The 144,179-nt window shown below is 40.3% G+C and overlaps 2 protein-coding genes across 4 annotated transcripts; both read right to left on the minus strand.

The window, feature by feature from the left end:
- Window positions 1-3,112: 3,112 nt before the first annotated feature.
- mtnr1aa (melatonin receptor 1A a) lies at window positions 3,113-32,754 on the minus strand. The gene is made up of 2 exons (XM_026360941.1): window positions 32,211-32,754; window positions 3,113-4,647 (listed from the first exon to the last, which is right to left on the minus strand). The coding sequence occupies exons 1-2, from the start codon at window positions 32,392-32,394 to the stop codon at window positions 3,779-3,781; spliced, it is 1,053 nt and encodes a 350-aa protein (XP_026216726.1). The 5' UTR covers window positions 32,395-32,754; the 3' UTR covers window positions 3,113-3,778.
- Window positions 32,755-41,124: 8,370 nt separating this feature from the next.
- fat1a (FAT atypical cadherin 1a) lies at window positions 41,125-106,804 on the minus strand. 3 transcript variants are annotated; one of them, XM_026360420.1, is made up of 29 exons: window positions 106,458-106,804; window positions 99,968-103,257; window positions 88,717-89,031; window positions 79,508-79,569; window positions 74,886-75,215; window positions 73,739-73,955; window positions 71,946-72,085; window positions 65,914-66,189; window positions 65,549-65,759; window positions 60,943-65,016; window positions 60,101-60,297; window positions 59,834-59,987; window positions 58,176-58,409; window positions 54,772-55,158; window positions 53,950-54,164; window positions 52,897-53,034; window positions 52,551-52,694; window positions 50,542-50,739; window positions 49,230-49,829; window positions 48,911-49,133; window positions 48,684-48,815; window positions 48,379-48,536; window positions 47,024-47,492; window positions 46,570-46,723; window positions 46,356-46,466; window positions 45,558-46,201; window positions 45,245-45,382; window positions 43,493-43,528; window positions 41,125-42,348 (listed from the first exon to the last, which is right to left on the minus strand). In XM_026360420.1, the coding sequence occupies exons 2-29, from the start codon at window positions 103,227-103,229 to the stop codon at window positions 41,678-41,680; spliced, it is 13,890 nt and encodes a 4,629-aa protein (XP_026216205.1). In that variant the 5' UTR covers window positions 103,230-103,257; window positions 106,458-106,804; the 3' UTR covers window positions 41,125-41,677. The 3 variants fall into 3 exon arrangements, with proteins under 3 accessions (XP_026216205.1, XP_026216204.1, XP_026216206.1); XM_026360419.1 differs by lacking the exon at window positions 106,458-106,804 and adding an exon at window positions 104,826-104,938; XM_026360421.1 differs by lacking the exons at window positions 43,493-43,528; window positions 106,458-106,804 and adding an exon at window positions 104,826-104,938.
- Window positions 106,805-144,179: the final 37,375 nt, after the last annotated feature.

Consider the following 144,179-nt stretch of genomic DNA (forward strand, 5'->3'; position numbering starts at 1 on the left):
CATGAAAGTATTAGTAACCCTATTAATCTTCTGTTTGCAGTGTTAGTTTTGTGTGTGTGGACAGCTGCAATAGTGTGAAATGAAACCGATGTCCATGACTTAAGAATCCCTGTGAATCAGGTTCAGCAACTACACTCAGTTGATGTGAGGCATTCAAGCCATGTCTCATTCCTATCCTATGATTTGATTATGTGTGTTTGTGTGGGTGTACACGTCTTTGTTAGACTATGTGGACAAAATAGATTCTCATATTATGATGACATTTTTCTAGATCATGACATTTTGGCTGAGCCTCACAACTTCAAAGGGCTTTTTTTTTTCAAGGCTTAAGACTTTTAAGACTTTAGGGCTGAGGTGAAAATTGGGTTTAGGGTTACAGCAGGGGTTAGGTATGTAGTTGTAATGTTTAAGGTGAGGAGTAGGACAGAAAATGTATTACATCAATGAGCGTCCAACTCAAAGATAGAAAAACACAGCTGTGCGTGAGTGTGTAATCTGTGTGTGCAACCTCGTGACCTAGAAATGGCATTCAAATGCTACTAAACTGCAAACTCGCAATTTTTTTGTTGGCAACATCATCCCGGACTGGACTGACAGATTGGACTGATCAGTGGCAGCATGTTTTAATGAGTAAATGAAGTGATATGTTTAGAAGGGGCAGATGGTGGAAGTAAACCAGAAACCCACCAAATCAAGTTCACAATTCTAGTCGTATTCTAATAAAAAATACATGTGGTCATAATAGCATTGCCAAAACAATAAATCTAATGGTGGCACAGTACTCTATGTACACCAATCAGTCACAACATTACCTGGTGGTTTTAATGTTGTGGCTGCTCAGTGTATGTGGTTGAACGTGTGTGTGCATGCATGATTGCCACTTCTCTTTTCTACTTTTTTAATTAATTAAAAAAGTATTTAAATCATTTTGTTTAAATGAATGTTTTCTTCTACTTCTTTCCGTATGTACTGCATTGTCGCTCTGTTTTTCTTTTCTGTTTGTACATTTCTTTTTTTTTTTTTTTTTTTCTTTCTATGCTCTAAATACTTTTCATATCAAGAGGAAACTGAAGCTGACATTCTCTACTGGGAAAAGGTGGTAAAAGGTGTGTGAAAACAACTTCCATTGTGGGCTCAGAAGAAAGCAAAACCTGTGGGAGAAAATGACTGAATGAACAAAGCTGCTGCTATTGGCGGAAAAAGTGTATAAAAATACAGTAGGAGAAAATAAAGTGGAAATGTGACACACTTCTGACAAGTGGTTCATTGTTGTGCTGCTAAACCATTCCATCAACCAGACTTGATGGTTTTGAAGAAGCGCAGTATTAACGAAACGCTTGCTGATATGCTGAAACTGTTGTTACACATTTGTAAGATGTTAAAACTACACTGCTGCTGGTGTCTCTGCTCAACACATACCTTTGTCATGTCATTTTATGTAACTTGATTGCTTGCAAGATTATTATCATCTCCTCTCTGCTTTGTCGTTCTAAGACTAACTGCAGTTTTTTCCTTTGCTGCCCTATGACAGTTCTGTGGAGCGTTTAGGGGACCAGCAGTGATTCAGCTGTGGATTAATTCTCTGAAAGATGGAAGGACAGATCTGTGAATCTGAATCTCTTATGAATACTTTCGAATGAATACTTTAAATCTCTTTTGATTTGTTTTTTCTATGGAGGCTTTCAATGACAAACCCAGAAAGAATCACTACCTGGTTCTGCTGTTTCCATCAGTACTATGGAAAATTTTAGCATCTTTTTTTGGGGCCTTCTTCTTTTACTCTTTACAGTTTTGTGCACCGCTGACTCACCGGCTATCACTTTAACCTTGTGTCCTACAGGAGCACATAGTTATTTTCAGCAAAAAGACAGATGCTAAAGCCACTGTAAGCGATCTGTGTAGCACCAAACAGCAGAGAGATGGTGTTAGTAACCAGCTGATGAAGAGCTGGATTGTTCCCTCAGTGGCTGTTGGAAACCACAACAGGGCCACACAGATAGTGAGTTTTTGTGATAGTAAGTCAAAGGCTTTGACTTCATTGGTTTTGGTATTTTGTTTTACTGCTGGAGCTTTGATCTATGGCCTTGCCGTGGTGAAAGACACTTTCTGTTTTCTTTACATGGTACTGATTCAGTAATGGAAGAACTAAATCACAGCCATTGGTCATGTAACACCTTACTTTTTCATTTTGTATATCCTGGGCTATAAAAATCTTTGGCCCCAGATTACTGTATAACTCTGTTTGGGGGCAGCGTAAATCCCTAGGATTTTTACATTTGCTCATCCCCAACCCATTCAGTCCTTTCCTACCACACAGAGCTCTTGGGATTAAACGGATAGAGAAGGGGGCAGGGAGTCCACTGGGAGCTGGCTCTTTCAGCTCTTGCTTTGATGATGATGGTCAGCGGCCGTTATGTAAGCCAAGTGGATTTCAAATGCATAGCTGAGCCATTCTCTTCCGTGATGCCTTTGTCTGCGTTCCACTAACCAGGCTGCCCACACACGCCATGCACCACACATGCAAATAGTGATGTAGTACTGTAGGCTAAACAGCCCTGCCTCCTATACAGAGTCCTCTGGTACCCATTGACAGTTTTTATATGCTCACCTTTGTTTGCAGACACAACCTGATGGCTTCTGCTTTGGGACTACCACAGGAGTCATAATGCAAACGAATAGGTCGTGTTACACATTGGATAAAATTACATTGTTTAGCAGATTTGTAGCAGAGCTGACAGAGCTATGCCTTGACAGAATATGAATGCACTTAAAACAGGTTTAAGCAAGAAGATCAGCTCAAATAAATACCAGTTTGTGGGGTATACTAAAGTCTAATTCAACAGTCCTTCAATAAACAACACTACATAAGAACATTGTACTCCGTCAAGAAAGGTGAAATAAAATTATTTATTACTCCAGGTTCCCAATTATGGGTTTACCTCCAGACTTGGACAGTCTTCTTGAGCTGCTGCCTACTAGCAACCAACACAACCACCTGACTGCTTGTGTTGGCAGTGACAGCCAAAACTGAGGACAAGACTTAAGTTATAAACCTGAATTACACAATGGAGGTAATAACTGCAATAAACACAGAACTAAAGTAAATCCTTCATCAGTATCAGATTTTATTTTGCATATGAACAATACCTGATATCCATGCATACATTATAATGAGCTCACAAGGTGGCTGAAAGAGAAAGAGAGAGAGAGAGAGACTGAAATATATATTCCACCTAATGAAAGGGACGGTATTGCAGGCTACAGTATAATAAGACAGCAGCACCCAAATAGTGTTACAGTGTCACAAATGAAGAGATTAAAATGTTTTGTTTTCATTTATAAACTTCTGGTTATGTTCTTCAACCAAGTTTTATAGATTTTCTTTTTCTTTTGGCCTCATAAAATCTTGTCTTCATTTAACTGGAACCTGATATATCTTACTATATATCTACATGACATTTCATACAAAATAAATACAGTATATATTGCATGATACATTTATATCATCACTGTAAACATGAAAACAAAACATAATGTATATATACTGTACTACAAGTACTGCAGAGTCAAACAAAAAAGTGCTTGATAAAAGACAAAGATAATATCCACCCGTTTTACCTGTGATTGTTCAGAGATCACATAGTACCACATGGCAGTCTGTGGACAGCTCAGAGGATTGCTGTTTCATATTTATATTTGGTATTTTTCCCACTCAGCTTTTTTTAAACTCTGAGTCACAGCATATCCATTGCTGCTCAGTATTCCTCTGACTTCTGTATCAGACAGAGTCCACCTTGACCTGGTTATTGTTGGTCATGAGTGGTGACGGTTTACTCTTGAGCCTCTCCCCTGCATCATTTGAGCTGTCCTGGAAGAAGATGCGTGCCGTGCAGACTGAAACTACAATGCGCTTGTACTCACGCCGGAAGTTCTGGTTCAGCACACCATAGACAATGGCATTAAGGCAGCTGTTGAAGTAGGCCATGAAGTAGCTCGCCACGAATAACCACTCGGGGATGAGGGGAACCACCACCTCGGGTTTGATTGCTACGGCCAGGCCGATGAAGTTGAGCGGCGCCCAGCAAACAGCAAAAAGCACAAACACCACAAACATGGTGACAAAGTTTCTAACATCGTGTGGCGTTAGCTTGGGCCTGTTGTCTGGTTTGACCCGCCTTCTCACCTGTATGACCAGTATCCAGATGCGCAGGTAACAGTAGGTGACAATCATGATGGGCAAAATAAAGTGAAAGAAGACCACTGCGATAGTGTATGCCGAGCTGGCTGACTGTTCAAAGGTGCAGGAGTAAATTCGCGGGTCATACTGAAGTGAACCCACAAACAGATTGGGCACAATGGCCACGACAGTCAGTGCCCAGATTAACATCACATAGCAGACAGAGTTTTTGTCGCTGTACAGTTTATCATACTTGAGGCTGTGGCAGATGTAACAGTATCGATTGATGGCAATGCCGGTGATGTTGAAGATGGAGCCGATGACGCTGACTCCCATGACGAAGCCGCTGATCTGGCAGTGGACGTTACCCAGGTTCCAGCCATTGTGGAAGATGGAGGTGAGGACCAGAGGATACGGATAGATGGCCACCACAAGGTCTGCCACTGCCAAGCTCACCACGAAGATGTTCCCTGCAGACAAACACACACCCACAGGAGAGACACATGAGTCAATGGCAACTGAAGCACAGCCAACTAGTCATCCAAATGAACAAGATGAAGAGATTGTGAGGGATTGTGCCGAGAGACTGCCAATTTGTTCATGCAGAAAAAAAGGAAATATACCACTGCTTTGCTTGTTTAAGCATGTTTACATTTTCCCCCAAAATAGGGGATTAAGCATAGGAGACAACAACAACATTAAAGTAACAGGTCACAGCATCCAAGAATAATAAAATATCATCAGATCTTCTTATGTTCTGTGTGAAGATCTAAATCTACAGTCAAGGTTTTCATTGGCATTTGCATTTCATTGCAAAAACTGCCTGGCAGGAAGGACAATTCTTTAGAAAAAACCAAAATAGCTATGTTATGTTTTGGTTGGCAGTTATTTAAGAGTACATGATTTGCAAATATGCTAAAACATGCAAATACGCCAGCACAATCCTTTAGAGACATGCACTTGTTTTTGTTGCTACTTTGTTACATAAGGGCCCCAGGGCCGGATGTTAAGAAGCATTTGCAAATTAAGTATTGTTCCTCTATATGTGCACTGTATGTGCAACACGTTTGATAGCGTCTCCTGAAGACTTGGCATGTGTGAACTTGCATCCAGATTTTACCTCTCGATATTGATGTCTAAAAAAAGGGAGGGTGTGTAGCATGAATAGCAGTAAGCAGCACATTATGATCCTTATTGACAGGCTTGGATTCAGTTTGCTTATGTGACAACACCCTGTCAGGGAAGATAAGATGCATTTGCTGCTAGTCAGATGATAGCATAATGTATATCTTCACAACAACTGCATCAGGAAATTTCATTTCTGCACTGACGTGTAGTCTGTTGATATCAAACACACTGCCCTGGCATGCAGGCAGACCAGTCAGTCTCACCCGAGCATTTAAAATACACTGCTCATCAACTGGGTGGCCTGTTATCTTTGTGGAACATACCAACCATTCTACCGCCAGGTGTCATGTATCTTTTGATTAAGTTTATTCCCTTTATAACTACCATTCAGCTGCCCTCTATACGACATTAGGTGCACCTGTTGTCACAAGATCCCATGACTGCTAGAGAGCTTTACTGTCTTTATGTGTGTACTACATGTGCATACTTTTGTTTGTCTACAGTAATACAGACTATAAGTGAGGATATTTTCGGAAAAGTAAGAATATTTCTCCCGATTCTGAGGTCCTAGGGGGCTTTTAAGGGGTGTTTGTTGGTAAGACATGCAAACCTGTGGTGTTTTCTTGTGTCCATGCTGAACCGTGTGTGATGATGAGGAAAAAAGAATCTGTACCATAGAGTCAAAAATAGTCAATGTTATTCAATGTGTTGAATAATATGTCGTTCTAAGGGGCAGGTTAGACTTAGGTTAGTGTAAGTGTTTTGACATACAATTGTGGCCACCCAAGAGAAGCAAAATAGGCTGTAAACACAACACTGAAGTGTCTTGACATTAAAAGGTTGTTGAAGCTAACATGTTGCCTACACATTCACATCCAAAGTGACCTACAAGTGAGGTACAAGGCAAGCACAATATTTAAGTCAAGGAAAAAAAACATTAAATGCTATAGAAAGAAAGATTTCTGTTTAATAAGATGCAAGTGCAGGATTTCTTTTTAGATTGAAGTGCATAGGAAGTTGGTAGTGAGGCTGCTGAGCGTCTTGTTCCAAATCAATTGGGAAGACGTTTTAATCTTGACTTCTGGATCTACCTGCTTCTCAGCTGTGTCACTGGCATCATATCTGCTTAGGTACTTTTAAGTAGATCCAGTAAGGGGGCAGATTAGGGGCTAATCACCCCTGACCAAATAAGGGATGTCTTCCTTGTGACCTTTCACTTTTGCTGCTGCCTTCTGATTTCTAACAGCGGGTAAATGTTTCAGGCCTCATCAGCGAGCTGGAAAACTGGGTTATGCAACCATTCTGGCATGTGCATTTGTCACCGCGAAGCAGCATCGACACAATATATAGAAAGAAGTAGGTGTGGACAAGTTCTGTGTGTCTCTCTTTTAAATGCCATTGTTGTGGTGATTTAATGCTGCTTTTGACTTGACACTACCCCCACAGGCCATAAGCCTTAATGTGCACACAAATGTGAAGTTAGTCCTCCCAACTATAGTGCTGCAGATGTCTGTTTGATTGTACATTTGTTTTAATCTCATTGTGCGGAAATGATCACATTATGGGTTATTGGTCACACTTAAGGTTAGGGATGATGTAGTTGTTGTTAATGAGAGGACATATGTCTGAGGAGGGACAGTAACTCAATGTTATCTCCTCTTAATTGACGTATGTGTGTAGGGAGATGATGACTGACTGCACACTGCCAACCGAGAACCTTTTTCTTATGATCAGAGAAGGTGTTGTGAACATTCATGTTGAAGGGGCTCCCTCCTCCTCCTCCCCTTGGCTATTGTTTACTGTAGCAACCCCGTTACAGGATTTTAAAACCGAAGTCACTCAGTATTAACAGCCTTGACCTTGACGTGGTCATGTCCATGTCGTGAAAGACCTACAGGCAGTTGGCTCTTTTGGCTGTTGGACTCTCTCATTCGCTGTCTCTGCCACTGTGACTAGTCCGGTGATTGATGCACCATTTTTTCATTTGGCTTGCGGAGAGATACAGCCTGGTGCTGTGTCCCTTTTTCCATTTCTGGAAAAACAATTTCAACCGATTGCTGTGAGGATTTAGGTACAAGTGAAGCATGTCTGAGTGTTTTTTTTTTCCGCACACATGTAGCTCACAATGAATTTTGACAAAGATCAAGGAGCACCACAGCATTTAGAAATACAAGCTCACATTTCCTTTTTTCATATTTTAGTGTTGCAGCAGTCACAAAAACATTACAATTATAACATATTGAAAATGAAATACTGGCATCAAATATAAATTAGTTTTTAACCACCCACCCAATACATTTTTTAATTTTAAATTTGGCAGTAATGACACCTGTGAGTCTGTCTCACTCTGAAACATCTAAATTAGGATTTCGGAGCACAGTTACTCTGATTCAGTCGAGCTGAAAGTGAAGTGTCTGTGAGCAGCTACACTGAGGTCTTTCCACAGATTTTCCAAGGGGATCTAAGACCTGGCTTTTACTGGGTCATCCAGGGACTGTCACTTTCTTGGCCTGAAGCCATTGAAGTGATATGGAAGAGCTGTAATTTGATATGGAGCTTAGCAGAAGTGCAGTCAGGGAGACTATTTTATTCTTAAATCTCTTGCTTCTACTTGTTCATTGACTTCATTCGTGTAATCATTAAAGCTCTGCCCCTTGGCACTCCTCCATTCATATATTTTGCCTTTCTTCTAAATCACATCAGGTAAAACATTTAATAGGCAGCTCATTCTTGGTTTATATTATCCAATTAAACAAGATTAAAACTTTCCATGTATTAACTCCGCTCACTAATCAGCGAGTGTTTTATTTACCCCGATCAGCTCCTCCTGCCCTGCGGCCTCACAGTGTTGACCTGCCCCACAGACACCAACATAAACATTGGCAGAGGCACTGGGTTCACCAATTATACAATTATTCTCTGTAATTGCACATTAGCTCCCGTTAAACGTCTAAGCCACGAACTCATCTAAATTTAATCAGTGCGGCTTCAAATTCATAAACACACATTGTCAAGACTTGAGTTCCTGTGTAGCCACAAACTCCTCACCTCAACATAAAGGGTCACATTTGGCTGCATTTATTTGTCCACCAACCTCACAAGTTCCCCGTCACTCTGCACTGAAAAGAGCAGACACTCAGAGACCTTCATGCTTTATAGAACGGATGTTGTCAGACTGCCAGCGAGCCTGTTTGTTGAGACTTACATTTGTCATTGTTTCAGACCAATGTTTTGCTTTCAGAGTCATGCTGTTTTTCCAGCACTGACGTCTTTCAGTATTCTGACATGTCGCCAAACAAGTGCTGCTCCGACTTTTGTCATTCAGATGGTGCTATCTCAGCAAATGTTTTTGTTCTGCCACTGTTGCTTGGATTTTTGTCACATCTGCTTATTGTCCAGCTGTTCAGCCTTGTAAAATGCTGCTATGAAATCTACATTATTGTTGTAATACTATATATATATATATATATATATATATATATATATATATATATATATATGTGTGTGTATGTTTATAACTGCTAAGCTATTGTGAAACTACTGTATATGCATTGCGCTAAAATGGAAGAATTACATTCTAACCATAATTTAACAGTGGAAAGAATGTTAATTGTTCAGTTTAATTTCATATTTGGTAGCAGCTATTATGGAGTGTACATGATAGAAGGGTTAGCAGCAGGTGGACGAAGCCCTGACACTCTGTGCCCTTAAGTCCTGACAGCACTAATGAACTAGGGATTTCATTACACATGGTCAAAAGTCAAGTTTAATTACATGCCACGTCAGGGGAAGTTAGTGAGGTCAGAGGAAATGTGCAGAAAAGGCATTTAAGGAGAACATACTGCAGGACACTTATTTTAAAGTATGTTAATGTGTGAAAATCCACCACATGAATACATTATAAAAAGAATATTTCAATTCTGAATATGACACTTTATGAAACTATGAATTTAAAAAACAACTTTTATTTTTATGGCACTGCCAAGACTAGTGAAACCTGCACTATGAGACATGGGTATTTGTCTGACCTTGAAATGAACTTTATATGAAAAAACCAAAGCAGCAAAGTGTTAGGCACAAAAGGGGAGACAGGATGGCAGCTCTTGAGGCAGTACGGGGCTACGTCTACTGCACATGCTCCAATAAAAAGACAACAGAGCTGTAATTTTATAAATGCTTTTCAGTAATATTAAAAGACAGCTCTAATCTCTACAAACACCAAAAGGCAAGGCGAGAAGATGTGCTTTAACTGTGAACTCTAATTTGGAAAGTGCCTTGACAAAGTGCAGTGATATTGCACATAGTAATGCGTGGTGTGAAAATACAAAGCTGCTGTGATTCAGTGCACATCAAAATGATCCACTATAATATGGTGTTCTGGATAGTGTATCGTATGCATTTTACAATATTTACCAGGCTACTCACTGTGTTGCAGAACGATCATATGAAACATTTTGTAAGGAACATGATTAAAACACAAAAAAGTACCTCTACAAATATAAATTCAACTTAGTCAAATACTTACGTACAATATTTGCATCTTGCCAAGAAAAAAAAGCACATTTTCATACTCTCTTTCCGTGGGGTGATTTCCATCATGCTGTTGATACTGTACATTTTTACTGCTGTAGCCACCATGAGCCTGTACTTTGGTCTTTCATTCTTTTTGTGGATTTTCTTTCATTATTACTGCAGTTCGACTGCTCGTACATGATTCAGGGATCAGTAACTGTGCCAACGAATTTGAAAGTCTTGAATAAACATGAACCCTTCATGAATGGGAGGATATAATGTGTTTGTGTGTGTGTGTGTGTGTGTGTGTGTGTGTGTTTCAGACTGGGGGCATTTAGCAAGGTCTTGTGGAATTTACTCAAAATACCCGAGCTCCTACCACTATGACAGTAAAAAAAAATTTGCAGCCTTATAAAGAAGAAGTGATTATGTGCCTGGGTCACTATAGGATTTGTGGTTATTGTGTTTATAAATGAAGCCACTGACAGGCGTAGATGATGAGACTCGCAGCAGATATAATCTCCTCATTTCTCTTACCGAAGCTCAAGAAAACACAAAGAAGACACAGTAAACACTGTAAACAATAAAACACAGAAATCTGTCAATACTCTTTTTCTGTTACTGTACAGATAATTTGTTTGCAGCTCCTAAGAGAATAGTGAAAAGCAAGCACTTCATACATGGATTTATAGAGAGGAGGTTTATTCCAACCCTGGTCTGTCAAAGGAAAGAAGGGATTTACAAAGTGACCTCAAGTGCCCTCTCTGCTAGGGAAGTACCAACCAGAGTCACACAGCATTTTGCACAGCCTGCCTGATTCTAGTGCAGCAGAAAGCAGCTGTCCCCAAGAAGCCTCAATGTTATTTAAATGTCAGAATTTTGCAATGATAATCACTGCGGTTAACAAAAGTCAGTGCAGTGCAACATTTATCCAAGTGACCAACTTACCAACATATCTTTTTATGTGTGTTTGTGCTGTGTTTTGACGCAGGAGCTTTTCACGACTCATCATACACAAACATGTGGAGCACTTTTTGCTCTTCTGTAATTCTCTCGTCTTGCAGTGAGGGTTTTGCCATCAGGCAGGAGATTCCCTGCAAGATACTGTCATGTTAGCACACAATGTCCTTTGTCTGACACAACATTTAAAACAATGCTGCATTTTCAGTCTTCATTAGACAGGAATTTTGCTAACAGCAAAGCTTTTCAGACCTCAAGTAAGTATTGTGTCTTTGCTTTATTTAAGGAAAGATTAATGAGCTCCTGTTCTACTTGGCACTGTTATGAAGTCCTCTGGGCTTTAACACTGGGATGCAACTTGAGAGTGAGACTTTAACAGCTCCTCACATACAGTGAGGTTTACCAACTAACTGGTCAACTAACCTTGTCAAACCTCAAAACTACACTGTCTCAATCTCAAATTGCTAGTCCTCCTTTCCTACAGCCACCATTGCAATTTTGAAGATCATGTGTTGTGAAAATACCTGTCCGCCACACTTACTTTCTCTGGTCAGGGAGCAGAGATGACAAAACACCACGGGTGGTGTAACACTGGATGTCACCCAGGCCCCCACAGCTGGTGGCCTGACACAGCCTGACAGCACCAGTCACGTCTTCCAGATAAAAACCCCCTAGACAAGTTGTCCAATGTCATGTTGTCAATCTGATTACATGGTCTTCACGTGTCATAAACTAGTGGCAAAACACAATATAAAAATGAACCTGCTTGTCAGACTATTCTTGGAGATGAAGGTTTGTTGCAACACTGATATCTGTGTTTAGCACTAGAGTCGCATCTTTAGTCATAGATGGACGAGCATTTATCTTTCCATCACACTGCTCTTGATGAACATCAGGTCATTGTGTGGGGGGGTACTGTACTTTAGGTTCCCTGAGGAGCTGTGGATTGGGTGAACCATGTGGCCACAGCTCCTGTAGCTGCTGGTGCTGCTGAGGTTTACAGTACGCCAGCTGCTCCCAAGTGAGCCACACTCTGTGGTGCAGATACACCATCTGTTTTAAAGTAGAGAAAACAAAAATACTATTTTTTTTACCTTCCAGGATTTTAAAATAAACTAAAACAGCAAAAATCCACACCTAAAGCTAAGTGCTGTTTGTATGAAGGTATTTCTACTGAGTTCTATCAAACCGTCATTAACTTGGCAGATGCAGGTTATTTTGCTGACAGTAAACAGAGTGTCTTGAACCCTTTCTGGTACATATGAATGATTTATGTTTCATCAACACTTGAGGCTGTTGTTGCAGTTTCATCTCTGGGAATCCCCATTCACAGAGACAGAACTTTATGATTATTAATTGAATTAATTACAGTTCATTTTTGCACATCTTTGTTAAGGTTGTGATGAGAACACCAATGAAATAATGGTCTTGACAGTTTTGGAGTATATAATCTAGGCTCTTTTTTAAATAAAATATTACTACAGCTTAATATTTGGCTTAATATTAATAATCATGTTGGTATTAATCAGTATTAAAGTGTAGTGTATTGGCTTCTCTCTAATGCCCACGGCAAACTGGAGGTGTGAAGTTTCTTTGTGGTGAGTGAGAGGGATGTCAGGCGCCCAAGCTGAGACACAGTCTGCATGTATGTGTTTCCACATTTTAATAGTGCAAGTAAAATAAGATTATTACGGATATCGTACTTTTAGGAAAAAAAAATGAGGAGAAAGAAAGTAAATGCGGACTTATCTAACAAACAAATATCCAAATATATCAGCACGGCCAACCAATGTGAGAATGTACTCTATGGGGGACATGCGTTGAGCGCTGAGCTTAAGGTACAATTCACACAAACAAAAGACACAAAGATAGCAAATCATCTGAGAATTAATACGAGGAAGCATTGTGGAAATATGCCAGTATCAGTAAAGGTGGGGCTATTTGCTTACTTGTTTGCTTATCTCCCAAGTGAAGCAGTAAATGTAAATTTTACAGCATTTCGGGATTTTGTTTAGATGAATTTGAACTTGGACTTTGTAAAGCGTCGCAGCCCTACTACTGTTAGCTTAGTACAGGGTGTTACGATTATGACTGGTGACGTGAAAAACACTACATTCTTATACCATGTGAAAACCATGTGCTCACATGGTTGTTGACAGGAGGCGCGCCGACCAGAACAAATCCCCAAAGAGAGCCAGTTCTCCAAATTCAATTCTAACAATCGTGCTGAAAAGAATGGTTGTTGCACAGTGGAGTTTTACACTCACACACAGACACACACACACACACAAATGTGCACAACATTACAATCATCAAAAGCTTAAGGTAAGCAGTTCTGTAGGAATTACTGTTTGCTGTGTGTTTTTAAAACTGGAAGGGAAGCACGTTCGGACTCAATTCAGGCAAATTATCAGCTGAAAACAGATTTTTGAGGCTGTTTCTTAAACCACCTGTTCTAGTCACAAAAAGATTACCTTTAACCCCTTTCCATTATTACCTTGCTTACTATTTTTCACAACACACAGTTCCAATCTGAGTAGTAGAATAGCTGCATGCAGGAGAGACCAGTGTGGCAGGGGGCTGATGGGTTGACCCAGATAGAGAGGGACAGACTTAAAGTTCAACCAGGACACACGGGATCAGAGTACAGTGTTACAGTGACCACTTCTTTCCGTGCTCTCTCACAAACACCCCCACCACACACACACACCACACACACCTGTTTCGTTTAAAAACCCTTCTTGTTTCCAGCGCTGTGACAATTTAACCTACAGGACACTTCGTAATTCAACTTTGATTATTTCCCAGTGTTGATGATTTGTCTGCTTGCCATGGTTATTGTTTTCCTAATGAATGCTTGAACAGATTTATTATTCAACTCAACTGGGAACAGAAACAGAATGCAAACCGCATCTCTCACTTCATTTCCAGATATTGCTTCATTTCCCAAAGACAAAGTAAAAATTGGTGAGAAACACAACAAAAGTCATGTCAGTTACATAAGAATACACACATCCTGCTCTGAAGACAGAGAGCTACTGTATAGATGAAGAGAGTTATTGTCTGCAGACCGTCACATGGAGGGAAGCTCCAGCAGGTTAGTGGACGACAAAGAGCCTCAAGGCCTTGGAATATCACATGGAGCCACGATTAGCAAGCCAGAGCTAGTTCCTCCAGCACATAGATGTATAAGAACATAATTGCTGACATAGTTACCACCATGAATGTATTAAGACAACTAGATAAACATAATCTAATTGGCCACAGGGGTCACTCGATTTGCTGCTGTGTAAAAACATTCCCTGAAGCCTCAAAAGCATTCTCCTCATAAACTATCATCATAAAAACATTCGTAAAAGTGTTGCAGCTGCTAACAGGGTGAGTTATTACTCTTTGCATTTATTTATTGACATTTTTATCCAGGTTTGGATTCTGGTGTCATAATGATATGAAGCCCATAGGCTACCTGGAATCAGGAGGGCAGGCTAGCAGAAGAAACACTAATGCAGTGGGCTGCACAACGAAGCAGTTTTAAATGGATGGATGGATGGATGGATGGATGGATGGATGGATGGAGAGCCACTGAAATGAATGTGCAATGTGCAAACATTACAGAGCAGTTCAGATTCCCTTTTGCAAAAACCACTCAGCTTGATCCTGTCAGAAGATTGGATTGATCCCATTTATGTCATCTGGGACCCATGAAAGCAAGTATTAATGAGGAGTTACTGCCACTCATTATAACATGAGAAAACTAGTGCTTCACTGTTACTCTGGTTATTGTACAATAAAAAAAAACAAAGCTGCTGCACAATACAGTTCAATTCAGAATGTATTCGGTTAACATGTGATTTTGAGAATGATAATTAGGCCTACACATACATTATACATGTTCTACATTTAAATACAGTACATGTCTTTTTACTCTAGGGCTTTCAGAAATGATAAAAATAAAGCTGTGAAGGAGCTGCCATAAATCATGGCTTTAAACAAGAGGGCCTTTCTTCTGTTATGGGTTGCACTTTTATAGCAACCATAAAAAAAGGAAACATTCGGCTTAATTTGAAATAAAATTTTATATAAAACTTTAAAGAGCCAGGGAGTTTCCTTTCAATGTTTCCTGAACTGGCATTACTGGTGGTTATAATCGAATTGACTACTCATAAAAGACAGAAAGTCATCTGATATGATATGTGTTTCTAACAACACGTGCAGCGCAGCAATATCACAGATTTTGGATTTTTATGTTGATGCTCACTAAGCTGGTGGAAAATTAAAATGGTATTGATGGCTAACACTGTGGTGGAACAACAGCATTTCCAGTTTGTTTATATGCTTTTATTCCACTAGATTTCATTGGCACATGTATTCCAATGCATTGTCCAACAGATGTAGTTAGTTAGTTCAGATGAAGAGAGGACATCAGCTGTATGATTCTCAGCTGCAGAGCATTCAGTTGACTCTAAGGTAGGAATGTGCTGCAGTGTATAAGAGACATTAGCAATCTGACTTCTACATTAAATCTCTTTACTATACACTTATACAGTAAACAGAGTTTTGCACCAACATCGTTGTATGTGGTTGATACAAGAACTTTAGCAACTCAGCTAAAGACAAGAATATTAATAGACAATTCGGTTGCGACGTGACATGATGTTACCACCTCCAAGGCTTGGGAAGTAACGTCTACTGATGTGAAGTGCTAAACAGTTGTACAGCTTATGAACACCCATCAGCCTCACTGACCTCCACACCCCTATTGTTCACTGCCATCATGGAAAATGTCATACATAGGTAAAATGTAGATCACTATAACTTATATGTTAGGTTAATGATATATAATATAGCACCATACTGAATATAATGCCTCCTCATACTTTAAATAAAACACAATTTAAATAAAATACAGACTCTGTAATAGTAAATATTTATGCCTGGAGCTGGAGTTACTTTGAGTTAACTATTTATGTAGTTTATAGTGGTTCTACAGGGTGTTTCATACATGAAGTTAGAGCTTATCACGCTGCACAGCTGATGCCTGGTGTGTGTCTGTGAGTGCACGTGTGAGCGTGCGTGAGAGCTGTTTGCTCCACTTTCTCACGACAGCTGCTGTACAACTTCGGGATCTTGTTTTGGGCAAAATATTTGCAGTTCGGTATTACAAACCATCAAGGCGGTGTTTTCACCAGTACCTCAAAGCCATCTGTCTCCACAGCTCGGATGCCACCATGCCTCTAGATACAGTGGATGGTGTGTGCTCACTCTTTTGTATCTTAAAGCTGCAGTATTTGTGAACGTTGTCACTCAATTATCACCCAGCTCTGCAGTTCCCCTGATCTCTATGGAGCAACTTTCAGCGAACTGTTTTGGATTGTCGGATGGTTCTCATCACGCTTATTTCCAGTGGGAGTTTTCCTAACATGTAAATATGCAATTTGTTTAACACTGGCATTTAGAGCTGTATTTGTTATGATGAAGTCATCTTTGTTAACATTAAGTGCAATTACAGTAAGTAACAATGTGAATCATTCATTTATGTACATATCTCAGAATAACATGCAGGAAACACATAGTTACGTTACAGTACTGTGTTGAGTTATGTTACTGTCCTAAAGTCCTTTGTATATTTTGATATCTTGTTGCCTTTCCCATGGAAAATTGAGGTCAGACAAGAGCTTAGCATCTGTTGAGCTTCATTATATATGATTAGTTTGTGCAGCAGTTATTTCCAACATCCTACCTGACCCCAATTGACCCAAAAGAGCTCAATGTAATCTCCTTATACCATAGTTTGGCTTCTTTGTGTACTATGTGAATGTCATTTTCTTCTCTTTTTTTAGACATACATACCCAAAATTTGAAGGCTTTGAAGATGAGCTGTATTTTGTTACGGTAGTTAACGGCTTTTATACCATGATTGGTATGACCATCACATGACCACGATCATTTGAGTGTCACTCCAAGCATAAGCTTTAGGCACAGCCTCTAATTTCCTATTTACTGAATGTAACAGCCCTGCCTCAAAGTCACATTCAGTGCAGCCAGAATGTCACATTCTCACTAATCCCTATATTAAACACCCACTATCTTTTTTCCCCATCACCAGTATTTTCCACGTTCATGTTTCACATCACATCCTTTGCAGCCACTGCCATCATAATTATGATGACAAGATCAAAACACTTGCATGTACTGTCACACAAGCATATGCACACAAAAACCCTATCTGCGCGAGGAAAGAGGCTTCATTGACCGGCAGTAAATAAACAAAAGAAAATAAGCATCATGTGTAAACACTCGGAGCAACTGGGAGACACACATCAATCACCCACCCATGCTTGTCATCCAAACCCTCTCTCTTCCAGCCTGCGAATCTCACACATTGACAAAAAGGCACAATATTCTGCAACATTCACATTAACAAGCTGGTGGTAGAAAGAAAGAAACAAACCCAAGCACAGCCCAGATTTTTCCATGAAGCTGGTGGACACTGATGTATCAAAGTTTGTTTTTTTGCAATATAAACTAGCATTGTCTGGCTGTCCTTTCATATTCCCGCACCAACTTGAGGGTTTCTGCCCCAAAGTGTGCAGGAATATGTCGGTGAAGATTCTCAGTTGTCCAGGTGAAGTTATCTGGAAGTTGAGTCATGGCAACTGGACTTCCTTTAGTTAGTTGAAACGTTTCGCTACTCATCCAAGTAGCTTCTTCAGTCTGACTGAAGTCCAGTTGCCATGACTCAACTTCCAGATAAACTAGCATTTTAAGTAACATATACTGTGAATATAAATATATCTGTTAGTTTTACATTTTGTAATTTCAAAGGGGTCACAAACACACGAGCATTCATCACCTAACTGCAGTTTGCCATCTTTAAGTTGGTTTTTGTTTTATGGCCTGAAACTTTGCTGTATTAGTCCACTCTCATCGCCCTCATCAACCTCACGTCAAGCCGCAGCAGGCAGCTGTGAACACGCGTTCCTGCAGAATATTAAACAGCAGACATGCACAGCTAACATGCAACTTTCTAAGCTGAGTTCCTTGTTTACAGCTTGTTGTGCTTCAAGATCAATTTACAAACAATCCAAAAATGATCTTTTACATGATTACATTTTGAACACAACACTACTACACAACATAGTTCCCACTTTATCCTCACAGACTGACTACAATAGATACAACTGTGATACAAAAACCTCAAACATTTTTGAGGTTAACCTGAATCAATTTCATCATTCACACACACACACACACACACACACACACACACACACACACACACACACAGTAACCTAGGCCGAGCAGTAATTTGGACTCTTGACAGGATGATTTAGTTCATGTGGGATTATTGGACACAGATGATGAATGAATTAATGATCAGTTACTCATTTCATGTTTAAGGCCATTCAAAATAACTGACATCATCTGCTGCCGCCTCTCTGAAGCCTAATACAATTACAAAACAAAGCATGGACAGATTCTCAGGTTCTGTTTTCACTACATTGTGACACACGGTTGTCATTTTTCACCCTCAGCAGGAAAGCTGTTCACATCCCCTGGCAACATAATCACTGTAAGCCTGTGGGTATTCGACTAGCCATGCAACTCTCCACACCGGCTCTGTAAGATTTCTCTCCCATGAGAAGACTTTGGGCCATATTCTGTTCTGTTTTGTTGTAACCATTAGATGTCATTTAGCAGCTTGCCTTTGCACTCCTTTAGACTTCAGATTCAACTATATTGCCATTGTGCAAAGTACAAGTTCTAAGCCAATGTAATCCAGACTATGCTGACTGCTCCAGTCCTAATGGGATCTTGGCATGGTTGCCAGTCCATCCAGATTGATTGTTATGAAGTTGTTAGGTACATTTACATTTACTCATTTGGCAGACACGTTTCTCCAAAGTGACTTACAAGTGAGGTAGTTTTGTCGGGTGTAAGTGCCAGGTAGAGGAGAAAGGGTGTTTTTGCGTTTGCTTGTTTGTTTGTTTTTTTTGGATACGAAGTTATGGAAGAGTTTTGTCTTCGGTTGTTTTTTAACTATTGAGAGTGAGTTAGGTAGTTCATTCAGTCGTCACTGAGCAGGCATCTGTCTGATCAAGTCGAGATATCTTTACAGGAACACATCTCGAGCCACTTCAGCTTCTTATAGTATGTCTGCAGACGGTCACATGGAGGGAAGCTCCAGTAGTCCATTCACGTTTTCTAGATTCCAAACTATAAACATAAAAGATTTATCTGCATTTTATATTAACACATTTTTTTTCTTTTTAGATGTTTTACAGGTTCAACAGAAAAACTGCCTATTTATTGTATGAAAATAATAATTTGTTACACTCCAACGGGTAAGCAGCTCTTTTCTACCTCTACATCTGAGGGTCTGTTTGGAGCCGAGCTTTCTGACCACCATTTAAAAAAAAGTTAGTCTAGGGTCTGCCTAATCTATAATTGTTGTTGTTGTACTTTATCTTCTGTCTCTAAAGTCACGTTTCACCATTAACTGTCAAAATTGCTAATCTATTCACATTCATGTTCATATTATTTCATATTTCAGAATTACACTGGTTAAGTTATTGTTGAAATCATCAAATGCTGCTTTCTTCTGTGGGTGTTCAGTTTATTAAAATACACCCCAAAGGCTTGAATATGTGTTTTTCTGCGATTAGTAAAGTCTCTGTCCCAACATTAAAGCTCCATTAAGTTGGATTTCTGATATGAACAATGAACCAAATGGCTACTTTGTAATGGGAAGTGATGTCAAACTCACTATCATCAACACAGCTTTAATCAGGTTTTTGCCACAGTTACTCCATTGTTTTCCTTATCTGGTCTGCATTTGAGTTGTAGGGCTGCCTCCTAATTGTTCTCACAGCAGAGCAAAACGCAGCTAAAAGACAAGTGAATGTGTCTGCTGAATGTTTAAGTAAACAGTTGTTTGCTTGCCATATTACTTCACAAACTGTTTTGTGTTCTTGGATTCTTTGTACCCTACAAATAATGATGCAAAACCCATTTATTCAACTTTTAGTCATTTTGGGAAACACCAGGCCTTGATAGAGAGCCTGATCCTGTCGGAGCTACGCTTTAAATAGCCGTATAAAACAATCAAGGACCAACTCTGAATGGAAACATTTCTTACTCTTTACATTAACTCATTGTACAGTGCTATTAACAAAAACGCCATCCTCCCGTTAGTGCTTCGTGCAGATATAGAGGGTGATCCTAAAATGACTAAATGTGCAGTCTGCAGTCATTTAAATGTCATCCTATATACATGGAAACAAAAAAGAAGAAACAATTACTTCTGTATGTAATCCTGCATTTGTTGTCGTTATGCTGCTGTGACATTTGGACTTTCCCTAAACTTGGCTTATCTACTGTATTTCCACTTTGGTCAGTGAACAGCAGCCACAGCACAATAAAACCTTCTAATCTTGTTCTGAATCACACACTTCTACATAGATCAAATTAGAGTTTATTAGACATTAGGTTGACTGTGGCAGCAGAGTCAGGAAAGAGTGTTTTAATAAATGTCCCAAAGCAGCAATGACATCATACATATCCACTCACATCTACAATTTTATCACAGTAAAATATATCAGATCATTATTATTATTATTTCCTCAGAATATGAGTTCATTCTCATATTCTCAGAGAAACCACGGTTTAGACTAGGTCACTAAGCAATGAGCAGGATGAACATCTAACTTCCTAGCTCATAATTCCCTATTGCTTTTGGACGGCACCCAAAGAATGCTGGAAAGAACCCAAGCAATGTGTGAATGTGTCTGAAAGTGTCACAAAATGCACTCATTTAGACAATAATCACGGGGAGCATGTTTATGGGTCATTAAAGGAAAGCATACTGTGATGAGGAAATCTCACTCGCTAAGCTCCTGCTCATTAGAGGGACGCTAGGACTCAACTAATTATTTTACAGTCATGACAGACCGCTAGGAATGTGTCATAATCTGCCTCTTGAGAACACATCTGTACTCCTAACTGTGACTTGTATTAAGAGAAAAAGGCTGTTGAATGAATAGCTGCAGTATTTTAAAATCACAGTTTTCTCATTACCAGAGTGCAGGTGTCACAGAAACTCCACAACAAGAGTCTTTACAGTGGAGCCAGTTATATGAAGTACACTGTAAGCCAAATCAGTACTACTAACTCAAAAATAAGCTCATTAGTTAGCACAACAATAAACATGTTTAATAATAATAATGTACAATTATAACAGTGTTTTCTAACAAGTAATGTTCAAGATGGTTCTTGTTGGCAAGTGAGGCAAGTGTTCATGGTGTGAAAGTAGAAGAAGTGTTTCATTTCACTGGTGAAATCTGATCTGAAATGTAAAGTTGGATGGATGTAACTGTAAATGAGCATGAAAAGATAAAAGGAATAAGGAGAAAAGGTAGGAAGGAAGGATGTCAGGAGAAATAATAACTTAAGACAGATGAGAAATGAAGGAGAAAAAGGATGTAGTTCAAATATATTGGTGAGTTCATGTCCCAGAAAAACACATTGGTGTATTTAGTAACTTTAAACAAGAGATAAATGTATCTGCTTTAACTGCTTCAATAATTTAGTGTCCTAAAAATGTCCATGGGATTAATACCTTTCACCTCTAATCACAGGTTCAGGGAGACAGCAGCATCTAACACATTTACATACAGTAACTGGTTTCTGTTTTTGAGACATACAAATATTTTCCGTGGTTCCTCTAAGGCTTATTTTGGACTTAAAAACTTACAGTTTTGTCTTCACAGTAAAACCACACAGGTACACCAATCTGCAGTGCATCCAGAGTCGCAGCGAAACATGTCTGACCAGCACAGAATCTGACCTCTCAGACTGATCAGCTGGTCACTGGTTAAGACCTATCAAGTTTAAAACTGCCCCATTCTGGGCGGTGCATCAAATACTAGCCAGCAGCGATCAGCACGTGGTGGCATACCATTTCAGTGTGCCACCATTTTTAAGCTCATCAGCAGACATCAAATGTCAGCACTTCTCAATGTTGCGAAGGCATAAACTGGACAAATACCAGACACACGACATGATTTACAGTGCATCAAATGTCAACATTGATGGAACTGATGTAGGAATGTTTGTGTCTATAGGGCAAGAGGGAGGACTCCCTGCGTTTTACCTTAACTGAACAGATTGCGATCCGATGAACTTTCACCAGGGAAATGGGAATCAGTGTGAAAGACTGCACGTTTTTTAATGCTTTACAGTCACTAAGCCCGAGTGTGTCTTCAGCCAGTAGTAGCAGCGCCTGACAGGCACCTCCAGTAGAGCCAGCTGTGACACACCGATGTCACTATCAATAAAGAGAAAGAGTAACCAAAGAGAAAACTGAGCACTGTCACAGAAGAGTATTAGTGGTGAAAGAGCTATATCATTTTATTTCTACGATGATGGTAGGGTAGCTGTTTAGTAAAAGATTTCCCTTTGCAATGTTGCGCATCAGGTGTGTTACTGCTGCCACAGCATTAAATGTTCATTTAACACAATTAAAACCATGTTGGCATCAAAACAAGAATTCGATAAGAGCTAGAATCAATTACAGTTATCACAACCCAGTTGCTAAAACGTTCAAAACCGAAATCAATTATGCAATTAAATTTAGTTCCCTGTCACTTTAACTCTCCAATTATCATCCTTATTTAATCAATTTTAAAAAATTACTTTATATTACTATAACACACTATCATTACTTACATACTAAATATTACAAGGTATTTAATTAGAACTAGGTTATATATGATTATATATTAAAAACAGACACAAAGAGAAACTAAATTGGACTTGGGCTGGATAATAGAGACCTGATAATGGGAATATTCATTGGTTATTAGAGTGAATCGAATGAATGGCTGTTTCCTCAAACTAGCAGTTAATGATAGGCCTGGCTGTTGGATAACAACACATCATTACACAACAATAAACACTGAATATGTGGATGGTTGAGCGCACGGAAACACACATCTAGTCACGGATGTCAGCAGCCAACTTTAGTGTACCCTCATACAGTTAGGTCCTTATACAATTGGGTCCATAAATTTGTCCTCTATACATCTTCACATTGACTTTGAAATGAAAAGTCAACACTTTCAGCTTTAATTCAAAGGGTTTGACAAAACTGTGGCATTAACTATTCAGGAATTACAGTGATTTTCATAATCACGCCCCTATTTTGTAATGAAGTAATAAAACAAGTGGGTAAAAGCACAGGCAAGGGGGTGACCTGTTCCTTCATTAATCCACGGCTAATCAAGCAGATAAAAGGCCTGAAGGTGGGTCTGAGTTATGAGGTAAAACACAATAAACCCATTAGAGAGATAGTAAAAAAAAATAGGGGACTGGCCAATACAACAGCAAAAGGCCCAGAAGACCATGGAAAACAACTAAACAAGGATGATCACAGACTGGAAGAGATGAACCCTTTTACAACATCAAAACAAATTAAATCAAGAATGCTCTTATGGAGGTAGACACGTACTGTAAATACAGACGCTTCACAACAAGGTACAAGCCACTGATTATGCAGAACAGAAAGTCCAGATTAAACTTTGCCAGCAAACACCTAAAAAACACCAAAGGTATTGAGAAGAAACAGAACAGCTCTTGATCCAAAAACATACTACATCCTCTGTCAAACTTGGTGGAGGCAGTGTTATGGCATGGGCATGTAAAACAGCCAACGGAACCAAGTCTCGTGTCTCGTCTTGTGTTTACTGACCTGACTGCTGTTAAAAGTAGGAGGAAGAGTTCTGAAGTCTATGGGGCTATACTCACTATAACCTTTAGGAGACAGCTTCACACTGCAAATGGTTAATAAATGAATGAAAAAAAAAGAAAAATACAAAGATGTACCCAATACTTTCTCAGGGCAAATAATTGGGACATTTCATCACTGGCCAAGTCAGTCACCTGATCTCCACCCAATAGAGCATTTCATTTACTGAAGACATGACTGAAGGCAGAAAGACCTGCAAACAAGCAGCAGCTGAAAGCAGCTGCACTACAGGCCTGGTAAAGTATCTCGAGGGGAGAAACTAAGAATTTGGTCGTGTTCGTGAGTTCAAGACTTCAGGCAGTCATTGACTGCAAAGGCGATTCTTCTTATTATTATTTTTTTCATTGGGTTAGTTTGGTCCATTAGTTATGGGCCTATCTGTAGACTCTTCAGGGGAAATTCTCCACATCTGTGGTTCAGTGCATTTATTGGTTTTTGTTTTGTTTTTGAGCTGTGACTCTATTGACATGTAACTCCAAACTGCTTATTTGACAACTTAAAATCATTAGCTCTGGTTTTGTTCTCTCTTCTCCTGGGGAAATATCCTGGGGCTCTTTACCTGACAGATGCAGCAACAGCAAGTCACCAACCTCTTCTGCTCTTTGAGCAGCAGCTGCCTGGTGCTGAAAACAATGCTGCTGAGACCCGTGACAGTGAACAATTACATAAATTGTTAGCCATAAAACCAAAACTATGAAACAAAATATGTTACAAACAACTCGACCGAACCACGGGAGACTGCATGTGATAACTTTCTGTGACTGTGTCACAATACATGCTAGTGATTTGATATATTAATACATAAACATTGACTGGATCACAACACTATTAGGCCGACTTCATTTCAAATGGCAGGTTTTTAGATGTTGAAAATATATTAAAGAAAATGTCACAGATGCTAATAATTTAATAAAGAAATTATTTAGAGTTTTAGTGTGACTCTACTACTTTAAATGTCAGGATGTTCAATAAGTGACATCTCGTGCTTATTTTGGAACAATTACAGAGACCCTTTCTGATAAGCATTAGCAGTATCACTTTGTTTCCAAGTACAGAGAACATTTCTAGCTAGTGGTTATTACCCAGAAGTTCACAGACGGTTTCTGAGGAAATTCACTGTAAACCCTTTCTTATACAGAATGAAAGCCCAAATGTGTGTCTCTATGAATATCTTCAGACACACACATTTTAATGATCAATGACTCTTTTTTTTTTTTTGTATCCTAACAAAATAAAACCTCGTTGTCTCCTGTTGTCATTGTTTCACAGAGCCTACACATTTTCTCCAATTCTGACACCTCCACTTCAAATTTAGTTGGTGCTATGAAACAAATGTTTCTCTATTATAGTCCTGGCTTGTTTTGAGCTGTGCTAATTTCACACAGACCACATGCACCGCTCTAACCTCAAGGCTATTTTTAGACTGTAATACCCTCACTTCTTTGCTTTGTAGTTAGTAAAAGTGTTATTTTTGTAATGGTACATTCATCTGGAGTGTGTATGTGGGGCAGCGCTGTATCTGAGTGATAAACCACCATTGCTAAAACCAGAGACAGTTGTCTGATAAGGCTGAATGGGGTAGTGTTCACAGGGCTACATCAAATGGCATTCATGTGTTTGCCATAGCAATCATCATTACATGCCATTTAACTGAATCACCCAGTTGGCTCACTGGGAGCGATGAGGCTTTCTGATTGAGCTGATGGCTTGTTCATCCATTGGGTAAACTGTGCCCTGTTTTTTGACCAATTACTGATAAAAAAAAATGATGAGGAGATAAGGGAGGAATAAAACAGACGGTCAGTTTATGCATTTGTCCTTTTTGCAAATCTATTTGAGAGGGATTGACTGAGCCTGCATATTTTTCTGTTTTTCATCAGTGCCCTGCTTTAACAGTCACACAATCTGACGCATTCACAGCTGGAAGCTGCTGAGTCCAACCACAATCTTCCACTGTTGGCCACTGACAAGCAATGGTGGACTAAGTGCTTCATTCAAGGGCACCTTGCGTGCATCGGCCTGTTCCGATTCTCTCAACTGGGATTCAAACTGGCACACTTCTCATCACCAGCCGGCATCTCTAACCTCTGAGCTCCCGCTGCTGCCTCGTGTATGCGTAGTCAAATAGTTATCATTTTACAGTAAGCGTGCTACAGTATGTGTTATGCATAGTTCTCCATGGATGAGCATTAGATTTTACTTGATCTCACTGCCCTAAGCTTCCCATGTGTGTCATCCCGAGCTCCTATCAAGCAGAAAGAAGTTTCACTGTATAATATTGTAAATGATTAAAAATAGCACAGGGAAGCAGGAAAACAGGTTGGGAGGGTAACAGGAGTAGGGGGCTGGAATCTTAAATGGCTGCAAAAATGCTCTCTTGTATATAAGTATTTATATACTCATTATGTTTTCCTTTTGAACTTGAAACATGAGTGTGTGAGACAGACACAGACAGAATGAGAGCAAGAAGAAAGAAACGTGCACGGGGGGTCGCAACACAGAAGACCAGATGCCAGACGCCTGTTCTTGTTAAATTCGACCATGTCTGTCCAGTTATTGTTTAACAGCCATCAAAAGAACAGGTTTAATTCATTTTGTCCACTTAGCCATTGTATAATCTGGAGTCCACAGGGTTTGTGTGATAACTGTCTTGTTGCCTGACTGGCTTGATGCAAAGCACTATTGGCAGAATTCCTCTACAGGTATGCTGTCTGACAACATAACGTCCTTAGAGAACGGTCGGGGTGTTGGATCAGAGTGATGCAAACAGACAGGGTGTCATGGAATATGAAGCCTGGAAGGTCATATTTAAGTGAAAAGAGAAAAAAAACACAGTGTGTGTACGCGTGGGTGTGTGTGTGTGTGTGTGTGTGTGTGTGTGTGAGGGTGACTAAGCTTGGGAGGAGGAGGAGGAGGAGGAGTAAAAGAAGGTGGGAGACTGAGATGAGGTGCAAAACTTGGCGAGGGAAAAGCGAAACACAGAATGCGAAGCAGAAAAAGAAAGAAGCAGAAAGGTGTTTTCTCAGAGGGGATCTGATAAAACACAGCCTACATTCTTACAATACAGCACATGCAATTCATATATACAGAACGGATTACTGCTCGCGGGCTTTGTGTGCACAGATAATCCTGAAAATATTAGAAAATCGAGAAATCGTCTGGAAACCGAAGCATCTCGTAAAGAGTGTGCTGAGTCAAATGAGCACTTGTTCGGCCGTTTTTTTTTTCCCAGATGACTGTGGAATGAGACCTAAGCACATCAGAACAGTGCGGCACCAAGACTGAAATAGTCTGGTCTAATAGAGAAAAACAAGACCTTTCATTTTTTCCTGAGCACTTTTCCCATGACTGTCACTATTACTGTTACAAAAACATAAAACCAGTTACTCACAGAAGAACCAACAAATTAACATGACTGAATACAGTCATTCACTGTCTCTCAGAATAAATAAATGAGCCTCTATCTTTCACTGTATGTTTGCTCTGTATGACAGGCTCACACCAATCTGCTGCCTCCCTTTTCTTTTCTTTATCTCTGCTATCATGCACGGTTGTGAACCTTTCTCTCTCTCTCTCTTGCTGTGCCCAAGACTGAAAGGCAACAGCAAACTAGAAGGACAAGGCTGGCAACACCAACAATGATAACATCATGCACACAATCCCAGCAGAGCAACCACAGCTGTGCATATATCTCCAACTTAATTAGATCTGCAACTGATCTAATGTCGAGAGCCGAACAGCTCTGTGAGAGGAAATCTATACAAAGTATATGGTCAAGTTGGCATAATTAATGAAAATGTATATATGAACTGCTGTAAATGTTTCAGGATGCACAGGAGGTAGACAGTCAGTAATGACTGGAAGTTATCAGGTGCCTCAGGGTTTGCTAGCAGGGGTTCCTTTTTCCATGTCCTGCTTGACAGCAGGGGTATAACTAATCTATAGCTTGGAATTAAGTGCCTCATGAGTAAAAAGAAGTAGATCCTTATTCTCTCCCGTTCAGTGTTCATTTATTCACCATGTGCAAACTATAAATTAATTGCAAAGTCATGACCCACTGGCTGTTGTAGGTCCCCAATTAGTCTGTGTTTTTCACCCACGGAGCTCTTTTCTTTCAGTTCTTCTACTGTTAAGCTGCTCCACCATACTGTGCCGCTCTGATGCTTATCATAGCCATCACCACAGAAACTGACAAACCCAGCGAGCAGCTATGAGCAGCACCACCTTCACGTATGTGTTAAAGAGCAGGTCTCTACCAGCCACATAGGGGTTTTTTAATTTAAAAGGGAAAAAAAGTTAATTACACAGTTTCATTTTGAAATGATAAGGATTCACGGGATAAATACTCGAGATGGTTTCAGATTCAAGAATAATAATTCCAATCATGATGAGCTGCATGAAATATGCAACTTCTCTGAGACAGTGTTTATTTTAGTAGGTATATAATCTGATAATGTCAAACATACATTAGATACATTAGAACCTCGTATGTCAACTTTACCACACAGTCATGCTCTTTAGCCTGTGGCCTTTTTAGTTATTGAGGGCCCCTTTAATAACTTAAGCTTTGAGGCCCACTTAAACCCTAACTAATGTTTTCTCATATGGAAAAGACAAACTTTAAAAATCCTTTCAATACATATTTTAAGACATATAAAACTGAGAAAAACAGCAACAAGACGCTTCTGTTTTTAGCTATCAAACACAGTCTAAACACACGTTTTTAATACTAAAAGTACATTTTCTGGGCTAACTACAGTGACTGTGTATTCCGACAGAAACACGGTTGCCCTACAACATCTTGTGTAGACACAGACAGAGGCAGCAGCTGCTTCTCTGTAACTTGCTGCTCATCTTATACCTCCTGTGTAGACACAGATTCAACCTCCCCTCCGCTCCTTACACTGTGCCAGACGGGTTTCAGCTCCTGCAAACCGATCACTCGACTGCTTCTTATACCAAGCGCTCATCTTGAACCAGAATTGAAATATTAGAGGTTATAACTTAGGGGGAATTTCTCCCTTCAGCAGATGAAGGTAAAAACAGCTCTGATGTGTCCATTTTGGCACCGAATCATGGCCCACAGTAAAGGTTAAAGACCCAACTCTAGGAACAAGTGGCAAAACACACTTTATCTACTTAAAGCTACAATTAAATCTATGATTAGTGTTAAAGCTATAGTGTCCTACAACACTGTAAGAGTTCAACATCCTATCCAGCTTCTACATTTATGCACAGCTCCTGTCTCTTAGCGAAAAAGTGAGCCAAAGGTGCATAGTAGGAGGTTTCACAAAGTGGTAGGAACACATGATACAGCCACCTGATACTGATAACACTGCCAGCGGATACATTATGCAGTGTAGCATGACTATACCTGACAGCTTTTAAAAAGATAAGTGTCTTATCTATGTTATTAAACTCTAAATCTAGTCTTCACAATATAGCAATAGCAGCTTTATGAACGGGTGTTTGGACGTGCACGGGAGACATTTTCACACTTTTCTTTTTGGCTTTCGGCAAAACTTGTTGATCTCTGGTCAGGACACATGCAGCCCTCATAAAGCCTGGTCTAAAGGATTACAGTTTCTCACAGTCTTTCAAGTGAGTTTCCTCACTTGAAAGATGAAAATAAAACAGGATGTTGCGAAATCAACATCTACTGTATAACATCTACAGAGGGGGAGTTGTTTTCTTTTCACTGTCTTCTCTTTATTAAGTGCTGAGCCCATTTCCGTTCAGAATCTCCCAACAAAGCCAATGGATATTTAGACGCCTAAAACATTCATTTTAATTGGGTACAGATGCAAATATTGCTTAATTCTGTATTAATGCCTCAAAATATTCATTACACTGCGAGTAGCAGTAGTGCAACAGACACTAGAGGTGTAATGAATGATGAGAAATCATATTCTGCAGGCACACAGCCAAGTCACGCAACACCGAAAAAGGATAAAGTCTGTGTCGCCGTCACAAACAGAAAACTTAGCTCAAATGTGTGTCTGTCACTTTGAACTGTGAATGGTAGGCTACAGTTTGTTTTTATGTTGGGAATGACATGAATACCACTTGTTGTACTCATTGAACTCAAGCTGATGACAAAAGTGGGGAAAAAGCAGGACGCCGTTGACTAATGGGATTCACAGGACGACAAGGACAGTTGAGAATTTCTTGCTCAATCTTCTGTGACATAAACATACAAACTGTTCTAGGTCAAACATGGAGGATGAGGACGTAAAGGTCTCCTCTCGCACAGTATGGAAAGAAAATGCATGTAAGCAATCACATACTGGTATTTAGTAATGTACATAAAACAATATTTATGGAGCTACTGTCGCCTTTCAGCCAAACGACAGCAGTTGTGACAACTTCTTGCTGTTTGTTTGTTTGTTTGTTTGTTTGTTTGGCCTCAATTAAACAATACGCATCAATCTCCCACACTATAGGTGTAATTTCAGATGATTTATAGGTGTTGAGTTGAGCTCAGAGCACTGATTCTGCATCCAGCCATGCAGCTCAAACTGTTTAACATGTTCACGCTGACAGAGAACTGACCGTGCAGAAACAGCAGCACTGAAATACGCTGCCAGGTTCTCCGCTCTTTGTATTTCATTACTCATTATTTCATTTATCCCCGTCTTGCCGTGACTGCTGTGGAATCGCTGACATTGTTTAATACATGCCAAGAAAATTTATACCCACTTGTTTTTCCATAGAGGAGATTTGATCTATTCAACAACAGGTAATTGAATTCTTTGCAGATGGAGAGTGTGGCAGATAAAATCCACTTGTGAAAGTTTACACTGGTGCTGGATCCAAGTCAGATTTGTGGCTGCATTACAAACAATGATGTGTGGCGTCACATTCCCACAGATAAAACAGAAAGGTAAAAAGCCCGGCCGTCATCAAAACCCTCCGACAGTGATGGGAGTATGAATGGGAAAGTTTTTCTACCAATCAATACGTCTGCCAATTTGCACACAATTGTAAGAGGAAATTGTGAGAGCCTGACGTTAGACATGCGCGTCTTCAGAAGCTGAATGGAAAGTGGCAAATGTGCTTCAGAGACATGCATTTGAGAAACACGTCATCAGCCTACGAAAGCCTGTTTAGCATTCACAGACAGTAGTGAAAAGCACAATTAAGGGGAGTTTTTGTTGTTGTTGTTTTTTTCTTCTTTGCTTCCTTTTGATCCTCTTTCATTGGACTTAATTTTTCAAGATGCTTGGACCAAATTCAGTGTGGACAAAAGTTTGATTTGTCCACTGAACAGAATAAGTCAACTGGATTTGCAGCTTAATGCTCCACCACAGACGGTACGTTAACATGAAGATAATATAAGTTACCTGTATGCTTGTGCTGATTCCTGCTGCTGCTGCTGCATTATGGCCCCTGAACATGTAATTAGATCTAATTTCTGGAGGGACTTCAAATGTGGATTTCCCTAAATGTATCTCCTTCTTTCGCAGTTCATGATGTGACACCATGACTTACAAGCCAGCTTGTCTACAGCTGTGTTGAAAGGAGAGCTCTGCTAAAATATTCACATCCAGAGTGACTTCCAGTAGTAACCTGTGTGTTCTACAAAACGCTGATTGCCATAAAGCAATGGGAGCTAACAGGAATCTCTGAGAAGCAATCATATCCATTTACATCCTGGACCGGGCTTAATATTCCTTGCAGTTTTCCTCTGCTCTCTATCCACATGATGCAAATCTCTTCTGACCCCTAACATTTCTGCTGAGGGTGAAATGGTAATGTCAGTCGTGTGTTTAGCAAATCACCCTGCTGCAGCTTCCAGATGATGACAGCCCTGATATGTCTCGCTGCCAGTTAGTGTGTGCAGACCTCTTGGGTTTTCTCAGCGGCGTTCAAGTCCTCCGACTATTAAATGATGAGCGTTTTACCACCTTCACTGAGCAAGACAAACACAGTCCAAACAGGGGTCGCGCGATTTAATCCTCAGCCCATAAATAAATTCAAGCGGTGCGATGGTAAACACACACACACACACACACACACACACACACACATATACACACACGTGGAACAAGTTCCATCGTGGCCCTGGCAATAATTCTGATGTCATTATGTTTATTACATTAAAGATCCTGGTTGGAGTAACATACAGTACATAGCTTTAGTCTAAGCACCGCTGTTTGGGCTTCCCCCGTCAGACTGTCCTCACTTCTCTCTGCTCCGACTCCGCGTAGCTGCCGAAATGATCTCCGCTTCAAAAGTCGATTACAGCAAGAGGCATGAGAAACAGCCTCTCAGGAAGAAATGCGAAAAAGTTCAACGCAACTTATTCAATTTAAAGTGTTTGGTAGTGATGGGAATAACAAATAAACAGGAGGACGTGGTGCTGGGAGTTGTTATCTCTTATTGTCTGTTATCAGAAAAGATGGACGAGCGCAAACTCACCTGAGCGCGGTGGAACGAAAGTTGCGTGGGGCTGTTGTCACTTTAACACACACACACACACACACACACACACACACACACACGCCACAACCTTTGTTTTTGTTTTTTTGGGGTTTTGTTTTTTTTTCCGCAGCTGGCTTTAATCACGTGCGTGCGTGCGTGCCGCGGCGCGCACTTTGCCCGACGACCTCTCGGGTTCACACTCACCTGCGTTCCTGAGCTTCTTGTTCCGATACACGGAGAAGATGACCAAGAGGTTGCCCAGGATGTCGACAACGATGGTGAAGATGAGGAAGCTTCCCAAAGTTGTGGTGACCCACGGCGGGCGGTTCAGGACGGCGTCACTGGGGTCTGGCGAGGAGCTGTTCAGCAGAGACGCATTTATAACCATTGTCCACAGTCGCTGAACTTTCTCAGCTGAGCCTGATTCAACGCGCCGCGACTCCCCGCGCGTCCTAGAGGCTGCTTTTCGGAGACGCCGGTGGTGGGATACTACAGCCTCCCGCGGCTTTCATCTCCATCCTCTCCACGCGTGCTTCACCCTTCTCTTTTCTCTCTCTCTCTCTCTCTCTCTGTCTCCGTGTCACGCGTGGGACTTCACCCGGACGCCGCGCTCCATCCGTGGCACCGTCTCCTTCTCTCCGGTCGCCTCGGTGTCACTTGTGCGCCCGTGCGCCATTCACTCTGTCGGCACTCATGTGTGACATGAAGCTGCAACTTCGAGCCTTCCCAGCATGTGATCAAACAATTCCGGTGAGCAGCGGTTTTATTTTGGGGGAGCAATGCTGTCGCTTGGTGGCGGAGAGGAGGAAGAGCAACGGAACTGCTCGGAGCGGCGTCCTACTTCTCTCCATTTGCGGGACGCGCGCTCATTCATGGCCGTGCGCTCATTCTCTTAGCTTTATTTCAGCCCATTCATTACAACGTGGAGGAACCATTCATGATTTATCTGTTGCAGGAAAAATAGGCCCACATGCTTAAGGAGGCTTTAACACAGCAGGAAACAGGTTTTATTGTACAATCCACCGATGCTGGAGCGTGTCCATGACTGATGACAGTGTTTACATTAAAAGTGAAATTTCCCAGATTTACAGAATCTGTGTGTGTGCGTGTGTGTGTGTGTGTGTGTGTGTGTGTGTCACCTTTTAGATATGAGATGACACTCAGATTCTTAGGTTTGACTTGCTGTAAAACGATATTATGAGCTGCTCGTTTTGTTTCAGCACTCCTGAAAATGGGTGAAGTTTCTATAGTAAGATGAATGGCCATTGTGTTATTGTTAAAGGTGTTAAATGGGTCACCCCCGTTTGTACACACACACTCATACACACACATACACACACACACACACACAAACACACAGCTTCTGCAGTCCAGGAACTGTCTCAAAAAGTGACAGTTTATCATAATGAAAAGTAAAGGTTTGATTTAATCTGGATATTTGAGGTACCAAAAAAAAAAAAAAAAAGAAAATCCATAGACAGTCAATATTCTAGCCCACCATCCATTATGTAACCTTTCCATTACCAGATCTTTTACTGCACTATAGTCTTTTATTTGCAACGTGAATGATAATAGGTTCATTCTTTAAGTCATTTTTCAAGCCAATAATCTCTGTTTGCAGCCTTTAAAAACATTTTTTGTACTTTTTTATCACTGGGCTGAATAACTTTTGAATATACTATACAATTAATGTGGAAGTCATCAGATCCTCAGCAATAATGAATTGAAATTAGTTTTTGTTTTGTTTTTTTTTGTTTTTTTGTTTTTTGTATTGTGAGCTTTCGAAATAAAGAAACTTAAAATGACTGTATATGCATCAATTTGACAAGACTTTATTACCAAGTCAGATTGTTAATATGTTTGTCTTTTGTATGAATTAGTCCACGACAGTAAACAGTCCTGTTAGTCGGGAATCTGTTGTTACGTGTTGTCTTCTTATCCTCAGCTGTCACCAAAAGAGAATCACTTGTCCTTGTTACATTATTCAATAAGGCGCCGACAGCTGCTTGTTGAGAGCCAAACGCATCATTTCTGCATAGCACTGACCTATTTGGCTTAACAAAACCCTCCTATAAATAAATAACTGCCCTAAAGCTGACTATTAGTAATAGTGAATCTATCTAGTATCAGGACACTGACGGCTCATTTTTCAAACACTGCAGCGATATTCTTTGATGTAGTTGTCTGGCGCTAACTTTATTATGTTTTTCTACCATTTAGCATCATTTACTAATTTGCAAGTGCAGCATGATACAATGATCCATCCCTTACTTTGCTTTCATCATTGCACAGACCCTCATCTTCCTCTTTCAGTCTCTTAAATTTTGTTACTACATTTTCCCAAAATAATCAGCTATAATAATATTTTGAAGCCTTTCCTTTATCCCCATCTCATTTCCTTTTGTCAAATCATTTTAAAATACACTACAAACCACTAGTTATTACAAAGCGTGTGAATTGCAGTCATGCAAAACATGATCATTATCTCTCCCCATTCATCTCTCTATATTACATTGTAGGTCAGCCTGTTCTGCTCTGCTTGCAGACATTGATCACCACATGCAGTAATCTCTCACAGATTCATAAAACACCGCTGTTCTGTAAAGAGGAGGCAGCTGTATAAGAACTGATTTTGATTATAGAGTCAGTGAAACGTTATAGCAAACATGCTGTAAGGAACTCTGAATCACTGTGTGTGTTTTGCTGATGATCATTTGGCAACATAAAAGCTAGAGCAGTGCTTGACGTATCTGTGGAAACTGCATCTACACTTTCTGTGTGGACGTTTCCCATAACAGCAGCTGACTGATATTTGAGGGCCAGTATCGAATCAGTTGTGTGATTTCCACTAGCTGGTTATTTTCTATCTTGTTAACTTCACTGACGTACGACTGACTTCATCGTTATAGTCCTGTCGCCTGTAAACATACTTGAGTTATGTACTTTTTGGTAATATATTTGATAATATATAAATAAACTGAAATAAATTGAAGTTAGCTTGGGCTGATGTTAGTAGTGATTTCTTTATGTTTTTTAAACACCTGTAATCAAATAGTTCTGTTATACTGAGCTGCATCTAGCAGCCAGTCAGACAACAGACTAGAACATAGTACCAACATCATCAGCTGAAATCAGGGGAGCTGACCAAAAATAAATAAATAAAAGTTAAAAAGCTATTTCTTGCTCAACTACACTAAAATATTTCCACTGAGAATCTCTGTTATTTGCATACATTTCAGTGTTAAAGCCCACGATTCACACGTTTTCCTGCTCTGCTTTTACATTCACCCATTTTGAGCTAACAGTAGTGGAAGACTAGTAATGAACGGGCACCTGAAATCGGCTGTTTTTACTCGTGCTCTTAGGCGGCATACAAGGCTTCACTTTTATTATAATGGTTGCAACAGGTTGCACCTTTACACACCTAACACTGTGGCGTTTAAGTCTTTAGAGGAACATCACAGGTAAGATGAGATAGGAGAGAAGTTCTTTATGTACTTTGGAATTTCATGCAAACTTAATTGACCGCGAACAGAAGGAGAGAAATGGAGCAACGTCATCTTCTTAAAAACAGCTTCAAAGGAGCTGCTCCTCTTTAACACGTACACAAAAAACAAAAAGGGTAAATAAAAAGGACAGCGAGAGATGGAGGGAGATGTACAGCGTGATACTATACAGGGAAACAGGTTCCAGAGAGCTGTTATGAGTGTTGTGTGGGGGGGGGGGGGGTGAAAAGGGGAAGGGTGAAAGGGGAAAAGGAGAGTGAGAGAGAAGTGCCATGTGTGGGAGAGGGAAAGGGCAAATGATGAGAACAGCACGATGTTGAGAGGACCCCCTACACACACACACACACACACACAAACACACACACACTCCTGCCTGCATCTCTCATTGGAGAGAGCTGTCAGCAAAATGAAGGAGAGGAGACAGAAGTAATGTAATGAGTGCGGTCTCAACACAGCCCCGGCATGTCTCTGCCGCTTCACTGGTCATCACTACATCCCACAGAGAAACAAGAGTGTTTGCTTTTATCTGCCGTACCCTCCTCCTCCACTGTGCTGGTTGCCGTAACAACGGCAGAGCTCCACCCAGGAACGAGATGTGTACGCTGGGAGAAAGAGGATTATTGGGGTCAGTGGTCTCTGCATGTGCGTGTCTGTCTCTTTCTCTCTCACGCACATGCAAAACGATTTCCCCCAGCATACGATTATGGACACATACACATAACAGTACAGTATTGTTTAAGATGAATGGGTCCAGGCAATCCCTTCTTTGTTTCTGTTGTTGTTTATTTAATCTGTCAACCCCCTGAAGAGAGGAAAGAAAGAATTTAGTTCAACTGTACTTTTGTGCTTTCCTGGTTTACATTTATCTTCTCTGATGTCTCTTCTAAAATCTGAGGTTTGTTTTCTCAATTTTACACTGAAAAGAAACATTTGGAAATGCAAAAACATTATTGGATTTTTATGCTCAAATATAAAAAATATCAAGCTTTTCCTCATTTATCTGTAACAAAACATTGAAGATGACCTTGTTCAAAACAACTACCATTTTCTGCTTTTCAAGGTTTGATGATCTCAAACTGATTATGCAAGTCCCCGAGGTGTTCAAATATCTTAAAATAATAAACTAATAATTTGAGTTGGGCTCTTCTGACTAAAACAGTTTTCCTCAGAAACGTATTAGTCTAGACCTGTCCTGAGAAAGGAGAGTTCTTCTACAGTATATTCGATATAGCCAAGGAGCTAGGATTAAATATTTAGGTGTACATTATAGTCTCCAGACATCCTGCAACTTGATCTAACTGGGACGGAAGATGCGGTGGAAGGCTCAGAATTGCATATGTGTCCAAGAAGTCAAGTACTTTTAAGTGTCCTCCTTGAGAAACAGAGGCCTCACTGCTCCTAGATTAGCTGCATTGTTCGGCCATGTTATACATAAGTGGATGCAGCAGCCCAAAACAGATCTCCTGTAATTCAACTCTTGGCATCAGGTTTAGAAAAAACGTATGAAAACAAAACGTATCGATCAATTGATGAGCTGCTAGAATACTCTGTGATGGCTTGACCGGCTCAATCACCAGATCTGAACCAAATTGAGGTGAGGTGGGAGAAGCTGGACAGAAGACACTGGGAACACCACCCGACCAGCACAGTAGAGCTTTAAAAAGTGCTGCAGAAGACCTGAGAGCAAGTCAGAACTGAATATGTGCAAAAAAATTATCAGTAGAAGCCACAGAGAGTGTAGCCTGGGCTTAACCCCTAAACACAGAGGTTATGTTCTCATTGAATAAACACAGCAGCCAAACTATCCAGGTCTGGTGCTGTTCCAAGCAGTTCTATTACAACATATTCATTTAAAAGGAGCCATCTGCTGGTCCTGCTAGACAAAAAGAAGAGGGGCAGCACAGGATGGAATCAAGGGCAGGATAAAACCAAACTCAAGCCATTCAGGCTTCACTGTGAGCGTCCACACACCCTTCCACCACAAATCCAGATTCCACCTCACACAATCCCTGACCCTAGTATGTCTGCAAATCCACATCTGGCGTGACAATCCTCTTCTCTCTAGTTTCCCGCCTGCTGCTGCTCCTGTGACCAGGCCCCACAGGTTTCCCCTTTTTTCCATTGTCTGTGGAGAATAATTTGGGGGCAGACAGCCAAGATGGGTCGATGTTAATAACAGCTCAGAGTCTCTGCAGATAGATCCGACATTTCTGGGTCTGAGGGGGCCCTCGGCATCATTTCTAAAGAATTAGTGGGCAGATTTTCAGACCCACAAGGGTTTTCTTTTTCTTTTTTTTCCTCGGTCATTCAGTACAGTGTAGACACATCTGAACGCACACATTACCTTCTTGTTAATCACCTTCTCCCACTCCCTGTGTCTCTCTCAGACTGTTTGATTTGACTCGATATTAGAGGTGGGAAGGTATTTGATATTTGCATACTGGACGTGGAAGCAAAGCTCCTATTTGTTGTGCACACATCCTGTGCAAACAGCAAATCGTAGCTTGAGGTGCGACTGATTACAAACTAATCTCGCTGTCAAAAACTGTGGATTACACTGGCCGTTTGAAACTTTCTGGGAGTGAACTCTTTCTGGGGCACATTGGCATATTTGTACGATATATGAAACATGTTTTTTTTATTTTTATAAGTTGATTTTTTGGCTGCAAGAGAAAAAGTGACCATATTACCACTGCTGGGCAGAGCTCTGAGAGGGAAATCAAGCAGTTTGAATGGTAATTACTTAATCGTGATTTTATTAGGAACTGATCCATGAATTTTCTGATCTGTGTTGCTCCATCCAGCTAAAACGAACCACTGAGTGAAATCAGTTGATGCTACTGCACACGTCTCTCGCTGAGTTGTTCCACTGCGTTTGGCTCCAAACATCATCCCGTCCTCACTCTGCTTCCATGTGTTGCTATATGCAGCCATCTTGTGGTCATCATCTGCCACTGCGGACTCACAGCCGCTCAAGTGAAAGCTAATAATCGCAACCCCTGAGGCAGAACAACTGGTTTACCGCAGAACTGCATCTGTGATTCCATAATATGAATAATACATTAATAGGTGTGAAAGTCTTAATTTATTTAATGGAAAAAACACCTGGTGCCTTTACCAGAGTTAATTGGATCCATCAAGCATGAGATTAAGGAGCACATGAGTGGTTGCAAAGTGGTTCCATTACCAAGCGCTGCTAGAGTTTGGGATATATACGTTTGGAGTTGTTTCGTTTCACCTCAGTGCTGGTTCTGAAGATTTTTTTTTTTCTTCCTGCAACCCAACTGGTGAATGTGCGTCCATGATGTGTCATAAATGTGCATACATGTGGTTTTGGTCTGGTCAGACTTGACATGTGTAACCAGCATAATGAGGACTGGTGTTAGGTGAGGAAAAGAGGAAGCTCAGTTATCAACAGTCAGTTAGGCACAAGTGTGACCTGTCCCCGTGCAGCTGATTTTTAAACAGGCACACTTCATAAATCATTTATAAGCTTTCCCTTCACAGATCAGTAGTAAGCTCTTCTCAAAGACAACTTCTTGGAAAGATCCATATAGTTGGTAGATATAATTCGAATTGTACATTTAACTAGCCCTTTAATTCTTTAAGATAACAAACATTACAGCATTTAAAGCTCGCTGGACATGTAAACATGCAGCTGGGTCCAGTTATAGTACAGAGTGAAAACAGGGAAACAGCCAGCGTGGCTCTATCCACATGTACGAACATCCACCCACCACCTACACACAAGGATTGTTCATGTCCACTGTCCTGCAGACAGTTATATTTGTGACAATTTCATTAGAAGGAGGTTAAAGAGACATCACAGTCATCCTGCAACAGCGGCTTGGTTCTGCTGTGCTGACTAAAGGTCAAACAAAAGGTCGTTCTTTTCTTTCTCACTGCAGAAGTGTGACTTCTCTGTTGAGCTACGAGCAGGTCAGAAGAGTACAGAGGGTCTCACAGTGAGAGCACACACAGCACAGATTGACAGACACACTGGAGGTATCAGGCTCTTGTGACTTCGTCAGTGTTGTCTGAGACAACCAGAGCGAGTCGGCGAGTCAGAGGAGGGAGACCACTGTGTTTAAAGAGACCTCAAACAAGATGTGTTGGAAAGTTTTTGAAATTCTTAAGGTACAGTGTCTCCTTTAATGCTGAAGTTCTATCATTGTTAATGACGTGTTTTTCTACTTCTCCTCCTGTCAACTCCTGCTGTTCTCATCAAAGGTACTTCAACTTCCTGTCCACTCTGACGGAGCTTGTGAGGATTTGCCAGAAGACTGGAATCTGTAAAGTTAGCACTTAATGACGCCTTCATCTTCTTTTTTTATATTTTAAACAATTCAAATGGATCTGTAGATATCTGTAAAAAAACAGACTCTGCTCATTTTTTTACACATTTGTCTTCATTCTCATGCTGAAACTCTTGTTTATTTTATTTTTTTTTACTGATTATATGAATTAATCTGGCAGTAACTTTCCCAAATTTATCTTCTGGTCTAATGATATTAGTTGGTCTAAAAAATAGCTGATATATCTGCCAAAATTTACAATAACAACACAGTCCAGTGAAATTTAGGCATTTTTGCTCAACACAGTAAAAGAAATCATATGATAAGTGATTTGAATGTGAGTAATCAGTAAATTGTTGTGTTGTGTTCATTAAAGTAGCAATTAAGCCAGAAAGATAAGTGTTTGTATTATTTTTATATTTATATCTTAAAATGACTACTGTATGTCTTTTACCACATTGACATCTGCCACATTCATATGCACGATTGGAAATAAATGCACATAGAGACAAAAGCAATATTTTTTAGGAATAATTTATTAACAGTATGAAAGCGTGAGCTTGTGGCAGTATTCAATAAAAACCTTTAACAAGACCATAGCATTGCTCACACACACACAGACACCTGAAAAAGTCAGGTGTCTATGGATAACTCTGCAACTATAAATATATTGGGTCCCATTTTCTTGGTGGAAAAATAAAGAGGTTCCGAAGTCAAAATTTACAAACAAATAAAAACCAACAGCACGAGAATATGCAGTCGTTCATCGCAGACCCTTTTTGAAATGAGCTGGAGACAATTAACGTTACGAGTACACTGTGTTCAGAAACGCTACGCTCTTCTCTCTGTTTTTTTTTTTATGTTTCATTTTTTTGTGAGTTTAAGCACATTAAGGCTGATAATGTCACACCATTTAACTCTTTTCTTTTAAAATAAAAGCATTGAATATCTACAAAACCTAGTAAACTTTGAAATCAAAACTGTACAGTTAAATTTACATTGAAAATGAGGAGTTGCATAAAAAAACGTTTTCTTGGTTTTATTTATAGAAACAAAGATATTGTGGTGAAATTGACTTTTTTTTTTTTTTTTAGTATTTCATGTTCCCGGAGCTCTGGTAGGTGACGTCACGCAGACCCAGCATTCACCAGTTTAGAGGAAAACGCCACCATGTTGACAGGAACAGCAGGAGAAACAACATTTGAATGGTTCACCTGTGATAAAAAAGTTAATGATGCTTGATAACTGCAATTAAAAGAAGGGTGGATGATGGTTACCATGAAGGCATCATTTCATCTATGGGGTGGTGTCTTTAAAAATTCATTAGTTAACTTTTCTTAAATTAAAGACAGATTATTGCAGTGCAGACTAGGTACATGTAAGTTAGCATTGTTGCAAGATAATGTTCAAAGTATTTGCAACTGAAGTGTGAAGTTTACTCTGGAGGATTGAAATCTACACAGGCGCAAAAAACCTTTTCCTCTGCTCTTCCTGCCAACATGGTGATGTAAACAGAACTAGTCATGTGACATCTGGAGCTCTACTGAAATCTTGATCCTTCAGATAATCCTGTGGGATGACAGTCACTTAAAGCAATGGCACCGCCAACTCAAAGGGCAGGAGTTGGACTGAGCAGACGCAAAGATGCTACAGTCGTTGCCATAGCTCCTTCACATCTTCTCAGTTGGTTGGCCGTCTCAACAACCCCTGTTTTGACTCAATTCATCATTTGTGTGTATGTGTGTATGTGTGTGTGTGTGTGTGTGGTGTTTCGTGTGTCCACATACTGTGCGTTTTTAGTATGGGTGTTGTATGAGAGGTTAACATAAGGTGTAGCTGTGGGTTCAGGCACTTTTGTTTGGATCCAGTGTCAGACTTCAGTGTGCTGTTGGGAGTCCAGCGCCGGGATGGCCAGCTGCTCAAAGTGGACCTCATCGCCGCTCTCGTAGTCGCTTATCATCACCTCGGACTCCTCACAGCACGCTGACATGTCCGAGCACGAGGCTGTGGACGTGTACAGAGACATGGACATGTTGTCCAGAGCTGAGGAGTCAAAGTCCCGACTACAACCTAAAGGGTAGTCCCCTCTGTAACCGCTGGTGCACATGGTGGAAGCCGGAGTGCTGCTGGCTGAGGTGGAAGTAGCACCTTGACCCTCAGTGTCACCCCCGTCGCTTGGGTAGGCGTGCTGCGGCAGATACTGGTTAAGGCTGTAGAGCTGGGGTAGGGCCGGGCGCTGGCGGACTCCTCCTGAGCCACCCGCAGATGGGTCCAGGTCTCTGTTAAGGGCCCGCAGCGTGTCGCAGCGGTCACCATACTCTGGCAAAGGTGGAGGTGGTAGGTCGTCACTGACAGGGAAGTCCTCCGGTGGTGGAGGGAAGTCGCTCTCAATGTCAAAGCCGCCAGGATAGTAATCGGTGTCGATGGCACTCGGGTCACTGTACAGAGGGGCGGGAGACTCCACAACCTCATACTGTGGAAACTCCTGGATTCCAGGAAGTTGAACACTTGGCATCCAATCAGATGTGTCCCAGTGATATCCTGTTTGCAAAAGAAAAACACAAGCACAAAAACACACATGAAACATGTGTATAAAAGCTAAAGATGATCAGATCAAGGTATTAACCAGTGCCAACAAGCTAATGTTAAAAACCCCACACCGTGCAACAGTAACACAGTAACACACACCAGCACAAACACTGAACTTCACAGCACTCAGTGAGAGACACATTTCGAACACACTGCACACACAGACACATTGTGTTATCTCTTTTTATGTGGCTGAAAACGTCTCTTTCCTTCCTGTAAAATCAGAATCATACAAAGCTACACTTGTGGACTTGCTTGTGGACGACAGTAGCTAGCAGGGCGGTATGACAGTGTTGTGTGTTTGGATATTAATGCTGTTTACATTTTCAAAGCAGTGGAGCTCGATCTAAAAACGTGAGGTGTGGGGATCTGGGTGAGACCCCACAGTCCTCACGTCAGCTCTGCAGCTTCCCGTGCAGGATTTGATTTAAATCCCTCTTGTAATTGTACCTCACCCACATGCTCAGAAATACATCACATTGCTGGAAAAAAGAGATGCCCTAACTCCTGCTCATCTACCTCTCTATCCTATATTTTTGAATTCTGAGTGGAGCCAAATCATTTTACCACAACGTAAATTTAAAGGCTTTTAAAATAGTTACTGTAGCTCCAGTGACAAAGGGTGACTTCACTGATTGTCAGTGACATTTAACTTCCCTCTACCTTCATTATAACAAAATCCATCTGTTTCTTGCTGGAAATGAAGATGATGTAATCAGATGTCATCTGAATACTTATAATATAGAGATTCCTGGTCTAGAAACCCTGGTCAAGTTGCCCTTTAACAGCCGTTAGACAGACAGACATGAACACAAATGGCTAAAAATATTTACAGTTAGTTATTTTGAGCAAATAATACTAACGTTAACATTTTCTCTAAAGTCACCGCATGCATGTTTTTAATGGTAATAAATAATCTTAGAGAGGCACACATTAAAAACCTTATGAGGCCACTGATGCTGAAAGTGCTCAGTGTCACACCAGCTTTGCCTTACAGAGGAGGTTTAACCGTCTCCTCATTAAGCTTTGGGGTTAGTGGTTAAGGATTAGAGGGTGGGATCAGCGTACATCAGGCAAACAAAGTTGAAAAAGTCACCTCTTGGGTTCTTGAGATCATGAGCCAAAAAAGACTCTTTTACATGAAGCCAGAAAAGGAGAAAGAGAGAAAGAACAAGTCACATTAGAACCTGAGAGGAAAAACACAGTCGGCTAAGACAATGAAACACAACAATGAGAAAGATAGTGACAGGTAATTAATGAACAACAGCTTTGCCATTTTCTTAAACAGACTCCTTGAGGTGTGTAATCAAAAGCTGGCAAAGATCGATACTGAGACTTAAAGGCAACACTCCCGTGCCTGTTTAATTTAGTATTTGCATATCTTCTTAATTAGCAGCTGAATCGAAAAAATGCACACGTCAGTTTGGGATGAGGTTCGTCAGTGTAAGATAATGGCAGCTCTACAACCTAGAACAACACCAAGGACAAAACCACTGGCAGATGGAAGCAATAAAAGAATACCTTCTCCTTCCACCGTGTCAACAACAGGGTTGACAAGGTGGATTACTGTCACTATGGAGGCTTGTGAGAGGCAGGGGAGGGGAGAGTGGGTGGAAGAGATCAAGCATTAGTACAAATGCTTTTATAATTAAAAAAAAGAAAGAAAGAAAGATATATGAGGTGCATGGTGGTGGGATGCCAACACAAGCAACACTTCCCACTGCTGGACACACTTTTTCCCCCCACTTTATCACGTTGATTCTGAATGTCTGTGAGGGAAGGGTTCTGGGCACAAGACAATGGTGAAAGGCAACACATTGGGGAAGAGGGGGGCTGTTTTGTTTTCTATTTGTGCAACATAACACACAACGACAACATACTGAGATGCTATGAGGTGCCACTGACAGTACAGATGGAAAAATCTGTGAAATTCCCCAGAGATAAATGCATTTCCAACCCTGACACCACAGGAAATCCTGCATGTTTATGGAAACTAAAACTGAGGAGAAAGTCACCTGTTCCAAACATTTTTCATTTCTAATTCAATTTAAGATTTGGCCTCAATTTCGAGGGTGTAGATGAAGGTTTTGATGACTTATGAGCAGCACAATCCCCATCATGATATCCCAGTGATGACACGGAAATAAATATGACACGAGGAGGAAATGGAAGAACATAAAATATGTGTGCTATACCCTTGGGATCTGTTCCTTGATGCTTGCTTTAAACATCTGTTTATAGCTAAGTGTTGAAGAAAAAGAAAAGAGACAAACAAAAGAAAAAAGCATGCGTGTAAATAAAAAAACAAAGTTGTGTCAGACATGTGTCAAAGTAAACTGCGAGGTGAACGCCTTCCAAACAGAACATAAACGTCATCTCAGTAATTCATCCAACTGAGCACAGGTAAAGTGAGAGCTGCCTGAATGGGGAACAGGGTCAGAATGCCTTTTTTATTTAATCCAGGGAGAATTACACAGTACAAGATGTTGTGATTGCTTCCATCTGTGCTGATACTGGCTGAGGACTTACAGGCTGGAAACCCCTATTTAAAACCTTGTTCTGGATCTGTGGACTGATTTGATCCATATGGGAGCTGAAGCCCCGCAGCAAAGAGAAAGAGAAAAGAACAAGTGACCCCACAGCGACCATTTGTGCCATCCATTCTGAGCATGCACAGAAATAGTGTTAAATTAACAATTAACAAGGCCCTAAATGACAAAGATAACATTAACAGTATCTGCAGGCTGATGCAAAATGAAATCTCACACACGTCTATGGTAGTTTTCAAACTGCGGTGTCTTGTTAGTTTTTTTTTTTTCCAGGTTTAACATGCTGAGTGGCAGCTTACCGTTATCATCACAGGACTCGGACTGAAAGGAGCTGAGGGACTGGACCTCCGACATGCTGCCTCTGGTGTTGTAGGGGTGACAGGCACTGTCCTCTACAGGCTTCTTGGTCAGACATGGGTCCAAGTCCACCACTTTAGCTAGAGGAGAAAGTACAGTTTGGTTTTAGTGTATACATTCATGGATAGGATATAAAAACACCCAACACAGTTGGGATGTTGCTGCTCCTTCAGGATTTTTCTCCACTGTAAATGTCATTACAGTAAATAATCATTGGATCATATGTTCTTGAAAAATAAAAAAGGAGCAACGTACTGTCATAATCATAGTCCCAGTTTGGCTTCTGGATGGAGTCACTGTCTGAGACTGAGTTGGAGGGAGGAGGAGGGGGGAGATTGGGTGCTACACTGCACACGGCCACAGTTTTGCGGTGTCCGTGGACAGAGTCTGGATTAAAGGTGCTGAACTCCGGGTGCTCCGGGATGGCTGAGCCCTCAAACGAGTTCCTGTCCAGGTTGTTTCTCGAGTCGCTGGGAATGCTGGGGGTGTATGAGATAGGCCGCACAGGAACCTGAGGCGGGATGTCGGAGTAGATGTTCTTGTTGAGTTTGGCGTCGAAGTAAGGTCTCTGGAGGAAGGAGTGAGGCACATTTGAGCCTCCGGTGTGTTTGTTGTCGCTGTTGCCCTTTGACTTCCTGCGACAGGCCTTCTTGCGGATGATAATGAAGAGGAGCACCAGGATGAAGATGCTGAAGACAAACACCACAATGCCAATCACTTCCTCCAGGCCGATGTTCCAGGAGGTGGAGACGAATTCATTGCGGACCTCATCTCGGAGTTCACACATTGCCCCGCGGAAACCAAGTGAGCAGTTACACTTGTAGGAGCCGTACGTGTTCTGGCACTGGCCTCCGTTGGCACAGGGGTTCTTGATGCACTCATCAACATCACTCAGACACCTGGGCAATACACAGGAACTCAGTGAGGTGTGTTGGAAGGTCAAATGCTGTATACGACAAACTGCTGCTGCAAAAGATCAGACTTGTCTAGTTGGAGATGTTAAATAATGTAGTGAGTTCAGTTCATGTATTTGAACTGAACTCTCATACATACCTGTCTCCCTGGAAGCCCGCTTCACACTCACATACTGGACCATCCAGACTGTCAATACATTTTCCACTGTTTTTACAGGGGTTGTCTCTGCAGTAGGGCCCCAGCTGGCACCTGAATTCAAAAACAGGTTTTCATTAGCTACCAAAAGCATCTTTATTACTGCAAAGTGTTCGAATTTCTTCTTATTGCTGAGTTCAAAAAGAAAGTACTTTACCTCTGTCCTGAGTATTGTCCTCTGCACTGACAGTAGAAGTCATCAGCACGAGGGACACAGGTGCCTCCGTACAGGCAGGGGTTGGATGCACATGGGCTTATGCTGATCTCACAATGGGTGCCCATGAAAGAGGCGGGACACTTACAGAAGTATCCTGTGGAATATAGACAAAAGAAGAGTGAAGGTTTTATACTGAATAAATGTCCTAGTAGAAAACATCAGCTGGATCAGGCTTTTAAAACAAAGTAAGAATCAGACACCGGTGGAGAGGAGAACAGGGGAAGAGCAGGACACTTTTACAACTCCTCTTAAACTCTTCCGGTCCTGACTAATTAACAAAAATAATAATTATTCAAGTAGTGCAGTACACAAAATGGAGAAGTAGAAATTCAAAATCCAGCAGCTTCATTAAACATCTATGTGAGTGCAATGAGCTGTATGGGACATTACTTACCTCCATTAGGCAGTGAGGTGCAGCTTCCTCCATTGGTGCATGGGTTGCTAGAACAACTCTCAGCAGGTGCAAGTGCACAGCCTGGAGCCACATCCACGATGTCCTCCAGCACAGCATGGGCCCAGTGAGCTTTGGTGTTGAGAGGCAGCTCTTGGCCATTCAAGGTGATGGCCTCTAGGCACCCACGGAGCCCATTGGTGACAGGCAGGCTGCGTCCAAGACGAGCAGAGGCGTGCTGCCGTATGTGACCCCCAAAGTAAATGCTGTTGTCAAGGTTGAGGGTTCGCAGAGTGCCCGGTGCCATGCCCGAGGCGGCGTGTACTCGGTCCAACACCAGCTTGGCATAATTGCCATCAACCTCGAGTGAGACAGTGTGCCACTCCCCATCGTTAACCTGAGCACTGTGGACTGACACAAGGCCGGGACCGCTGCCACAGTCGAACTTATACTGTAGACGGCCGTTCACAATCTGTTTTACAGACAAATAAACGTTTTGTGTAAATCAGACTTGAGGTTATTTAACTCATCAGTTCAACTCAGGTAGAAAAACTGTAAACACATCAAATCACTGTTATAAATCAACGTCTGACAAGGTCATAAATCACTGCTTATCACAGAATGCTGTGTGCATTTGTTTGGTAAACTATAATCTTGATGAATAGTATACAGAGGAAAACAACAGTTCTTTACAATAGAAAACTACATCTGTAGTCCCTGAAAATATAATATCACAAATGTTACAAAGACAAAGTTTGAAAGAATGACACATAATAAACTCAGATCATGACTCAATGGGTGATAAAAAGTAACCTTCAATAAAAGACAAATAATTAGAATGGAAATAATGGAAATAATAAAACATTAGTTTACTCCTCTAAATAAACATGCAAACTGTAAATAATTTAAGCTTTTAATGGCAGTCTGTTTATCAATAACTGTCTTGTAGCTGTTCTCAGCTCAGCCTCAGTCTGAAGTCTGCTGTGCCAGACAGACTCTAAAAGGAATGTGTGGAAAACTGCTTTCTGTTTCCCTCCCAGTACTAAAATAGCTCGTGTGTGTGTTTTTTTCAACCCACCACTACATTCCCACATTTTAAAATGGCTTTCTGAACCGTTGAGCATAGTTAGTTGATAAATATGGTGGTGGTCTCAAGAGAGGGTGGGTCAGTTGTGTGTTTATTAAAGCCTTGATATGGAAATGCTGGGTGGCAATGCAGAGGCTAGAAATTCAGAGGGACAGTCAGTCTACACTTTATTGATGAGCAAGCTTACGATGCCAGAGGCTGAAGAAATAAATGTAATAGTACGGGGGACAAGAGGGGCTGGACTAACAGGTTTAAACACACACACACACACCTCCAGGATGCTGTAGTCTGTTCCCTTGGCGTACATGACAGTGGCATGGCTGGAGAAGGTCCTGAGCCTCAGAGACAGTTTCATCAACTCCTTGTTCTCATTCTCCATCAGATGATACTTCACATAGCCACTGCCGCTGAACGTCAATGAGTTTCCATCTGACATGAGGTAACAGACATTTGTTATATAAAGTGAAAAGTAATAAAATCATCATTGCAAATACAGAGGATGATACAGACAGAGAGTCACATGAAGGGGGGAGATATCTATGGACACAAACTAAGAGGTGAGGTGGGTGGTCTTACCAGAGCATTTGCCCTTTTTGCCCTCTGGACACACACAGCTGTATATGGCATCTCTGGGATCTGCCACACACTCCATACCCTCAGGGCAGGGGTGGTTCTCACACAGGTTGTTCAACACAGGACATCTGCCACCTAAGTACCAAAATACATCCACACATGAAAAAGAGTTCAAGCAGGTGTCTTTACAAAAAGAAAATCTGTGTGTGTGTACACAACAATGTTTGTACCTTCACACTGGCAAGTTGCAGTTCTCTGGTGTCGCGGGGTAACGAAGCTGAGGCGAGCCGTGCTGTAAGTGGACATGGCGGTTTTGTCCAGGGAGATGACCTCGTCGCAGAAGCGCAGCGGGCAGTCCAGTCCAGCACACAGTTTCTGTACCACCCGCAAGATCCGGACTCCTGTCATCTCCTCAATCACAGCTGCAGAGGAGTTCAGCTTACGGAAGACAACCTGAAGAGAAATAAAGAAATTCTATTAATCCACTGGCCACAGATATTTTGTACTGCCTCAACACCATCAGCTACAGATGAACAAATGAATCCTTACCTCCTGGGACTGGTAGGGACTGCCAGATCTCTCTAAAGTCAACAGCACATCTAGATCCCCCTGCTCTGAAGGCTGCAGACTCACTAACTGGACCTCACTCCTTCTCACCCCAGCAATGTTTCTCAGTGCCCGCTGGAAGTTGCGCCAGTAGTCCCCAATGAACTCTTCAGGGGCGATATTTGCAAAGCGCACAGCAATGGAGTTGTCGAGGGCCTGATGAGCAACTTGACGAACATGCACGGTGACATCGGCAGCTGAGATGAAGCGCCCGTCAGTCACCGTCACATTGAGAGGATAATGGCCCACGTCGAGAGGCCGCAGTGCGATAACTTTACCATCAGAGGCAGAAACTGAAAACAAGGCGCTGCTCTCATCCGCGGGGGATGAAGATGATGAAGGTGCAAGGCTGTAGGTGAGAGTGTCGTAAATGTCTTGATCTGTAGCATGGATCTTTCCCAGGACACCTCCAGGATATTCATCACCAGCGGTGGACACAAAAATGTCCAGAGGAAGAATCGCAGGAGGGTAGATGCTTTCCTCGATTACACGCACACTGATAAAGGTGGTGGAAGAAAGCGGAGGCTTGCCGCTGTCTGACACCTGAGAAATGAGAGGGGAAAAGGAGATACATCCGTGAAGAACAAATGTGCACCGTGAATTCCTGTCTGAAAGAATTATTGTTCCAACAGCAGAGGGCAATCAAGCTCTTCCACTACTGGTATCTCAGTTCACAGCGTCTCCATCCAGTAGATGCAGATTCAGATATTAAAGCCAACAAAACATCTACAAGATCGTGCATTCTAACATTCACACTTTTACATGGACGGTCATCGGTTCTGCAAGAAAAAGCAACAGTGACTCAACTCTGACTGTGCATCTTGTGTGTAACAGGACATCACACTTACATCTCTTCTCCCGTCTGCCCACTCATTTTTTTTCCTCCGAGGTGACACATCAACACCCAGCAACACACGTAATCGTGCCAACTCAAAGAAAATGTTTTTTTATTTATGCTTCTGCTCTGAGATCCACTGTGATAGATCGGCCTCACTGCATGGCTGTTGTTGTTGTTGTTTACAAGGCTAAAAGCTGCATTTAGAATATATTTTGAAGGATTAAAAGATGGAGACGCCGATGTGAACGCTGAATAGTTTGGGAGGTAAAAAAAAAAAAAGAGTAACAGATAGCAAGTGAGAGAGCGTGACAGAGAAAAGGTACAGCGAGGGAAGACAAATAGATCAGGCTGCTGTGGCTTGACGGTTAAATCAATGCAACCTCTCAACTCTGGTTTCTCCTCAGTACTCTGACTCACCTGTGCTTGAAGTAGGTAGTGTTCTTTACTTTTCCTATTCAGCACTCCCACAGCCACTAGAGCTCCCTGCTGATTGATGTGGAAAGCTTCATCGTCGTTACCATCCACGATGGCAAAGGTGAAAGGTGGGCCGTTGTGGGAAGCATCCCGATCGGTTACGGTGAGCTGAAGAACACTTGTGCCTTCTGGTCTATTCTCCTGTGGGATACAAGAGAGGAGAGTTTAATATTTGTTGTGAGAAGGCGGTTGTCGTAGAGCTATTCAGTTCTGTGATGTTTAACTACAAATGTTTTTCAGAAGTTAAAATATGCACACACGTAGTGCTGCTGCTGTGGGAGGAAGCGTTGCAACAGTGACTTTCTGAAACCACCTTCATCAAATATCCGCTAGGACAATACTTTGATCAGATAAAATGATTATATATTGTTTATTAAGCCGCTGTAGAGGCAGACGTCACTGTCAGTGAGTCAGATCAGTTCACCACTCCCTTCTAAACAACTACTGGGTGAACTGCAATGAGATTCTGTACATACAAGATGTGAATTCACAGTAATTCCTTGATTTCCTTGCTTCACCAGCAGGTTAAAGTTTCCACACACCTGGTGAAATAGCACAAAATGTGACTCAGACATTTAGAGTGGATGAACGAGCTGATGATAATCCTCCAGTGCTACCTTGAGGTTTTCACTTATGGTTGTTTTGGGTGGAAAAACATTAAACTTTTCTTTTTTAAACTAATTCATGCCTCTCCCAGGATGAATTTAAAATACTTAGTTAATCTTTTACCATTTAATCTAGTGCCATCATCATCATCATCATCATCAGGTAAAGATATTCATGAGCTTCAGTTGTAGTAGTCTTTAGTGCTAATTAACAAATGTTAGCACATTAAACAGAGATGTTGAGAGGTAGCATTATCACTCTTAGTACACTCTTGTTTGCATTTACCGTAGCTCGAAGCACTGTCATGCACAAGCTGCTGGCATAGCTAGACCTTTAGTATTGCCTTGTTTTAACTTGATATATCCTTTTATCAACTACAGCTGTCTGCTTAATGGATTAAACTGTAATCCAAGTGACCTTTACTTTGATATCACATTTAATATATTCTAGAGAAGGTAAAAAATCATATTTCTGTTACCATTCACCAACTTTCTGAGTCCTTTAAACGTTTAGATTTAAGGATAACTTCCTATTCTCCCACTGGTACTGGGGCATTTTTCATGTCTAACAGCTGGTTCACAATATTGTAAGTTATAGTAATCATGTCAGTTTCTCAGTTTAAGAAGTTGTTTTTCTGTCCCTAAATCTGTTTGAGATCTGTTCCTTCTGTTCACTCTTTCATGTCATGATTCAAAACTCATTTTTGTTTTGTCTTGCATAAAATACAAACCACTCAGTATTCCTGGTGCTGTGTACAGTATGTGTGGGCCATGTGTTTATTTCTCGTTCTGTTTTAGTGTGATTTTGTGCTTCACTTTGATCAAGGCTCCACAGTAAGTAAAATAAAGTCACTCAGGATTTTTCATTTCATTTTCTTTTATCCCAAAGTGCTTAAGCTGTTTGCAACATGTACCTCCTCACTGTATCTTTGAAATTACTTTTTAAGTTTTCTGAACAGACAGGAAAACTAAAAATTAATCATCTTCACTCCTACTACCTTTGAAATATATATTTTTTCCTTTTCTTGATTCCCCAAACTAGGATACAGGTGCCTCTCCTTTCCCACTCTCCATCACTCATGTCTTATAATACCTTCTTTCCATCCTTTATTTGCATTCGTATACTTAAGATGCAGGCTCTGTCTTTCCGTTCTCGCACCCTCCCTCTGTTCTTGCTCTATCCACCTACTTGCTTCTTGACATTCTAGTTGCACAGTCTCCCATTATGGCTCGCTGTTAATCCCTCTCTGTGTCCACTGCAATTCCCCCTGCACCTCCCCCTCTTTTTATTCTCTTCCATCCAACTCATTCTCATCCTCTCCACATTGACCAAATTCCCTCTCTCACCTGGATGATGAGGCTGTAGTTGGTCTGGGAGAAAAGGGGAGGGTTGTCATTGACATCTGAGATGTCGATGTTGATCACGGTGCTGCTGGAAAGAGGGGGCACCCCATTGTCTGAGGCCACAACCATCAGAGTATACCCTGAAGTCTGCAAGAAAGATAGTGAGAGAGAGAATTACTCTATGCAGGAAAAGCTGCTTTTGTAAGCAATAATGCAACGGAGATTGGTAAACAAGCTTCCCTATTAGGCCTGACATGAATCTGATTGGATTCTGCATACAGTGCAATTAGTTCCTCAGTGGATTAAACTGTATGTGTGCAGTCAGCATTGGAGCTGCTGTTTCTCTTACTCTTTCTCTGTCCAGCTGGCGGGCAACTTTAAGCTCGCCTCTGACTGGATCGATGGTGAAGGGGTTCCCTTGGTTACCATCTACGATGGAGAACCGCACGTGATTGAAAGAAGGCCCGTCGAGATCCTCAGCCATGACCTTTGAAAAAAATTAAACAATCAAATTATCAAATGAGGCCTTTACAACATAACAATTTGATGACGTTGCTGTGTAGTAATACATTGAAAAAAAAAGGACCTGGCAACATTAAAATCTAATGCACGAGTGACAAATTCTTACTAATGAATACCTAGGTTTTTGTTGACCTTATTGTTGATTGTAATAAAGCTAAAATCATTTAAAGTTAATAATTTAATTTAATATTATATTATTAAAATCTTTTTTAAACCTAAACTATTCTCGCTATTTATGTGTGCTTTTTTACTCCTGTTCATCCCTCTCCAACACACGCATGCAGAAACACCAACCGTTACATATTTCAACAGATCCCTGGGGAAATCAGTAGACAGTGAAGATTTACAAGAATGAGACAATGGCAGGTATTAAAATCTAATTTTCTGATGCATAATTTATATTCGGGTATATTAGACACATGGATAAATGGCCATAAGCAAAGCCATTTTATGAGATAGGGAGGAGAGAAAGGCAGCAGAAATAGATATGAATGGATGGAGTGAAAATTTAACATGCATAAGGTAGAAATGCTTTATCTTGAATAGGGCTTTAATGAGTCAAATACCTTTTAATTAAATTGTTTGAGCATGTGTGTCACATAATGCACAAGAACAGGGGTGCAGTGAGCATGAAGAGCACTGGTCCTAATTTAGATGTGCCACCAGATGGTGATTTGCCACAGGTGCAGATATGTGATAGTGTATGCGGTGAGAAATGGGCAGAGAGACGCAAGAATCTGAGGGAATAAACGACCAAATGACAGATTCAGCTAGAAGTTAATCTCCCTGCATGCAATTTTATAGTAATATGGGCTATTTCCCCACAACAATCACCTACGGAATATAAACATGTGTCGTGAGATAGAAAGTATATTGTTACCGCCATCACAGTCTTTCCCAGCTCAGTGTCCTCGCTGACAACAGCTGTGTAGACGTCCTGGCTGAAGACAGGTCCGTTGTCATTGACATCAGTCAGGTTGATGTTCACAGTGGCCATGTCACTGAGCGGTGGTGAGCCACCATCTGTAGCCTCGATGGTGATGTAGTATTCATGGGAAACCTCATAGTCCAGCGGCTCAATCACAAAGATGTCACCTGGGGACAAAGAGGCAGCAGAGAGTCAGGCGGGTAGTGAGAGCTGGTGTCATAGTAAAAAATGACACAAGTGCTTTGAAGTGTATCTAAATATTAAAAGCCAGTGTGCGCAGTACACAACTCAACGAGTGCAACACAAACTGTCACCCATCACTGCCTCTCATTTGAAATCCAGAAGTTATGCTTGGCTCAGCTGCTTTAACATGCTTAACTGCTTGGAACCATATTGCATGATTTTTACTTTGTTGTCAGCCTGAGAGTGACATTCAGTGATGGTTAAGCAAGGTGTGCAATTAGCTTTATTTGCAAGGTTTTATTTTCAAATGTAAGAGTAAGGCACACTGTTTGTCACCACAACCATTTAGCATGATGCCGGGGTCAGTGTTGAGAGGGGAGTGCAGACTGTAGACAGTAAAATGGTACAGGTGATGTTACTCTAGATATTTAACTCCACATTAAAGCCTGTGGAGATGATGGGTGACTTGTTAAATTAAAGATTTACATTTCAGTATCAAATTTAATGGTTCTTAGATGTTTGTTAAACTGCCAACAGTAAAAAAAAAGGTAAGAGCACAATAAAATGAATGTACTTAGTGCTACCACATACCAGTACGAGAGTCCACGCTGAACAAGCCGTGCTCATTCCCGCTGATGATGCTGTAGGAAATCTCTCCGTTAGCCTCTGTGTCTCGGCTGGCTGCCTGCACTCTGAGCACCTGCGTGCCGACAGCAATGTCCTCTGACATGGTTGCTGTGTATTCACGGTGCTCAAACACTGGCGGGTTGTCATTGATGTCCAGGACTGAAATCACCACCTGGCACGGTGATGAGAGACGAGGCAAACCCTGGTCAGTGGCTCGGGCCTTTAGCTCATACACTGACTGCACCTCACGGTCGAGGGGACGCTCCAGGCTTATTACGCCAGTGTGTTCGTCAACTGAGAAATATCCACTGGCAGAATCCTCCAACGAGTAGAGGATGTCACTATTAAGACCTGAATGACAAAAAAAGGGACAATTCAGTTTTTTTGAACAATCAATCTGTCAGAGAACTCAGTAAACCTGTCAGTGTGTCTAAGCTCTCCTGCTGCTTGACCTACCACAAACGTCTGAGCATTTAAGCTGCCAAGTAAAACTGTTATCACCAATAAGACTGACGGCCACATCAACAGCTACAAGGCATAAACAAGCTTATTGATTCTTATATTGATGTATTAATTCTTAAATGATTAAAACCGTCAGCCTCTGTCCTCATTTAAAAACATCCATCTTTCACGCTGCCACTGATAAACAGGAGCCGTAAGCGTCTGATCCATGCCATCCTCATAACTCATGTCCTCCCACTAGCAAGATGCTCCCAGCAACAAGACAGAGACGGATCACAATAATAATCATAATGCCTTTCAGCAGGTGGATCCCATTTGGAATATGCTGTTATATTCCCATTTATCAGATAAGTGCCCCCATCCTCTGTGGATCTCATTACCATGCTCGGGAGACTACTGTGGGGGCCTGCATCTTAGATTTCCTATCACCTGGTTGGATCATTCTTGAGACAATTGCCTAATGGTGGTGGTGACTGTGTGTGTTTTGCTAAAAGCAAACATGCTAACTGAAAAGTGACATGAAACTGGCACAAAATACATTAATGTAGGATATAAAAGTATAAATTGCAAAGTGCATCACTAGAATAAAATCGCATCTTAATATACAAATATTCACATTCTCTCAGACATATTGATAAAACACAAAGCAGAAGCAAAGATGGAATTTGTACTCGCATAGTTTACCACAGATCAAGAGCACCAGTCTATCACAGTCTGTTTGTCTGTTTGGTTCATAACCATACCACATTGATAAGTGGTGCCTCTCGGAGCCTGCAACAGCAAGTTGAACTGAGGCGCTGCAAGGCGGGTATCAAACATCTTCCAGCCAAGTGGGCATATGGATCACAGAAGCTGCACATAGCAACCAGTGCCAAGAAAGAGTCCGCACTGAGATATGCAAAGTCAAACATCGATGGAAGATAAAGCAACTCTTTTCTCTTAGGAGGAGGTTTACATTAGGATTCACATTTTGATGGCTGCTGCTGAAAAGACAGTTGACTGAAGTCTGAGCGAACTGGGTCAAAGCTAGCGTGCCTATTTTTCGTCTACACTCTTCATGTCTGTTTGGGACTTGACTGTTCGGTTCAACCTTGCACAAAAAACAAAAAATAGTAGACGCGCATCCAGGGAAAAAAATCTTAGTGTAGGTCCTAGCATGTGAGAGAAATAATAATCAAATCCCCCTCTGCTGTAAACTGCAAATAATTATTGCTCCTGGCGAAACTGCAGGGAGCACATTTTCTCTCCACCCCTCCTTCAAGTATCCTTATGCTTGATATTCAAAATGTGAAGCAAATTTTGTGCCAGCAAAGCCTCAGGGAAGAAATGTCTTAATACCAGCTCTTTCCTTTCTGCATTTAACGTTTCTCTGAGGGACCCGATTCTAGCATCCTTTTCATCCTGTCAAACTGTCAGTCCAGCCCAAAGCGAGGAACCGGAAATAAGAAAAAGAAAAAGAAGGCGTGGATGTTCTGACGAACGCCAGAATGTCGTACTAAAGGTGTAATCCAGAAGTATGTATCCAATAGCTTCCTGAATAAAGTCTCGAGGAGCTTAAATGACAGTTTAACTGCATTGTTAAGTTCCCAGCTTTATCCATGCGCATTCCTCTAAGTGGTTGGCAGAAAGGTGAAGAAGTCTAAAATAAACACTTAGCGCTGTGGCTTTGCACCAGACAAATGGAAAATTGCAATCATCCCTTTTGAGAATTCAGCTTGAAGAGAGAAGAATTTCATTAGAGTGTAATGGAGCTTTTAATTTGAGGGGTTGATCATTCATGAAATTCCACATTTGTTATCCTTCCCTCTTGCCATTCAGTGTAATGCTGCTGCATAATGAAAAGATAATAACCTGTGCATTTTGAGTCAGCACTGAGCCAAGATACACATGCATACTGTACATCACGATGCTAAAAACATTTTAAAAGCTATATTCTTAATCATGACTACATGAAATTTTATCAAAACACTGAGTTGCTGTTAATTGCATTTAAAGCATAGTGTACATGTATTTGTGAGCCTCACAGTTAACTTTTTATTGCTGGCACAGAACTGAGACAAATTCACCTGAGAGCTCCCAGTGTCTCCAAAGTTGATCTAAAACATGGTTCTGATATTATGAATTATCTCATCATTATGAATTAAGATTCCCTGTGGCAGCAATCTTACAGAAACCTACAATTTGAAGTAATTTAACTAAACAACTCTCCAAACAGGAAAAACACTATTAGAAATCAAAGTTTTAAGAACTTTCTCATACTAATTAAACTTTAAATTACCTTTAGATTTTAAAATGGCTGCAAATTAATGCATGTGTTTGTATACTTTCTACTACATTGTGCTCATTTTTGGAAAGAGGATGGATAAGCTACTGTATCAGTGTGTTAGAAGTCTTGAGGGGATCCCAAGGTTCTTTTTTTAACTAACATTCAGCATTGCAAGTTTACATGTAGTAATAGTGGACTTAAAAAAAACAGTGAATTGAATGGTTTCAAAGTGTTAACTGCCACAGAAGGCCTATAACGGCTTTTGGAAGGGGGATGTCTTTTTTATGTTTCATGGATCATAAACCAGACTTTTTGCCTGAGACAAACGCATTAGAGTCTAAGACCTTATTCACAGGGTTCCTGTTTAAAGGAAATCGGATAAAAACATCGACAGCGGCCATTGAAGTCAACAAAACTGACGGCTCCTGGCTAAAACAGCTCTTCTATACGTGAAAATGAGAAGTAAATCAACCGTTACCATTTCAAACTGAGGACAGAGAGCTAAATAGAAGCTTACATAAATCTACACGGCAGGGTTTAATTCACAATCTGAAAATAAATTCATTTTGTACAAGAATTGACAAACATTCTGACAGCGCTACATACATCTGTAACGTCACTGAGAATGAATGTTTCTCACCAGTGTCAATATCATTTGCCAGCAGTTTTGCCACATATGTCCCGGTCTCTGTGTTCTCAAAGACTGTGATGGTGTAGGGATCAGATGAGAACTGCGGCGGGTTGTCGTTAACATCCTCCACAGTGATGTGGATATCGGCTTCACAGTACCGCCCTCCTCCATCCACTGCCCGCACTTTGAACCTGTGCTCATCTTGCTCCTCTCGGTCCAGCGGCTGTGAGGTCTTCAACTCCCCTGAAGGTGAGAAAGAACTAGCTTGAGCCAAGCGAACAAACACAAAGACATACAGTAATCGGGGGAGTAGAGGGAAGTCATTTGGGATGAAGAAGAACAACATCAAAGCCATTCCATTTACAAACACACATAATATCAGTATGAGGAAGTAGTCAAGAGATTGAGTTCGTATACAAGAAGATACCATGTATACTCGAAAGCACAGTAACCCCCTTGTCTACTGTGTACTAACCAAGTAAAAAGCATCCAAACAACTAATGGCTTTCAACAGAGGGAAGAGAGGTGAATAAATAAGTCATTCAAGATGTGGGGGGGGGGGGAAGAAAAAGCAAAAGAGAGTGGGGTGAAGGAAAACATCAGAGTTGGCAGCTAAGAGCAGCTTAGAAGTGTCCTGGGATGTGAGGCAGCCAACATTACCACAACCTCTTTGGAAAACTCCAGAGCCTCTTGGCAGCCCTCATCTGCAATAATCCTACTTGTCTGCATTGAAAAAAAAAATATAACACTCACTCTCCATAACAGTAGCACTGCTGCTGGAAACTCAATATTAAGGGATGCCAAACGACAGCTGGATGGCATTGTTGCTTTATTGTCTGTCTTTGGTGTCAGTCTCAGCATATTAGGGCTGGATTTTATACAATAGCAGATGTGTAGTAGAACTTTTAAAGTCTACTGGCTTAGTTTGTTTTGTCCTTTCATGCTTTTATTTTGAATTTGCTTAAAAAAGACTCGGTGGTGATTAACTGCTATTGATTTGCTTTCCTTTTCTTCTTATTTTCTGCTTTCTTGTTCCCTGCAGCCAGATGCAGTGTCTGATTTAGAGGGTCTCCCAGAAGAAATTATTTGCAAGTAAGACGTCTAGCGATCATAAATTCAATTTAAGTGAGCAACTCTGTAGTTTAGAGCCACTGTGGGTTTCACAGTTGTCCTGCAGGGAAATGTTCTTGGCTCTTGACAAATGAATAAGTAAATAACAATTGAGCACAAGAAAACGGGCATGCCACCTTCATGGCTGATAATGACTGATAATGAATAATGAATAATGAATTAGTACACAGAAACAAAAAGAAAATAAAAAACAATTGAAACATTTACCGAGGGATCACGATTCTTACATCTGAAGGGTACAAAATACAAAACTACTGTCATGCTGAGCGGCCTCTCTGATTTAATGGCTTGAAGAAAAGGGCCAGGATTATGACTTTAACATAAGCAGCCCGTCATACTGTTTTCAAATATAACATAAGCGGCCCACATACTGTTTTCAACTGTTTAGAATAACCAGCAACACAGCTGGAATGCAATCTAACGCTGTGGCTGTGGATATTTCAGAAAGAAAGAAAAGACTAATTCATCATGTTTTATTAAGCGTTTAAGCTCCAGACTGACCGCAAAACCTTATAGAATACTACACACATACACACCTGTATCAGAGTCGATGACAAACATTTCAGATCCAACTCCCTGGAGCTCATAAGAGATTTGGGCGTTTGAGCGAATGTCAGCATCTGTGGCCGAGACCTGCAAGATGAGTCTACCTGCAGGGGAGTCCTCTGGGACACTCTCGCTGTATAGGGACTAGGTGACAGATGTTGTAAGGGGGAAATTGGAAGAAATGAAAGTGAATACCAGAAATAAAACGGCGCAACAAAGTGAAATTACAATGCAATAAAGAAGAAAACTGGCTTTACCTTTTCGCACACAGGGCTGTTGTCATTGGCATCCAGCACCTTGACCTCCACTACAGCTTTTGCAGTGAAAATGCCATCACTGGCTGTAATGTTGAGGAAGTAATTGTCCTTCTGTTCACGGTCCAAGGGCTTCCTTACAGAGACCTTCCATTCATTCTGAATATGTTCGATGGCAAATTGGCCAAGCGGGTCCCCTCCTGTTTAATAAAAAGATATATACCGCTTTAGAAAGATCAACAACTCAAAAGGTGAAAAACAACAAGCAGCGTAAGTCATTTAAAAAACAAGGACAAGGATTTGTCCTCAACTTGAAACTGTAAACATCAAAATATTAATGAAAATAAGTGAAATCACACGTATGGCCATTCATTACTTCTTCACAAAGTAAATCCTTACTTCTAAATCAAAAATGTTTAGTACACAAGCAGTCCTGCAACAGACACAATGGAAAATGTGCAGTATATGAATTAATGATGGTGCTGGTTTCTGATTTGTCTTGATATTTCTAGGCTTGGCACAGTTAATCATACTTGCTAATTAGCACCAGAGGAAGTATTTTTTCCCAGTCTATTTCAAAGCATTATTCATATAATTATACATTTCTGTATTATGATGACCTAAATATTTGCCTAGAGCTTGGGAAGATTAGGCTATAACTCAGGGTCCTAACAGATAATAGGACTGTGTAATGTTTCAAAGATGAGATATTATCATCATATTAAGTGGCATAAATGGATAATCCCCCCCTAAGCTCTGTTTATGGAAAACTGTTACACAAAGGAGTAGGGAGTAAACTCGCCGGGCTTACTAATGATCTGTTTCACAAAATAATAAACACCCACCTGTGATGAAGTAGTTGACTTGTTTATTGATGTCCTCAGAATCCTCATCTGTGGTGCTGAGGATAGCGATGACCCCGCTGGGCGGAGGGTCATCTTCACTCACTGTGCCCTTATAGATTTCCGCAGTAAACCGAGGTGGGTTGTCGTTCACATCGACTACTGCTATCTCCACTCTAGTGCCAGTAACATGTTGGACTTGGTCACCTTGGTCTGTAGCTAGGAGGGCAACTGAGTATTTGTTCATCTTTTCGCGGTCAAGTTGTTTTAAGGTGGTCACCCATCCAGTTTCACTATTGACAGCAAACAGCTCAGAGATCTCCTGCGAGTTCTGCTTGGGGTTGAGGCTATAAACAACATGACCATTGGTTCCAGAGTCTTGGTCGGTGGCTTTCACTTGGATCACTTGAGTTCCACTTGGAAGGTTCTCCACAATGACAGCCTCATAAGGATCTGACTCAAAGGCAGGCTTGTTGTCATTAACATCTTTCACCTGGATGTTTATGTTCACAGATGCACCTATGTCGTAGTTCTCATATTTGGTTTGGGCAAGCAACGTGAGTTGGTACCATTTGGCAGTCTCGTGGTCAAGGCTTTTCTGAAGTTTCAAGGCTCCACTGTCTCTGTCTACAACAAACACATCATCTTCATTGCTCTCAGGTGTGCTCCCCTTCACAAGACTGTAGAGAACTGGTTGCTCACTCTCAGCCTGAATTACATCAATTTCCGTGCCAATGGGAAGGTCCTCAGCAATGGTATAACGGTAATGTGGTTCAGAAAATTTGGGAATTGCGGTCTCTGGTGCAACAATCCTGATGTAAACCTGAACAACTGAATGTTTGGGTGGATTTCCAGTGTCCTTTGCTCTAACAAAGAACGCATAGAGCTCATTTTCAAGTCCAATTAGACTCTCTTTGGTTACAATGACTCCAGAGGTTGGGTGAATTTCAAAGTTCTCCTCCACATTTTCAATTCCTGCTTCAATTGAATACTCAATGTCAGCATTGCTCCCCTCATCCATGTCTGAAGCAGCAATTCTAACCACAGAGGTTCCTCTTGGGACATCTGATGCAATAGTGGCTTTGTATTCAGCTGCTCTAAACTGTGGGGCATTATCATTGACATCTGTGAGAATAACACTGACAATACAAAACCCAACTTTACCTCCACCATCTTTAGCTACGAGAGAGATGGGTATAACCTTTTCAATGGCATTCTCACGATCAAGGCTCTCCAACGTGAAAATCTCCCCGTTTTCATTGACAGAGAACTTGTCTTTTGCAAAGTCATTAACAATCTGATAAGTTATTTGTCCATAAATGCCTTCGTCGTCATCTGTTGCCTTTGCTTCTGCTACCAAGGTGCCAACAGGTGAGTTTTCAACAAGCTCTACCACATACTCCATTTGAGAAAATGTGGGGTTGTGGAAGTTGGCACCGATAACTGTGACCATGACAAGAGCTGAGCTTCTGAATACACCATCAGACACTGATACATTGAGGTTGTAAAGAGGCTGCATATGCGGCCTCCGGTGATTGGACATGACAATAGCACCTGATTGTTTGTCTATTGCAAAGTTCTGTTCTTCATTTCCAGATATGATTGAGAACTCCAAATTATTTGAGTCTGAGCTGTCAGCGTCTGATGCTTGGACTTGTGTGATGAAGTGTCCACGTGGAGCCAACTCGCTGACTGTACTTTTATAAGTGAGCTCTGAAAATGCTGGAGCATTGTCATTAAGGTCAGTGACATCTATTGTCACAGTTACATCACTGGAGAGGGCTGGAACTCCTCCATCCACTACGCGGACTTTCAACTTGTGTTGCTGTATCTCCTCATGATCGAGCATCTGAGCTGTAGAGATTACCCCTGTGTCACGATCAACAGTGAAATAATCTGTACTCTTCCCCTTCTCCTCAACCAACTGAAAGAATACTTCTTGGTTATTACCAGTATCAGAATCCTTGGCATTTACTTGCAAAACAGATGTGCCAATGACAGATGCCTCTGAAATATTGGCATAGTAGGACTTTGACAGGAATACAGGGGCATTATCATTAACATCCTCCAGTATGATATCAACAAACACCTCTGAGTGTGCTCCTGTCAGTGAATCGGTGGCTCTTACATTTAACTTATAAGCAGGATGTGTCTCAAAATCCAAAGGCTGAACCACATTAATAACGCCTGTATTGAAATCAATTGAGAACTGTTTCAAAGGATCTCCTTCAGAGATGGTATATACAACACGAGGGCCTTCAGAATCATTGGCCTGTACATGAAGCACAGGTGTGTGTAACTGAATGTTTTCAGGGATTTCAATGCTGTAAAAGGGCCTCTCAAATACAGGCATTGCTTTGTTCACCACAGTTACTGGTACTTCTGCTTCAGCTGAGAGGGCTGGCTCTCCATTATCCTTTGCTATAACAACAATCACAAAGTCTTTGTTGAGTGACTCTTTATCAAATTTCTTTTTGAGGGATATTTCACCAGAAGGGCTAATGTGAAAGTGCTCCTGATGTTCCTTCAGGTGATAATGGATATTAGCGTTCTGACCCATGTCTTTGTCCACTGCTGTGACCTGTCGGATGACCTGGCCTTCTTCTGCGTCCATCTGGACTAGGGCGTGATAGGGGAGGTTTACAAACATTGGGTGGTTGTCATTTACATCTTCCACTATAACAGTTACTAAAACATGGGCCCCATCTTCAGATGTGTCCTCTCTGGTGACCTCAACAACAACATCAAATGTGTCCTGTGTCTCGCGATCAAATGGAATCCCAGTTGTAGAGACTACTCCAGAGGTGCGGCTGATTTCAAACCTTTTATCTGGGTTCAATATTTTATAGAACAACGGCTCGTTCACCTGGTTCCCGACAGCAGCAATGACCGCCAGTGTTTTCTTTCCAGAAAAGTTTTCTTGGACATAGGCTTTATAGGACTCCCTGGTGAACTTTAGCTTGGTCTCTTTGTTTTCTTTGACACTGATCTTCACTGTTGCAACGCTGGCAAATCTTCCATCTGACACCCTAACTTTTAATTCATATCGACTCCTCAACTGTGTGACATTCTGAAGAGAGATTATGCCTGTGATTGGATCAATTTTAAATTTATCACCAATATTTCCTTCAGAGAAGGAGAAGAGAAGTTTAGCGTTAGGCCCAGAATCCGAGTCTGTAGCATTGACTTGGAGGACCTCCACACCTTTGTATGTTGGCACTATAATGGTTGTATCATACACTTCTTGGCTGAAGACTGGTGGGCAGTCATTGACATCAATGACTTCAATCGTTACATTAGCCGCCTTCTCTGCAAACAGACGTGGCATTCCCAGATCATGGACTTGGACTGTGAAGTGGAAAACACTCCTCTGTTCATAATCCAAAGCTGTTGTGATTCTGATTGCGCCAGTGTTAGAGTCAATGGCAAAATAGTTATGTGCAAAAGGTTCAACAATTTGATAGATAAGCATGGAATTCTGGTCACAATCAGCATCAGAGGCACGAATGACGAAGGGGGTGTTTTCATGGGTCAGAACAATACTGTTTATGGGAGCAGACTCACTGATAACACCTTTGAATTCCGTCTGGAGAAAGACTGGGAGGTTGTCATTCTCGTCCTTCAGATGAATCAGAAGTGTTGTGTTGCTGGAAAGTCCGGCCATATTGGTGCCCTGTATGATGAGCTTGTATTGAGGTGTAGTCTCATAGTCTAAAACTTTCTGGGTCACAACTACTCCGGAGTTTGGGTTTATATCAAATGCGTTGTTGATGTTGCCATCTTTTATTTGAAAGAAAACGGATGACTGACTAACGGCTGTGACCAAGCTCACAAAACTTCCAGGATAGGCAGATTCACTGACTTCTGCAGAGAACTCTTTTTCAGTGAATCGAGGTGCTGCATTGTCAGAAACCTTTACCACAATGTGTACAGTGGCTGTAGTTGACAGTGGAGGTGTTCCATTATCAGATGCCTTAACAGTAAGTTCAAACTGGGTCTTGCTGCTGCGATCAAGTTCTTTAGCTACTGTTATTGTCCCAAGGATAGGGTCGATGGCAAACAAGTTTGCAACATTTCCTAAATAGACAAAAATAGACAAAAGATTATGTTTATGTGCCTGTACTAGAAAAGTTGATTATTGTCATCTGTTATATGAGCCTGGCAACAAATGCTGAAATGTCCCCATTCAACACAAGTCAACTGATGCTAACTTTCATTATAAGCCCTCTAAAAAGTTAAATACATTTCTACTGCATCAAGTAATCTCAGCTATTTCAAATATGGATGTAGTCAAACAAATCTAATCCATGCATATTCTTATTCTCAGATAGCAGCTTATTGTGGAGAAAAACACTATGGGGAATTCTAAAGGGGGATCTGCCCACCTCCCACGTATTTGGAAATCCTCTAAACAAAGTCTCCAATATTCTCCTACACTTTGTAAAGTATTCCATTCATGATCAAGATCCAGTGGGCAGCAGGACTCAAGATGATGCATACATTTTTACAAGCTGATTTCATCTGCACTACTTTACAATGGAGGCTTTCTGCTAAGAGTGAAACAACTACAGACACTGTAGGTCAACAGAGCAACGTTGACGGCATTTACCTGATTCGATGCTGTAGACAACCTCTGCATTGTAGCCCTTATCTTTGTCAAGAGCTGTGACCTGGAGCACAGCCGAGCCTACGGCAGCAGATTCAAACACGCGACCAGAGTATGGAGTGCCTATAAACCAGGGTGCATTGTCATTGCTGTCATCCACATTGACAATGACACGCACAAGATTCCTCTTAACTGGGATGTCCTGGTCTCGAACCTAGAGAAGATACATTTAAAAGGAAGGTATGAATACAATGTCATGTTCAGTAAAACAAAGGATTCTAAAGTAATCTATGTTTTACCATGTACAGGAACTTCCAATGGTTCCCATAAAAAATATTAATAAATTGACGGTGTTCACTGATTCATACCATGACGGTGAGGATGTGACGATGCATTGTCTCATGGTCGAGTTGTTCGGCAGTGTACAGGATGCCTGTTCCTGGGTCGAGTCGGAACTTCCTCAGGCTGAAGGGATCGGTACTGCTCAGAAGTGTAAAAGTCAGTTTGTTTTTATCATCTCTGTCCACGGCGCTGATCTGCATGACCTCAGTCCCTTCGGGTTTGTCTTCAGGCACATTCACAACATACACCTGCTGCGAGAACTGTGGTCGATGGTTGTTGGTGTCAATGACACGGATAAGCACCTATAGAAAAATTTTAGAGAATATTCATATTTTAAAATCTAACCCTTTAAAATCTCTCAAATTCAGCATGTAAAAATATTTCCAAGGCTATTACCTTAGCCTTTTCGAACTTTGTCTTTGAGAGCATAATTGCGTGGCTGAGTCAGTGAAATAAATCAAGTGTTACAAATTAGTGTTCAAAATGTTTTTGACAAATGATTATACCTTCTAAAGCAGCAAACTTGGTTTGGTTTAGATACATACCATTAATGTATTAACTAACATGTATTCAGACTGAAATCGATACATTTCTACATACATCATATATGTTTCTTGCTTTGAACAGCAAAAACGTGCAGGGTTCTTTTCCCCACACAGAACAAAGAATCAAACATCCCCAAACTGTAAAATTCCACTGGGAGGATGTTTTATCAACACCAGCCACTCGTCTACTGGACTTCCGACAGAGGATTATAGAGAGCTGCTGGAATGCCATCTCTGCTTCCCAGACCAGCGAGGGGTTTCTACCGCTGCCAAACATGGGGAACAAAGGGATCAGCCCAGATTAGACACCTGCATACCAGACACCAGGGGGTGATGTCCCATAAGGAAACATGCAAAGTCAAGCTGTTCGGTGCAGAAAGGGTGAAGTGGACTACTTTCACAAAACCTCTGACCAGGTGACAGCTCAATAGCTGACCAACATTTGTCAGATCTCTGGTCAATCCAACCGCCTGCTGTTGTTTTTTTTCATACAACTGTTTGTTGAGTACTGTGAGTCTATATCAGAGACAAATATAGACTCAACCTGACAGGACTGATAAAATTTACAATCTGCTGTGTGCTGTGATGTTGGCAATGCTGCTGAGCCTCACAGATGTCATCTTGCAGGGGGAGCGCTGGGATGCATGCTGTCAGTCAATGCTGTACGCTGACTGTTTGCCACAAGTCATGTGTCATGAGCAACCCATGCCACACAGCCAACCTGGGAGAGTACTGTAAAATGAATATATTTCTCTAATGACACATTATGAAATTGGGTCTCTACTGCATGTTGCATGTTCAGCAGGCTGACATGTCTATCTCATTCCAAGCATGTCCTCTGTATGTCTCACAATCTACCAAAAGACACATGTATATTCATGCACCAACACATAGAGGCTCATAAAATGTTCACTTCCACAGACACATCCACACAAAGAGGCTGCACAATCTGGCTAGCGTCAGATAACATGTCTCGTGAATAGTGACTACGGTGGCATGGGCTGATAGGCGCTGTCAAAAAGCAGAAAGGAATGGAACCTGGTCAGTGGTATCCACATCTATCTACAATGTACTACTGCATATGGTTTAGAAAGCACACAAAAGGCTATTCAGCACCCAGACATCCCCCATATGCACACAAACTTGCCTTTCCCTTTGCAAGGAGGCTCTACAACACTTCAAAGGAACTTTGCCCCCAAACATCACAAAGCAGCATGATACAGCCTGACTGCAGCAGAAATGCTGGTGTAGAAGGAAAGTCTGTAGTCTTTGTATATAGCTTCCTCTGGGAATGCTGAGGAGGAACAAGATTGGGACTGAGACACAGACGTGACAGATGGAAATACTAAAGACAAATGTGCTGTGAGGGTGAGATGAGAGTAGGAACGAGAAGTGACAGTGAGAAACCAGACAAAGCTGAGGGAAATGGTCAAATTTAGAAAGCACACATTGTGGGTGAAAATAAAAGACACACACAAACAAAAAGTGCAGCTGAGAATATATCGTAAAAAAAACTGTCTAGGAGAAAAAGAGTGCTAGATACAATAGTCAGCTTTGATACAGAAAGCAAGAAAACATACGAGTTACTAAGGTGAACCTTCAAGTGAGATATAAAGAGAGCCTTTGTAGCATGGACTGAGATAACATGAGAAGCAGGAGACCAGTAACAGATTGTGAGCAGAACAGCTTGAGGTACTTCTGTGCGGCCAAAGGAGGATGTCATATAGCTGGAGATGGGGGAAGGGAGGCCGGGCTGCATGCCGAGGCTGCCTTGTTGGCGCAGTTCCTGGCTATGAGGTGCCTGAGCAAGAATGTGGCACCCCTTGTCTACATCAGCTCAACCTTCAGAGACACCTTCATAGAACTACAACGGTCAAATGGAAAGCACACCAACTGAATTACTGTCTACTTTCCATCTATGCCTCACAGGCTAGAACCTTTCATACTGATATTGCCACTGGGAGACCAGGAAGGTAGGGTTTAAAATTGTTCTCAATTTTCAGCTCATACTCTGTCACTGTAATTTAAAAAGAAAACAGCCATTTAAGAACAAAAGAGAGTTTGAAAAACCACAAATAGAACAGTGGCTTCTGAATAATGAGACACCTTTTGTGTGGTATCCAGAACAGGATACACGGGAGCTCTCATTGTGCTCATTGTCCTCCTGTGCCATGCGTAGGAAAGGAAGCCCCCCTGCCAGGTGGCAGGTTCTGGGCAAAGGCAGGGCACTGGCACTGAGCACTTGAACATGTTCCCAAAACAGGATTAACACAGCCCACTACCCACAGAGGTCCAGCTCTCTTGTTTGTGCTTTATTCTACTCAAACAGAATAATCATCATCCCTGTATGCCTCGCCAACAAATGTGGAGATTTCTGAAAAACAGAAACCGAGAAAATCAGGAAGAAAGACAAAGAGGGCTAGAGGGAGATGGAAAACTAAAAGGAAAGAAGAAATATTCCAAGGAGAGAGAAAATAGGCCAAACCGTCTGGCAGCACAGCTTCCACATGACTTTGATTTGAGGAAAAGATAAGTCCAACTTTGAGCTTACATGAGGTACACGGAGTGTGTGACAGGGCAGAAAATCTGTGTGACTTGTTTTAGAGGCAAACAACATACTGCCCCCAAAATAACTTTATACTCGGCAAACAGAGAATAACTTGTTTGCATAAGCCTCGCTAATGAAATTAGTCTTGCTGTTATATATTTAAATCTTGCAAAGACATCGGGAAAACTGATTACTCACCATAATCTTGTCTTTCGTGTAATAATCTAAAGATTGTAGTATGTGTCTGATGAGTAATCTCCAGTATATCTCAGGCTTACATTATTAAATGTGGTTTATGGAGCAAACAAATTCAGTAAAGCTGTTCTTTCAACAGACAACAGATGCCCTGGAGAGGTCAATTGGGTGAACTGTATCTTATCCTAGCATTTATCTGCAGCACAGCAGCAAATCAGTCACGGCTCCAATAATTTATACAAAAATATGCAAATTCATAATGTGAATGCAGTTAGAAAGACTGAACTGTTGGAAATAACCTTCCTGTGTTTTACCATGCAAGTGATTCCTTATACTTTGACCCATTTATTGTGGGACACCTAAGGTTAAACTTTGCTGTTATGACTTTACAGATTTCTACATATCTAACCATCCATCAGATCATATAGTCACTGCTGTCATTATTTTATCCTATAATTAAGTACAGTGATTACGGTATGGGAGTTATGAAAGGTTGTTATCTGATAATGAACTTCTACTGCCAAGGTAACCAAATAAGGATACATCACACCACACACTAAAATGCGCTTTTGGGTCAAAGAAGTAAAGTTTGTGCAAATATCATTGCATCTTTACTGCATAAGTGATGCAATTTCAAAGCAAACTAACATAGACATACAGAAACTAAAACTAAAAGTTTGGAAGTTCACGGGTGATTCTGTATTTTTTAAAAGAAAAATGAAACAGCATCATTGCTGGTAATGCTGAAGGATTACCACTAAAGCTGGTCCTGCTGAGAATTAGACCTTTTGAATAGGTTAAAGTTTGAATGTGATTAATTTGACTTAAAATGTCACTGCATGCAGTATTGCTGGGAGGCTTTTAAATATGTGTCTGTTGCCAGGGCTTTTAAGAAAGTGTTTTTCTTAGAGAGAAAATAGGTACTCTGTGGCAGGTTTTAAGGTTCTGCACTAAACTAAAGGACTTGCTGCTTCTGCGGATGAGCTGCAAAATGCCAGTGAAGGCGGCGCTTCATCCAAGGCTCAGTGGAGCACAGCAGCCAGATGATGAAAGGCTTTATTCATACAGAGTGACAACAAATAGATTCTTTTCCAGCTACAGTTCTCTGAAGCTCCACTTTCAGGACAAAGGACAGAACATTTTGAATGCCGCCATCCCATATGACCCAAACTACCATGTAAAAATGTTCAAAATCTCATGGACAAGGCATGACCATCTGAACAAAAACTAAAGACAACTTGCATGCCTAACAGCTTTTATCATGGCATTTCAGCTGAGGAGCAAGACATACGCAAGCAGGATTACATTAGCATATTAATATATTAAAATGCAAGTATGCAACTGCTCTGAAAGTTTTTTGAAGCAATCTTGGGTCTTTTAGAGTACTCTTTCATCAAAGTGACTTGCATTGGGATCATATGACTTACAGTACCTTTAATTTTCTACATTAAAGCATCTTTTCAGTTGAATCTGCAGTTTCCACACCGTGGCTTGAGCTTACTTGTATATGCATGAGTGTAATATACTTGGTTATCTGAAGTTCATTCAGAAACGGCAGAGGGAATCTGTTCCTCTCAGAGAAGAGAACATTTACGAGTTGAGAAAGTGAAACAGCGGGAGGAAGAGTAGAGGGGCTCAGGAATGCACAAAAAAAAAACAACCTCTGGCAAGATGGCACCATCATCACAGCAGCCCGGCGGCAGGAATGAGACAATGGAAGATTCCTAGACCTCAATGCTCAACTGTGATAGTAGAGCATCGAGAGGGAGAAAGGCTGGCCGGCCCATATGTTATGGACACGGTTAGTTTAGCTTTCAGCTTCTGAAACCCAGATTTTCCATCATTTTAACTAGCATCATGCTTATTGCCATAAAATATGAAATAATCTTCTTATACGGGGTGGTACTTGAAAAGGCAGACAGAAGTTTTGATTTGCACTCACACAAGAGGCTTGTTTGTGAGCTTGGACGCTTGACCTAGATATGTGAGGGCCCATACTTCGGCTTCCTGCACACCAGGGTAGTGAAATGGTAAAATTTTGAAACTTTTTCACCTTTTCAAATGATTCATTTTGATTCCCATCTTTGTCAGTCATGCACACCTTCATAGTTTGCAATGGAAATGGCACAGCTCTTTATCCAGCTTTAGAAATCCAAACCATTTTTAAATAACTGATGTTTTTATGACCTCTATGCCCCAATTTTATCGTCTTCTTGCTCGTCCAACTTCTCACAGACGCTTTTTCTTTCTTTCTTTTTTTTTTACATTCCCAACACATGTGTTTTTATTCCAAGTCTGAGTCTGATTTCTCAAAATGTCAGACTATTTCTTAATAAAGTGATCTGTCTCCCTGTCTGCTGAGCTGATAAGCAAAATGCAACAGTAAATCTAGTGGTACAACACAATTCAACCCCACCCCACAGGCAGCACCAGAAAATGCGAGAAGATCTCATAATGCAGCGCAGCCTTACTACATATTATACAGTAGAGCCGATTGTTGTATTATGCTTCATATTTTGTCAAAGCCGCATTACACAGTTAGAAGTCACATGTAGAGTTGAAATGACACCAGAACTTATTAACTGCCATTTTTTCCCAGTGAGTTAAACAGAATGAAAGCAGCACATTATAAACATATCTCAACAAACGGGACAGTACGGCCACGCTTCACTCATTACCCTTCTCCTTCCTCCTGCTGTTTCTCATGAGAAAACAGAACCATGACAACTGCCTCATCAGCTTCCAACCGTTTCATTACTGTTTCAATTACCTGGGTGCTGACAGTTCGTGTCCCATCTGTGGCTTCCACCGTCAAGTTGTAATTTGATTTCTGCTCAGCGTCCAGGGGCCGGGCTACAATCAAGGTTCCACTGGCCTTGCCCACGTCAAAGCGGCTGTCATAATTACCACCTGTGGAATTATTTTTTTTGTACAAACAACGAGGAAGAACAAAAGATTAGAGATAAATCATCACTTAGTGTTGTACATGTAGCAAGGTTACACAAACACTTAACAGAGGTGTTGAGGTAGACAAGCAGACTTTTTTTTTTTGCTGTGCTGATGTTGAAGATGAATATAGTACAGATGGATTTACCAAAAAAGTATACACATAATATTTATTTCGTGCAACTCCTGTACAGCCACAGTATGGACACACAAATGCAAAGTGATGTATGTATAACAATTCTCAAGCATTCTTCACAACAGTGGGTATAAAATAGAGCTCTAATTCACACAAGCTAAAGCGAGGAGGTTTTCCTGGTCCTCGTGAGACTCTAAATCAGGTCACAGGTTTAAGGGGAACAATGTGGCACGACATCAATCCAGTGGCACAATACAGTTCAACCACAGCCAGCAGGCACCACTAACAGACAATGTAGGATGATCTCTTAATTCAGCACAGCCTATTAGGAGATCGCAGCAGCTACCTTCTGCTGTACAGTTGTGGTCACATGTCATCTGAAGGACGTAAAACATCTCAGTATCCTCTATGCCGCCTTGCAAAAATCCAACCAAACAGAACATTCCAGAGAAAAGAGGTAAGCAGTAGCAGAGCACAGAAAGAGAGAAGAAAAGAGACGCGTCAGTCAGACATTGATTAGAGGGAGAACAGGCTGGGAGGATGGGAGAAGAGGCAAGCACTGTTGAAAGGAGTCACTTTCAGTCATCTCATGCACATAGGCATCAAGTGAAGAAACACACAGAGGAAACGATGAAGTTAGAACACTTCAAAACAGTTTCCAATTAAAATTGTGAGGAAATATACTGCAGCTTGATTGCCTTACTCAGCAAAGATAGGATAGTATAAATTGTTTTTGACCTATTAATTCATGATACAGTTTTGTTATCTCCACTGTTCTACAAAGGCGGTGAGCAGGAACTGCTGAAGCAGTGAAAATGAGGAAAGTTTTCAGACTGACTAGTAAACTGTAGAGAAGGTTGTAATGCTTTAATTGTATGCCTGTTTAGAGTGATTAAGAAGTTACAGCTGCCATTAAAAAAAAAAGAAAATGCAGACATTGCACTATTTATTCGGAAACCCCACATCTAGTTTTAAGGAAAATCAACTAGCGTGTAATTAAATAGATTAAGGATATCCTTTTTCCTTGTGTATGTCCACTACAGATGCATTTGTTTACAGAATAATAAATTAAACAACAGTTTTTTTCCCTCCACCAAGAATGTTTTGTTATGTGAAATAAGAAAAGTAAATTACAAAAGTACTGGTTCAGCAAAATGCTATGTTTCAATTATAAGATTTCACCACTATGGTGATAAATTAATTTTGATTAAATATTAGTTGCTGTGTTTTGGCTTTGTAGGCAGCTGACATACGAAAATAAATCAAATTAAAACCATTTAAATTTGTCATTTCACTGCATGCAGTATAACAATCTCAACTTTTAATATACTTTAAAACATACATTTTTAAATAACTTTATATTACTATTATTATTACTTATATATTACCCATTACACCATGTTTGTCCTGAAGTGTGAAGCCCTGCACAGAGCGTTTCTAACATGACAGTATGCATGCGCAAAATGTGTAAAAGAAAGTACCTGTGATTTCAAACCACACAGGAACATCAGAGGCCTCGGTGGCGATAACGCCCACCATGTGTGCCACAGGGTCGCTTTCCATTACAGAAAAGGTGTAGGGGGACTCCTCAAAAAGCAGCGGAGCTGCGTCGGCTGGCAATTCTGGTTTGGGAATCCACTCGATGTGCAGACGACAAGTGGAGGATTTCTGAGGACGTCCATTGTCGACGGCTTTAATCTGAGAGAGGCAGAGAATCAAAGGCTGTGTCACACAGTGTTATGCAACATTTTTGTTGCAAATGAGTTTCTGTACAGCTCTCTAGTGGATCATCTGCCTGAAATGTTTCAGAAGTAAGGAAAGTACAGGAAAGTTTGGTTACATGTCTTGCTAGTTAATTTTTACTGATAAATGACAGAAATACTGCAAACCTTGCATTTTATCCACAGTGCATGCGTACACTGAACCACTGGTTAATGGGACTCTTAATCCACAGAATGTGTGTCAACTGTAAAAGCATTTCCGTACTCTGAGCTGTCCACATGACAAGGAAACCTTGTATTCTGAAGAACAAAACACCTTTTGTACGGCATTCTTTTGTGATTCGAGCTTTTGTGAGGATTTGAGTTGCTGTAAACTGTGGTAAGCACTCTCTTCATGCAGTAGGAAACACAACTTTAAGAGACATCACTCTGGATAAAATCATTTTAAACTAATAAGATGAGTATCAGGTATCACCACAAAGTGTGTCACAGCAGTTTTGACAGCCAACTGCGGTAACTAGCCAAGAGGTAAATTTATGCTGTCTTGCCTCACAGGTGGAGGACTGACAGATAACATTAATTTTTACACATACACTTACATACACTTCCCCGGAAATCTTTTAAAAAAACAACTGTCATAATGCTGAACACTGAAAAAGAAATTGACAAAAACAGCTAAAGCAAAGTGTCATATCAGTGACAAATTGCAGTGCAGCAGTAGGATCATGGTATCAAAACAAACCTTTCTTGTAAGGGAATTCTTGCTGCATGTGGACATGTTAGCTTTTAGCCTCTCTCACAAAAAAGTTTAAATGCAATAAATGCACATTTGTAGTAAAATATTTCACTGCTTGTTGAGAGACTCTAAGGCTGAGGGCGCGATGAAGCCCTGGGATTAGACACTTACTGTGAGAATGTCATAATCTGAAGCAGAAGAGAACTTCTTGGAAGACACCAGGCCAGTCTTGGGCTCGATAAAGAACTTGCCCTGTTCATCTCCCTCCTCTATGCTGTAAGAGATTTCAGCATTAGGTCCGTCATCGCGATCTGATGCAATGACGCGATACACCGGGTCTCTCCTCATGGCTCTCTCCTTCTCTGGTCTCTCCCGCACAGGGAGCTGAATCTTGTAGATCTTCTCAAGGAACAGCGGCCTGTTGTCATTCTCATCAAGGACTTGGACGATGACACGGACGGTGGTGGATTTGGGAGGAACGCCATTGTCAGTAATGGTGATCTGCATAGAAAAACATAAACATGTCAGACAAAAACATATACAGACTGAGGCTTGGAGCTGATAACAGAGAATAATATCTGATGCAGTAAATTACGCATTAACCATCTCTTATCTCTTCAAGTCCAATGACCTGATTGTTTAATTGTAGTTATACTAATATAACGAAGAACTGAATCCCTTTAATAATTCTAATGTTGACACAGGGCAGTAATAAGGCCAACGATATTATATTACAGACCATACGCAAAAACTATCCTAGGGCGTTACAATCAAGACACTTTGTTGAACAGTCAACATTCAGAAATGTATCAAAGGCAAGATTACAAAGGGAAGTATGCTTTTTCACGTCATCATCCTTCATTCCACTTCTCTCAGCAAGTTAAATGAAAATTAACATGCTATTATGCTGCTGGAGGTTTCTTTATTGTGTATTGTGTAACTTAATGGTTCTCTACAGTGCATCGAATGGATTTAGTCCTTTAGTAACATAAAGTACTCAAAGAGAAAGCATCTTTTCAGACAAAAGCAGTCTTGATATTATAAATAGGGACTTTCCACAACTACAAATCTCTGAGATCTGTATTTCAAAATTCTCCACAAGAAAAATGCAAGACTATTTTTTTTTCCAGCTAGAGACAGCATGCAGGTCTTTAAAAAAAAGAAATCCTGGTGCTTTGGTTGTGCAGTTGTTTGGTTTACGACAGTTGTTCCTGGTAATAATGAAAGAAACCTGATCACACTGCAGAAGCTTTCATGCTCTCTGGCCTCTTTTCAGCCTAATAACTTTAGCCTAAAAATAACGTTTGAATCATCACAAGTTTAACACTCTTAATAAACACTGCACTGCTAATAAATCACTAACATATAACACTGCTCTCTCAAGACTGGGGGGGGTCCTTTTTATACTCCAGAAGTCCTCAGCATAAAAGCATCAGCATCACACAACTGTACCAATAATGGAGCCTTAATTTAAGTCATGACATCGAGTGTTACTGGTGGCATGCTAATGCTTTTTGTCATTTGTGCCATGATGACACTCAAGCAAATCTTTGGACATATGTGTGAACAGTTTGGGGAGTTTAATCAAAAGCAAAGAGCCACAGGCTGACCTAAGAAAACACAATTTCATACCGTCTCAGAAAAAATGGACACATGGGTTTAGTGCCTGAGCAGTGGCAGAGATGTGAGCGTTTGTAGCTTCAAGCTGCAAACGCTGAAGAAGGGCAGAACAAATGTCACAGCCATTTAAAACCATCTGCTAAGTGCTTCACTAAAAACAGCCAGGAGTCCAGGGCCAGGCATACACCATTTGGTAACATAGTTTCAATTACTAAAGTAATGTGTTTTTGTTTTTCTGGCAGTGTCTGCAGCTGTCTGTGCTATTCACATGAGCAGAATTAATTAAACGAGATGACAAGGAACCAGAGTGTGAATGTCTCTCTCTCGGGCAGGATGTGTTGCTGCACATTCTGTGCTATGTAATGAAGGTTTCCATTAGGATCACGTGAGCCTTTCAGTCTCATTTATGTAGGTACTGAGCTTTGAATCTGTCGTTCTATGAAATAAGTTAAAACAGCAGTACGTACATGTGTAGGTGACATATGATTACAATTATAAAATAACAAAACCTTGTGAGCATATCCCAGCAGGGTTCTAATCACAGCCACTATATGTGTGAATACACACTTTAATTATGCAGCTATCCGTCACCAAGTGCCTCTCTATGGAAGATTTTCATCAAAAGACTTTGTTTGATAATTGGCCAAATTTCACAAAAGACAAAGAGGTTTGATGGAGATATTGCTGTTTGTGGGATGTTTCCACTGCACGAGTGGTTGAGTTTTACCTGGAAACAGACTAAAAAGACTAAATTTGGTTCTTGACAATGGTTCAAAGTGGCAAAAATTTGCCAGTGCTTCCAGTGGAACGGAAACCTAGAGCACAGTTTGCATGGTATCACACACAACAGTCTACATGTAACAGTAATTTAAAGATTAACAGGATGACCTTGTTGTATCCTTGAAAGAAAAATGCATTGTACATGCTGCTTCACGAGTCTCATGGTTCTCCACATGTGGTACAAACCTAATCAGGAACGCTCAAAGGGGAATTCATTGGGAAAAAAATGCTAAATATTTCTTTTATTCCATACACTCACATTAGACTAACTAGATTGGGTAGATTAGAATCTAATATCCTATTGAAATACACTGAACTAGTCACTTGTCCAGGTTGTACACTGCCTCTTGCCAAGTGCAAGCTGGGATAGGCTCCAAACAACAGATGTGAACAACCTATTCACTTCTGCTTTTCTATTACAATGTGTTCACTACAGTCCCTGAATCGTCAGCATGTCCTGGCATGTCCCACTTTTGCTATTTACCCACCCCCTCCTTCCTGGGACAGAAGCCTCTGATCCTGCCGCTAGCGCGCACCTCAGTCTATCAAGAACAGTTTGCCTTTTCTCAAATGCCCACACAGCCTTTCTGCCTTTAGCTCTCTCTCTTTTTCACACACAGGCGCACACGGCGACTACCAACCCCCATCCATCTCATCATAAAAGCTGAAGACCCCCTGTGCTCCCTTCACCCCCCTCTTGGCATTTGGTGCAAACAATGCTGACACAGCCTCCACCCTAATTGCTCCACATGTTCCACATGGCCCCACATGTTTTGTTTCTTCTCCTACAACAAGCTGGTACAAAAAAAACTTCAACACTAGCTGGGACTTCAATTTTGATTTGATTTTGATTTGCTGTGCCAGCTCCCAGTCTCCACACAAAAGAATGTGCAGACATTTATTCTTCTGAGTCATGATTAACCCTCAATTAGTTGCCCCGAGGATGTACTGAGATGTGAGCGGGTGTGGGGAGGCTGCACTATGCTGCAAAGCTCTATGAAAGTACAGCCCAATAAACAGCATCCTGCTGGATGCCCAATAACAACTGACCAACCATGTTAATCAACCATGGTAACACAGTTCTCAGACTGTGTTTGTTTAGCCACTTGCCACCTATTCAATTCAAAAGTTATTTATTCCAACGCAACAAGAAAAAGTGAAAGAACAAAACTTTTAATTTGTTTTTTTTTTTGTTTTGTGCACTGGGATTCCAGCATCTGACTGATCATTGTAAGCTTCAGTAATGAACAATACAAAGAAAAGCAACAAAATTGGCATGAGGAGAATAGGGGTGTTGAATTTGGCCTGACATTAAAGTGTAACAGACTTTGAGCTGAGTGTTTAATGTGGTTAATAAATGTCTGTCTGTAGGCATTTTGTCAAATGTGACAAATGAACAACACTGAAGAACTCTGCTTAGGCGGAAATTAGCATTTTTTCTTTTTTCAGACACAAAGACTTTGTCCTAGACACCAATTCCAACCTAGTAATTCAACAGCTTTGAACCACATGTTGGAAGTAGCAATTCTACATCTACACCAAACTGTTAGACTTAGGAGCTCTGCGTTAGCATGGGAACCTTTTTCCGACCCCAACAGTCTTCACACATTTAAGTGGTAAACAACTGAACTGAATAGTTTCCCTTAAAAATGAGTTCGTTTTTTTTTTTCCATCAGTGTCAAGTTTCAAGCAATACATTGTCTCCTTATTCCCCACTTTCACCCCTTTAATTTACTCTGTGTATACTGTAATGTAATTAGTGCAGTACAATGTATGAAATAGAACACTGCTTTGGTACCAGATGCACCAGCATTAACCGTCACCCAGTGATCACTGAGTTGTGTAACTTCTAACAATAATTAAAAGGCGTCCAATCTGCTCCCTGTCAGTACCGGAAACATAATTAAAACGCCTATTATCAACCACAGATTCTGTGGTGAGAGAGGAAGGGAAGCATCAGGAGAGAACAGAGCTAAGCTCAATTAAAACCCACAAGTTTAGACATTGGCCTATTGGTTTGACAGCAGTTTCCTGTCGCAGCTTGCTTCATCCACGAGACGGAACAGTGGGAAAGAACAAAGGACCAGTCACCAGGATCTCCCACATACCTCCCACCTCTCCTTCCTACCCCATCCGGAAATCAGTCCAAGGAGGAATTATTCCGCGAGGACTCTTCATGCACATACAAGAAGACGTTTTGTTTTTGGCGACGCGTGGCATTCAGCCAAAGTCGGTCAAAAATGTCAGAGTTCAACAACAGAAAATCATTCTGAAGTGAACATGATGACCTTCTAAACTTGTGACTGATTCATTTTCACTCAAGACTCAAACTGACTCGTCTGCAGTTTTCTTTTTCCTTAAAGTTGGTTAATCAGCCAAAGTAAGACGCTTACCTCAAGAATGTGCTCATCTTGCTGCTCCCTGTCCAGTTTCCTTGAAGTAGTTGTAACCAAACCTTTTGAAGACAAAAAAAAAAAAATACAATTACTTACACAGATATAGAATAGTTTATAAAGAGAAACACAATTTCATCAGTTTTATATTAACAAAAGTGATCGCTACAAATACTGTACTGGTGGCTAAAGGATAAAGAAGTTATATCAAAGTAATACCTCTCAAATGTCGATATGCGCCAAGAGGTGCCTGACTCAAACACTGAGTCAGGCAAAATAAATGAAACAAGATTTGATTAATACAACTCGAAACCAAGCCTCCCACTCACAGTTGGGCGACATAAACTGAACCATGTTGGTTACCTCATCAGTCACCATTGAGTTAAGAGTCTGCATGTGGAGGAGTGTCTCCCTGTAGGTCCTCTCTGTTTTTGGTCAGCTAAGTTGCCAGACAGCCCACCACACTGCCTTACATATGTCAAATATCACAAAGGTCTGCAAATTGTGCCCGAACAGCAGCGCAGCCTTGACGCCCTGCTTTGAGTTTTTCCACAAGCTGAATAAACAGACAGATAGTTAGACTTTGCCAACAGTCCTGAGCACTTTTCGAAACAAAGAAAAAAGGGAACTTCAAAAAAGATCCTGCTGCTAGTTCAAATGTTTCAAGGGTCTTTTTTGACTGGAGTATGGAATGATGTTGTGTGACATAAGTCACAAAGAGGGAACTCTGTTAAGCCTGGCTTTGACAAAAGCAAAAATATAAGCTTGAGTCTTGAGGTCCTGGCTGATCCAATTTTGAATCGAATCACAAACAAGAGAAGAAAAATGGGGTAAGGATATTGCTACATGGCTACATTATAGGCAGTTTTCTCTTTTCACTCCAAATGTAATTGCAACTTTGCAGAGACACTGAGTGTAGAGTAGACATGCCAACTTCAACCGCACCAGAGCTGCCTGCTTGCCACACTGCGCCTGATTAGCATAAAGCAAAGGATTTCCGAAACCCAAACCCATCAATGGCACATATGCCTGCAACGAGAATAGCTGGCCACAACTTACAGGTCCTGAAATAGCCCTCCCTCAGCACTGCAATTGAGGCACACAAGCGAGGCGCTTTTGCTCCCCCTTTTTTCATCCTCGCCTTCTTAGGCTTTATTTAATCTTCAGAGTGAGCTGCAAAGATATAAGTCTACTGATATTTGGTGAGAAAAATAAAACATTAAACATTCTCTATAAGTGCAACTGATGCTCTGCTTACCTAACGTAGCAACAAATACAACAAATTTTAATATGAAATTCTCATTTATATAAAATAGAAACCACAAATGAACACACAGAGAAAACCTGCCTCTCCCAACCCTGTAACATACACCTCCTCACTGAGCGGAAAGAGGCGTTTCACCACTGACAACACAGATAAGGCTCAGTAAATTTATACCACCTACAGGAATTACTCCTTTCCTCATTGTATGATGTCTGCACAAAAGTTAGAGAGGATACAGAGGATCAGTATGAGTTAGGTGAGCTAGGAAGTTGTAGATTATTGCCTTCAAAGCCAATAGTTCTGCTGTGCCACATCAAAACAGACCACTTTGACTAATTATTCAGCAAGACTGGAGCCGATGGATGATAATGTTTTTAAGCACCGCTGTGTGCTGTGTTTGGTAACCCTTCCCTCTATACAAGTATTACAGAGCTGAATTCAGACGACAACATTAACCACAGCAAGTCTCGGTCTGATTTATAATTCTTCTGCAAATCAGTTGACTCATCAAATTCTGGGGAAATTATGGAACAGATGCACTGTGTATAATGTAAAACCTATACTCTCAGTCTAGAAGCACTGTAGGCAACAGACAAAACAAGCAAAATCAATAAAATCACAAAACAACTTGCCTTCTTCACAGCTCACTCTGGAGTGTATATACATTTGGTTTTAGTTCTGCCCTACAAAGAAAGTCAATTTTTGCAAACATAATTTACACCTTGTTCAATGTTTTGGTTTAGGTATAATCTCTCTCTCTCATTTCAGATACAGGACTCTTTAGATACAGTCATGCCTTTGGCAACAATGGGGTGATGACAAGCAATGATTCCTGCCAACATATGTATTCTGTATACAAGTCTCTAATGCAGCAGACAATCCCATCACACGATGAGCAGCTGCTTTTGAACTCTTCAGCTTATCTCACGTCCCTGTTTTCAACACTATAAAGAGTGATCCACAGAAGTACTATTCTAACAGTCAGAGTATTCTAGTCAACTAATCATAGTTTATGAAATCCCAGACCACAGTCCATCAGAGTAGCATAAAACCCAATATGACCTCGAAAATGTATTCATGACTATGTACAATTATTTAACTTGGTGACTAAGCTGGTTGCAGATTTGCACATTTTCCTGTTGATAAACTCACTAATTATTTGAGCTCTATAATAGTCAGCCAAGCTGTTTTGGAGCGTGGCTCTTTGGCAAACTGGTTTGAACCACAAGCTCAATTTTAGTCCTCTCTCTTACATTTTTCACAAGTTAATTTTAGAATTTTGATGGAGCATGAAACCAACATCCGCTTCAAGATGGGGAGATGTCTGAGAGAAGAACCAACATCTGAAATGCAAAAACTATGTTGCATCTGTTGTGGATAAGCAATTTTGATCCATGTGGTGTTGTGGATTGAACTGCTTTTGTTTGCTTCTGTTTCTTCTTTGTGTGGAACACTGCCAGCTTGCTGCCAGACCTCTGACCACGGGACTTGCTTCCCACTCTAATATCCAAGTACTGATATCACTTTCAAAAAATAATTCACAAGAACTTGTTTCTCAAAAATCAAAACTTTAAAAAATCTGAATCTATTTAAATTCATCCTGAAAAGCTACGTGCTGACAGGGAATGGTTTGTTTATGCAGGTCTTTCCTGGCACTCGTGCCCCAGTCAATAAAGATACTTCTCTATCGCTACCTACACGGTAAGGAACTGTAAAATCATTGGTTGGTTAGCCAGAGCAAAGAAGTCTGCACTTCCAACCACAGGCTTTGTCACAACACACACACAAACACACACACAAAAGCCATCCTCAGGCGTGGGCTGTGCTGGGCCGACAGTAATTATAGCCATGCTGTTTTGAGAGGGGGAGAAAAACAACAGCAAAGCAGCAGTGGCACTCTCAACCATGTCCTTGAGTGCTACAACCACTGCTCCAAAATGGAGGCCTGGAGGGAGTTAAGCAGTCCAGCACATTGTTGGGCTGGTTCATACCCGGGCATTGCTGCTGTGATTAGCAGTCTTGAGAGTGACACACATATTTATGTGACACACATTTAGCTGTGACTCCAGACAATTGGGAATGTGCTGGGTGTCTGCAGTGACCAGATCTGTGCAGTTTAAAAGACTTTTACAGTAGATATAGATAGCATGACAGCAAGTTCAGAAATGTTCTTCTTAACACGAAAACCAAAGTTCAAACCCAAGCAAATATATCAAAATTCTCCACTTCAGTATAATTACTATGTCAGCCAATGCGGCCTGAAACAACACTGTGAAAAATATCTGTTTTCACTGCTCACGATGCTATTGATACTCTTAAATGCAAACCATAGGACATCAACATCCAAAGCCTTGTGGGAGTATCTGTTTTCAACTTGTGGGAGAAAGGATTGCTAGAAGCTGTTTGTCCCTTTTCTTTACAACGGAGTCTCTGAAAGGCAGAAAAACAACTGCTGACTGTCCTGTTTTATTGAGAGGGACAGCGATTCTTGACATGCCATTTAAAAGACTATGTAGTCCAACAAATATCCTTTGTGATTATCCAAAAGCAGCTATATAAACGTAAGAAGCCATATATGTTAATACAAACAATCATACATGAATGTGGTCTTTGTAAAATTAGGAAAGCGCATTTTGGGGTGGGGGGGGGCACTGTTTACATTAGGATTGGCATATCTCAGTGCTTCACAGCTGCAAGGCTTATTTGTAATGTGAAAAGACAACCACGTCATCTGAGAACCAACATGAGTCCACAAGGGATTTGGGTTCCCATGTGCTGAAAAGTGAATGTTAGGTGGAGCAGAGTAAATGAATGAGACGTTTGGAAAGTGTGAAGCAGCTGAGGCATCAGTGTTTAATGGTCATTTTGACCCACGTTGGTTCTGATATTTACACAATAAATCTGGAAGGTAGCTAAAACAAGGCATTACAGAAATGATTTATGTGGTTCTTGTACATACTGTTTGCAATGTTCATACTGTAAGGTAATATTTCATGAGGAGGTTTTTCTTTTAGATTTTTTAATTGAAATGTGTCCCTTTATCTGTCTTGATTACAAACACAGTTGTCATGGTTACTATGCTTCATGTTACACAGCTTGTACAACCTACAACGTCTTCTTTTAGGCCATGACATTGGCCACCTGGCACATAACGGTTTCACATTTGCACAATTATTTGTCCAGCTTCACTTAAATCAATAAATCACTGCTCAGCTGTGGTAATAGGTGAATACATGTTTACTTATCGCTTCTCCAAGTTGGGAAGAATGTGAGACAAGTCTTCGCAGACACTATTTGGGGGGAATTTTCTTTAGTGCAATACTGTAGTTATGAGTTAAGATTCAATGAAAGATGTGGCCTTCGTTACTCTACAAAGAGAACCAATGGCACATTTTAAAGGATATCATCTCACAAATGTCCCAGGTTGGATTTATTTCACAGATACTGTGGTTAAATTTAATCTTAGCCAACTAAGCCACCATGACTACTCTTTGAAGTTTTAAGAAGAAAATCAGCTATTTCTCATTTTCCCTTGAGAGCTGTGACAATTGTTTGGCCCTCAAATCACCAGAAAAATCAGGAAGTTGTTGGAAGTATCCATTTCCTATCTCACTTCCCCTGATAGTCTTTGGGCCTTTGGTAAACCGCTGATAACACCAGTGTGTGTGTGTGTGTTTTCTCTCCCAAACACGGAAGGCGTTGCTGAAAGTTGATATGAGCACCATGAAAAGCGGATGATTCGCAGCTGCAAAACCCAGTGGCTGTTTTCCCTTACCTTTTCATTCAACCCCAGGGATGACAAATGCACATAAAACCTTTCAAAGGTATCCAAGCTTGCCAAAGCATTACCCATGGCATTCCTTTTCAATTGATGACATTGAACTGCTGGCTACAGACATCAAAAAAGGATGGACTAAAGCTGCTCAACACACTGTAAGAATTCACTTTGGTGTAACCTTATATATTTGTCTTTAACTACCAGACTGATTGACAGCATTAAAGGGCAAATACAATCAGGTATGGATGGTCTCTCCTTTCTCTATTCTCTATCTTCTCTCTCCCATAGTTGTGTTCTTCCTCTGTTTCTCCCTCTCTCTAACCTCTGAGCTGTATGATTCCAGTGTGCAGCTTCTGGCCCTACCAAACTGCCAATGTTTATTGTTCGTTGTTCTTTGTCTCTGAACTTTCCACAAACCCCAACTATTAGAAGCAGATAGCCTCTATCATCATTTCAGTACCTTGAGCCTGGTACTGCTGGAGCTTTCTTCTGTTGAAGGGAGTTCTTCCTCCCCACCATCACCTAGTACTTGCACAAAGGAGATTTGTGTTTTCTATATAATTCTGCACAGTAGTATACATATTTCTTCCATATATTTCTTTTAAGGTCTAAACATTGCCTTGAGATTTTTTTAGCACTATATACTAAACTGAATTGAAAAGAATCTAATAAAAAGACCAGAGATCAGTTCACTGTCATCAATTGAAAAGAAATGCCATGGGTAATCCAGGCATTCCAAGTTGAAATATCACATATCAAGTCAATATGGACTAGCGACGTGCTTTAAAAAGTCAATAGACAATGCCAAGGCAATTAGAGAAGCTTTAGAATGTAGTATCACACATGGAAAGGTAGAAAAGGTACAACAGGAAGTAGAGTAATGAGCATTCAGCAAGATAAGATAGCTATCGCAGTGATCTTTGTTCCAGCTCGCTCTCCTGCTCCGTCTCGCTCTCTTTGGCGAAGATATATAAAACGTCCTGTGTGCGCGTAGTCGACTTGTTCTGACTACATGTTCTGCTTGGCTGCCCTTTTCTAACACATGCGTGTTGTGGCATAAGAGCTCTGCTCAAAGTCCACTGTGTTGTAGCACAGCAGAAGCATTTCAGAGAAGAGAGTGATTCACTGGGTAATAAGCACAGCTCACTCTCCCACAGAAATGGTGGGCAAGCCATGTCAAAAAACTCAAGCAAACCAGCTCAGAGTGCTGACAACACTAAAGACAAAATAAAACACTATATGTGTAGATGAACCATCCCTATTCTTATTTTACACCTATGTAATCTATGTAATAAACACCTTAATCACTCTGTAATAAAACAAGTGGTGTTTTAGATTTAACACATACAATTATGTATCTTGTCTCATACCCTGTTTTGTATGTGCATTGTCAAGGCGGAGGAGCCTGGAACAAATGTGGTCACGTCTGTGGGTGGGATGAGACCTGTATCACCACACAACTAAGCACTGGATCATCTTTTAAAATTTTAGACCCAAACAGCATCATTGAAATTTACTGATCTCATACTGGTTTAGAACACATAATTTCTATCCAGCCAACTGGCACCATTTTCACCCTATACAGCGCTGCCTTGTTTTTTCTCTCATTTTCAATCCCTTCAAAAGCAAGGCTATATGGAGCTGTTAAGATCTGAGCACTCAGACGATGGGAGTCCTATAGTGGCTGATAGAGACAAAAGTTGGCCTTACACTTTAATGACAAAGAAAGTGAACAGCCAAAGGAGCAGGACTTGTTTAGTTGGCAGAAATAAAGTAGGTCTAAGTCTTTCATCCTGTGCTTTACTCAGCCAATGTGGGACTGAGAGGAAAATGGGTAACCAACACCACCAAAGGCGTCAAGTGAAGCCTTCTTATGTATCTGAAGCTTGACAGGCTGCTTGGAAAACTGCACAAGGCTGTAGCTTATGATAGAAAGCTAGTTCGTTAGCTTGGATCACATGCCTATTAAGTTCCAAAACCCACACACAAAACATAGGCCTTAACATCTTTTCCTTTTTCCCACCCCTTTGTAGAGCTTTGTAGATGTGCCAAGACGGGGCCTATGCTTCCAATGCAATTTTAGAACATGTAATTACAGAGACTTGAATGCTGTAAATTTAAACATTTTCACAAACCTGTAATATGTGGTGAGAATGTTATATTGAGTTGATAATGAGGAGCGATATCAGTCTCATTTTGATGTAGTCTAATACCACATATAAATAAATAAATAAAGTGCATTTGGTATAATCCCCAATTCTTTCAACAAAAAAAAGACAGTGATACATGTTGCTGCCATTTTAAGTGGCACTGTGCGTAAATCACTGTCTTCTCTAGTAGTCAGTTCCACTTGGCTCCCTGTTTTCTCTTGTTTTCTCACTCCACCCACCTCTCTACGTCCGCTCACTGCCGCAAACTACAAAAACAAAGAAAAAAAAATCAAAGCAGTAGCAGCAGTGATTTAATGAAGTTTTCTTTGTCCAAGCTGCTCTTTGTTTAATCTGATGCAAGGGGCTCTGGTGTCTCAGTGATAAAAGTTTTAACATGCTTTGATATGCATGAATGGGTCTTATCCTCGTGCTTCAGTGTCCACAGTACAGCCATTATTTTTTTGTTATACAGCTCTTCTGACACTTATGAAGAAGAACCATGTAAAGATGAGGCCATTTCCACAAGACAGAAGTTCTGCACACAGAGGACTTCACCATATGCTTAATAGAAACTGAGATAAAAAGACCTTATTGAACTGCTGAATAAGTAATGCACTGTAAGTTTACCATGAACCAGAAAAGTCAGGATCTCCGTCTGAATTAACAATTATTTAACAAAGAAAAGAATGAGATAAATATACGGTCTTAAGGCAAATTCAGTTCATAATCAGCTACTTCAACTACTTTTCAGCTATGGTCTCATATTATTACAGGTTCCTTGTCCATAAAAGGGTGATGCTAAGATCAAGGTCTGGCTTTGTTGTTCAAACAGCATTTCGTATGTATGCACTGTTGGGAGATAAATATTCCATTTCCCTGTACTTTTCTTTTTCAGCATCCCAAGCTTCTTTATCAAAAACGTAAGCTGATCTTGTCGTGTGGAGGCAAAACACTAACTTTATGTGTTCGCATACCTAAGATTTCCTCTTACATTTATTTTTGCTTTGTTTTCCTGTCTGCTGGGGAGTGCCCAGCATTACTCTGAGGCTTGTTTGGGAGACATGCTGCATGATGAATCCTTATTTGGTCAGAAAATTCACATTGCCACTTCCAACAAAAATAACTTCAGTTTGTTGATGTGACTACCTTGGGAAACAGGACCACACACATCAGTGTGGACAAATTGGAGCAACTGCTTCAATACCCATTCTTCATTTCAGTTTAATGAGCACTTGCACTCAAAGCAATACGAGACCTGCACATAAGCTAGGTAAGAAAGAAAAACAAATACAGTAATTGGCACTTGGAGAGACAGATAAAGAGTTTAAGGATTCCCTCTGTTATCTATGATAGTTAAAATCGAAGTCCTTTATATTGAACCAATGTAAATGATTAATTTCATTTTTGATTCATTTTCATTCATTCAGAGTATTCAGTGAGGTTCACCTAACAGCTCAAATTTAGCACTAAGTCTTCAGAGGAATTACACTTTCAGTTCAGAACTAAACAAGAAGAAATCTGTAGTTTTATTCTTGGTTTCTTTTTTCTTTTTTTTTTGTTTAACTAAACATGGCCAGCTCCAGCAACTTTGAAAAGTGCCTAATGAAATATTAATCACCACACCATTTCCAGAGTACCATACACTTTAGAGCTGAAGAAACCCCTGTAGACCCAGCACACTCCAGACCTGGGCTAAAAGATTGTGTTCACACTGCTCTATCTTTTCACAAGAGAGAAAAGAGGAACCTCACAGAAGCTCTAAAGTTGTTGCCCATCCAGTACAGTATGTCATAAAATCTGGCCCGACTCCCAAATGAGGAAAATGCACCTGGTATTTCAGACTGAACTCTTGTTGCTAACATTTGGACTTAGGGTCAATTTTTACAATAAAGAAATATGTGGCGAGTAACCAGAAGTCAGCAGCCACATTCAAGGTTAGCATTCAGTCTAAGCTCAATGCAGGTATTTCCTGCCACACAAGTCACCAGAGCTGCAATCCCAAGATGCACTATCTTACCTGTCTTGGCGTTAATGGCAAAGAAACCCTGGGGATTGCCACTGGTGATCCTGTAGGTGAGGTTATCGCTGCCTTTGTCATCTGGATCAACTGCATTTATCTTAATGATTGACACATCTTTAGGGGAGTTCTCCATGACAGAGGGATAGTAGACAGGTTGTGACGTTTGTGGTGCATTGTCATTGACATCCTGCACTTCGATGTAGACCTCTACGAAGGCAGAGAGCGGCACCACACCACGATCCATTGCGTAGACTGTGAGCCAGTAGTGAGGTGTTGTCTCATGATCCAGCAGTTCTTGTGTTCGAATAACACCTAAGAGATGGGAGAGACATAAACACACTCATCATGTCAGTGAACATTTTTATGTGCAACAAATACCCTGAGTCTCACATCATTGCCTGCACTCAGTGATCTCTGAAATCAATTTGTGGCGATGGAGAGAACTGATGCTTGAACAGCAGCTGCCCTTACACAGGCAGATGTAGAGGTCGGTTCAAACTCCCTTGACTGAAACATGTCAAGGTGTTATATTAACAACAACTAGTCAGTGCTCTCCTGTTTACATTCACTGGCAGGGAATTTTTTACTGCCATGTGGGGGCTGGAGCCTTCAGCTGAGCAAACAAAAGAGCTTTCAGAGACGTGTTTTATACATTGAGAATGGTTAAAAGGAAGAGTGGAGGATTTGAAATGTTGTGCAATCTGAAACTAAACGGAGGTACAGGATAATATGGGTCAGCTTAGGGAAGGAGGATCTACCCCCATGCATTAAGTCAAGTCAAACGTTCTTGTGAAACATCTGTCAGCACTAGTTTTAGTTCTTCAAATGGTTGAGACCGTCTAGGCAGCGTGAATGACCTTGCGGTTCTTTCTGAGGAAAAGCTAACAGTAAAGTTCACAGGAGTGAATTTGCTTTAGTGCTTTTCACCCCCACCCAACCCCACTTACAAGCACTCACCAGGTGCTCAGTAGGTACTAAAGGCACAGCCCCGCAGAAGGCAAAAGAACAATCAGAAGATGAGGAAGGAGCTGCCAATAATGCGGCGACACTGCATTATTTGGATAACTTCCACTTAATTTCAACCAGCACAAACTAAAAAAGCAGTGAAGGGCAACATAAACACACAGCTATCTTCCATACAATTGCAACACTTACAGTCTCTATAATAACAGCCAGTGTTATTTACCATAACTATCTAACCTTGATAACTAAAATAGAAATCCAGAGCTATAGGTGATTGTATTATCTGAAACTCATAAAAGTGAATCATGGTATAAACACAGCCACATCATTACCAGGTATGGTTGTTGTCCATTTTCTAAATTGAATCTGAATGTATAACACACTTTCAATTACTGCTGGTCCAGATAAGAAGCCTCTGCAAAACTATATACATAAGGACAGGTCTTTACACATTTACACGTTTTTCTCTGCTGCCTATCCTCTCAGTGTAATTTGATGAACTGCAAAGCAGTGTAACCGAGAGCAGTCAGACCTCTTGCCTTGGGTAAGGAAAGATTTCTCAAGAAAGAGATAACAGTGCAAATGACTTGTCACAAAATTCTCAAATTTAACACGGGAGGGGAGTTTGGGGATACAGCTCATTTATTCACTCATCTAGCCTTACTTTAGTGTCTCTACATTTTTGGCCTGGGATGTACTCTTGTCATTAGTCATCATTAGAGCTCTCTCACCTTAGCTTGAGGCATGTAATAAGAAGGGTAGTTAGACAACGGAGCATAGGTGGCTCCCCAGTGTTTCCTACAGCCAGGAGTACAATGGCAAAAACAACACAGGCCAGTACATCAAGAATACAAATTAGATGACTGAACAATTGAACTAATGGTGTAAAGCCAATAATGCAGAGAGTAATGCAACTACAAATTATAAGAAGATATAAAGAAAAATAACATAAACAAACAATGCAAACGTGCAATGGTACGACCATCAAAATATTACAAGGTAATGCCTAATTGATGACCATACTGAAGCTGGCACCTTGAGTGGATAGTAAAGACCTATACTAGGAGGAAACGTGCAGGAAATTGCAAGTGTTACATTAAAAATGCAAATGATTATGTGAGTTACCCTGAGCAGAAACTCTGAAGGATAAGAGGATAAATGTTTCAGAAAGGACTTCAAACGGAAAATGTTTGAGATAAATGACAGGGTAAAAATGGTTAGAGAGATTGGTGTAGGGAAACAAGTTACAGTAACTGCACAAGCACATGTGCTAATAAGACAAAAGAATATTGAGACATCTTTTGTGTTTCTGCCCATGCTTCAGTGCTCATCTGTGTGACTGGCAGACACCAGTGTAGCAGAACAATTCCACTCTCACCTGGATCATGCTTTTTGTTCACAGGTCCTCACCTTGAAGCCATCACCATAGCAGAGATGACTTCATATTTAGTTAGAAACTTGCAACATGAATGAAACTGCAGTTGCATGTGGAATATATGCTGTATCCTCTGTTGTCTTTGCAGACTAAACATAAACTCCAATGTGTTCGTTAAAGAGGTATGTTCATCTAAAAAAAACAGACAGACATGAACACACACAAAATGAAAAGATATCTGCAAGTGCCTTTGGGTGAATAGTTCTAACAAAGAATTTAGCTGCCACACCCATTCCATATACCTAGCCTGCTCAGTAAAGCAGAAGCAAAACCTGCCCTTAGGCCACAGGAAAAAAAAAACACAGACCGTGCAACAGCCTCTGCCAGATTTGCTTTCCGCTTTTTTTCCCCTTGCTCTTTTCTTTTCTCTCCGGCTTTGTTCTTCAAAGTTACTTGAGCACAGTGGCGATGTGGCGGAATTTACAGACAGCCAACAGATTTTGAACTCTAAAGACCGGCAGGTATTTTACATAAATATGTTCTTAAATCCACATCCTGCATAGCTACATAAAACACAGTTTGCCACAATATGAGGAGGTTGAAGCCGGTCACTGCATGACTCCTGCTGACTAGTGAAACAAAATATAGTTGCAATATTCCATACTGTATATTTTAAAAAACTCCAACTAAGGAAACCTGAAATTAACCATTAACCCAAAAGGTTGAGTATATGGAGCTAGTTCAGCACAGTGTATAAGCCTATCAGAATTTCCTTGTTCATTGTGCAGCTGAAAGATTGGGGTTTGCTTTGAACTACCTGTGTTAATTCTGCTCACCCCTACCCCACATTCCTCAGCCTTCTCAGGCCTCTAGCTCATATGCTTACATAAACTTTCCCAGTGAGCCCCCACTCCTTCTCTTTCCACAGCCCTGGCAAAATGCTTCAAATTCCACTACCACATTGTAGGGCCTAGTGTAACAGAAGGAGTCCTAAACTAAGCTTGCTGTTACCCAGCAACTTAATATCACATCATCCCTAAGTTCCCAGACATCTGTAGCCAAGATCCATCCTTTAACAATATTAAGCACGTTGGTACAAATGTCTGAAACTTTTGAAAAATGCAAAGACCCTCAATTTAGTGTAAGGCAGACATATGTTTTATTGTTGTATATTTGAGGTGCTGCCTCAAGTGTTGAGTCTATCAGTTAAGTACAATGATGAGGTGGATATTTAGTCAAAGTGAAAAAAAACTTTTAAGCCTTAAACTATAACTGTAAATATTCTTTCAGAGATACATTTTATTTTTGCACTCCCGAAAAATGCACAGAGTGTGATGTACAAGCTATTGCTATTTCCAGTACTATGTAAGTGTTGTTAGTGAGGTTATTACAGACTAGTAATTAATTGAATCAACTCATGTGGAAACATCCATATGTACTGTATGTAAAGAGGAGGTCAATGCAGCATTACAAGCTTGCATAATCACAATTACTGGCAATTATTGATTGTAAATATTTGAATACCAAGTAATATAAGTAATATCTACTTGATTACTTGATAACAACTCTTTGTGGCACAAAATATTAAGTTTCTGTGTGATTTGTGTTCAAGAAAGTAGTGCAACCGGCTACTTAAGACTAATCTATCAATACATTTTTTATTCCTGGTCACTGAAGTGTAAATCAGAGTGTAAATCGTGTGTAGTGGTCATGGGCAGAGTTCTGAATTAAGCTGTTCTTCGTTCTGCTCTGATCTGTTATCTACTGTGTGTGTGTGTGTATACTGTACATCTTTTGCTATGGACAGGCTTACCGTATAAACTGTGTTATGTGCAAAGGGCACACAAGGAATATTCATTGGTACAGTTCTCACCTATCTTATCTCTTTCAATATCTCAAACAATTACAAGCTACTGAGCCAGTGGCCTATTTCCACTTCATGCATTACTGTATATGCTATATACTGTCAGTCCTGGCAGGGAAATGGCTGTCAACATCTGGTTTAAGGGAAAATGGTACTTTTAAAAAACAACAATCACCTACCAGTGTCTATCAGTGTAATCCTATTGTTAGTTTTTTAGTGGCATAAAAGTCACATCCAGTACTGATAATGACTGCTATAATGAAAAACTCACACCCAGAGAAAATATAAAAATAATTTACCTGTGCATTGACTGTGAATCAACATCGCAAAGAGACTCTTTTGATACACTTTTTACATGTCAGTGATAAAAACTGTATCACTGACATGAACAGTGATGTATGACTGAATGGGCTTTTCTTTCCCTTTATTTATTTATTTATGTTTTAAAGTGCCTACATTAATTCAAGCTGAGATAGCTTTTGGGACTTAGCTGATGATACAAAGCTTTCATTGTTACTGGGAACAGTGTTTTTTCAAAGACTCTTGGACAAGCTCCAGCACAATACTCCTTAAATTCAATATCACAGTTTTATTTTGGAGGAGCAGCTACTCTACCTACTCTGTCTCCCAATGGCCCCAAAGAACTCTCTGCCTGTTCCAGTGATAACAGTAAGGGAAACCCGGGCTCGATCTTCATTCATTTCTATGCGCCCCTCTAAATATCTGCGGACAGATATATATTCTGCCCATGATGGCCAAAGAGGATATCGACTGTCAGCCTCACATGAATCAGCAAACAATTTTCCCAGGACAGCATAATGTGAGGAGACATTCACACTCTCACTCAGATACTACTCCAGTGAACAGTACACAGTCCCCTGCTGGCTTCCTATCCATGAAGCCAACCATTGTTCCCCCTTTAATAAAACTTTTAACAAAAATAAAACTTTGCTTACTTTAAAACAGTGGTATTTAAGAGAAATATTTTTTGGTATTTTGCTAAATATACACAGGGTTAGGCAAAGCCGCAGCCAGTTAGCTTCATGCCCCCAATGAACAATAGGAGCATAACTGAAACCAAAACACAAAAGTCAGTGGTCTCACGTCCAGGTCCAAAGGATGGAGGAAGACTTATCACTTGCCTTTGAGTGTGAGTTTTATGTTAAGAAAGTATATCAGTCACCAAGCGGCTGGTGTAACACTTTCTTTCACCACTTATTTAGGTGAAACACCAACAGTTAGAAACAACAAATTTGCAAACTAAGAGATGCAGCTGGGTTGTGGCACAAAGACATCTGGGTTAGGGTTGGGTTAGGCACCACATAAACATGGTTAGGTCAGTAAAAATGTCCAATGGTTGCCTTAAAAATTACTGCTTCTTTAACATGACGTCCATTCTTGCATGACATAACTCCCTACAATAACAGCAACCAACAGTTGTTATCTCCTGTGGGAAAGTCCTGTGGTTTGATGACCCATCCATCCACCATAATCTCCTCCTCGTCAGATGGTAATATCTACATAGTGGTCATTTTTCTGGTACAAACCACTTGTCCTCACTGGAGGACACTGTTTAGTGTGTGAGCGTTCTGTTAGCAGCACCCCTGAAGCAATTTTGGCAAAGTGGCCAAAAAGCATTTCTCACATACAGAATAAGAGGAGCAGCTATAAAACAGTGACATTGTTATGAGCATCACAAACTTTACTTGGTTGCCTGCCTAAAACTGGAGTGAAACAGCAAGTGTGGTTCTGTCCAGCTGTGACAAGATCTATTTGCAGCAGAGAATCCAGAATTCAGATTTTGTTAGATTTGTACAGAGCCAGAACAATGTAGATGTTTCCTGTATCTACAACAATATGTTTGCACTGGAAATATGAGATTTGAAGAAACAAAAACTTCTTTCATAAAACAAAAGTAATAATGGCCTACTTATTGAGATGCATATCATACACAGTGACTACAAAGTCTCTGCTTCAGCTGGCAAAAATACCCAAAACGTATTTTTAAATAGTATTCTATAATCACAAATATTTTAAAATTACTTAATTAGAAATTCTACAGTTTGGTATTAAGCAAAATGGCCATAAGGATGTTTGTTGAACAGGTAAATGTGTTTTAGTACCCCCACTTCACAGCACATGGGTGTATTTGTGGCCAGAGCTATCACTTGTCAAGCATCAAGAAGCATGAAATTGGCTTTAAATGCTTGAAACAGTTGCTGAAATTTGAATAAAAGGATAAAAGCAAGTCAGTGTCTCTTATATCGCTGCCATAATTTAGCACAGAGATCCCCTGGTGAAGATGCTCAGATGTGTCTGAAATATCACTACCTAATTCTGTACACCTCGGTTCAGGACAGTAGTTTGAGCATTGTCAAGCACGAAGATGTACTTATTGACTTCTGACTGTTCATTAGGGTACAATGAAAAGCATGGTTTAAAATGCATAAAAGCAGAAAACCATCAACAGGAACAGGTCTAATTCATGTGCTAGCATGACAACACTGAAGTGTGTCCTCTGAAAAGATTTAATGGACTGAGAGAACAACATACTTTTAACTAAGAAAAGTGTGTTTTTATTTAGCAACCTAAAACCAACTTTGTCCTGCTGTACATTCCTGGTCCTGTCTCCACAGTAACAGCACTCAAGCAAAGACTACTTACAATCATGTGCCACTTTGCAAAACCTATAGACTCTTAATAGAAAATCAAAGAGGGCAACAACTTTCAGCTTACGCAAACCACAACTGATGCCAAAAGACCATGAACGTGTTATAATTGTGTTTCCTTTAACAGTGAAAGAAGAGGTGAAGGACTGGCAATTTTGTGGAAATGGAAAACATGCTAACAGAACTTTGTCATTATGCATCAAACTGTTTCATTTGCTTTCACAAAGAACGCTTTCACAGCACAGGCTGCAAACAGCTTCAAGCGAAAGGGCAATGCATATATTATCCAACAAGAAAGGGCAATGCATACATTACACAATCAGGATCTCCGTCTCATCTAAACTGAACACACTCTGCTCTGGTCACCTTGTTTAGTGGGTAATTTCACGTCAAGCCAAGCCGCAACACTCAGAACACTTTTTCCACACCAATTTGTGTCCATACTATTATCTCTGTAGGTTATGGTCTGAAATATATATTTCAATGTAGTAATACTGATCTAAATACAGACTGATTGTTTTAGACATCTACATACCTAATGTAAATGGATGTAATGTCCATCTACACAGTTTACCTACAGTATAATGACAGATATTAAATATGTGTAAAACATAATTTAAGGGCAGTGTACCTTTAATATACCTTTATTCTGAACTAAGAACAACCCATCGTTCCGCCCCTCCCCAGTTATCACTCCTCTAGGGCTAATATATCAGCAGTGTTTGGCTTCATAACTTCAGATTCTTGAGCAGCACCACTCTCTAAAGTTGAGGCCTTCCATGTCATAAACCATTACATTTAAAAGTTTTTTTTACCTAACATTGCTTAATCTTTCAGCATGAGATGAAGTCATGCAAAGCTTTATTTAAAAGTGCTGAAAAAGGCATCCAGTGGAGGTAGCTCTTTAACCCTTTGCCTTTAACTTTTAATTTTCTTGCGGCTGTCTACCTGAGCCTTTCATAATTTCTATCTCCTTTAGTCATCCCATAACAGGAAAATGATAAGAGAGTTACTCACTGGCAATAAAAATGCCCTCACCTTTGTGTCTATTGGTTTTTGCCTAGCATTAAGGTGTGTCAGAATGAATGTGAGCCAGGTGTATTTTGGGGAGTGGAGACTTGCTTAGGTTCATCACAATGAGCATTATAATGAGGGTCTGTTTCATACCAGCTGTAGAAGCTGACTTCTGATGAGTTTGTATGTTTTTCACCTGAATATTATTGCAGCCTTTTCTTTAAATGATTTTACCAATATTGCCCTTATATGTGCAGGACCACCATAACTGACTCTTTAAATGCACATACTTCTTTGGCTACACTGAATTTCTGGGCTTTACACAACGAGTAATAATCCATACAACTTTTTTCACTGGTGACCTACATACAGTATGCAGTGCTCTTTGGGATTATTTCACATCCATACTGTCAGATGATGTCTTAAGACATGTGTCCAGTGCAGCAGCGTCTGCATGTTTTTAAATCATGTTTGGTGCTTTTAGAGCACAAGCTGCAAAGCATTTCTGGAAGGGAAAAGGTTTAGAGAAAGTCATTACATCGAACATTTGCCACTATTGCATCTTTAAAATTGCCACAAGACTCTGAAAACCCCTATCACTAAGCCTCCAACATGTAAAACTGCAGGCTGCCATTTATGACATACAAGCAAAATGGTGGTTAAATAAAAACCTTTTACGAACTATGAGATGTAAGTATTTCTTAAATATTTAAAAGCTGAATAAACCAGAAAAGCTAAATACACAGAAGCTTAAAGTGATGCTGGACATGCAGCTAATAGTCTTGTCGTCATTTTCTTTTCTAAAGAAAAGACAAACTTATGACCATTTACTACACTAATGTTAGCAATTCAAACTAGCTCATATGTGAATAAATGACACGTGCAGCATTGGTTCAGCCTTTTGGAGTCGGGTTTTTGCTACAGGTGCTCGGTACTTTACATTTAGGATTTGGCTCTAATTTAATAAAGTTTCCAATCTTAGTCATAGTTAAGTTTTACTATATAAAAGTTTAATCTAATTCAGTCTTTTTGGTCCTTATTAGTCAAGAATCTTTTGCGGATTAGTACATTTAGTGATGTAAGCAAGGGGGAGGTGGGGTGGGGGGGTAAATGTGGGCTGCATCATGGGAAGAGACTCAGAAAAGAGTCTTGATAGGAGCAAGTTTAAATTGAGATGGCACAGAGCCAGTGACCACAGAGCTTTTAATAACACAGAGAATGTCTGCACAAACAGTTGCCATGGACTCCTGAGCAGTCAGAAAAGAAACCATATCTGGAAAAGATGTGGCTTGCATACTTGAAATGGATGTAAATTAGAACAGGATGGCAGTCAATGAACAACAATCACTTTTAAATGCAATCACTATGTCTCACAAACTAGAAAAGTACTCACATTAATCAAATAGGCAGTAAAAAATACATCCTATGTGTATGTTTTGCTGATGCATCAGCCACCACAGAGCACAACACTGTCCACAGCAATATTTTGTTGACCACAAAGTAGTATTGTTGTTATTGTGTTATGCGGATGTCAGTACAAGAACAGTAGCTGAAAGAATAGATAGACAGAATAAACAATAGATGAATAGAATAAACTAACACTACAACGCAGTTACAGACTATGCAAATGGCCATAGTACTCTAAACAGCCAAATGTGAAATGGTTACAAGTAAAACAGGGAAAAACTTGACTGGTCTTCCCTCAGCTGAAGGTGTGTGGCTCCTGGCATTTTTCCTCACACCACTTTTTCATTTGTTTTCCACTTTTAAACTATTTTAGAACATTATGGTTAAGATTCACAACATGCAGCTGCAGCATTGAGTATATGGTGGGGTGTGCACCAGCACTTATATTTTCCTTTTAGAATCATAATATTCTAAATGTATGTGGTGGTTGAACAAACCACACCCTTCATCTAGTGAAATCATGGGAGGGGCATTGCACCTTGGCTGTATTTAGTTGTCTACTGACCTCAGATGTAATCCTTAATAACAGTACCCAACCCAGGACAATCCTATCATTGCACCTCCTGATAATCACTTAATATAGGCCCCTGGGATTAAGAAGATCAGACCAGGCTCCCTGAATCTGTACCCTAAACTGGATTTTGAGTTAGACATGCAATATATGCCAGCCCCCTGCATGTGGCTCCGTCAAGACTGATACAGTTATCTCTTAATTTTTCACAATTCCTATCAAAATCAAGTAAATTCAGTATGTAAATATGAAAGAATTGATTAAATAAAAAAGCATAGAAAAGCACTTCAAATTCATGCATGAGAGCATCAGCGACACTACACACAGCCACTAGTTCAAGATTTAAATATCTTAGCATCTCTGTTCAAAACAGGAAAATTCTTATTGCAGATCTACAACCACTACCACAGAAACAATCACAAACATACCACAGCTGACACACATCCCCCAACAACAGATCCCTCATAAAGGCTCATCTACTTGTGTTAAATTTACAGAGGAGTAAATATTTCTCTACAGGTTCACTGGAGACTTCCCGTCAACTTACTGAATTATCGTTCATACAGTATATATCAGATTCTTAATAAACATTACACTAAAGACAGAAACCACTTTCACAAAGTACCAGTCAGCAGCAGGCAATAATTTGCATTTCTGGCTTTCTTATGTAGATGTGAACCTTTAAGGTTACATTTTCCAAGAGAAATGAATGTATTATACATTGCATTTCACTGCCTCATTTACACATTAAATATGTAGAGCGCTCTGAGAAATTTTAAATAAATGAAGGGCAGTGAGCCAGGTCCAAAACATCAAAATCAGGTGATGGCTGGGTTTTTAGGAAGGACCTCCTGGAATTCCAGACTGCTTATTTTGAGCTAATTGAGTCAGCTGTTAAAATCATTCTGGGCAGCTGGGCAAGTATTAAGATATTTTCTGCAACATAATAAGAAATACAAGCAATCATCAGTACAATACTGAAAATATGCTCCTATTAAGGCCATTTTCCACAGTATTTAAACATAACGTCAATCAGACTATTTATCTGAACTGAAACCAGTTTAAAAAGAAGTGTCTATTTTTACAATGAGATCAGAGCTGAGGCAAAGGGGAGGTGAAATCACTAAGAATCTTCTTAGGAATGTCTATACAGGTCTAAGAGACAGCTGGTCCATCTGTTCCTGCCGTCAGTTCTCCCAAAAAAGAAAAATGACTGGAATCAGGAACCTTTCCTGTCTGCTGGAAAACTCCCTTACCTCATCGGTCCACAACACAGACATGACTGAATTTGTGTATAAAAGTAGCTCCTCAAGCAAATGATTTCAAGCTGATACACATGTATTTCAGAAATTAACACATAAAGTAATACTGTGAAAGGCACTCACCAGTTTCCTCATCGATGGTGAATACCCCCAGGCCAGATCCATCTCGTATGGAGTATCGAATCTCCCCATCTCGCCCTGTGTCTTCATCTTCGGCTGATACAGTCATCACTGAAGTCCCAACAAGCGCATCCTCTTTTATAAATCCCTTTTCCACAAATGATCTGAACAGAGGCCTGTACAGATTCTCATTCACATCCACCACATCCACCTCAATGAAGCAGGTTGACGACAATGATATGGGCTTCCCTTTGTCTTTAGCCTTTGCCGTCAGGTTGTAAACCTGCTTTGTCTCATAATCTAAGTTTTGCACAATCCGCACAGCACCACTTAGTTTGTCTACTTCGAAATTCCCGTCGCCATTATCAATAAGGCTGTATCGTACCTGACTGGAGGGTCCAACATCGGGGTCATGAGCCTCCAACCACATAATTACAGTACCAATAGGAAGGTCTTCCCTCACCTTTACGTGGTAATTGGGGGGGACAAATTTAGGTGGATTATCATTCACATCGTCCAAGGTGATCTTAAGTGCCACTGTAGACACCAGCTGAGGCTCATTCACTGCCTGGTCACGTGCTGCAATCTTCAAGAGATAAACTGGATGGAGCTCGCGGTCCAACGGCTTTGTCACAGTCACCACACCACTCTCCTCATCGATTGCAAAGTGATCTGTGCCTCCCAAAACCGAATACTTGACGATTCCATTTTCTCCTTGATCCTTGTCTGTTGAATCCACCTGGATAATTTCTGTCCCAACAGGTGTATTCTCACTTATTTCAACTGAATAAGAATCTTGCAAAAACTGGGGGCTATTATCATTGGCATCCAGGATCTTTACATCCAAGAGGCGCGATGAAGATTTCTGTGGTATGCCAAGATCATAAACTGTAATGTTGAGGGTGTAATGGTCTGTTGTTTCCCTGTCGAGAGGAGAATAAACCAAAAGCCAACCAGTTTCCATATCTACCATAAAGCGGCTTTCTGTGTCTCCTCCTGAAATGACATACACTACTTTCCCATTGAAGCCACTGTCTGAGTCTGTGGCACTTAAATGGACAATCCGAGCCCCAACAGGGAGGTCCTCTTTAACTTCAACAACACTCGGGAATGACTCTGCAAACTGTGGAGCGTATCGGTTGACTGAATGAATGTCCATAAAGTTGTCATCTGGCTCCGTCTGCGTGTGAATTTTGCTGCCCTGAAGTAGTTTTTCAGCCAACATGGTAGCAACACCAGTTTCAACACACTTTAACTGGACCGGCTTGCGCGCTGTGATGACAGTTATGTTCATGAACATTGGCCGAGTCTCATGTTCGCCGTCGGTTGCGATGATTTGTAAACTATGAAAGGACACTTTAGCTGCCTCGCCCTCACTCAGGGTGTGTTTCAATGAAAGCACACCAGAGTTTGGGTTCATTTCAAAAAGATCAAGATCATTCCCAGCTTTAATACTGTACCGTACAAGCTGCAGTTCATCAGCATCTATGGCGGATACTGTTGTTATCTGCTCTCCCACGCCGTGATCTCTTGGCACAGTCACTTCACAGTCTACATTTTCAAACAAAGGCTTGTTATCATTCAGGTTATTTAATGTTATGGTGACCGATGCCTCCACCTCTCTCCGGAAAGGGGATCCCCAATCTGATGCCCTGACTCTGAGATTGTAAATCCTGGGCATGAGCTCATAATCTAGGTCCTCCGAGGTACTAATGACACCAGAGAAATAGTCGATGACAAATGGCTGAGGGCTTTGATTGGTTATGCTGTAGGTCACATAACCATTCTCGCCCCTGTCTAGATCAGTGGCTTTAACCGCTATCACACTGCTCCCTATGGGTACATTTTCATCAACACTGGCCTTATAAGATGTCTGCTGGAACTCGGGTGCATTGTTATTTACATCAATCACATCAACGATTACTTTTGTCGCTGCTTTTTTGTCACTGGTGATCACGTCTAGCTCAAATTGGGAAGCAAAATCAGCATTGATTGGTCCAGCAGTGCTGATCAAACCAGTATCAGGATTGATTGTAAATCTGTTCTTGTCAGATCTGTGTTTAAAAGCATATTTTATCTGTGGATACTTTGGCACAGCTGTTACCATAGTGACAGGAGTGTGAAGAGGGGCAAATTCACTCAGATTGACTCTGTAAATGGCCTTTTCAAAAATAGGAGGGCCCACTTTGAACTGTGCAGAAGTGACATGTACCAATTTAGCAGATGAAAATTGAGGAGGGTTGCCTTTGTCCTTCGCCTGTAAAGTGAGGTTGTATCCAAAAGGCTGGCTGTCCCAGTCTACATTTTTCACTGCTTTGATTTTATATTCCTTGCTCCCAGGGCTGGTTCTTACAGACTTGAACTGTTGAAGAGGGTCACCAGCCACAATACTCAATGATGCTATCTCTCCGTTTGGTCCCTGGTCATTGTCCTCCACTGTCACAATAGCATAGGTGGGGTCATGGTCTGCATCAGAGGGGGCCAAAGTCACTGCGGTGATTACAGGTGCATGCTCATTGGCCTGCTCCACCCTCACTGTAAGTTTGGCCATGCTACTGAAGCCGCTGCTACCGTACAGCTTCATCCCTCGGTCCACTGCAAGGATCTCCAATTCGTACAGCTTTGTCTCAGAGTAGTCTAGTTTGCCGGTCAGTGTCACAACACCGCTCGTTGGATGTACTGCGAACATGTCCGACAACTCTCTGAAACTATAGTAGTATTCTCCATTCGTACCGATATCGGCATCAGTTGCCGTGACCTTCGCCACACTTGTGCGTATTGCTGTGTTCTCCGGCAGAGAGATGCTGTAAGATGTTGGTGAGAAGAGAGGCCTCAGATCATTGGTGTCTAGTACCTGCACCTTAACTCTAGTGCGACACTCTAAATTGGTGATCCTCTCTGTGGCTTTAACAGTCAGCATGTAGTGGTCTTTAACCTCCCGATTGAGAATGGCAGTGCTGCCTCCTTTGGTCCTTATTCGCATAAAACTGAAATCTCCCAGCCGGTAGTCCTCAGCTTTAAATAAGTTCTCATTATCTCCAGAGATGATTTTGTACCGTATCTCCCAGGCTGGGTCTGTGATATAGATTCCCATCTTGGTGTGACTTTCTAAATAAGTCTTAGCAGCAGAGTTCTCATATATGGTGGCATTGTAAACAGAGTGGGTAAATTGCATGGAGGCGGCCCTCACCAATCTTTGGTTCCCTGCGCAGCCACAGAGAAGCTGCAAGAGCAGCACAAGCAGCGAAACCAAGTGCTTCCCCATTATTGTACCGTGATCTTCACAGAACCACCTGGAAAGAAACAAAATTCATAATTACATATTGTATTGATTGATTAAAATACTGACGCAAGGAAAACATTTAGCAGAGACAATTACCTCTAATAAAATAAATAAATAAAAACACATGAAATCATCATTTGCTAATATGATTCCCTGTGTAGGCAACTTGGCAAGAAAGCTGCAAACTGTATTCTTTTCTTCAGCGTGCGCTGTCTCAGGCGCCTTTAAATGGCTGAGCTGATAAATGACTAAATGAATTCCATGTGGAAATAAGACGAAGCAGAGCAGTCACTTAGGTGACAAGATCTAAGCCGGCACAGCTCCCATGTCTGCACAATACCAGATGCCAGCTATGTGCATTTGATAACAGCGAAACCTCATTTATCCAAACATCAGCCTGATGAGCTCAGAAAAAGAAGTGGCGGGATGCAAACATGTAAATCTTTTCATTTGCTTGATGAGTTTCAAATGTGAAACTGCACATTCTGCAAAGCAGTTTTTTTGTTCTTGCAAGGAAATGCAACACTTTTACATTTCTTGTCACCCTGTAAGGATTTAACAATCTATCAAAACCACCCAAGCAGCTCCAACTAGGTTACCACTGTGTGTAATACAATAACTTGAAAGCATATTGGACTTTTCTGTTCTGTGCCACCACGAACATTCGCACAGAGAAAATCAAACACAGAGGAGCTCTTTGCCATGTCGTCGAGCTGCAATCACGGTTCAATCCACTGGGAAAATGACCAAGAAACTGCTTTAAAATCGCAGATTCATAGTTTTACTGCCGCTTTACAACGTCTCGGACCCCGTGTGGGAGTCCACACAAAGACAAATAAAAGCAAAGGGTTGCGATGTCTGCGCAGGACTGTCGTATATTTTAACATTATTTACTTTTGGCGTGCCACAATTACGCGGCCATGGTTTAGTTATTACTGTTTTATGTGCTGTTAATAAGTTACAGAGTAACCTTAAATATGAAACTATCACCTGCAGCTACAAAAGAACCATCTGCTTGTGGGGGACCATTGAGAAAAAAAAAAAAAAAAAAGCAAACTCAACCCCAAACCTGTGGCTTATTTTAACGCACTCAACATAAAAAGACGCGTTTGTTAAAATAAAAAAAAAAAAACGACTTCTCTGCAGCTTTTTACCGGGTCCCTCGTTTTCACGAAGAAAAAGAAAAAGTCCAATGTCCCACGAAAAGAAGTTAGTTGCTTCCAGACTGTTTCATTTCTGTCCCCATCCCCCAACTAACCGAGCCATTCACTCCGTGAGACCGTGGCAGCGTGCGCCCAGGAGAAATGAGCTTGAAAAAATAAAAATAAAAAACATCCCCCACACATTTCCGACCAAACTAAACAAGCCATAAACCCCAATAAGAAACACTGCTCCTCCTTATTCCTTCCTTTGTGTTGCTAAAAAGCGACATTCAACCTTCAGACTAAACTTCTGGAGAGGTGAAGAGCGCAGCGGCTGCTTCTTGAACAGCTCACAATAGCCGAACTAACCTTTCTCAACTTTTCAACTCGTTACACAGATGCAGAAGCTAAAACTAAAAGAAAACCATTCACATACCTCGTCTATTATTAATCTCATAGATTTGGAGGTTTTGCATGTAGTTTGTGTAGTCCAAATCTCGGCATGGTAATACGTGGACGCCTCTGCTCTCCGTTACTCCATCTAGCAGCAGCACCAGCAGCGGCGGCGGCAGCTTCTCTCTCTCTCTCTCTCTCCACTCACTCCTTCCCTTTCTCTCCCACACTGGAGCTGCCTGGTATCTCTCCGCGCTGCGCACGTCCGGATCTACTTACCGGCTGGCAGCACCATTAAACCTTTACGCACAGAATCCAGAACCAGACCTGAGGCCACTTTGAGTATCGGTCTAAAAACTGGCTTCAAATTATGGATGAAGGTGGCTCTGGCTTTATTATGGGCGTGATTTTTACTGACAACATTTATTGCCATGACTTTCAAAGTCCACACATGCACTTGTGAGTGTCTGGCATAAATGATTATGACTAGATTATTTCTATACCTGCGGAATATTAAGTGTCCTGCTCACTTATTCAAGAGGCGCATGAGATGCTGAACTTATGAATATGAGATTCTGTAAGTTATTTTTTAATGAAGTCGAATTACACGTCATGAGTTTTTCTTATAAAACTAAAAAAAATAAAATGAAACGAAAATGAACCAACAACTATTTTATGGTTAAGGCACGTGAGATTACTTTCAAAGGGCACAATCTTGTCCGCCCCAAATAGGACTATAGCCATAATCCAATATTCACCTCTTTAGCTGCAGCCCAAACCACTTATGTGCACTGACGAGGTTATTTAGTGAAGGGGGGGGGGGGGTTTAGTATGACCTCCATCTGGTGTTAAGCAAACAAACACTATAAAGTATTTTAATTAGACAATGCTCAGTGTTTTGGAAAATGAGCCACATTATCATTTTGTTGTCAGGATAAAAAGGTGGATAAACTCTATTTTGCAAATGAAACCGCGTTCGGGGGGGGGGGGGGGGTCCCCTGCTGATGATGAATAGGCTAATAATACCTGCAAATGCAAAGGTGTTGTTGCATTTCACATAGTTTAACACCGGGGTTATTTCCTTCTCATTATTCTTACTGGTGTTATTGTTTGTTGTAGCCCGGGTTGTGCTGGAAATACAGCGCCCAGCAGTCAGTCCCTGGGTCCGCGTTTTGGCATTAGAGCAGGGTGACTGATGGTGGATGTGCATTTGCCTTGAAGGCGCTGATTCCTCCAACTCCCCACCCCCCCCCCCCCCTCCCTCCCTCGCACAGTCATGCCGACTGCCTCCCCTCTCTGTGCTCAGGAGTGTGCCTGCTATGCGATTGATGGCGCTGTCTCACTGCTCTTGCCCGGACTGCAGTGATCCAGCTGGTGCGCCTGCAGAAAGAGCCTGTGCTGCATGCAGCTTGACAGCTTGTCAACTTGTACCGCTCCAGTCTGCATGACTGTGTGTGTGTGTGTGTGTGTGTGCGCGTGCGTGTGAGAAGCGCTCAGCGCGCGTATTTGTGCATTTGATTGTTTGGGTAAAGCCAGACAGATCAAATGTTCACTTTTCCTCATCGCCCTCTAAAAGATGCGCTGAGTTGAGAACAAAGTTTCAAGAGTCTTTTTAACCTTCTTCCATAACAAAACCACGAGTCCACGTCAACTCATTTCACTCCGATCTACTCACCAGACCAGCTGATCAGCCGGTTACTGCTCCAAACTTCCGTTCACATAAATCCAGGCAGTTTTCGGTAAATATTTTTTCACGAGCATCTCTCAGATCACTGAGGCTTCTGTTTGCGTGTCCCCCGTCACTTTATTCCTCCCCAGTCTCTCGCACTTTCTCAGCCTTCCGTTCCGATCCGCGCACAGTCGTCACGCATAGCGGCTTGATAGTGGAGCTGTAGGTTACCGTTTGCTTCCCTCCTCCTCTCCAAAACGGTTCAGGTGGAAATTCATGCTGTTGCTGCCTTCAGGTGAGATCGGAAATATCGCAACGCGTAAGAGCGCACAAAAAGACGAAATTAGGAAGGCGGCGAGACTCGCCTTCAGTAGTCCCTGTCGGAAAAGTGGCACAGCTACCGAGAGGGCGGAGTGAAAACCAGTCACACCAACAGCTGATGGAGAGAGAATAGCCTGTATATTTCTGCTTATCTAATTATTAGACACACTTAAAACGTGAACTGTGCGTTTTCTCCAGCATCATAATATGTTCCACTTCCCAAATCAACAACATCCAAACTTATAAAGTCACGGGTTGCATTTGTAAAATTGCTCTCTATTCCAAAAGCGTTTGAAACTTGTTTGAAAACAAACAGGGAGCAGATCAGATCCCCTTGAAGGCATCCAGGATCTGACACCTTCAGCTTGAGAAACGGCTCTGACGTCACAGATGCCTCTTTCATTCCTTGCATGCACAGCTCAGAGTTGCCTCCTGTGTAGCTGTGTTTACTCTGTCCCGAGATGTAAAGCAACCACCACACATTTCTTATTTTTCCTAACACATCTTGTTTGTTTTGTTCTGCCACAAGCAGGCGTCTGGTGTTAACGGTGATATTCGAATGCACTTGAGCAGAGAAAGGCAAATGTGTCTTCATTCAGCCACTCGAACATGTGGTGAACAACTGAACTCAGCACAGCACTGTGAAGTGGGTGCCAAAAAAATGCCAGATTGGAGAGGGCCTGCTCGAGCCGGCAGTCCAGCGTGAGAATCTCTGCCTAATGTTCATTCAGCACTGGCTCATTAAAGTCACATTTGCCCACAGGCTGAGTAAACGAACGAGACCTATGGGTTTGGTGTGTGTGTGTGTGTGTGGGTGTGTGAGAGAGTGTGTGTGTGTGCAGCAGGGAAAGAGGTAGGTAGGGAAGGTTTGAGGTAGTGTATCAGAGAGCAAGTGTGTAATGTTTCATCACTCTCCTCTCTTGGTCTGCCTTCTATCTCACTCCCAGTTTTGTCTTAGACAATGTTAGGTATCTGAACCAGCTTTTTCTCTCCCACTCGCCTCCTCTCTGATCTGCCTGTAAAGCTTTAATTGAATTCAGGTCAGGTAATGCCCAGGGCTGGTTCCACAGCTTTGATCTTACCAAGTGTTTAAAGTCCTGGCCGCTGGGGTCAGGTCCTAGTTCCTTAAAGACTTTATGGATGTATAGGTTTTGCAGTGAGGAACCCCCTCCAGCTCGTTAATAACCAGTTAAAACTGCATAGAAAACATGATATAGGACTAAGGAGCAGGAGCACATTACTTACTTGTCCAAAGATACACATAAATGAGAAGGTGCACTAATTGCATTATTTCACATAAATCACAGTTCGGGCCTTAATATCGAGAATTTAAAGTAATGTCTGACTCCAGATTCCCATTCATGGTCCGATGTACAAAACACAATCACGTTCACTAAGGTTAGAGGTAGATCACAGTTTAGTTTGAAGGTTTTAAAATTAGAACATGAACATCTTAAGGTCAACAACAGCATCCAAGGACTGACTGACAGCATGAGCTCCCACCCCTGACTTGGCCTCTCTCTGATTGGACAGAAGAGGGGAGGCTCATCAGTTTTTGAAGAGAACATCGCTCAGCTGCTGTTGCTGAGGGTTTTCACAGCACCTATCCACATTAAGTTATGTTCCACAACATATTTCAAATAATAGATAAAAGAAAAAGTTACATACTGTGACCTAAACTTTGAAGAGAAGCGCTGTTAAATGCATCAGGGCTAAAAATAAGCAGCAGTTAATGTTGTTTTCAGCTTCTACGTGTACTGTATAATACAGAATACAGCATGTGTGGGTGCAGAGGATTCCAAGTGCAGAGTAGCATAACATAATATGATCTTTGCTGTTTAGCAGTTTGCTGTTTAGTGTTGACTTTCTTTTTTTATGTCACTCTAATTGTTTTTTTCTCCACATCCTATGAAAAGCACTATAATTTAGTTCTCAACTGCTTATGTAGACTGCATTTCTTCCCAATGTAATGTGCTCTATTTCCTTTTAAAACCACACTAATCAGCTACAGAGTGTGTCCCTGTTTTTCAGGGAGAGAGGAGCAGGCATGGCCTGACGTGCTGTGTGACTCACTTGACTAATGTCTTAAGCTGTAGGTTCTCCTCAAACTTGAAACTAGATAGAGATCAGGGAAAAAAAGAGATGATCTGTAATGTGCTTGCAGCAACAGAGCACCCAGGTATCTGTTTCTTCCACCACCCAGTCTGTGTAGATTCTGAATCCTGAGGCACATCTTAACTGTAAGAGTCCATATTCCCCCTGCTGAAGAGTCCTGAAGTGAAGACACTGACCCTCGCAGAGCCGTCGTCACTGTTAATATGATCATTCTCTGTGCAAAACCACAGTACGTTTTCACATTATGAACACACCACACCAGAAAAGAGATCTGACTTTGTTTTGTCAAACATTGCATCTGACACCATTTTAGTTTGAGAAGTTTTTTTTTTAAAGAACATAACACAGGAAATTTATGGGAAATAATAATAAACCATTGACATTTCCCCTACAGCTGGAGACAAACTGCTGCGCTCTGAAAATAAAGTCTCACGCTGCTCCAAGCGAAACAGGAGATTATCTTAGCAAAACCCGTTGGTTGTAAAAGCTTCCGTAATTACCTAAAAAAAAAAAATGGCACAAGGATACACGGTGCTATATCTGGAGCGACCTGTTTGGAGAGTCAACGTTACTGCATCATTTATTGGCATTGTTACTTTAAGAGAGTTTGCAAGTGAAAAATAAAATGTGTGAAATAGATTAGAGCAGTTCTCTCTGCATCCAAGGCTATCATGAAAACATGTAGCGTGTCCTCAGGGAAATCAATAACCTTCATATTCTTTTCTTATAAACTCTACATTTAAATCAGACTGTGTTGCCTTTTGAAGCTCTTTGTTATTCACCGGTTCCTAATCCAAATAAGATGGCTGCCCCTGGAGACGTCCCCAGGTGGATCACAGTAGTGTGTTCAAAATGTATTGTAAATGGGCAGTTCGCTCAAGCAGCAGTCCAACTACTCACCGAAAAAGAAACAAAGGTGATGATTTTTATGCTTTAATATTTCATTGTATTGTCTGTTTAATGAAAATACAGAAGCGCGTCACATGATGGTACATTAACAATCTGCAGTTGGTTATTGCATACTGGCTGAAAACAGGTTTGTCTAAACTTTAAAGCTCACACTTTCTCAGTAAGAAAGCACATATGATTAATTCCCAAAGTGCAAACTGTTCCATTAGGCTTACCATAAACATTATTGCAACTTTGCCAATCAAGCCAAATCACAATACTTCAGATGCAGTGAAACAACTTTTTTCCCCCCTTCACCTCTATTCAAATCACCACTCCTCCTCTCCACAGAGTCTGGACTCTCGAGTGCTGATTGACTGCCCGGGAGAGTAGGTGGCTCGGGGAGATAATATCTTTGAAGAGTGTGTGCTAAACATATCATGACTGCATACCATAGGCAGTGCGCTCTATTTATGTGGCCTCAGTGCAAGCACAAAGCCAGACTGAAGTACAATAAAATGATATGATATAGGGTAAAGCAATTTAATCTGCTTCTCCATGCAGGCTAACTCTGGTCCTGAAGAAAACTGCAGAACCAGTATTGTCACACTTAAGCATATGTTTAAAACCTTGGTCAGCTTTGGATGTGACGAACACTATATAAAAGGCAAATTGAACACAACACTGACTGAAAATTTCGATGTAGTATGTTGGAGTCTGTTTTTTTTTTGCTTTGCTAAATCCTAATCCCACAGAAATGGTGTCGGGATTATACACAAAAGGCACATTTTGGACATGGATTTGCATGGATGGATTAGTAAAGCCTTGTAATGGAGGCTCGTGTTCGTAGAGAAACCTCCATCTCCTTGTTGTTGCACATGAAAATGATGCCACACTCCACTTGTTAACACACATTACTCATCTCCCACCCTGGGAGCCCAGATAATTTCTCATTGCTATAAAAGTTGTGAATTTCTATGTATCAGCAAGAAGCAGATGCCCAAGTCAGAAATATTCAGCTTTACAAGGACAGATTCACGTGTCAACAAGACACTCAAAACAACAGACACTCAGTGCTGTGTGTTCATTTACAGCTCAGGGCTTTAAGACAGTGATACAGAGGATTGTAAGTGCTTTGAACCCCTGAGGATGATGTTGCCTTTCACTCTCACCCAGCCCACATGCTCCCTTGAACATACTGGCGCTCAGAAAACAGAAAATTGCAAATAAAACAAAACCATTAAGTTCGTCGTTGCATTCATTCAGGCTCCACAAGACACTGCATTGCCCCTTAGTCGCATTCTTAGCACAAAAACAAACCAATCACAGTCCTCCGGCATTCATGTATTATGTATTTACAGACACATTTGCTTATCTAATAGGAGCCATATCGCGCCTCTGATTTAGACAGCTTAGGGAATGCCCTGAGGTCCGCTCGCTGCTTCCTAATCCTCAGATCTGGGGGTTGTCAAATCACTCCTGGGAGTGAACAATACAACCTAAAAGCACTAAAGTTCCCCGCACTCGCTTTTCCTCTCTATGTGAACAAAACAGATACCATTTGTGTGACTAAGCGCCGGAATAATGCGTGTACGTCCTTGGCACCGTCTCAGCAGAGGATGGGTGTTTGGTCCTCGCCTGCAGACAATATTTTGTGTAATCACATCTGCAACAAACAGACAAGTCATCATGTTCAGACTGTATCCTTTATCCCAGCAGGTACAAATCAAACCTGTGTAATTACAGGTGTCTTGTTGCTGTGAATCACCATTTCTTTGTCACGGGTAACCCAAACTATGGATCACTGTAACAAGGCCTGATTGCTTCACACGTTCAAGTGTGCATGGGGTGTTAATTATCAAAATATTGTGGAGGATGGTGGTTTTTAAGCCTCTCCAAAACACAAAAACTAGAACAATTTAAGGAATTTGGATAACTGTTCTCTTCCAGCTCTAAAATAAGCTGCAAATCAGCAAGACTGTTTGTGTCAGGAAAAGCACCCTTCAAGATTGGGGACATGCACTTAAAATGTAGAGAAGAATGTGGGAGAGTGTAGGATACTATTATTTTGGAAAGGTATGTTTCCTGTCAGCTGTCCTGGTCCTGGTCAAACATATGACGTTTCATCACCAAAGCCTCTTAAATCATCTCATATCACCTCTGCATTGCTCGACCATATAGATAGAAGATAGAATTACTGTCATCTTTACTTCTCAATCCCAAGAATATCCAACATTCAAGGGATGTAGATGAGTATCCTCATGCGACGTTATATGCCCGCAATTCAAAATGGGAGATGGATATCAGTTCTGCTTCTTCTCCTCACAGACTCACAGCCAGAAAATAGCAAAGTGCTTCAGTGGCAAATAATCTGGCCTCAGGACATGTTCAGAGAGGGCTGCGCTGGTGGCCCTAACAGCATTGTCAGTGTAATAAGGCAATATGTTCCACTCTGTGTGTGACTGTGTGTTATGATTGTGTGCTATTGTAACACTAACTGGCTCCAAGATACCAAGTTTAATTGATGTGCATTTGTGTGTCTAAGACCCTTCTCTAAGACCCAGAGCTGGAAATCAGTGCCAGGACAGGGATGCGAATCAGTGGAGCAGCAGGCAGAGAGTGGCATTCATCAATGTTTCATGGACTTCTTCCTTTTTTTAGCGGCAGTCCGGTGAACACACAACAGCACGGAGACATGGCAGACGGCAGCACAGGTTCATTATGATTTAACGTCAGCATACCTCCTGTCAACATTTAAAACGCAAAGAATAAATCATTCCATTGTTATCAGCTTTCTCGTCTCTGCAGGAGCTTGTTACTTGCTCTATGAGTGAACGCTCATTTTCACTGTTTGTCATTCACTTAAATATAACCGGGTAAATGTGCCTCCTTGCAGTGCAGAGTTAGTTTTAATACACAATTTTCCACCCCCCCGGTCCTAAAAGAATGACATCACACACAGTACTTGTTGACATTTTGATACTTATCGTCTTAGGAGCATGTTTACTTTAAAAAATTTGAGTTTTAAAATCTTTGAATTAAGTAGTAGGATGCACTAGTGTTGGGATTAAGTTGTGTTATGTACACAGAATATGTTCAAATCCCTTTGAGAAGGTCAACTGGTGCACATGGTGTTGGAATACATCACTTGTCATACACACATAAAAAGGGATATTGCATCTGTGATGTCACATGCAGCTCTCTGAAAAGGTGTTTTGAGATGTGGAGGTGAGTTTCATTTGCTTGGTGTCATCGTGGCAGTTGTTAAAGCCTGAAAATTCAAATGTGGAAATGGGAAAACAACAAACACAGCGTGCGAGTGTGACCGTTTGAAACACCCGTCAATCACAGCAAACACAAGTCATTACACAGCCCATCACAGCGTCTTAATGAATCAGCAAGTGTCACAATCAACATGTTAGAAGTTAAAATGAGCCATTTAGAGCCTGAATTAATTGAATCAAATTTCAATTAAATTCAAACGTTTTGTCACACTGGCATCATGCTCACCTGTGACTGAGTCACCTGTACCCCCTCTTCTTTATTTAAAGAGGGAGCAGTGCATGAGGAGCACGCCCTGCAGTAAAAACACAGTAAAGAGATGATACCTGTGTGTTCGTTGAACAATTTGTAATGCATGATTTATTCCATTAAAAAAAAAAAAAATCTAAAATAAATGAAAAAAGAAGCAGATCTAGTTCCAATGATGCCTTCAAATCTTAGTCTGTCACTCAGGGTTAATGGGGCTTTGTTGTGCTCTTGGGGTCATTTTGACTGGCCGCCCACTTCTTTGACATCACTTTTTAACCCTTTCCAGCTTTTTGTAAATCAACAATTATTGACCATAGATCCTCTGAAAGCTCCTTTTGGGGATGCATGGCTCACATAAGCACAATATTCTTGTGTGGAGAAGAAATTTTAAAAACGTCTAAGTGTTTTTTGTCAGTCTAAGTAACTGTGGTCTACACCTCCTAACTAATTTTCTTAACAAGACTCCAGTTAGGTTTTTATGGTTGTTCTCACACGAAACACTGGAAATGAAAACTATTTGTTTTGTGTTATTATTTTAGGCATATTGTATTTGTTAATACTCTCAACTTAGATGAAGATCAGATCACATTTTATAACAAATTAATGCAGAAAACCATGAAATTCCAAAAGGTTCACATACTTTTTCTTGCCATTGTATCCTGTGGATGATAACGTTTTGGTGTAACTGGCTATCAAGCATTATAGACTTAGAAAACAGTCCGCTGAGTCTGCTGAAAGTACATTCACCCCCCCACTGTCCGCCTTCGCTCAGACTGCAGTTATTTACTATTTTGCAGACATTAGATCGACCCTCGTTACCTAATGACCTGCCACACACAAATCTTCTGCTGATTCAGCACGCGCCCAGCCAATGCCAAATTAAAGTAATGTACATAAAACTACACGGTGCTTGAAATAATAAGAAACCCTCCCCGGTGCTCAAATAACACTGAGCTAATACAATTAAATGCCATTGTCTGACGTCGTACTCACAAAACTGAAAAGTTCACCGTCTGTTTTTTGCTTATCTAATAACAATCACTTCCCAAGTGCATGACCTTTTTTGAGAAGAAGAATCAATACAGCTCGCCACGATGCTGCAAACAAACTACTGTTTACTTTACCTTAGCGTATCTTTCACTCATTTAAAAAGGTCAACAGACTCTGTTGTACTGATATGGCGAGAACCCTGCCCTTTCCTTTTTGGATTGATCTGAGAGTTGCAGCACTCGCTCCTGCCATCCATCTTTTCCCTTTGTCACTCAGTATGTATGCCCACGTGAGCTGTGTGGACCACAGAGTTTGCACAGCGCCCATGTGCTCGGGTTTGTGGTGCAGCGTGTGTGTTGTAATATTGTAACGCTCTTCAAAGAGATGGGTCAAAACAGTGTTTTATCATCAAGCGGCTTCGGCTTGCCTTTGAAGGCCTAACGAATGTTTCTTGCTGCGCGGGCCCTCTTTGGGTTTGTGTGCAAAACATTACAGAGGCAGTTGTTGTGGGAGGGGGGGTGGGGGTCGGGGGTGGCAACAGCGGCAGCTATTGAAGTTTGGGAAGAATGAAGGCTGAGGATTAGACTGTTCAAACACTGCTGTCCTGTGCGAGCCTTGATATGACTGCACCTGGGAACAGGCCGCTCGGTACAGTGACGTGTTCCTAGAGTCCAGTAGCAGCAGTGTCAGCGTCGAAAGAGTTAGACAAATACACATAAATGCACAACTTGTCTTGTGGAAACACACTGCAAAGATGACAATTCTTGCATTAGCGTTAACTAGATGTAATATTTTTTACCTGCATTCACAGCTTAAGGAAATCTTCAAACTTCCCTTACATATAAACTTCATTACTTTTAGTAACAATGCAAGTTTATTCAAAGCATCCATCACCCCGACCTCTGCTGCTTTATTGTCTACTGCTTTTATTCAGAACCAAACCCCCGCCTTCGTCTGGCTGCACTGCTTCCATGTAATTCTGTTGCGATTGGAAAATGTAATTCTTTCATTTTTACTTGCACAGGGGACGTTAGCGTTTTAGGAAATTGTGCTCATTTCATGAAATTGCCTGAGATCAGGTTGGTCAATGTGATTTTAAGAAGCTGACGTACAAAGACCAATGTCAGAAATAATTCAGTAAAGGAAAAAGGGGTTTGTTACACCTTGGATGTGCAATAGGGAGCAATCACGTTACTTTACATATTACTTAACCAATTATGCAACAGATAAAGCTAATATCCCTGAATCTTTTTGTCTTTGATTGAAAAGGAAAGAAAAAACGAGCGGTCGTGACCATTAGCTGTTTACATGAGCTCAGCTTCAGGAACTGTCCTCATCTGAAGGATTCTCTTCTCGCTCCACAATGTAAAGTTAGTAAAAAACTAACTTCTTCAGACCATACATTTCATATATGAAATGCATTAGCAATTTCTTTTACAGTTCTATTGTAATTGTAATATATTGTAATATATGATAAATGTATAAGATGTGATACAACTAGCACACACAAACTTGGTATTTGTGTATAAAACTAAAATGTTGTCATAGTTGTTGGACAATCTTCAGATATTTACAGAGAAATGTAAAAAATTTCACTTGCTTTTTAAAATCACATGAGTCGGTAAGACAAAATAACAGTGCAAGTTGTCTTGAAGCTGTGTAAATTAAACATTTCTGAGATAGGTAAGTTCAGTGTTTTCATAAGGGCTCAGATATTCATATTTTATGATCAGGAAGGAGTTTAACTAGGTAAAATGATAAGGTACTGTAGCATAAGTAAAACTGACAGACTGCTAGGACCAATCTCAAAGCTTTCATGCGCTATTTTTAAACTTGCTGCATATTCCAGTTGAATAAACCCACGATGGGAAAAAAGCAAACTATTTTTATGTCATTGATATTGCAGAGTCACAAAAAGGCAGCACAGTCTGTCCATTTTCCACTTAGAAGAGTTTCCTTGCAGAGCAGGTTTGTCAAAATATGCTTGAGAGATTTTGTGATTTATGTTCTTACATAAACAAATACAACAAGTATACTAGGGTGCATTAAATGCTGTTACAGATACACAAGCACACACTCTAACTGAACTGACTGGGGGCTCCCATGAGGGTCAAAAAGTCTGTATGTTTAGTTTTAGAACATAATTGATAAAGTGTTATTGTACTACTTGGATCGTACAGTTTGATGTTACTCTGACATACCTATATCAAAATCCTGTTACAGTTGGCTCCCTGCAGAGAAAGGCTGCTTCGTGTTTCTCTCAACATAAAAAAAATACATTTTTTCTGCCTTTCTGCTGGATGAAAATAACGAGGGTATGTTCCCTACCTTGTCTCATTTTTTTTGGTATGCACTCTTCTCTTTACAGACAGTAAAATGCCAATAGGAGAATACTGAACCAGATAACAGAGTATGACAGTGTTGCTTTAGTGAGGTGTCAGTGACATTACAGAGGATTGCTCCTGAAAGTGGAAAATCCAATCAGGCTGTGACTCTCCCTGGAGTTAAAGGCCCACAGACTACAGAATGATTCATTCAAATTCTTTGATCAGACCGAGTTATCTCCCAACTCCTCCGGGGTTTAGAGACAAACTGAGGAGATCCGGACCTTAAGGAGGGAGACATAAAGTCATCTTTGTACTGGCAAATGTAACGTGGCACGGTACTGAATTTAAGTTGTAAGTTATAAAATTGTCCAAATTATGTGTACAATTTTGTCCGTATGGTCTTTAGTATACAATGTAATATGATATATAATGTCTACTGTATTTGTTCAGCTGAAAGAAAAATATTTTTTAACATAAATATGTGTGAAACATGTGAATCTCCACAAGAATCTTCAGCTTGGATGTTAAAATAGTGACAAAGAATAATATGACTATTTTATCATAAGAAGTAAAGAAATCATGCATTTTGCAGGAAGTTAGTAAAATAGTGAATATTAAATTCTTTCATTTCATTACAGCCTGACAATATATACGTATAGCGAACTGGACTGTAGTGCCTTTGGCTAATATTCTTGATGGAGAATCACGAATACATTAGATAGAGCAGAAATATTTCACAGAACCGCGGGGGTGACCCAGGATGTTATTATCATCATCATTCATTTAGTTCCACCCTGAAAAGTGCCTTTAGCTATTGAGACTTGCAGTCCGCTCTTCAACCTTTTCAAATCTCTGCCATGTTTATGCACTTAGTCTTCTTTCATCGCATGAGCGGCTGAGGATCGAGCATGTGTCATTAGGCACATGACTGAGGCCTAAAAGTTTAACGTATGTAGTAAGACACACAATAAGTTGACTATGCATTCATACATGTATTCATTTCACAGATGCTGATATGTCCTACAAGTCAAGGGTGGGAGGATAGAGGTTGGGGGATGGGGGTAAACGCTTCTGCAGTGACAGCTGGATATTATGCTTGGCCATATGTTATTTTGTTCCTTTATTGTGATTTTTCGAAAAATAAAAAATATAAAAGCACATTTACTGTAAATGCCACAAAATATACTAAAAAGCTGAATCTGAAATCAGGCTCTGATTGAATGAGGCTTAAGGATTGTAACTTAATTTAATTGAGTAAAACATCCCCCAGTACTAGATCACAGAAACCTCTGGGAATTTGTTCCATAATTAGTGTTTATGTGTGAAAATGTCGTCAAAACCGGTCATTTTTCTGTTTGGCTTCTATCCATTTATCTTAAATAATAATAATATATAGAATAAATATAAATATAATAAATAATAGTAACCTATAAGGATGAGGTCATTTGCTGTTCTACCATAATCTGTAGTAGCCGAGCAGCAACTAAATTAGTAGAACTGCTAAACTTGACTCTACACACTTTACACATTTACACAAACTACTTGTCTCTTAAACTGGATATCCTGTTTGAGTCTTCCATTGGACCATATTCATGCTAAGAATCTCAGTGATCAGTGAGACATAAAAAGGGTAGTTTGCTTGCAGGACGGTACAACTCTATTGCAACCAACAGCTTATATTTTCCTCATCTATTGACCACATCTCTATGTCCCTTTTTCTTCCAACTCATTTATTCTTAAGATGATGCTTCCACTGTAAATCTTTTTCAGCCTTTTTTTTATTGATCCCTCAAGTAGCAAACTAGTATTTTGGTGCTGGGGCCATTCTAGCATGGCAGAAGACAAATTAACTGAATTGATTTTGTGAACTGGGATTAGTCATTTATCTCTGGGACCATTTTCAAGATTATTATGATCTTAAACTGACCAAAAGAGGATGTTATTATTGTTATTATATGTAATTATTTACTATATTATTACTATGTGAAAAGCTAGAAAATAAGAAATGCCACTTTGAATGCTAATTTCCATTAGCATGATAATAGTAAACCCTGTTGTGTGTTAGCATTAAGCTAAAGACTAGTCAATGATAAAATGGCTGGACAGATAGGTAAGTCATAAGAACACTGAAGTGATACGAACACTGTGACTCAAGGATGGAGTGAAGGCAAAATGATGAGGTTGAAGAGTCATAAACCTGCACAGCTGAGTGATGTGTCCATTAGTAACTCCTTTCATACTACCTATTTAATCTAATATTAATGTAGAATATATTGATTCATTAAGCCTTAAATTAGGACTGAAAAGAGAAGAGAGCATGTAATTTGTTGATTTGGTTTTCTAGGGGTCCCTGTACTCTAAAACAGCCTCTATGCTTTGTTAATGCCTCAGCAGCTATTTTTAATGATGAAAGACATGTTTAAATTGTTTTTTTTTTTTTTTACTGCCATTGCATTTAGTTCATTACAGCTAAATAGAAATGCCCTTCAGCTGAGGCAGGAGACCACCCAATCTGGCCTCTGGTGAATTTATGACAGCTTCCTCCCCCCAAACTTCCGAACAGTCGTACCCTGAGGTGACAGGCACGTCACCATTATTTACCCTCATGCCACCACCCGCAGAATCAGCAACTGGCTCAAAGGTCAGCAGGCCGTGTCTGTCTGCGCCTCAGCCACCAGACGCTCGCTCTTTTCTCAGCCTGCCTGCAGCTCACGGACACTCTGGGGAAATTTGATACCCCTACAGCTGCAGCTACCAGAATCAAGTACAGACTCTGAGTCCCACAGCATAGTGGCGGCAATGACAAATAGACCTAATAGACCTAATTAATTAACAATTCATTCTAATGTGATTGCTGAGCTGCTTTCATCTATGCTTTAGAGAATACTCTGACATCACCTCATTTAGCTTGTTAGTTAACATTACCAGCTGAAGCTGTAGCAAACATACTAATATTATGCAACATAGATATATAAAGGAAGTATTTGTATGAGAAGATTCTATAATAAATAATAATAAAAAATACCTACAATCAGGAAAGAGCCAATAGTTCCACTTTCACCACCACTTGCTACTACCACTGCTTATATCACTGCTATCACTACTGCTAATTAGGGCTAATACCTATGAGTTAGTCCATAGTCATTAAAAAACATACATTTTTAACTGTCCCTTGAATTCTTATTATCCAATAATAGTTTAGCAACCTCAAGCTTCGCTGCCCATAGAGGTCTGCTAGCTGAGATAGCCTAATTAGTGGGAAAACAAGAGGAATGTTTTGAAATGCATGTCTTTAGAATAAGCTGTAAATGGTAGCAGATCCAGTTTATGAGACTTCCAAGGTCAAGAGTAGGCAAATCATTAGCTAATGTTGTTTTGCTACGCTACGTTTTAGTTTATGCTATAAAAAAGGCCCAAACATCGTTTGTGTGGAATTAAACAGATCATCAGATGGATAGGATGCGGACTACATTCCCTCAGATTTTAAGTTAATGTGCTCAGCCATATCAGCCATATCATAGGGTGTATGTGCATATTCAAGACCAATAAAGAGGGTTCTTGTTTGAAACAATGCAAATGAAGACAGTGTTATCAACCAACTTGTTGAATTAATTTAAACCTAATAAAACAGCTAACAATAGCTTTTTCATTTGGAACATCAAAAGTCGCCGAAAAAAAAAGTGAAACACTGTGCTAAAGCCTGATGAAATTTGATTCCATACATGTAATACTGAGATAAGCAAAGCCCCTTCAGACCTGAGTTTTATTTCTTAAAGCCACATGAGGACAGAGTGAGGATGCAAATCCATAGAGAAACATCTGCGGTCTCGTCTGTCAATCTCTGAGTCAAAAAATATCTCAACACATTTCCTCTACATCCCATCTATGCGATATAAAGTTTTACTTTTCTTCTTTTTGGTTATAGAAATGAGAAGTCATAGTGACATTGGGCTTGAGAGATGAAAGGATATAGGAGGGTTGATGGTGGGGTTGATAGTAGGTTCAGATTCCTGCTCAAACTGACAGATGAACTAAAGAGTGTCTCAGTAAATATGTAAAACCACACACATTTTTGTAACATGTTTACAAAGCAAAGCTGGCATCACATTTAAATATTTGAGACAGCAAAAATGGCATTTTTTTCCATTTAGAGAGTGTTATTTGCGTTCTAAATAAGGTTATGTAGAGCTCACATCTATCATCTACAAGCCTGGAGGCAGTGAAACTGTAAGACAGCTGTTCAGTATGTATGTGTGATGTCTGGATTTGTATGTGTGTGAGAATGTGTGTGGATCAGTAACAGGATGGTCAGTGATATGATGTACAGTAGATGCTGGAAGCTATGTCAGAGACATTAAAGCAGTGACCTTTGGTAACTCCCACATAAAAACTGCATTATACCACAGTATGGTAAAGGCAGTGATTTTACACCCCACTTCATTTTATTACAGCTGTAACAGCGTCGCTCATGGCCACCTACATGAGGATGTGATCACTGTAATCTTGTCTATCCATAGTTATACTATTATCAACACAGGCATTCTAACGTCTTGCCTGATTTCAGGCCAGGACTCTGCTGCTTTGGGACATTATTTCATGATGTTGTATAGAAAGTCTAGTTCTAGACAAGAACAGGATATTGTTCAAAGAAAAACAAACAAAACCATGTTTAACATTGTACAATTTCCGACTTAATAATCTCTCTTGCCTCAAATGGCTTCGAAAACAGGTCATGTAGTTCACTTTTACTTCACACACAGATAAACATTCACACACTCGCACACAAAACCTAATTTCCTAAATAAAACCCAAATGTTACTTAAACAGCAGGAGACACTAAGTTTGTTGGGGACTATGTTCTGTTGTGGATGAATACACAGCAGCAATTATTCACAGCACATCTCACATCAAGTAAAAATAACAATATCAGTAGCAACAATAGAGCTCTTTAGCATAGGGATGGGATGTGCTATAAAAAGCTTTGGTTATACAGACAGAATTCCCGTCAGTAGGATCAAATTCTTACTGACTCTGGTCGCTTAATGCTTAATTTGCTGCCAACAATAAAAATATAAAATATTGACAGCATTGTCCCTCACGCTCCTCCTTGGTGGAGGTTGAGCGTGATTTAAAGACAATGGGATGTTTCAAAGTATAAAAGGCTGGAGATGGCTCACAGTAGCTACTAAGGTTTTTGCAGAATTATTTTATTAAAGAAAAGAACCCCAGAAACACATTCTTATCTTAAATTTTGTCCTGGACATAATCTCAATGTAGCAAATAATGGAGCTAGTTTAGCCATCAATATCATAGCTGTAAACCACAGCATCAAAAAGACGGTTGGAGACTGACCCCCCCCCCCCCATAAAATCTTGAAACTCTGAGACCTACACAATTAAAGCCAGTACTTCACTGAAAATAAGGATCCAAAGTTATAATTTTATATTCTTTATTATTAAGCTATGATATAGTTGTTCACCTTTTTAGTATAATCTTAGAACACACACACACAAACACACACACACACACACACACACACACACACACACACACACACTAAAAAACAAGTCCCAGGGGCAGTCATGGCAGATAGCAGCTGGCATGGCTTGTCGGCGTGTGTACAGCAATGGAGTGCGAAAAACAATCGGAGGGCATTGCTGGTGACCTCTCAGCATCTGCACTTCCACTGGACCATTAAATACACCGCATCCACACTGCACTAGTTAGTCTGATGCTGACACACAGGCTTACACTTTCTATTTATCCAAAAACATTCAAAACCTTGACTCCAAAGAAATGTATGAAAATGTGAAAATATACGATTCCTAATATTTTGATCACCTAATATTTAATAATAATGTTATAATTATATAAAAACTCTCATCACTATGCAGAGAAATGCTGGCATATCCTTTATATTAATGTTTTCTAAAGAATAAATAAAGACTGGAATACTTACACAGTGCACAGCTCACTGGCAGCATGGACTGAACCAGACTAATATCCAGAAGTCTAGGTCCATCCAGTCGTCACAATCCAGTCACATTTATAAATGACTGCACAGTAATAGTAGTGCAGGTATTTAGCTATCCTTACTAGCCAGGCTGCTTATAACTCCGCTAGCTGCATTCAGATTAACAGCCACAAACAAATCAATGTGTGTGAAACAATGATATTAAGACCAGAGGAATGCGTGTGGCTGATTTGTCCGAGCTGGTAAGTTGTTTTATTATAGGGAAAGCCTCGGTGCCTGTTTGTGTTGATACCACAGTGCTTTGCTCTCTGTGCTGAGACACATCTTCAGAGGCTCTTCTTCATCCTGCCTGTAAGCTTAGTTAGCTGCATAATCACTTGTCCTCTGAAGGAGAGGAAAGGAGGTTTGTTAAGATACAATGGTTCTCATGGGGCAACAGCCACACACACTGTCGTGCAACTGCATCCCTATTGCGTTCAACATGAAACAACAGTTCATCCATCCATCCATTTAGTCACTCATTCATCAATCCAGCCATAGTTCTCTTACTCCAGCCACACATTAATTCATCACTTCCTTCCATTAATTTATTTATCAGTTTAATAACCAACCATCTGTCCAACCATCCATCTACTCATCCGTCAACTTCATGCATTCCTTCCAAACATCCATCTAGCCATCCGTGCATGTGAAAATCCATCCATCTGCATGTATCTGTCATTCATCCATTCATCTACTCATCCATCCACCCACCAGTGCTTTCAACCATCCATTCATCCATCGTTCCAGCCACCCATTCAATCATCCATCCACTCTTCCATTCATTCAGCTGTTTGTACACATTCGTCCGTATGTACCTTTCCATCTGTCAAGTGCGTTTCGTTGCTCCAATCATTCATCAGTTATTGCATCCATCAATTCGTCTTCCTTCCGTTTATTACAGCCATTCCTCATATCTGCCTGAGGTACACTGAAAACTCCGGCCCATATTTGTGGCCAAAATTTAGTAGTAGCCAGATTGCTGTTCACAAAGATCACAAAGAGGATTATTTTCAATACATTTTCTCTTACTCCACCGATCTAATCTTAAAGTACATCACGGGTAAATGGAGCAGAGTTACTCGCAGTGTGAAAACGACACCTTACTTAAGGCTCAGAGTTAATGTTTCAGAGGAGCACTTAGCTCTGAGAGTTTCCTACTTTTTGATTCTGATAGATAACTTGAATGCAGGAGAGTAGTCACCGTAGACTTGCAAACAGCACCGTGTAATGAGGCAGAAAAGCTAGATGCCTCTGTCCTCCATTGCCGCCACTCTAATACATAAGGGAGTGACTGTCATATAGATGTTATCTGTAAATGTCACATCTGTATTCCAGCCTGTTTTACAGGAACATTTATTTTTCCATCTTCTATGATTCACTGGCCACTTCAGGGAGGTTTTGGTGAAAAGAGTCATTACTCAAAGATCTCTGGGTTCCTCTAAGACCCTTCACTGTTGAATAGACACAAGAGGTCAAAGTAGGAACCAAATGGAACATATGAATATGAGTTGTCTGCAGACAAATACTACACATACAGTGCAGAAAAAAAGTTTCTTCCTTTGTTTAATTTAAACTGAATTGATTTAGAGCTAAAGCATGAGTCGACCAATGCAACACATAGCTTTCCCCAAGGCTTTCACTTGACATTTCCATTGCACAAAACATAAAACTCTATTGTCATGCAATTACATTATCATGTACTTTTTACACAAAGGAACAACCAAAACAGTGCATGTGCAATTACTCTCCTTAGGCCATGTGAAGCCACACATGCAGTCCAATCACTATTTTGGTGCATGAGTTTTTTTTTATTTATTTTATTATCTTCACTCTTTTTTTGGAAATAAGTTAGAAAACCTCCTGTAGTTGAGGATTCTGAGATAAATGTTAATAACCACATGAACTCAATAACAAGTATTTTCTCTATCATGTTTAAAACATAGTAAGGATCAGAAGATTCATGTCCAGGCACGACTTAAGAGAACATTTTCATTTCCGCCAAGTTGAAATATTGTAAAAATGTTTTTTTTAGGTCTCCCCAAAGAAGCAAATTCAACTCATTCACAATTCTACCACTAGGATCCTAACAAAGATGAAGGAGACAGAATGAATCACACATATTCTCAGGTCTTTGCACTGGCTTCCCATCTTTAAATCTATCAGTGATTTTAAATCAAAATACATGTCTGTAGAACATCTCAGGTCTGCTGGGTTAACTGCACCCTGGATTTAAACTTACCTTGGAAAAGCAGAGTTTATTTGCAGATCTACAGAGTTGAACACTTTTCTAAAAGCTATTACTAAAAGACATGCCCCATCTTCGAATCAAGGCTTGAAACATTCATGTTCTTCACTGCGCTGAACATTGAGCTTTGCCTTCATCGTTAGATTGGTTTCCAGCTCATCATTTTTATGTGTATTTTCAATTTGTGCATATAAACGGAGAGGAATTCCTGGAAATTTGAAGAAAATTTAGAAATGTATAGAAAAACAGTATTAATGTGTATGAGATAAATGGTTTTATCCATCTCACCAAAACTGTGTTTTGTTTTTTCCATTAATATTTTATTGCTTGAGTTCATTAACGTGAAACCCTATTTTGTGCTTTACCATAATGTGGAGAACAAATCACAAGCATGCTGACATTTATCACACATTTTACCACCAGTGCTTCCTTCGAACATGGTGTGACACAAACATCTCAATTTAATTTATTCCTAAGAATCTTCACGAGTCTTTTTAACATGAGTAACACTGCATTTCAAGGCGGCAAATTTCTCTTAAAAACCTTCTTACAAATAATTGCTAATAAATAAATAAATATCTGTTCATAAGCACTATACCATATATTTTTATTTGGTTGTACTGTGACACTGCAATAGAATCTGAATGTTTCCAATATGGTCGCAGGCTTGCAGCCATCGGTGCTGTGTATCCCAGTGTGCAAAATAGGGGAAGAATCTATTTCATTGCCATTTCTTGCTTGTAGGAACAGATTTGCAGTTAACAACATCTGAGCTAAATCCCAGAGCAGCATGTTGTTCCACCTGCCAGGGAACTGTCAGCTTTACACTACAGAGCTGCAGATAGACAGCGAAATAAGAAGACACACACACACACACACACACACACACACACACACACCCACACACAGACACACACACACACACCCTCATATTCACAGCAGTGTAGGATTATTTTAATAAACAACATCACTGTGAGCCGAGTATGTTGTGAAGGGTCTATAAAGGGCCCATATATTTACTCACATAAAATAAAATGATGGTATCTTTCTATAAGCTACAATAGACGGACAGATCACACAGCACAGACCGACTTCATTTACTGTTGGAAATACAGTAGACTCCCAGTATGGTCTGAATTGATTATACTTGTGCTCAACAAAGGCTCGTTTCTCCTCTGGAATAATTAAGTCTCCATCTGCTGCGGTGGTGTGTGTGTGTGTGTGTGTGTGTATGTGTGTGTGTGTGTGTGTACTACATGCACTATCCAGCTGCTGACTTACGTAGGGGGAGTTTAGTGTAAACACATTTCCATGGTCAGAAAGGTGTCAATCCCTTTCTTTTCTTGCCTCACCTTCACAGCTCATTTATTCTTTCCACAGGAATCAAATAACAGTACAAGTCACCCAGAAGAAAAGCCTCAGAGTTTCCTCTCTTCTCTGATAAGAATCGGGCCTCACCTTTTGGGCAGGAACATTTGGAGAAGGTGAGGCAATTACTCACCGAGGCAGTGGACTTTTATCAGCCTTGCAATGGAATTTTTTTTTTTTTGTTTGATATGTTACTCACAGTAACATCCACACTGCCTTGAATTCGTCTTCTCTGCTCAATGTGACGCCACCGCATGATCAGTAAATCATACCTGCATAAATCATATGCATGTGAAATGATAACATTCATACAAAATCTGTAAAAGTTACTCAGTAACTAACCAGTGTGTTTATGGTGAATGATCTATGATACTGCCACTTCAGACTTCACTTGATTAATGACTTGATAACACTGTGTTTTGTTTGGACAACAGTGATCACAGCTGTTTCTACATCAAGGGAAGGGTTAACGTTTTACGAGGCAAATTTCATATTGCATAAACTGCATAAACGTGAGTGTGAATGTGAATAGTGGTGTATTCAAACCCATTTAGATGAATCTCGTCTGACTAAATATGAGTGTTTTTCAGGTATTGTGTACAGTAGGTGAGGAAGAGCCTAGAGTTGATAGTTGACCGTAGTTGGAGTATGTGATTATACAGTGTTACCTACAGTTGTATACATTTTTTGTTTTCCTTCTTTAGTTATTGCTGTTTACTCTCTGTATTAATGGAGCTATGGGACCTTGTTTGATATATCTTCTACAACTGCATTTATTTTGTACTTTTATCAAAATAACCGAATTCCCCTGGAAATTTTGTACATGGGAAGTAATTAATTGAAAAGTGCCAGCTAAACGCCCTGTGGAAAACAAGCAAATTTTACAATATGTAAATGTAAATATCTAAAATCCTTTGTCTTTGTCCTTTTGTTTCAAGTGTTTAATTAGGTTCCTATCCCATAAAACATTAAGAAAAAAAGATTTGGGGTCCTGTACTTTGACTTGCTAGAAGTTTTCTTCTTCACTACATTGCTGCTGTTGCATGTATTTGCATATTTTCTAAATAATCTTTCTTATTTAGCTATTATTTTCTCATGAAACAAACATTTCTACTCATGGCACTTTGCTTCAAATGTCAAACGTCAAATTAGTTTTTTGCTTTCTACCTCAATTCTAAGTCTCTTAATTGAAAAGCTGCCCTTTAGAAAAATGGAAAATGTAAATATAGATAAATACCCAGTTTAAAACAATACTTTAAATTCATAAGTATAATGTTTTCCTACACAATGCCAGAGAAAAGTAAAAGCAACAACCCAAATTGACATCTATTGCAGCACTTTATGATTACTTTGCTGGCTGTTAAGTGCATTACCAATTAAATGGACGTTTAAGTACAAACATTCAGTGAATAAATCCAAAGGAAATGTTTAAAAATCTGACACACCATGAGGCCGGAACATGAAGTGCACACTTCAATCACCCATTTGTGTCAGGGCAGGTCAGTTTAATATGAAAAGCATTCAGAGCCACTCTGTTGATAAAGGCTTCGTGTGGCACATCGGCCCTCCAATGATTCCATTAATGCCATAACTGTGAAATGTTTAGTGTGATTCAGTTCTTGTAATAACATTAAACTGATCTTATTGTATTACATGACTTAAAAAGCATCCATAAAAGAGGCTGGTGTTTATAATTTTAATACCGCTGAGCTTTATTCAGGACTATTCGAAATGATTGTATCGTGCATCTCTTAAAGGCGGCGCATTTGTATTGAGTGAGAAGACCTATTTATGTACTTCACTGGTAAAATCACCTTAGGGCACTGAAGACGATGGCTAACATTAAAAAGTCAGACCTCGGAAATAAACTCCTGAGGGGACATTACAGCGTTAGTGCACTTGGTCTCCATCCACTCTGGGTGCCGTGCACAGCTCGCTCCATCTGTCATACTGAGCACACTGATTTATCTCTGACATAAATCACGAACTGTAATGATGGACTCTGACTTACTCATGACTTGTAGCCTGCCTTCCCCACTTGTTTGCCACCAACTGGGCTATCTGTCAATCAATTGGCCCTATGATCTTCATGTGCCTCAGATTATGTATCGTTTATCATCTCAGCTCATACAACCCCTGCAGCTGTCCATCATTTACCATAATCATCTCTCTCTCTCTCTCTAGGAAGTCTGCCTCTCCCCTTCTCTATTTCGACTCACACTTACAGTAGATCATTTTTTCCTGTCATAGACAAACTATAAAGTCTATCCCTTCAATTCCCACTTCACTTTTCTCCTTCTCTGTTGCTCGTCTCCTTTGCTCACTACCCCAGATTTAAACCTAATGATGTCTACTTTCCCCTGTGTCTCCACTAACAATCCTACATGGCATTTAAATTGGGCAACTTAAGGGCAACGTAAGAACTATCCACAGGAAGCCAGTACAGTTCCACGTGTTCTACAACGGACCGATTTCAACAGTTAAATACTCAGCAAAATGACGCTATGTGCTGTCTCTTTGCGTTGTATCACTGTTGATACATATCAAAGGTGCTGCAGACAGTCATTTGAGAATATAAATCTTCATAACAAAAGGAAATGTTCAAATGCTGCAAATGTGGGTTTATTTCATTATCAGTTGCACACAACTCTGCTGCAAGCCATATAATAAAAGTGGTCACAGTGCTCTTTGCAGCCGGATCAGTATGAACTAATATACGCTCCCTGTGTAGTATACACGACCTTACACTGTTCTCTACGCTGACAGTTCCTTTTCAACGGAGTCCCTGACCCACGTCAGACACAATTGGCCATGACAGTGTTGCTGCTTGTCCAGCAACCCATGTGGAAGACCCACTAGATCAGGGTCAACACAGTGCGCGTTGAGGGTCATTCAATGTAGAAAAGGGGACTGATGTGAAAGCTGTGATTAACTGGCTGATTTACACAACCCATATACTTGCTAATAAATAAGGTAAGCCTCTTAGGAAATAGACCAGACCGATTTCTGGTGAAAATGCTACTTATCATTAAAGTGACGACTCTATAATCTCTGGTGTTGAACATTTATCACAGTCGACCTGTGAGCTCTTGCACATCGTTGCTGCTGCAGGGGGAAAAACCTTTGGGGAATCCCATCACATCCTCTTCTAAAAATGGTGCTTTAAAGTCTTGCACAGTATGTGGTTTGTAATGTGGGTTAGTTTGTAACCACCTCTTAAATATGCAAAAAATATGTGCTGTAGAATACTTCACTCACAAAATATAATAATAACATAACATAATTGAATCTCTAATCCTATTTTATAACTATAAATTGTATATTTTTCAGCTTCATTCTTGACTCAAAGGTAACAAACCTTAATTTACCTCATGTCTTTTGCACAAAAGTCAGCAGGAGCTATACTAATGAACAGTGAACTAACCCTGTCGTCCTTACAATCAGGTCAACATGAACCATTATATCTTCCACTAAGGGGTGAGGACCAGGTCTGTTACATTAAAAACAGCAGCTTCTAGTTGAAATGCGGTAAAAGCATTAATGGAATATTATTGCCCACAGGAACAGTTGTTGACACAAACAATGACAAAGGCTGGTGGTAATGAACAATAAAGGTAGTGCTAATTAAAGATAATGACTGTGTGGGTTGCCTCTATTGCATCATTTTAAAATACTGGTAGCAAAGCGTCAGAAGTAAAGCTCACATTTTTATTTTTATATTTACAATGGACCTAATAACTAAATGCAAAATGAAAGGGGTCAATAATAACAAACCCACAGCGATTTACAACTTCAGCTATGGAGAATTTTAGGGTGAGTAGTTCAGGGTCAACAGCTTAACTGTTTTGAGTCACACTCACTGCTCACTTCATTCCCATTTTCAGCTGCATTAGTTAGCTATACCTAACCTGAACCACATCCCATGAAATATAACGCAGGGGAATTTGATGTCCAAAAATATACACAGGCCAACCTTTCTACATTTCCCCTCACAGGGGAGACATGGAAATGCAAAAGGCAAGAGAGAGGCACATGAACACACAGACTGATCTGATCTGTGAAACGTTCACGATGAAAGATGTAGTGAGGCACGAAGGCCGCAGTAAAATCTAAAATATTCACTTTCATAGAAGAAAAAAAAGACTTTCTAATTTTGGAACGTCTCGCTTTTAGTCCGTTCTGTCTTTGCACTTCCACATGCAGTACAAAGCACACACATGATCATGGTCAATGTCCGCTGCCAAAGCAGGAAGTAGCGTGCCCTTAATGTAGCATGGTCAGAGTGATTAGGGAGAATGAGACTGAGGTAGCGTGCCAGACTTGCAGGCAGAAAACCTAACCAGTTGCATCCTACCACAGGCCTACAATTACCTTTTGCTTTTTTAGTAACTAGAACCACAATCGTTCCCTAACCATAATTGCCACATACACATGTTGCAGAAAGCAAAAATATTAAAATGATTTATATCACATAATCTGGATTTTTGCTCTATTCTCTGATACTTGGTTCTTACTCTAAGTGAGCACGAGAGTTGAGTGTTGAGGAGATAGACAGACAGACATTTCAAACTGGAAGAAGCTTAGCTGTCTCAGCATGTATTAAATATTAGGTTAGTAACTTAATGTGTGATTAGAGCCAGCTGGCTAAAAACATTACATAAAATTGCTGCTATATTCAGTTTCTTTGGTGAAATGATGTATAAAATAAACTACTGTACTGTAAAAGTGAAGAAGAAGATACTGTATGTGCTTGACTCTCTTCTTCTATGAACCATCATTCCTTATGTTACAACTTGATACATAAGAAAAACTGATGCCTGTACAGATTTTCTTTTTTACAGTTACTGAAAAACTTATGTCAATGTATTACGATGTATGTGTACACAATTACTAATAAATGATGATGAGTACAGCATTGGCTGGCATTGCAGCCGACTCTTCAATTATCGGGGCGCCCGTGCTCATCAGTTGATCTATATTATGATCATTACCTGCAAAAAGTTTTGGATTTTAAATCAGAAACTGAATCTCAGTCCATAATAACAGCAGCAGAGTGAAACTCAGTTGCATACAGACCTAAGATCAATAAAATCCATTCCAATTTCATTACACAGTGCGCAGCAAAAACTGCAAGGTCAGTTTTAAGAATGTCTATGTAAATAAAAGAAAATAGATTGAAGGGAAATAAAGTTTCATGGGTAAGAGTTACCAACTGGGGTTATTTGCACTGTCAGACTTTGTGGTGCAAGTACCCTTGACCGCGGTGCGATAAGGCATTATCTGTTCACTGTAACCCCTCTCTTTGCTCTTCTTTCTCATTTATTTCCCTCAGTTTGTCCAAGTACTAGTACCTTCCCCCTCTTCCTATATTTCACTCCAGCATCAAGCTCATAAAAAACTAGCTACCTGGTTAGAAAGCAGAAACTGTCCCAACTCCCTCACAGATAACTGGTTGTTTTCTGCCCACAATCACAATGACTTCCCTTGAAGTTTTCCTATCACTTTTTATGACCACTGCTGTCCACACATGGAACGCATACAACACAGTCAAAATAGATTTTATTTGCAGTGATTTGGCCAAAATAAGATGGTGAAATATGTAGTGTAATGTAAATTGGAATGGATTCACCCAAACCTTGTATTCTTGAATATGAATTGCCAATAGTGTTATGTATGTACTGCGTCTTGCTACATGCAGGATACAGCAGGTGTCACGTGCATCTCCAGTGACTTATCCTTTCTATTCCAGTTAATATCAAGATAACATTATATTGCACTGGTTATTTAATCTCACTTTACTGTATTATTAACTGAATATAAAACCATGCTGGGGTTGTGTGTTCATCTCTTAGCCCCTATTGAGGGTAGTAAACTGTGTTATGCAGAGTGTAGTTAATTACATCAACCTCTCAACATCAGTATATATCACAATATTTGCTGTGATGATTGTATTTTAAAGATAGAGAAATCCGTCACCACCAACCTACACACAGTCACATTAAACAAATCCATGAACATAAATACATTTAAAGGTATTGGTTCATGATTTGAAGATTTGATTTGTGATGCTACTGAATAAAATGTCAATATGTTCAGGATTGTACAGTACATAGTAGTCTGGAGGTTTGCAGCATATTTCCAGACTATAGATTAATTTCTGCAGGTATCCTCGGCCTTGGAGCTGTACATCTCCAGAGTGCAGTTACTGGTCCTACCAACCTGCCCAATGTTTTTGCTGCTTGTTGTTTTTTGTTGCCTGCTGTTCTTTCTGTTGACGTCTGTTGTGATTTGGCGCTATCCAAATAAAATTAAACATTGAAATTGAAATATGTAAATGTGATCACACAGTTCAGGTAAGGGTCAGACTCGCAGGTGCACTATTAAAATAAAGAGCCACAGAGTTAAACCGATAATCCAGGAGAAGAGAGAGAAAACAAGTAATTAAATATGTACTGAAAAGTCAAGAGGGTCCCCCAAGAGGTTTTTCTGATTACATCAAAAAAGGGCACCCCATTTTTTTTCAAATTATTCTACTAAAACAAGGAGGGGAACCCCCCCAAAAAACCCTTTTGGCTACAACAATCCAAAACTTTCGGGCCTGCTGAATACCATTAGAACGGACTAGGAATCTTTCAGAGCTGTAATAACAAACCTGCCAAAGTGTACTTGGATCTCCTCTGTGAGGAGTATTATCCTCCACAGTATAGGGACGACTCAACGATACCATTAAAATAGATATAACAATGTAAGCTTAATTAAATTTACAATTGCTTGACTTGAAAACATTTTAAGTCATTGTAAAACAGACCATGATTGAAAGAAACGTGTTAAGGCAAATATAAAAAAGTGAGTGACAGACAGATGGAGGCATCATTTGAATAATGATTGAGTAATTCACCAAGATGTGCACTTAAATTAGATCCAGCTAACAAACACAAATCCAAACGTTTTAAAATATTCTTTGTATCTTGGCATATTGTACATCCCATTGTCGTTTGAATACTTTTAAACTGAAATACAAAGACGGGAGATAATTTTATTCCAGCACTATCCGTTATCACAAAAGACCAGCCTGCTCGTTTGAATATGGATACAATAACTTGTGAATAACTGGCTTAGTCCTGATTGGTTCTGGTGGATTTGTCATTGGGCGTACACATTTCGCAACACCTGTAAAAGTTTAATTTACCAGAATCATCGCCATAAAGACATAAAACACTTGCCAACGCCTAATGTTTCATACAGTTTAATTAATCATTACATCCTACAACTTTAACGTCCACTGAAGACTCAAAATCAGCTGTAGAGTAAAACAGTTCTGTGTGAAACAGTGATGAGACTGTTGTTCCTCAAATTAATACATGAAAAACAGAAATGCTGTATTTGTTTTTTATGTTTAAAGTCTGATTTCCACTCTCCACATTATCTGATAATAATTTCACGGTACTCCTCAAAGGGGATGTGGCTGTTCGTACTGTATCAATGTTTAAGGAACGTGATGCACTTAACAAGAGCGCCCACACAAATAGGTACAATAACAATTATTTCAAAAAACAAAACGTTTAAAAGTAGAGATATTATTTTCATGATCATTCTGCTTTAAGTTTTCTTTGATAAACTTTGAGGACAACTCAAAGAGCACTTGAGTGCTTACATGATTTTTCACATAGTGAAAACGTCTTGTTCAGCAGTGTCTTTAGTTTTTTGTGTACAGCTGTGTTCAAAACAGAGTTAAGTCAGTACTCTGTCCTTATCAGGTTCCTACTCAGTGCTGAGAGCTGACCTTCAGACATTATCTTCCCCCACTCTCCTCTCATCAAAGGCAGAAATGATAAGAACTGACTGTGTGCTGATAGAAACCTTAGAGTCCTCTTTATGTACTCCTTCCTTCTTACAGCCTGCAGACAGGCAGACTCTGGTATAGTGACCCCCCCCCCTGCAAAAGATTTATTGCATCAGTGGTCGCCATGGGAGTATGGGAAGGGGGTCATCATTCATAACAACACATCAAAAATGAGACATGACCTTGAGGTCAAACTAGGGAAGGACTGGGACAAGAAATAAGCCCTGGAGTTTGACCCAGGTCACAGTCCAGCACAACACGGTACAGTCTTTGTGAAGGTCATTGTAATAATTTTCCAGTGTGGTACTACAAGACTTACAGGCTAACGGATTTCACAAACACTGATCATTTAAATTTGATGCTGGGGTTATTTATGAGGATTATTTCCTGCTCATTAAACAATAGTTCTCCCTCAGAAATAAGTGTTTTAAAACTAATGACTGTTCTTTCCAACCACATTGCTACTAAATCACGTATTCAATCCAGTCATAGCGTCATTTTTATGTAATGCCTAATATCATGTCCTACGTGTGTGATTCATATCAGTTATTCACTAACTTAGCATTGAAAGCTCTGGCTGTAATTGCTTTTGTCCGTGCAGTAGCCTCACCTCGGCAGTGTTTTGGCTTCCTGTCAAGCAACAGTTTCTCTTGATCCAAAGAGAGTGACAAATAATTGTGACCTAGGGCGCTTTTGAATTTTGATGTGGAGCCACGACTGTGAAATGTCATTCACACATCCATCTGGTTGCAGCACCTGGTGTTGGTATGTTCTGTTCGAGTGGGATGCAATTAATGTAACCTACAAAAGCAGGATTTGTTTGTGCTCATTGGTTGGCCCACTGGCAGCTGCTTTTGGCAGGAGACTATTCTGAGAGTGACAGTCAGGGGAGATGGCTCCTTCTCCATGTGTTAATTAACCTGGAGGTGACTGTACAAAGAAGGTGTTTTTGGCTTCATTCTGCGGTAGAGAGGTTACAGGAATCCATCCAACTCTGCCATAAAAGTGTGGTAAATGTCAATGCAAACAAGAAAACAGTTTAAAAGGGCTGTTTTGTAGCTCATCAGTTTGATTTTGAAAAAGAGACATAATCACATAAAAGTAAAAATCATGAAATGCATATAAACTGTGTCAGTTAAGCTTACATAGTGGTTTGTTAGCTTGAACTAAGTCAAAGTTATATGTTGCAAATAAAAACTTGTATGTTTACATTACCCAATTATGCCAAGGTAATTTGTCACTACTCACACACAGAGGAACAGTTCAAAACTGACTCTAGTGGGTGACCCTACGGCTAGGATGGAACAATTGACAATCTGGCTCTGTGCAAGTCACGTCAGATTACTTGGAAGTTAATTACGGACTCTGAAACAGGTGCATATGGAGGAATCAGGTAACTGGAAAAGTGGGAAGGGCCGGGGAAACTGGCAGACGAGAGGGAGTGGCAGCATCTCAACACAATGGATTGTAGCACAGTAAACAGAGAATGAGTGAATGATTGACTGAACTGTGACACTAACAATCTAAATTCATTAATGGCTTGGCATCTTTTACAAAACTCATTAAGTCCTTTAAGTATTTGAAACAATAATGAGCACAGAGCTAACTGGAGCTGAAGGACACTAAACAGTCTCAAGCTCACACCAGTGGAAGAACTTTACACCTTTTAAAAACTAAATGACATCCTCAATCTTGGAAACAGCAGTTTGACAACATAATATTAACTCAAGGTCCACTTACTTGCAGCAGCTGCAGGTGTAACACTGACAGGTGGAAGAAGAGGTTGCTTCATTTTCCAAATCCAAACCAAAAGTCTTTAATGGAGAGATGACAGTAGAGTAACAGACTGGAAACAAGGGCAGAGAGAGGGGATGGGGTATGGCTTCAACCAGTGTGCTACATTCTCCCATATTTCAATCATCTGTTGCATCCGCTGAACTTACTCATGAGTGCTGGTCAAAAAAAATTGTATAAACATGGCATTTGATGCAAAATGTGCATTACATTCCATCAACATTTTTCTTAATAAAATACACATTTGTGTCATAATAATGTTATTATTATGTAGTAATTATATTATAATGATGGTATACACACTTAGTCAGTATTCAGATACCCATTTAAATGTATTCACATTATGCAGAATATTGACAGAATCTAAAAGTTTTCATGTATACTGGGTATAAAGAGCTCTTCACCGCATCCATGTAAGCACCACTGTGGTTGGTACCTTGCAGTGTAGTGCATCTGTTGATTTCCCATCAAGACCTGTAGTTACGACCCCTGCAGTGAAGTGATGGTGAGTGGGAGCTCTGCAGGGGAAGTAGGAGTGGGCTGGTGTAGAGCGACAGTCCCACTGATTTATGCCCATGTGGGTGATTTTCTGAGAAATTTCTACTGTACTTAACACAGATGACTCACATCCACTCCAGTTTTTATTTTTTATTTTTATGCTGGATATCAAGAGAGCCCTTTACAGATACTGTACATCTGTCAGGATTTTACAGTATCAACAAATGTAATGTTGCCTCTGGGCAATAGCATCTCACAATTAAAGTTCAGCACCATCTTCCGAAAGCTTTCTTTAGTTAGGAATAAGTTAACCAAGTTAAAAAATAGATACGTACAGTACACTATTGGCTGCTGTTTCTGCTTGTTAGCTTGTTGTTTATATCCACATATTGATCTGTCAAAAAAAAAAAAACATTATAATGAATACCAGATGTGGTTAGTGACTTTTCAGTTAGAATTTTAATTTTGTATTCATTTGTTACTAGCAATTTTACGGCTTATTAATTAATTTTTTACTTATCAGCTGTAGCACACATATCTGCAGCATCGGTGAGTAAATTACAAATTGCGGTTTGCTTTGTTTATTAGGTTGGAAATCAGCAAACACTGTGTGAAGTGATACAATTATGAATTAGTGATGGGCTTTTGCATGCTCTGAATACCTTGAATGGACATTGAGTGTCTCGGATTTAAGCAGACACATTAGTTGTTTTGCAGGAACAATTACCCCCTGGAAGGCCTCTGCAAACAACCCATGCAATATTCATCATATTCTTCGGGCTAGCGGCCCTTTGAGATGATTCTGTGCCCATGCACAGGGATACTACAAATTATGAAACAAGGACATCATTATTGGAACAATGGCATGTCTGCTTATTAAGGCCTAAAAAATCCATAGAGTGGTGCCGCCCGCAGTATTTCAGGGTGCAATAACTTTGCACTTGCTCCTTTGAAAGCGAAGATAAAGAGCAGAGGAAACTTTCTGTGTGTGTGATAAATAGAATTTATTGGAAAGATAGTTAGTTTGATGTTGACTCCTGCTCTGCTTTTCACAGGTTTCCAGAATCCTGTGGCTTTTAGGTGAGTAAAGTCGTTCTGCTTATTCACATCAATTTTTACTTGAATTACACACTGGGGCATACTTTATATGGCTCTAAAGTCATATAGATCCAGTAATCAGCACCCAAAGGACTAATACAAACCATCTAGATTTTGCCGTTACCATTTTATGTGCTTATTATCTGTATATTTGCTGTTGGTGCGCTATGAAACACATACAGTATATAGACACATATACAAAACTCTATGAGGAGCAGGAAGTGTAAATTGAAATGCCCATGAAGACTTAAAAGTAAAATCCTGTAAAAATACATTCCACTTTAAAATGTAATCCACCATACATTTATAGTGCATTACATTTTAAACAAAGTCAGGCACTATTAGCAGGAACAAGATTCTACAATAAATGAAGTAATTTCAATATTTTTGAGTAAAAGAAGCAATAACTCTTAACCTAATGGTTAAGGAGGGTCAATTAATGATCTATTTGGGTAATCACACTCCTTTTAACTTTCTTTTTGGTCTCCACCAGCTTCTGAGAGAAATATGTGGCACTTTACTATTTAAAAACTTCCCGTCATTTGGTACTTAGCAGGTAGTGTAAAGTACAGTGGCTTTTTAGAGGCTTATACTTCAAAAAAGCTGCTTGCTGAATGAACCAAAACTGTAAAGTTGTCAGAAATGAATCAAAGGGTGTGAAAAAGTTCCTGACAGCAACGGCTGTCTATTCATTTTTAGATGAAAGCCAGGCATGTAACCGAGCACCATCCATGGTGCACAGCAGATTCAACAGGAGCCCAGCTGCAGGGGAAAGTTGAGAAAAAGCTCAAATGTATGCAAATATCTTCATTTACTGTTTAACTACAGGCGAGAGCCAATCACAATCACATTGATTCCATCAGAAACCATAGCAGAGAGTCACTTCACTACCTGATAGAAAGGAATTTGTGGTCTTGGCTTCCCAGTCGTGTATAGCCTTTCTGTAACATGTTAAGGCAAATTATTGGGACAAATAACTTTTAAAAACAAATTGCCACTACTGTTGGTGCACGAGGTGGAGGCAGATACGTCAGAAAACAACTTTCCAGTCTGAATGGAGCCTGTAGATAATACCCTCGGAACAGATTCACTGCCAAATCTGTTATCGGTAAGGATTCTCAGTCACAAGGTGCTGACTATCCCAGAGGTGCTGTTGTGGACCTTCTTGAAGAAGTTTTGCATCTTATCTGAAAGGCTTCATCAGTTCTGACTAACTGGTTTGGAGGAGCAGGAATATAACTTGTGCACATACTGTAAGTGGTGTCCTGTGATGAGAGATAGTTTGACGTAGCCACCTAATGTCCAGAATTTGAACTTTGCTGTCTTCAAATGATGTGTTTGTGTGGTGCCACACAGGAGAGCCAGCTCCTGATTTGAACACAACATGTGGTGGAATTTATCTCACTGGAAGTTTTCATACGTGACCATGTTTCTTCTGCATCACTTGATGTACTTTGGTCACAAAAAAGATCTTTAATTATGTCCAGTACATTCATAAAGGTCAGTGTAATTCTAGAAATAACATAGTGTTGGAGAAAATTTTATGAGAACATGTGAATAGCCAAGTCTGGTGTAGTTCTAGCTGATTACATCCGACAGACGTTTTTAAAGAAAAGAAGGAAGAAAAAAAGCTCATCTTTGCTCAGATAACAGACTGCTGCAAGTCCTGTTTGTCACTGTGTCTATTTACTTTGACTATGGTGCCAATATGTGACTTTCATCATTCAAAATTAAGAACACACATCCACACGTCTCCAGAATGGATTGAAAATGGAATAACCTTTGAAAAGAATGATCACAGTGAGGCAATCTAACCATCGTCCTTTACCTCTGCTGAACAGCTCAGCAGAACCCCTTGACAGTTTACCAGGCAGAGATGTTCAGGTCACAGAGTGCCCCCGGTGTCCCGCCCCACCCTTAAAAACCTGCACACCATTAGATGACTATCATGGATCACTGCTTAAAGAAGTGTCACCTACCGCAGGACCCTCTCTGCAGCTCTGAAGGCCACAAACAGTTGTTTGAGCTGTTGCTCTTTTCTTTCTGTGGTGCAAATTTAATCTGTTTTTTCACAAATACTGAATGGGAGTTTGGTCTAGTATTTACATTTATTTAGTCATAAACAACAATCAATCATTATGAACCAATCTCACATCATTGCATTTAAATTTGCATTTATTTACCTTCAAACTGTGTTTTTAAATATTGCTCTAACCGTATGTAAATGGCTTTGAATTTCCTCTAGGGGCAGGAATACTGTGTATTTTTTGTCTGCCAAAATTGTCCAGCACCTTCCTGTTTGGATCTACACTTCCTTCTAGTTCCCTTCCTGCCAATTTTGATACGAGCGGAGTGATTTCAGAACGGACAGATTTCTTACAATTCTCCTGCAAATTTCTGAACAAGGTCACAGAGTTATTGGGTTTAATCTGTGATAGCGCAAGGTTTCTGCCATGTGTTTTTCCCAGCTGAGATCCAAACAGCAGAAGTTAGAGTAGCGTAACAGAATAAACTAAGATTCATGATACAGTTCACTGTGTTAGTTTTGTGCTCTCTCAAAAACTGATGTCTTGGCTGCGTAACAACGGCACTCATTCATATTTGTCAAATAACTGAACTGGTGAATGACTACAGAAATCTATTAGGAAGGTTTAATTTATTTTAATGGGCAAGGTTTCGAGTGTAGATGTAGGTACATCCAAAACCTTCCTGCTTGTATTTCTTTATTTTAGCTGTGTGTGGAGAGAAAAGCACAGCATCCGCCAATGGAACAGACCCAGAGCCTCACACAGGGTGAGGCCAGAGTGAACAACAATGCTGCCATTTTCTCTCCAAAGCACAAGAGACAATTTGGCTGTATGTCCATTTGGCTTCTGCTCTGGCCATCTATCCAATCTGATGACAGAGCCCTCATCTAAGAAGTGTATTATGGTCAACATGATGCCTCAAACACAAAGCCACTTGAGAATTCGGTATTTGAGGGACTTTGCTCAACCAGGTGTGATAGAGCTGTAAATAAATGAAAAGACATGTGTGACAGAATTGAATTTTCCATTTGGAAAGCATAAACAGTGTAAATATATCTTTAAAAATATTGAATTTGTGAAATCCAATTCCATTATTAAGAATATACATGGATTTAATGCAGTTTATCACATAATAAACTGCAGACACAGCACATGTTAATGTCACTGTGAAACCTACAGTAGTTGGTCATTGTCGACTTATTTATCTGTATGCACCCACACATATAAGCAAATCCAGCCGAGCACAGCTGTTCTCTCCAGAACCATAAAAACCATCCATGAAAATGACAACATCACAGAATAAAGACAGAATAAATCCTGTTCATGACTAATTTAGAAGTTTCAATCATTTTATTTTAAAACATTAAAGCAAAAGCTACAGTATTTAATGTAGGTAAATATAGGTAAATAATTACAGTGATTCCTCAGTACAGCATGTGTCTTTACTTTATCTTTTATTCATCTAACCCCTTCTTGTTATAGCATTACTTGACAGAGAATGGAAGCAGCTAGAGTGAGGTTGGTGTTCTGTCACCATTACCGCACTGGTCTCATCCTCCACTGAGCGCAGTTCAGCTGAGACTTAAATTCAATGGAGAATGGACGACTGACTAAATATAATTCCTGGCCTGAAGGTGAATCAATTTTCCATTGTCTTCTGTGGCTTTATACAACCTGAAGCATGGGTTTGCTATCTTGCATGTTATTGACATATGGGCAGACATTGATCCATCTGTGTACTTCACACTGGAGTCTGCAGTCATGTTAACTGGTTATTTATGATTCATTTATGACCAATTTGATTAAATTAAAACCTTGTCACTTATACAAAATATACAGTGGCAACAAAAAGTATGTGAACCTTTTGGAATTTCTGCTCTAATTTCTCATAAAACTTTATTTGATCTGAACAACTATAAAAAGGAAGTAACACTTTTACTATTTTAAGTAGGCTAAATAACCTTTTAAAAGATTAAAGATATCTGTGGTGCTAATTATAGGAAACAGTTTGAAATATCACAATACTTTAATTACTTATAATGTGTTCAAATTTCAGATTATTTAACAAGTCAATTGTGGCTTCTTCTGTTTTTTGTATCTCTCACAGCTAGCTTGGTTGACTAAGGATAGTAAGTGTGAGATGTGTCCACTGGACATACAGTATGTTTCTCAAGTGCTCGTCTTCTATCTGTCATTGTTTACCTCCTCTGTAACCTGTTTTTGAGGTGATTGTTACTCCTACAAAAGGAGAATTAGTAATGAACCAAAGTTAATAAACTCTGTAGCTCTGCTTTAAACGTCAGCACAGTTTCCTCTTGGTCAGTGGAGTGAATTTTCAAGTCAAAGTTAATCAGCGTTTAACTCTTTATTTTACATTTCTCTTTCCCAATAAATACATTTCTTGCTGAATGTATGTGATTTTTCCAGTAGATTTCCAGAATGAAATCACATCGTAACAAATGCATCCAGTTAGGGGAAGAATTCCTGTTCTATTAGTTATTGTAGTGGGTACCAGTGGTCTTCTACTGATTATACTGTGTACAGGGACTAAAAGAAACAATGAAGAGTGTTTAGTCTTACATGAGAAAGTGATTTTGCTATTTAGCTTATTGTTATTATTATAATATTTATGATTAGATGTTAATACCTTCACCGTCAAATGCCCACTTTATAGCAGCTATAAAACCCAAAGGGATTCAAGAGAAAGACTGCTCAGTGATGTCAAGGTCAGAGAGATAGACAGGTGGCTTTCTTATTGAAGTCCTGCCCATCATACAGGAAACGCTGTGGTTGCTGTAGCTTTCAAATACATGTAGTTTTTCACAAATCATTTAGAATAATCACAATTATATAAACAACACCGCTACCTGCTTCACGCAGCGTAGAGATTGTACCACATATTCACATAAAATTAAATGCAAATCACCTCAAAAAGGAAGCAATGAACAGACTACACTGGGATCTATCACCTCATTTTCTACATGTTTAAACAAGTTTATACAAGCTTTAAATCTAATTATTATTTTATTCAGTGCAGAATTTAGCCATTAGTCTGCCACAAACTGTCTACAGGACAATGTAGATGAAAGGTAATAGGAACTTTGCCTTTAGCAATGAAAGCACAACTCTCCAACAGCTCATCATTCTGGTAACTCGGACTCTCATGGGTGGTAGTTACATTTAAAAAAAAAAAAGAAGTCACTGAACATCCCACTACACCGTCCTCAGCTCTATTAACAGTGATTCACTTCGCCTTCCTCTTCTTTTTGTTTGACCTGGATTATGTTCTGTCTGGAGGCACATGGCAAAGCTCAGAGATCTGAAAACAGAACAGGACCCAGAAACAATGCTTTTGTGCATTAAGGTATCTGAGGCAACCTTTGCCCTTTTCCTAAGGGGTCATTGCTGAAAAAGAATACAGCCTCTGTAAAAGTAAAAGTTTATCATGGCAGAAAATGCAAAATAATCTGCAACGTAAACACTTTTTAGCTTTTAATAAATGGTACAAGGTTTGCAGCTTGTTTCTGTTTTTCCTAAAATCTCTCATTGGAGCAGAAAAATAATGGTGATAGTGGGTATGGACCATACAAACTAGACAGAGTTTAAGTTGCAGCTGGGTAAAAGAACAAGGCAGGATGTTGGAAATGTGCTTTAAACACGAATTATTAAATGAGCTTTTAAAACAAACACAGCAGCATTGTTTCTGCATGTAATAACTCGCTATATCATTAATATGTTACTCTACTCATTCTGATGTGACCACCTCTTCCCATGGAGCTGGGGGTAAACAACAAGGCCACACCCCCGAGAATTCATAATGAGTTTTTGGCCTGCAGGTTGCATTTTATGTCTAAATTGCAAGTCTGCTGGGCAAAGAGAATGTGCAGCATGCTGTCTCCAAACATTACTTCAGATGAAGGATGACTCATAACTTCAGGGAATCCCTGCCCTTGGGTGTGTTGGCGCCTGAAGGATTTATTCAGTGAGGATGAATATGCTGCTCTAAACATCCATCTCTAAATGTGACATGTTGGTGTAAAGAGGTAAGTATAATTCACGAGGGAGGTCTGTGGCACAGAGAACAATCCCATGTACAGCGGACTGGAAAGATACACTTCACTTATCAGGCAGCGAAAACTGACATTCAGTTTAAGCATCTACTTTTTAAATACACTTCCTTTGCCTTTGACACCAGATGTCACGTTGCATGTTCTGTCTAAGACCAGGAGTCGAGTCGTGAGTTCTTAATATTTAATCACTGGGATCTTCGCTGAACCTTGAAGTGCCACAATTGTCTAATATTATCCGGAACCTGTCAACATCATGCATGAATATTACAGAAACAACTGGAAAAACTTTGCTCGGAATCAATATTGCGTGGGTTGGAACAGGGGTGTGGGATATTGACAAAAACGATCTGGATGTTTTCTGGCATTTTTTGACAACAGTAAGTGGACGATATTGGCAAAATGTGAAACTTTCAGCAGTTTATGTGCTGGAGCTCTGAAATATGAAACATTCATTTTAGACAGCAGCTTGAATGGGCCCCCCTGTCTTTTGTGATGTAATTACTGACAGCATTTGTTACATCTTACCATTTTCTTGTTTTTTTTTTAAATTTCTTTTATTTTTATTGCAGAATGACTCTAGACAGCTGCGTCCCAAAG

This window comes from Anabas testudineus, chromosome 1, assembly GCF_900324465.2.
Source record: "Anabas testudineus chromosome 1, fAnaTes1.2, whole genome shotgun sequence".
Classification (NCBI taxonomy): Eukaryota; Metazoa; Chordata; class Actinopteri; order Anabantiformes; family Anabantidae; genus Anabas; species Anabas testudineus.

Excerpts from the sequence above, each read along its gene's own strand:
- mtnr1aa (XM_026360941.1), bottom strand. The coding sequence starts at position 32,394 with ATGGTTATAAATGCGTCTCTGCTGAACAGCTCCTCGCCAGACCCCAGT. Across the intron at positions 4,648-32,210 it reads CAAGAAGCTCAGGAACGCAG|GGAACATCTTCGTGGTGAGC; the intron begins GTGAGTGTGAAC and ends GTTTGTCTGCAG.
- fat1a (XM_026360420.1), bottom strand. The coding sequence starts at position 103,229 with ATGGGGAAGCACTTGGTTTCGCTGCTTGTGCTGCTCTTGCAGCTTCTC. Across the intron at positions 66,190-71,945 it reads CACGAACTGTCAGCACCCAG|GTGCTTATCCGTGTCATTGA; the intron begins GTAATTGAAACA and ends ATTTTTCTATAG. Across the intron at positions 50,740-52,550 it reads ACTACAGCCTCATCATCCAG|GAGAATAGACCAGAAGGCAC; the intron begins GTGAGAGAGGGA and ends TGTATCCCACAG.